This window comes from Acartia tonsa, chromosome 4, assembly GCF_053477335.1.
Source record: "Acartia tonsa isolate MP-2025a chromosome 4, ASM5347733v1, whole genome shotgun sequence".
NCBI classification, from domain to species: Eukaryota; Metazoa; Arthropoda; class Copepoda; order Calanoida; family Acartiidae; genus Acartia; species Acartia tonsa.
The window spans coordinates 55,583,289-55,724,771 of NC_137263.1; the positions used below are offsets into that span (position 1 = coordinate 55,583,289).

A 141,483-nucleotide genomic window follows, 5' to 3' on the forward strand; every position below is an offset into this window, starting at 1 on the left:
TAGACCTGCTTCTGTTGGAAACTTTTTAAATTTTATAGTAAATTATTTTTACAAGAATAAATGATTAGCCAAGATTTATTGTAAATTATGTGATAAATCTATTAAATAATAAGCTGAGCATTAGAGCATATGAGTATTAAAAGCAATTTTGCCTCTTACAATTGTAGCAACAATCTGCTTCCTATTATGTTTCATCAAAGCAAAAATTATACTTCAATCACAAGGTTCTGACCTTTTAAAATTTGAACTTGTGAACTTTTATATAAAGAAACTCAAACAAAAAAAATATATATCTATTCTTAAACAACAAAGGATATATTGACAGGGTTAAATTTCTCGTCAATTCAGCTTGCTAATATGGACCTCCTTTATTGGTCCGTTTTTTTATCCAGTAGGAGAGGAAGGTATGGGGTAAAGGGTGTGGATGGGGGATATCGTTATTTTCGCCAGCTGCACCATCACTTCATCAGATTTCAAACTTTGCATGGTGATTCCTGTAGCAGTTAGGTACGGTTAATGAGTTCTGACACTCTATTTACAAGTGTTAATGTTCGTTTGTCCTACCGTTTTAAAGCTGCGCTTTTATAGATGTTGTCATCCTTGTTTTTTTATTATCATTAAATATATGAGAGTAGACATGTAAGAAATGTTTCTGGAACAAAATTGATGAGGGGGGGGGGAAGGATATTTGAGAGAAGGTATAGTAGGTTGGCCGGAGAGGTTCAGGTGGAAAGAAATAGTTAAAAGTCTATAACATTGTAAATGTTTTAGCTGAATTTCTTTAAAATACACTATGCAAAATATATCTGAAAATTACCGTGGCAGCCTTACTTACTTTATTCTCTTGTCTGATTATATTTATACAAAAGAAAAACTTAAAGAAAAATTTAAAAACTTTCGCCCAAACTATCCCGAATGACGTCATATTAGAGTAGTCCATTATTCTAATAAAAGTTTTTTAATCATACCGCATTTTTATAGGCACTACAAAGAGCTTCCCAAAGATATGGAGAAAATGTAAAAAATATCAACAACAAAAACTACTTAAAGCAGTCCAACCACCATGAATGTTTTCTAGTTAAATGCTCCCCAATGATGGAAATGTTGACAATCTATCTTAAATTGCAGCCGAGAAAATCACATTTCTCCCTATAGCGTTACTGACTGATGGACGGACAGACATAGTGATTTATAGAGAAGCTTCGCTAATAAAAAAGGATATGCAGCTTTACTTATTACTTCACCTCTAGGTAGAAATAAATATTTTGGTCTCTGGCTCTTGCAGGAACTTACAGAATAGGAATACCTAGAACCAGGGAGGGAGGTGACACTGGGCTGTTTATTACAATAGTCCCCCAAAAAATTTCTTATTCGGTGGCTTATCAACTTTAGGGACTTTTATTGAATTTTAATTGGTTGGATCATTCAGTTGAGTGTCAACGTTTCAACCACAAATTGTATTCTACAGAAGGGGCAATTTTGTGTATCATTACCTGGGATGTACATAAATTTATCGGTCATTGTCTTATCCCTTTAGATCCCTGACCTACCTAGCACACACTCTAAACAATGGCGGAGTATTGCGGACAAAACAAATCATTTGATAATGGATATATTTTTACTTGGATCTTACACCAGATTTTCATGTTCTCTAATAATGTGAAACTTCCAGCGGGCTAAAATAACGATAATATCACATCCACCTCCTTTACCCAATCCCCTCTTTCCCTATTGGATTAAAAAACTAACCAATAAATGATGTCTATGTTAGCATCCTCAATTGACGTCAAATTTCCCCTGTCATAATAACCACGTGTTTATTTTAACTATTTTCAGACCGTAGTTAAAATAAATTTTTTAAAAAGCTTTATGATTCCGCTAACTGTTAGGTACAGCTAAGAAACCGTAGCAACTATTGATCGTTACCAGAATGTCAGTAGTCCGTACTAATGTTATCAGGGACGTCTAAGTTTTAAATTTTTAGGGGGGTAGATTTAGGGATTTAAATGTTTGAGGGGGGGTAATTTAATGTATTTTTAAAATTTTGATGAGGGTGATCTTCACTTAATCTAAAATTTTGTCCTAAAAAACCAACATTTCTCTGGGGCTAGATATTTTGTATACAATTCATACATACATACATATATTTATACATACACATATATACATACACATACATACATATATGGTTTAAATGTAATGGGGAAGTATTTCAATCCTTAAATGGGAGGACTTTAAATGTATGGTAAATGGAAATGACATATTCTAGGGGGGGGGGGGGAGGGCAATGGGGGACAAAGAAAGTTATTCCAATATGGGGGAGGTTAAAAGTAAGAAAATTGTATACAAGAATCTTTAACTTTAAGCCCAGAAAATTTCCTATGCTCTAAAACTTTTCTTCAAAATTGATTAGAATTGAATGCATTTTCAGATTCTATGCAGGTAGATAGATAGATATATGGATAGATAGATAAATAAATAGATAGATAGATAGTTAGATAGACTGCTTAAAAGACAGATAGATTTATAGATAGATTGCTTAAAAGACATATATATAGATAGATATACAGGTATATAGACAGATTAGAATCTTATAAATCAATAGTGTATACTATTTTAATTTATGATATAACAAAATGAAAGCGAAGCTCAGTAGCCGCGACTTAGCCGCTCATGAGCCTCAAATTTATTTTCGATGTCTGCAAAAAAAAAAAATTCCTATTGACTGTCTGTTAAGGAATAGGTTTAGACATCCAAATTAATTTAAAAGTTATAATATGATAATTTTACTGAGGATATACGCGGTTGCAGAGCCCTGAAAAAAATCTAATTAATATTGAACGCTTTTTCATCCGGAAATAACAATTGATTTTGTTTGAAACCCTACTAGGACTAATATTTTAAATCCTATGAAATGAGTTTCATTGATTTTAATTTAACAACAGTAACCAAGAATGGAACGGACATTGGACACATTTAAACCAGGGTTCCAAAGGGATAAGACAATGATCGACAAATTGATGTACATCCTCAATGATGATACACAAAATTACCTCTTCTGTAGATTAAAATTAGTGGTTAAAAACGTTTTAAACACTTAACTTAATGAATCAGCCAATCAAAATTGTCCCCAAAGTTGATAAGCAAACGAAAAAGAAAACGTTATTATAAAACTTTGGGGACTATTGTAATAAACATTCCAATGTCCCCTCCCTCTCTGGTTAGTAGTGCTATAGTTCAGTAGTAGGGTATGCTAATTATTTTTATGCACTTTTCAATTATAGTCTGGTTGCCATTGTAGTAAGGGAGGGAGGAAGGGGACAGTTAGCTTAACAACTTTGGGGATTTTTAAATTCTGATTGGTAGGTTCATTTAGTTGAGTGTCCAGACGTTTTAATCACTAATCAGCTAAAATAGATAAACATAAATTTTATATCTAGGATAGAAAGGGTTAGTTGCAAACAAGGATAACAACATATTAAAGTTGCAAGATTTAATAAAATAAGAATTAAAAAATAATTGTCAAATAATTATACATAAATATAATCTATAAATACCTTATAAGTGTGAATTTTTGATATTCAAATGAGAACTCTTTTAAAATTTTCCCATGATAAAAAATATGCATAAATAAATATCTGATATTCAAATACTATTTCAATGTCTTGTTTTTTTATCATATTGACACTAAGTTTTTGTTATTGATTTGAAACCCATTTAATCCCTTATTTTTTGCATAATTCCCAGGCTACTACACCTCATATTTTTCACCCCTTTTTTGGGACGCAAATTCTTTTTAGAATACTTATTTATTTATCGCCTCGTATTATAGACAGTTTACCGCGGTTTTTAAAATGAAAAGTTAAAAGATTTAAACTCGGCCACTCGTGGCTAACAAAACTGGTTTTAATATTATAATTTATTTTAACATTCCTGGAAATGCGATGCTATACAAGATTTTTCAGTACGCTGAGAACCGGTTCTAATCCAGTTGATATAAATCGGTTTCGGAGCCATACTGAAAATTGGTATTTGTCGGTCTTAATTAAATAAACATATTAAAATTGTAAATATGTAATAATAAGGGTATAAGGGAATAAGGTAAAACTGGTGGCGCAACTCATTAACAGTAAGGGCTTCTAAACAAAGGTCTTGCGATCAACGGGTTGGTTCTCTGCTATACATACAGTTGGTACGTTAGTGTCTTAGGACCTACTGCAAAGGTTCCTATAAAAGGTTCGGGTATAGTGCTTTCCACGACATCCCTCCATAACTAGCGATTCTTCGTATTTTTCACAGTAGCTTTTCTCCTATTTCTAGCCCCTGCGGGGGGCTCTAACCCTGCGGGGCCAATTACCTAACTCTGTGGGGCAATCACCTAACAAAATATAACCTAACCTAACCTAAAATAACCTATAAAAAGCCATTTTAAAAATACAAAGAATCGCTCCTTATGGAGGGATGTCGTGGAAAGGACTATACCCAAAGGTTCTATTTTGTGTTTCATTATTATATTCACCTTATTAATTGATTTATTAATACTTAGAAATTGAAATCTTTATTTTTAGATCAAAAATCATATCTAGAGGGATAAGACAATGGCTAATAAATTGATGTACATCCCCAATAATAATGCACAAAATTACTTCCTTCTATAGATTATAATATATGGTTAAAACGTTTAGACACTCAACTTAATGAACCAACTAATCAAATTTTAGTAAAGTCCCAAAAAAGTTGTTAAGCCAACGAATACGAAAACGTTATTATAAAACTTTGGAGACTAGTATAATAAAAACCCATGGTCCCCTCTCTCTTTTTTTCTGTGCAGTCACACATATCAGAAAAAAATGTATGTAAGCAATATTTAAATTTTTATATTTGAATTGTTTGTTTAGCCATTTTTGTACACTGTTTTTATTCAGCATAAAATACGCTTTTTTTTCAATGTATTATTTGGGAGTTATTGTAAAAAGTTGCAATGTTGTATGTTGTTCAATTCAAATCATTTTCCTTTTTCGTTATAATGTACTCTAAAATATCCCCCTTCTACCATTCAGTGAAAAAAATGGTTTTGTATTAATTGGATTTTACATCAGATTATCATGAACTCTAAAAAAAAGTGAAACTTGTAGCTGGTTAAAATAATATCGGACCAATAAGTCCATGTTTGCAAACTAAATTAACCCCTGTCATTTTATCCCTGTATATTCTATATCCATTTTGAAAAATATCATATTTTGGCTTTTGGGTTTGTATAATTCTCATATAAAAGACGTTAAAAAGAGTATCTCCTTGGAAAAATGTCACTTAATCCTGTAATATAAAGTAACTAGCGGCTTCGCCCCTAGCCTCTAGGGGCTTTGCCCCAAGAGGTTTAATCAAACCAATTTTTCGTATTTTAGATTTTTAAAAAAAAATGTTTTTTTTTAATTTTTGGGGGGGGGGAATTTTTTTTTGGGGGGGGGGGGTAGTCGACCACACTATTTTAATTTTAAAAAGAAAAAAAAATATGGGTGGTGTTTGTTTAGTTTTTTGGGGGGTTGGAGGTGTCCCACCCCCCAGGAAAATAGCTTAAAACCATCACAGGACCAGTAGGTATAATCACTGAAAAATGTAGAGCCCAATCGGTTCAGCGGTTACTGAGATCTTAAGCTTCAGACAGACGGACAGACATCGTTCTACTTTGTATTATAGATGAGAATTTTTTGTCTGTATCCTAAGATTTTGAAAGCTACTGGACCGATTGAATTATCCATTTTATGGAACCTTCACATAGGACCCGGGATGGTTTTCTGCTCATTTGAATACAATGCCCCTAGATGTTAGCCGAAAGTTGTATTGAAGGAATATTATAAATTAACGCCTTGGCTAACATTAAGCATACAATAAAACTTATAGACAAAAGACATGTTATCAAAGAGTTAGCTTAAGCTTTACGAAAGGTATGACTAAGCTGCTTTATCTATCGTTCCAATCAGCCGGAGGCCTAAATAACAAAAAAAAATATTTTATTTATTTAGAAATTTTCTGTTTAGTAAAATTAAATTTCATTTCATATGACTATTGATGGCGTTTCTTTACAATTATCGATTTCTTAGCAGGGTGGTCCCCCCCCCCCCCCCGCCCCATCCATCTTATACAACATATCTAAATCTTGATTGTATACTCATCTAAACCTCCCCCCCCCCCCTTGCAGAAAATGTCCCTAATATCTTTTAGAGTTGAGTTTTAGAGACTATCCCTCTTAGATTAATTACAATACAAAAAAGCAGCCTATGACTTAAAAGTTTCTGTTTTAAAATGGTTATAACATCTTTAAGAATCACTTTTAGATCTTTCAGTATTCCCTGACCCCCTCCCCCCCCCCCCCCTCCTTGATATTATTCCCTATTTCCATTAGAATAATCCAATTCTATCCTTTCATATTTGTTCAGATAAATCACATTTTAAGCAGGGATCTAAAGGGATAAGACAATGGCCGATAAATTGATATACATCTCTAATTATAATACACAAAATTACCACTTCTATAGGTTTCCATTACTGGTTGAAACTTTTGGACACCCTTCTTAATAACTATGTCCCCAAGGTTGTTAAACCAACAAATAAGAAAACGTTATTATTAGACTTTGGGGACTATTGTAATAAACAGCCCAATGTCTCCTCCCTTCCTGGATAAATCACATTTTAAGACACACAAATACACACATCAAACCAATCTAACAGGATAGATATTAAAGTAAAAGAATAGAGGGGGCAGGAGTTATATAACTGTATGTTGATCACGGGGTGGAGACCCTGTGCCGACTTTCAATTTAAATATTAGCCAATAGCTTTAGAAATATTAACACAGCCAGGTCGCTACAAAAGAGCAGAAAGCAATTTGCTGGCAGACGAAGAAGGTCTACACCACTGTAACCAGGTAGTTATATGGGTTATACGTCTACATTATACTTACATTGGATAGATATATATTTAATTAGGTTCTTTACCAGGCAAAAAAGCTTGAATAGAATTAAATATAAGGTTTTGACTTATTTCCAAAGCAGAAGTTTTCTGATTAGGTTAACCTATCTTGCTAGAATATTGTACCATATCTTTAGTGGGTTTTTTCAAATCACTTCTATTTTTTCCATTATTATGACAAACCCTTTCAATTTGCGGAAAAGTTTGATAAAATTACTCCGCTTGAAGATGCCTTTTGATTATCATAAACCAATTGCTACGCCTCTAGAGGCATCTTGGGAACTTAAGGGAAGTGTGAGATGGTAGAAGTCGAACCTCTACTTTTAGTTTTAGTTTTGAAAGATTAGTAAAATAAACATATCGGTTCAGCGGTTAGCGAGATCCTTCGCTTCACACATGATTAGACAGAGACAAACATTCTGTTACTTTTATATAAGTGTTATCTTTTTTGCACGCTTATTGTTCATCAAGTCAAATTAACAATACCATTTATAGATTTACACGTTAGTATAATATCAATTATCAAATAAGATAACAAACAAAGGTGACAAACGTCGTAGTGGACACATAACCTAACCTAACCTATTTTAAAACATTTAATAAATTTTTCAAATGCCTAAAGATAAATGATTCATTAACTTAATATTTTAGACACTCCTGTGTTTGTCGTCTACTCTGACGTTTGTCACTCCTGCATTTGTCCTGAAACTTCAAAAAAAAAATTAAAATATTTTTTTTGCATTGACAAAATGATGAACATGAAATATTTTAAAAATAGTGTGAGAGCTAACACATAATTTAAAAGTGTCACATGAGGGAGAAAAAAATTATGCAAACACGATCAGGGTGAAAAAAAAGTTGATTTACATCTGGAAACTATGAAAAAAGCTGAGTTGAATTACCAGCTAGTCAAAAAAATGAAAGGGTGGGAGGGTAGTTTGGTCGCAGGGGAGAAAAAAAAATTGTAAAGGCAGCAGGGAGGGGGAGAGAGAACTAGTAGAATCCCTTAAAACGCTAGTGAACCCTATTTTCCTAAAGAAGTTGTATCAACTTTTTTGCTTTTTATTTAAGATAGCTAGCCGGTCCTTTCAGTAAGTAGTAGATGTAAAATTTTTCATAGAATTCAGATATGCAATCGGTTTTTTTTGTAGACCTCTTATTTTTTAAGTAATTTAAGTTTTTTAAAAAAATAATTAAATCGGTTTTAAGGTACTAAAACGCAACAAAATAAAAGAAGAAAATGGCCAGTATGAACAAAAATAGTAAGATCTTTAATTTGACACCTTACTTTTAAAATTCTGTTGAGTAATTATTGAAAAAATCTATTTTTTTAACCTCGGTTTAATAAAAACTTTAGACCTAAATATTTTCTCAAACAGACATAAACAAGGATGACAACATCCATAAGTAGCGAAGCATAAACAATTAAATAAGAATTTAGATATTAGTTAACAAAAGCATGTATATTAGGAAAAAATCACGAAACCTTTTCAACATTTGTTTTTAATTTCTTAATATTTATTTATATTTCAGTACTATGACTAACAGACTGACGGTCAAAGTAAATTACTTACTGGATGCTCAGAACAACGGGAAATTTAATTTTGATATTTTTAACTACAAAAATTTAAAAAAAACGGACCATAAACACCAAAGATATGAAGAAAAATGTGAAAAATATAAAAATAGCCAAAAACCTGCAAAAAGGCAGTTTGACCGCCATTGATGTGTTCTTGAAACGAAAGGAAATTTAATTTTGATATATATAACTGAAAAACTTTGGAAATCGGGCAATAAACACCAAAGGTATGGAGAAAAATGTGAAAAATACAAAAATAGCCTAAAACCTGCTTAAAGGCAGTCTGACCGTCATAGTTGTTTTCTTGAAACGACAGGAAATTTAATTTTGATTCTATAACTGAAAAAATTTTGGAAATCGGACCATAAACACCAAAGATATGGAGAAAAATGTGAAATATACAAAAATAGCCTAAAACCTGCTAAAAAGCGGTCCTATCGCCATTGATGTTTTATAGTTAATTGTGCTCCTTGATAATGGGAATGTTGTCAAAAAGTTTCAGCCTTTTATCTTTTAAAGGAGCCGAGAAAATCACGTTTCCCCCTAACTAAGACGGACAGACGGACAGACGGACATACGGACAGACGGACAGACGGACAGACGGACATTTCAAGTTATAGAGTAGCTTCGCTACTAAAAACATGGGTTCATATATACCTTTAGAATCAGAAAAATATTACGAATCTATTCTAAGCAAAATTGAAAAAGTTTTATAAAACTATAATAAAAAAAATAAGTTTATTTTAAGAATCATAATTTTCGGCTTTAAAGGGTTAGCTTAAACCAAACCTGAAAAAAACCTAAACAAAAGACAATGCAATGCAGCAGATATTTTTTAAACACAAGAAACAATAATGTATTTTTAACTGCATTGTTTTGAAGTTTATAAACAGACTGATGCATATTTGTTCATAATTTTTCATTCTTTACATGTTCTTTAATATCACTATATTTATTGTAGTATCTATTGTATATATTGTATGAACGTTCTCCTTTTTTTCTGGCAATTCTATAGGTTAATTTTATAGATTAAGCTTCCCGATTCGTCAATTTTTGCGATTTGTGATTGGCTAGTTTAGTAGTTACAATTCTTAAAATAACTTTTTTATTTTTTCTATTTTTTATTACAATTTTTTTAAACTTTTTCAATTTTGCTTACAATGGATTCATATTATTTTTCTCATTCTAATGGTATATATGAACCCATATTTTTTATGTCTGTATGAGAAAAAATTTAGGTTTAATGTTTTGATTAAACCGAGGTTAAAAAAATAGATTTTTTCAACAATTACTCAACAGATTTTTAAAAGTAAGGTGTCAAATTAAAGATCTTCCTAGTTTAGTTTATACTGGCTATTTTCTTCTTTTATTTTGTTGCGTTTTAGTACCTTAAAACCGACTTAATTATTTTTAAAAAAAACTTAAATTACTTAAAAAATAAGAGGTCTACAAAAAAACCGATTGCATATATGAATTCTATGAAAAATTTTACATCTACTACTTACTGAAAGGACCGGCTAGCTATCTTAAATAAAAAGCAAAAAAGTTGATACAACTTCTTTAAACTTATTGAATTCTTCTGGGTTGGGTAGTCTGGTTGAGATAATAGAGACCCCTGAATGGTTAGAGCAAGAACAATTTGTAATCATAAAAGATTGCTAATATGGACATCATTTATTGGCCAGTTCGTTCATCAATTAGAAGGGGAGGGGATTTGGTAAAGGGGTGGATAGAGGGCATCGTAGTTTTAGCCAGCTGCAAGTATTACTTTATTAGAGTACATGAAAATCTGGTGCATCATCCAAGTAATAATATATCGATTTCGGTGTTCCACTGAATAATTATGTGATTCTACCAGGAATTAAACAGAAAAATTTATCTAACATGAATAAGAGGGTTAAAGATTAAAAAAGTGAAAAAGAGAGAGAGAGAGAGTGTTTTAAACAGGGATCTAAGATTAGACAATGGCTGATAAATTAATGTACATCCCCAATGATGATACACAAAATTTCACCTTCTGTAGATTACAATTAGTGGTCGAAATGTTTGGACACTCAACTTAACTAACCAATCAAAACTCGATAAAAGTCCCTAAAGTTGTTGAAGTAACGAATAAGAAAACGTTATTATAAAACCTTGGGGACTAGTGTAACAAACAGCCCATTATCCCCTCCCTTCCTAGAAAAAAAGAGAGAAAGGGAAAAAAGGAGAGAGAGGGAGAGAGCAAATTAGAAAGGGGAGTTTGAAATTTAAAAAACTTTAAGGCTAAAAAAACTTGCACCATCTAATTTGCATTTTATTTAAATAAATGTGAGCAGTCGTTATTTGGTTCTAGACATGGAAGGTTCTAAGCTTAAGGGTTAGGACAAGCTTTGTATATTTATTCGATAAATTCTTCTTAGGATCATATTATTCGGTGTGGGGCTCTTTTAACCTTTAAGTAACCTAAACTAATATTAGCATAAACATGCGTTTTTTCAAAATGTTCGTTTGTATCATAGATACTTAAAGCGCTGAATCCTATAATATAAAGTAAGGTTTTTTGTCTGAATCTAAAGATCTCGGAAATTGCTGGTCCGAATGGGTTGTACTTTTTAGAGAAGCTTTATAATTATTTTAGAGAGGTTTTATGATATTTTTATGAAATCTCCTCACCATTCCCTGAGGCTGGGGTGAAGCAACAATTTATAAAATGATGATGTGAAAAAAGAATTTAAAAGTTTCATTAAAATAAAACATTTCATGAGTTTTGTTACTAGATTAAATTTTTTCTCCGAACATATTTTCCAAACGCATCGTTTACTCTAGAAATTTTACATTCTTATACAGAATGGATGCACATCCCACCCGAAGGCGTGTTAGGTTAGAAAAAAAAACCCGCAGAAACGGTTTACACAGGATGTACTGGGACCTCATGGTGGTTTCAGAACATGCTTTCCCTAAATTGAGTTAGTAGCTTCCCATAGTAGAAAATTTTAAAATTACTTTTGGTGATCAAATTTTACTTTTATTTTTAGACTACCTTCACCTAACCTGCTTTATTGTCTTATTTTGTCTTTCATGTTTATCATGCAAATTCGCTCACATTACATTTGAAATGACAGATATTGGAGCTTTCTAAAAAGGTCTCTAACATTTTTCTAGCTCTAATACTTTTTGAGATATCTTATTTCAAAGTTTTGCTGTAAAATCCTCATTTACACAGCAAAAAGTTGAAATATAAAATTAGTTATTTTATAGAAAATTACAAGTATCTTCATGTAAATCTCTCTAATATTGCTCCAAATTGACCAAATTGGACAGTTAGGGTGCCTAAAACTATCTACATTCAATGGACAATCCAAATACATACTTTTTAAGACTATATAAGCCAATAGGAGCATACTGAAGTGATTTTTAAAAATGCTAAAGGAAAAAATATTTCCTTTTTTTTTAATAAATTGAAATATAATCGACTTTAGCAAGGATTTTAAGGTAAGTTATGGTGTATAAAGTTGTCACTTTGTAATTAGTAAGCCAATAAAACACAATCATCTGATATTTTGAACAAATAGAAACATATCTTAAGAAAAATAGACATAATCATTGTAAATAAACCAAAAATTGGTTAGAATTTTAAGCATTCCCAAGCAGTTCACAAATGTAATCTACTAATTCTAGCAATTTTATTAAAGAATAGTTGATTGGCCTTTTAAATTTTTTATAACCTTATGAAACAAAATTATTTTTTGCCACCTTAACTAAGAAAACATAGTAATTAAAAGACTTTCATAAATGATCTCACATATAATAAAATAAACAATTTATTCTTAGGCCACATTTTTTTTTGTTTATATACACTATTAGGTACTTTAAACTAATACTGCGATTTGTAAAATCATAAATCATAATTAATTAGGAGTTTCTATTAACTTAAAACACCTTTTACAATATTAAAAATGACTTAAAAGTGATTTTTATTTAAAATTAAATTACATTTGTTTATTTGATATTACATTTTAGCGTTCTCCTGTTGACTTATAAAGTCTCAAAAAGTGTGGATTTGGATTGTCCATTGAATGTAGATAGTTTTAGGCACCTTAACTGTCCAATTTGGTCAATTTAGAGCAATATTAGAGAGATTTACATGAAGATACTTGTAATTTACTCTAAAATAACTAATTTTATATTTCAACTTTTTGCTGTGTAAAAGATGATTTTACAGCAATACTTTGAAATAAGATATCTCAAAAAGTATTAGAGCTAGAAAAATGTTAGAGACCTTTTTAGAAAGCTCCAATATCTGTCATTTCAACTGTAATGTGAGCGAATTTGCATGATAAAAACGAAAGGAAAAATAAGACAATAAAGCAGGTTAGGTGAAGGTGGTCTAAAAATAAAAGTAAAATTTGATCACAAAAAGTAATTTTAAAATTTTCTACTATGGGAAGCTACTAACTCAATTTAGGGAAAGCATGTTCTGAAACCACCATGAGGTCCCAGTACATCCTGTGTAAACCATTTCTGCGGGGGGTTTTTTCTAACCTAACACGCCTTCGGGTGGGGTGTGTGCAGGATATACGTGGATAAATTGTCAGGGGAAAACTTGCTATCAATTTAGTTTTATAATATGGACCTAATTTATTAGTCAATTCGTTCATCCAGTAGAGGATGAGGTAAATGGTTTGAATGAGGGATATAGTTATTTTAGCTAGCTGCGAGCATCAATTTATCAGAGTAAACGACAATCTGGTGCAAAATCCAAGAAATAATATATCGATTATTAGAAGAAACCAGAATATAAAAGTCTTTGTTAAAGGTTGCGGATCGAGCTGAACAAATTTTTGTGTGGCTGCGGTTAACCCTTACAGATCGGGCCCCAATTCCCACCTTAATAGATCGGGGGGGGGGGGGTCATATTGACCCCCCCCTCTATCTCGGCTTCTGTTACAGATAAAGACGTAAAATTTTTTTCTGGTGGTTCATGTGTATTTTTAGAGAAAATTACTTTTTCTAATCATAGCGGTCAGGCCGCTCCTTAGCCGCTTATTAGCGGCCAGCCGCTAAATTTTAAAACAGCTGTAGCCGGCCAATTTTGCAGCTAGGATGACCAAATTTTAGGACGAACTTTTATTTTTCATAAAAAAAAATTACTTTTTCTGATCATCGCCGAAAAACGGCAAATAACGGAAACCGCCATTTTCGGCGGTTACGGCGGTAAAACGGCGGTTGGCGGCGCCAATTTATATTTTTATCTGTTTATTGTTGCTCAAGAATTTACCAAAAAAAAATATAGGTCTCTAGCTGTAATAGAAGCCACGATATTCATGATATATGTCTGTAGTAAAAGCCGGACAAAAATCGGTCATAAAGTCGGTCAGGGTGCGGTTAAACGGTCATAACACCACTTTTCTCATAAGGTCATTGATATCTCAGTATTCACCAAAAAAATTTTAGGTTTCTACCTTATACACAAAAGTCATAATGTAGAAATTAATATTTATTTCGAATTTTTTTAAAATTTTGTTGCTACCCAACCGGACACCACGACCGACACAGACCAGATATCCTCATAAAATCAACTCTTGCCGACGCATAAATACTAAACTTAAAAAGTCATGAAGTCACAGCTCTCCATCTTACCTACAAAAAAAATGACATTGAAAAAACTAGAGGGGGGGGTCAATATGACCCCCCCCCCCCCCCCGATCTGTAAGGGTTAAGATTTTGGTTTCTGCTGTTTGGCAGCTAACGCTCAGGCTCGGCTCCTCTAGTATGTCAGTATTGATATCCGCAGAAAGCTGTCTTTAATACGATGCGATAAATAACTATTATGATGCCATACTCTAAAGCTAATGTATGTATGTATATCTTATTGTCCGCATGTTTTTTTTGTAATAATTAAGTTTTATGTTAAAACTGACTTTAGATAAATATTCATTATTTATCAACTATACTTTTTTTATTTGTGTACTAGCGGCAACGCCCCCCCCCCCCCCAATTTTAAAATTATTTATTTTTTAGAGGTTGGATATACCCTCTCCAAAAATAGTTAAAACCCTTCCCTGTAACTATAAGAAGCTTCACAGTATAGGAGAACCATATCGGCTCAGTGGTTAGCGAGATCCTTCGCTACAGACAAAAAAAAACGCTTACTACTGTATATAAAAGGATATTAACAACTTATTTACTATTTTAATCAATACTATTTTTTAAAAATATTATTAGCTTTTAAATGCTGTGGTGCTTTAGAACCCAATAGTTTTTTTTCTGCTTGTAGTATTTAACATTTTTAGGCTATATAATTTTTAAATCAAATAAAATTTTTGGTATAAATTTGTAAAATTGTGTACAAAAACGAAGAAAATCAAATTACTTTTTTGCAAATGAGTAAACATAAATTTTATGCTTCTACCTACATACCAAAAAGGTCTGTTGCTTATTTTTCAAATAATAGATATAGAATATACTTGGATATATTGACAGGGGAAAATTTGTCGTCAATATGGACCTCATTTATTGGTCAGATTTTTCATCCATTAGAAGACGATGAGGGGTATTGTTATTTTAGCCAGCTGTGAGTTTTACTTTACCAGAGTACAAGAATATCTGGTGCAACATCCAAGTAATAATATATCGACTTTTCAAACATAAACTAGTGGCGATGCTTCTTGCTTGTGCTATATACCCGCATCTTCCTTTATTACTTTAAAACGTCCTAACAAGCCGTGAAAGTAGGGATCTTGAGGGATAAGACAAAGAACGGTAAATTGTTGTACAATGTACATCCCCAATGATGATGATCAAAATTATCCCTTCTTTATATTTTGATAAATGAATGTTTAGACAAAGCCAGCTTGAACCAACCAATCAAGCGTTGAAAAAAATATTCAATGTTCTAAGACAGCAAATGAGAGACTGTTATTTTAATTCATTGGATACCTTGATAATTTACAGTAAAGTGTCCCCTCCCTCCCTACTTTCAATGGTATTGAGGTGGTTTTAGGCTATTATTTATTAACTATTAGTTATGAATAGGTTAAGAAACATCGTTAAGCATTGATAAATTTTACATTTACCAAATCTAGTAATATTTAGGTAAAAATGAAAGATTCTTTCGTAAATTTTGGTATAGACAGTTCTTTTTTTCTGTAAAAAATACAACACATACACACATATTGTGATAAAATATTTGCTGAAAATTATTTAAATTTCCGCATATTTGTGTTTGTGTGTGTGTGCGTGATTGTGTGTGTGTGTGTGTGTGTGTGTGTTTATATTTTCTTTTATGAGATGTAACCTGTGTACGCTATTACCAAATCCAATTTACCATCAAACATTTGCAATTTCCACTTTGGGGGATATTAAAGTGGAAGGGGAGGGGGAAATTCATTGGTTGTGTGGAGAGGCTTTATTGTAAACTCATATCTGGCCTCTGATTGGCCAATACAGATTCGTATCTGGCCTCTGATTGGCCACTACAGATTTGGCTGGCGGGTTTTCCCCCTAAAGGTTTTCCCTTTTTTCTCTCTCTGTCTCCATGTTATATTTCCCCCACTTCATTTCTCTTAGACCCCCCCCCCCCCCCTCTTTTACTACAGTGTGAATCAAATAATTCCGGACAAACCATGTTGTCTCATTCGTTGGCTTATATTTTTGAGACGTTTTGTCTAGTAGTGTCCAACTTTTCAATCAATAGTTTTAATCTATTGAGGGGGATAATTTGATTATGATAATTTGGGGTGCACACCAATATACCGTCCATTGTCTTATATTATAAGTTCTACTTGGCCAATTATAACAATGAAAAAAAACAGGGTTTGGCAGGCACGCGGCTGCCGCACGGAAGCCTCAGTGAAATTGTCATATTATAACTTTAAAATTCACCTGGATGTCTAAACCTTTCCTAAACAGACATTCCATCTTTTTAGAAGTATCTATTTTGCACACAAGCGGGTTTAATTTGAGACTTTTACGCGGCTGCCGAGTTCTAAAAATAAGCTACCATAACTTTCATTTACAATAATGAAACCTAAATTGATGAGACTATAATAGTTATTTATCGCATGGTAGACATTTTTCAGCAGATTATAAAGTAAAATGATATCCATTCCAATTATATTATAATTTTTGTGAAAAAGTCAATATATAGACGTTAGGATTAATCCAGGTTTTAATCAAAGGCTCATAATAGTATAGTGGTTTCCAATATCTTACTGAACACAACTTCTACTTGAATCAAGTCCATCACATGAAGTACTGCCTTCATATTGTTGTTTCACATCTGTGCATTAATAATAAATATGCTTCATCTATTGCAATCGTTGTAAAATAATAAAAATCCCTTTATGAATTTAAGTTAATAAAATCATATTTTTTTCTTAAGTTTCTATTAAAACAAAAAAATAATATCTCGGACTTCAAATGTACATGATTTATAATCTTTAATTTGTAACTCGTATCTATTATAAACATTTAAAATACATAAATTCATAGTTTTTTTCATGTTTACCTTGAAATAAATTATATAAAAATAAAAAAACAACAAATAGCAATACAACAGTACGTTCGTTACGTTTTCAACAGGACTTAGCATTGTACTGTGTATACACTGTACACATATGGGTAAGAGGAAAGGGCATATTTTTTTCATTTTGTTCTTATAAAGAGTCAGCTGTAAATAGTCGCATTTCTTAAGATAAAGCTTTTCTCACGTAAATTATATCGTGTTAAAATTTATTTTCTAGTATAGTGTAAAGCATATTACAAATCCTTTAATAAGTTAGCTATGAATTGTTGAATTCCTTAATATAAAGTTAGCTTTCTAGAAATTATATACTCAAAAAATTTTAAAGTTTTTTGTCAGCTGGAGGAGTTCCTTTGTCAGATTTACGAAAAAGGGGTTCACACTATACTTCTTCTCTCCTAATTCTATTGATTATGGCTTCGAAACTGATTAATATCTGCTGGATTAGAAGCGGTTCTCAGTCATACTGAAAAATTATGTATATATTTGTATTACAGAAATTTTCCACGTATATCATAATAAAAATCATAAAATTGATACCAGTTTTGTTAGACTGGGCATTCGGCACCTCGGACCTAACAAAATTGGTTTTCATATTGTAATATTTTTTTGGATTTAAATGGCTTTAATAAAAAGTAATCATGGCAGACAAAATGCCGACATATTTACAGTCATCAAGGACAATATAACTCCATACTTAAGTTGACATAATAGCGACACAATTTTTGACAGGGCTGTTTATTGCACTAGTCCCCAAAGTTTTATATTAAAGTATTTTTATTCGTTCGCTAAACAACTTTGGGGACAAATATTGAATTTTGATTGGTTGGTTCATTGAGTTGAGTGTCCACAAAAGGGGTAATTTTGTGTAACATAATTAGGGATTTACATCAATTTATCGGCCATTGTCTTATACCTTTAAATTTCTTGTTTTTATTGTCCGGATTTATTTGAACCACCCTGTATTCCCCCCATATGTCAACGTAATTTCTGTCCTCTATTTACAACCCCCGTCACCCCCCTCCCCCCACCTCCCAACACTCTCCTTTGTCATTCCCTATACCTATTTTCCTTTTGATAACAATAGAGTTACTTAAGAGACATACTTTCTGATTCAACCAATAGGAGAATACTAAAGGAACACACAAGAGATTTCATTGGTTGAAATTGTGTACACAAGTTTGTTATAGGCATATTTTTTTCATGTCTTAGGATTAAGCTTAGATTAATTCGTGTAAAAAATTCGTATAATTTGAAGCATATGACGAAACATATATATTAAGATAGCTATAAAATTATTTTAAAATAAAGTTAGCTTTCAAAAAAATATATATCATTGAATAAATTCGACTAAAATTTCGTCGCCTGTATCTAGTACATAACAAAATGTAAACAAAAGTTCTGACTACAAAACAACCCTTTTTCATTTTGACGAAAAATTGGGTCCGTTGGACTATCTAGATATACTATGTATATTTTGAGAGCATAGTGTGAATATGACTGGTTCTAGGTAGAACCTTTCTTAAAATGAACTTACATTATATTCATAAAGAAAGTTCATTAATCTGATACCATATACTATTAGGATTATAGTAAAAAATGATATGATTTTCATTTTTAACATAATGCTATAAGAAACATTAAATTCTTAAAACTTATGATTTTTATAATCGTCTTTTGTTTTTTAAAAGTATTTTATAGTTATTTCTCGCATAGTATTATAAACAGCTTTCCGCGGATATAGAATGTACAATTTTAAGATTAAAACCAGTTTTTTTAGCCTGTGCCTTCGATATTACATTTTTATATTCGTAGAAAGCTGGATATAATACGATGCTAGACATAGTTTTTTCGTATGGATGAGAACCGGTTCTTATCCACCGGATTCGAATGAATACGAGAAAAATCCTTTAAAACTTTTCAGATTATTTTTGAAAAGACCAATTTTGTTTACAAGATGCCAATAGATGATAATTGTGGTTAAATATACACCCATTTTCCTCTTAGTAATTAGACTACAAAAAAACAAAATTTTTCTCGCAAAAAAAAATTTATCATTCATTTTCCTACCCCGCCCTGTATGTACAATATATTATACAAATAAAGCAGCCTCTAGAAAACTACAAAAGTACAGGGAGAGAGGGGACATTGGGCTGTTTATTACACAAGTCCAAAAATTTTTGTAAAAAATGTTTCCTTATTAGTTGGCTTAACAGTCTTGGGTACTTTAATTGAATTTTGATTGGTTGGTTCATCAAGTTGGGTGTTAAACGTTTCAACCCCTAATTGTAATCTACAATAGAATAATCTTGTGTATAATCATTGGGGATTTACACAAATTTATCGTCCATTGTCTTATCCCTTTAATCCCTGACAAAACTAACTCTTTGAACCCCCTTCCTTTACCCCCCCCCCCATTTTATTCTTTAACCACTCTTACTTACTCAATAGAAGATGTCCTCAGACGGATGCTAAAGTTTAAATCAGATAATTGTACAGCTTGTCCTCAGACGGACTCTAAAGTTTAAATCAGATAATTGTACAGCTTGTCCTCAGACAGACGCTAAAGTTTAAATCAGATAATTGTACAGCTTGTCCTCAGACAATCGCTAAAGTTTGAATCATGTAATTGTACAGCTTGTCCTCAGACAATCGCTAAAGTTTAAATCAGATAATTGTACAGCTTGTCCTCAGACAGACGCTAAAGTTTGAATCAGATAATTGTACAGCTTGTCCTCAGACAGACGCTAAAGTTTGAATCAGATAATTGTACAGCCTGTCCTCAGACAGACGCTAAAGTTTGCATCAGATAATTGTACAGCTTGTCCTCAGACGGATGCTAAAGTTTAAATCAGATAATTGTACAGCTTGTCCTCAGACGGACGCTAAAGTTTGAATCAGATAATTGTACAGCTTGTCCTCAGACGGATGCTAAAGTTTAAATCAGATAATTGTACAGCTTGTACTCAGACGGACGCTAAAGTTTGAATCAGATAATTGTACAGCCTGTCCTCAGACAGACGCTAAAGTTTGCATCAGATAATTGTACAGCTTGTCCTCAGACGGACAATAAAGTGTAATTCAGATAATTGTACAGCTTGTCCTCAGACGGACGCTAAAGTTTGAATCAGATAATTGTACAGCTTGTCCTCAGACGGATGCTAAAGTTTAAATCAGATAATTGTACAGCTTGTCCTCAGACGGACGCTAAAGTTTGAATCAGATAATTGTACAGCTTGTCCTCAGACGGATGCTAAAGTTTAAATCAGATAATTGTACAGCTTGTACTCAGACGGACGCTAAAGTTTGAATCAGATAATTGTACAGCCTGTCCTCAGACAGACGCTAAAGTTTGCATCAGATAATTGTACAGCTTGTCCTCAGACGGACAATAAAGTGTAATTCAGATAATTGTACAGCTTGTCCTCAGACGGACGCTAAAGTTTGAATCAGATAATTGTACAGCTTGTCCTCAGACAGACGCTAAAGTTTGAATCAGATAATTGTACAGCTTGTCCTCAGACGGATGCTAAAGTTTGAATCAGATAATTGTACAGCTTGTCCTCAGACGGATGCTAAAGTTTAAATCAGATAATTGTACAGCTTGTCCTCAGACGGACGCTAAAGTTTGAATCAGATAATTGTACAGCTTGTCCTCAGACGGATGCTAAAGTTTAAATCAGATAATTGTACAGCTTGTACTCAGACGGACGCTAAAGTTTGAATCAGATAATTGTACAGCCTGTCCTCAGACAGACGCTAAAGTTTGCATCAGATAATTGTACAGCTTGTCCTCAGACGGACAATAAAGTGTAATTCAGATAATTGTACAGCTTGTCCTCAGACGGACGCTAAAGTTTGAATCAGATAATTGTACAGCTTGTCCTCAGACAGACGCTAAAGTTTGAATCAGATAATTGTACAGCTTGTCCTCAGACGGATGCTAAAGTTTGAATCAGATAATTGTACAGCTTGTCCTCAGACGGATGCTAAAGTTTAAATCAGATAATTGTACAGCTTGTCCTCAGACGGACGCTAAAGTTTGAAACAGATAATTGTACAATGTACAGCTTGTCCAAGTTTAAACACAGAGATTTTCAGCAACCTCATAAAATTGTATATCAATAAATAAAACAAGGATGACAACATCCATAAGTAGCGAAGCACTAAAAATTAATGAAAGGACTAACAGACAAATTGAATTATAGAGACTATGTAAAGTTGATTAATGTCCTATAATTATTAGAAATCACGAAACGTCCTGATTATTAATAGAAAAGGTTTTCAATGTCTTTTATGCATGACCGACAGACTGACGGACAAAGTAAATTATACACTTGAATGATTATGATAAACATAATTAGCCATTCTGTGGGGGAAAATTATAAGTTTCAGTCCAATGTCCTCTCCCTCCCAGGTTTGTTCATTTCCCTATAATATTTTATAAATTAATATATTATTACTTGGATGTTACACCAGATTTCTATGTACTCTGATAAAATTGATGCTTGCAGCTGGCTAAAATAAAGATAAAAAGTGGGTGGATGGGGGATAAACCCCTTTAACCCATCCCATCCTCTCCTACTGGATAAATTAACTGACTAATAAATGAGTTCAATATTAGCAAGATGCATTGATGACAAATTATCCACTGTCAATATATCCACGTATATTCTATATCCATTATTATATGAAAGGTTTGTATGGCATGGTGTTGGAAATCATCTTTAAATTATCCATTTCCAAAGACCAGCAATAATATAAAATCACAGCAAAGAAAAGATGATTCCTTGTATATATGATGATGTTATTATCAACCAGCATGGACTGTGAAACCAGGCTTTCATTGTTACATTGATTAAATTTTCTTTAAACACCTTCAGACACCAACACGGACAAAAAGTATATATATTTCTGTTGGCATAGAAACGACATATTTTTTTAGTAGCACAGCTACTCCATAATTTAAAACATCCGTCTGTCCGTCCGTTTGAAACGTTATGGGGGAAATGTGATTTTCTCGGCCCCTTTGCAAAATAGACGCCTGAAATTCAGGCATTATATGATTAATTTTCATGATTTTTTCGACTCCTATTCAAGATAGACGGCTAAAATTTTCAGGGATTGAATAAGATCATATTTAACATATTCTCACGAAGTTCAATAAAGATTTGCTTGTTGGTTGGGGTGCTAGATCGATTCCTAGATTTTCACGTTCTAAATTTCAAAAGGTTTCATGATTAATTTTTATATGATTCTAATCTAAGGTCCATTTTCTCGATCCGGATGTCCATCCTTATTTTTTGAGCTTCGCTACTTATGGATGTTGTCATCCTTTTTCCTTCTCCTATGACGATAATTTTTCTTTGACGCGCTGGTGTCAACTGATGTCAAAAGAAAATGTGATTAGCAAACCTACTCTACAATTCCAAATGTTTCTCAGTCTCTTCTTAATTTAGGAATTTATTTTTTTGTCAAGATTCCTCTTTATAAATATCAATGATCAACCAACGCCAGTTGTTTTTAAATCGTGAAATCATTTCAGAGATCTAAAGGGATAAAACAATGGCTGATAAATTGATGTATTTCAACAATAATAATATACAAAACTACCCTTATTTAGAATTGGTGGTTGAAACGTATGGACACTCAATATGAACTAACAACGAAATCTAATAAAAGTCCCCAATGTTGTTGAGCCGACGAACAAGAAAACTTTACTTAAAAACTGCGGGACTAGTGGAATAAACATCCCAATGCCCCTCCCTCCCTGAATTTATTTACTTAAAGTTAAAAACTTGTCAGAAGCTAATCTTTAGTGTACATATTACATTTTATAAAAAAGAATCAAATTTATTAATCCATTTTGTCTTATCTTTTCGTTTATATAAATTAAATAAATTAAAACGTTTGAGTTTTAACAATGAAAATCCTCTTTTTACCTCAGACAGTAGGACAAACGAACATTCAACACTTAATACAGTTAGACATAATCACCTTTTTTTTTGAATATTATTATAGAGTTCCTTTGCTTATAACATTGTCGACCTAGCAATCGCCATAAAAATATCAAAATGATAAGATGATTTTATCATGTAAAGAGTTGTTGAATGTATAATGTATAAATCGCTTTGTTTTCACAAATTTCTGGAGTAGCTGAAAAAAGTGTCTGCAATAATTGGGTTATCTGCTGTACACTTTAGGAAACTAGGGCTAGAATAGGAAATCCATTTGGAGCTCATCCAAAGTAGGAAACAACATCCATAAACGGATTGACAAACAAACAAAGTGAGTCAAGCTTAATATGTCCAGAGGTCATAATATAAGAAAGGACGAAGGAGAAAGAATCCTTATAATAAAGTAACAGGATGTCTGTGTGTTTGTGCCAAAAGGATCTCGCTAACCGCTGAACCCATCTTATTCTCCTTAACGGGGTAGCTTCTTATAGGTCCCGGGAAGGTTTATAACTATTATGGGAAGGGTACCTCCACCCTCCCAAGAGAAATAACAAAAAAAATCGAGGGAAAAAATTGAGTAGAGACTTGAACGCAACATAGACAACTATTCCTCAAATTAGATATTTGAAACAAAAAAAAACACTGAAAGTGCCACTAGAAATCACGAAACAAAAAAACACTAAAGGTGCCACTAGAAATCACGAAACAAAAAAAACACTGAAAGTGCCACTAGAAATCACGAAACAAAAAAAACACTGAAAGTGCCACTAGAAATCACGAAACAAAAAAAAACACTGAAAGTGCCACTAGAAATCACGAAACAAAAAAAAAACACTGAAAGTGCCACTAGAAATCACGAAACCTTCATCAGAAATATTTATTTCTTTTGTTGCATGACCCATGGACTGGCAGATTACTAGATACCCTTTCACATAAAGATTTATCTTCAATGGCAGCAGAGAAAACTAAAAAACACCCATTATATCCCATTTCTCCCATAGCGTTACGGAACTACAGACAAAGTGAATTATAGAGTAGCTACGCTAATAGAAATATGACATGAATTAAATGGATATGTGGACTATTTCTGGTAATGATTATGGAATTGATCTACCGTATTGCTACAAGAATAAATAAGGCCAAAAAGTTTAAAATCGAAATGACGACTCTAGTACGCCTAAATGAACGAACAGTGCTATCTGCTCTGGACGTACATACCGATTCTAAATGTAGAAAAGCTTCGCTATTAGAGTAAAACACTAGAGGGAGAAAGGGTTAAATAACTGTATCTCCCCATCGCAATCGTCTTGTGCAACCTTCCTATTGGGTCATGGAAAATCAACCAATGGTATCGCTTATATAAACATAGCTAAGTAGCAGAAAATTTTTAGAAGCAGACGAAAGAGGTCTTTGAAAAATGAAGGGAGGTAGTTGTCTGTATATACATCTATACTATAGATCTGTTGCTTCGCTAATGAAAATTAGGTTTACCCACATGGTTTTTTTTCTGGAATGATGGATTTATTACTACTTGGATCTTACACCAGATTTTCATGTACTCTAATAAAGTGAAACTTGTATCTGGCTAAAAAAAACGATACCCCCCAGAAAACCTCTTTACCAAATTCTAACCCATACTGCTGGATGAACGAACTGACCAATAATTTAGCAACCTTAATTGATGACAATTTCTCACATGTCATAATATCCACTTATATGCTATACCCATTTCCAGAATTAAATCATATTAGTCCTCGACAGGCTAAACTTTACGGTCAAGCAGATTGTTCATGCACCTACTTTAAATGCCTTTTACATTCATGCACAAAATAAATTAAAAGTATTAAGTTACAAAATGTCAAAAAAGAAAAAAAACAATCTTTTGATTTAATGTTTATTAAATATAAGTACAATAAGCAACCTTATTTTTAAATTTCAACTGTTAAAATATTCAAACATAAAAACATTTATGTTTTTAGTTCTATTGTAAAAACTACTTAATTTAAGAATTCATTATTATCATGGCAATTTTGATCACAGTCGTCACACACAGGTCTTCCTCCGCAGTCTACATTGTAGGGCCAGTCACACCACACATGGACAGGATCAAACAGGAAGCTGTCCTGACAGGTATAGTGGTGTCCCTTGCCTGCCTCGCAGTGCCAGTACTTGCGACAGTTGTACGGATCCGGGTACCATCCGTCCGGCATGGCGGTGCAGTCCATCGGGTGGTCGCAGTCAGGGTTAGGGGTGGACGGGATCACGCAGTCCTCGTCGCAGACGTTGCACACTGGCCGGTCTCCACAGTCGACAGACTCAGGAAAGTTGCACCACACATTGACAGGGTCGTACACTAGGTTGTCGTCGCACATGATGTGCTCGCCGTCGCCGCCGTAGCAGTGCCAGTACTTGCGGCAGTTGTAGGGATCTGGGTAGTAACCGTCGGCCATGCCAGTGCAGTTCATGTAGTGGCCGCAATCAATGGGAGGTGGGGAGTTGGTGACACAATTGCCGTCACAGTCATCACAGACAGGCCTCTCACCACAGTTAACATTCTCCGGGTAGTCACACCATTGTTTCTCAGGTTTAAACAACAGGCCATCCTTGCAAATTTTGTGCTCAGCGTTCAGATTACCCATGCAGGTCCAGTACTTGCGACAGTTGTAGGGATCAGGAAAGTGTCCCTCGCCCAGTTCACTACAGTCTCCCTCCCAGGGGTGGCCACAGTCCTCGGTGGTTGTGACTGTCGTGGTGGTGACACAGTGCTCAGCATTGTTGCAGGGCCTCTCACCACACTCCACGTCTGTGGGATAGAAGCAGCCGTACGTCAGATGGAACAGAAAGTTTCTCTGGCACAGCTTGTGCTCGGCACACCCGTTGTTGCACTCGTAGAAGGAGGCGCAGTCATCCGGGTCGGGGAACTCGGTGCCATCCTCAATGCCGTTGCAGGATGTTCCGTCTGGGAGGTTGTCACACTGGGCAGATGTGTATGGTGCAAGAAGTAGCAGGCAAGCTGCTGCACTCAACAGGACAACACGGAGTCCTGCTTCTCCAGCCATTATTAATGATTTACTGACTAATCATGTCAGGGTACTTTGGGATTATAATTTCATTTTCTTATCGCATTTTTTTATCTCATTTTCTTATCTCATTTGTTTTTTTAATTTTTTCTAGGATAATATTTCTCATGTCTAAAAATGCTAGACTTTACATGGATCTTAAGGGATAAGACAATGATCGATAATTTGAAGGACATCCCAAATGACGATACACAAAATTACCCCTTCTGTAGATTACAATTAGTGGTTAAAACGTTTGGACTTTGGACACGCAACAAAATGGACAAACCAATCAAAATTCAATGAAAATATGCAAGGTTGTCAACTTTCAAGTCAACGAATAAGAAAACGTAAGTAAAAGACTTTGGAGACTAGTGTAATAAACAGCCCCATGTCTCCTTCCTCCCTGAACTCTTTTAAAAAAATTAAATCGCAGAAAACTTCGAGAAAAATCATTAAATCAAAAATTAAATTATGTAAATCAAGTATCAATTGTTAAATATATATATAAGACCTAAAATCAAAATAAGTAATGACATCCTTAAGCAGGTAAAGATAAGATAAAAACGTGATGAAAAACTACGTCAAGCTTTTTTGTAAGAATACAAATTAATAAAACAATGTGACGTCTTTATAATACAATTATTTATATAAGTAATAAGAAAATATTGGATCAAGTGCATTTTATGGTAAAATGTTCCTATTAACGATTTTATAAAAAAAAAATCTAAGGCTGCTACGTCTAAACGTTGGAACGTTTAGATTACGAAATGATAACCGACAAAAGAAGGCCTACTACAAATAATCTGGAATAGTCATAGCTCAATAATGCAGTTATCTCGCAGTGCATTTATTTTGCGCATTTAAGCCTTTCAAATTTATAAACTTTTAGAGATAATCGTTACCTGGAACATTTTACCGAAGCTTTACAAAGTGTCTCAAAAAATTAGCCACGTGACGTCATAAAAATTAATGATGAGAGGAGAAGTGGGAAAGGAAACCCCTAAAAAAAGAGATGGATTACTCCTTCGTTTTTATAACTTCAAATGGCTGATTTTATTAGACACTTTGTAAAGCTACCATGTTAAAGTAAACTGCGCTCGGTCAAAATATTTATAGTAGGGTTGGGCCGGATACCGGATATTGAAACTATCCGGCCGGATATCCGGCCATATAATCTTTTATATTTTACAACAAAAATCTCTGTTTTTCTAATCTTAAATAGAAGAAAAAATTTTTATGAATATGTTTATCTTTATGTAAATTTTATATTAGAAATCTCAAAACATAAATTTTGGCGGTGGCAGCAGTACTTGGCAGCTGCCAGCCGCAAACCAACGGTTGGCAGGTAAACGGCAACGGATTTTATGAAATTGTAATATGTCATGAAGATATATAAAAAAGCCTAAGTTTAAAATTTTAAATCTTTAAGTAAAAATTTGCGGTCACAGGAACTGTTTTAAGATTTCTGGAGACCTGGAGGTTCAGGACTTGCAGGATTATACCTGGAACCTGAAATTGATTTGATCACCTATTTACTAAGTATATTTGCGATTACTTTTATTTAATGAAATCTTCCAATTTTAAACATTTACAAAACAGCCTGCTTCATTGCATCAAGATCCATGACAGATCTATATAGGAAATAAACGTCTATAAATGAGCTCGAGTCTTCCAATGGTAAAGTGTTTAAAACTCATAGTGCTCCAATAATCCTCATTAAACTCTCATTGACCAAAGCGATAAGACCTTTATTCTATTTGTTTATGGAATGAATTAAGTTTTTCACTTCATGTAGATATTTGAATTACATTGAAGTATTTAATCCTTATTTCAAAAGAATTCGATTGTGGCGACACTTCCTCTGTGTTAAAATATTAAAACTAAAATTTTAATCATATTAACCCTTTGGTGATGGTAATGTGAAAAAAAATATAATTGAAAAAATCTTTTTAAAATCATTTAAATTAATTGATATTTACTTCTTTCTTTTAGATAGTAATGGCGGGGAAGGAAAATTTATTTATTGAAAAATAGATAAATAGATATGTACTTATAGAAAACTAGCCAATAGCGATATAGTTATATTGAGCCAACTCTAGTATTACATATGAGGATGTACAACTATAGGATATTTTAGTATTAGATAACATGAAATGTTTTGTTTAAGTAAAAAAATATAAATATAAGCTTCTTATAGGTCCCAGGGTGGTTTTAGGCTGTTTATTTTTTTACAAAAAAGTCATTGTAAGGTTTTAAGTTATTTTTCTGCACTTTCATGTCCCTTCTAATATCCCTAGATACTAGGGACGCAGCCGCTAGTATAAAAAAAACACCAGTTTATGAAGTAATTTTTTTTGCGGGTATAGTCTCTTTCGTGGCAACGCCCCTTAAGGAGAGATTATTCGTATTTTCACAGTAGCTTTCCTCCTATTTCTAGCCCCTCGCGGGGGACTCTAACCTTGCGGGGCCAATTGCCTAACCCTGCGGGGCAATCACCTAACCAAATATAACCTAACCTAACCTAAATAACCTATTAAAAGCAATTTTAAAAATACAACGAATCGCCCCTTAAGGTGCGTTGCCACGAAAGGGACTATATCCTTTTTTGATACTTTAATATGTAGTAATTTTGCCGGTTATCCGGCCGGATATCCGGTAATTTGGCCGGATATCCGGTAATTTGGCCGGATAACCGGATATTTGCCGGATACAGGCGTTGGCCGGATATCCGGCATTTGAAATCAGCCGGATATCCGGTATCCGGCCAAAAAAATATCCGGCCCAACCCTAATTTATAGTCCAATTATTTATGAAGGTAATACAAAATATTTATGATATACAGCCTAATTTTTAAAATAAATTGTAAAACACAAAGCAAATAAAATTCGGTGCTTGCTTACATGTGAAGACCGGAGCACCGAAACCCCCCCCCCCCCCCGCTTAGTTTTGACAAAAATCAAAAATAAGGGGGGGGGGGTAGTTTTTTAATGTCTGGAAAACGGCAAGGAGGAAAAAAGCAAGGCAAGGGACGGGCCCCATGAAAACACTTCTGATATATTCTCCTTAAGACTACCTGTTCAGGGATACATCAATTACTAAAATCAGTCAATAAATAAGGAAATTATGCCCCAAAACATGAATATCCCTGTAATAAGGTTTCCCCTCTGGTATACTGGATTTACTTGATTTACCTCACTCAACTTTCTGGCGTGTTAACCCCCCCTTATTTTTGATTTTCTTCAAAATTGAGGGGGGGTTAAGTCTTTGCCTTGCCTTGCTTTTTTCCTCCTTGCCGTTTTCCAGACATTAAAAAACACCCCCCCCCCCCCTTATTTTTGATTTTTGTCAACACTAAGCGGGGGGGGGGGTTTCGGTGCTCCAGTCTACCACATGTAAGCAAGTACCTAAAATTCAAGTATTTATTAACTTAATTAATGTTAAAGAATAGTTGGGGCATGAGATATTTGTAACTCAACCCACAGGGCGAGGACCCTGTTCCGGCTTTCATTAGGTCTTTGAATATATGCCAATAGCATCGGTATTATAAACAAAGCCGAGTCCCTACGAAAAAAAAACAGAAAGCAATTTGCTAGTAGACGAAAAGGGTCTCCACGACTTGAGCCAGGTAGTTGTCTGAACTCATACAATTGTTGATACATAAAGGGTTTAAATTAAGATTGTATTATATACATAAACCTACAATGATTATATCCGCCATCTAATAATCCTATTATATAAAGTAGTAAGCTTTTTTGTCTGTAACGGAGGATCGCGATATGGTTCTCCTTTACAATGAGGCTTTATACAGCCTTAGGGAAGATTTTTAACTATTCATTTCAATTGTATAAAATTTGCTACAAGTTAGGATTTCCTAACTTTGGTCTTACTCTTGGGAAGCCTGGAAAATTTTCTTTGATTTGGCCTTATATTCCTCTCTAGAATTTATATGTAAAACATAAAAGGCAAAATGAATGCAAATTTGGTGTTTGAAATACAATATTATAGAAGGATTTATATACAGGGAGGGAGGGGACATTGGGCTGTTTATTACACTAGTCCCCAAAGTCTACAACAATGTTTTCTTATTCGTTGGCTTAAAAATTTTGGGGACTTTTGAATTTTGATTCGTTGGTTCATCAATTTCAATTACTAATTGTAATCTACAGGAAAAGATAATTTTGTGCATAGCCATTGGGAATGTTCATAAATTTATCGGCCATTGTCTTATCCCTTTAGATTCCTGATATATATAACATATATGTAGGAAAATCACATCAAATTCTAATAGGGGCATCAGTATTAAAAATAAAATGAAAAGTAGATTTTTAAAATCATGATTCGGATTCCTGTAATAGTTAGGTATCCTATTATATAAAGAAATAAGCGTTTTTTGTCTGTCCCGAAGGATCTCGCTAACCGCTGAACCGATATTGTTCTCCTTTACAGTGAAGCTCATTATAGGTCCTGGTAAGGTTTTAAACTATTTTTGGGGAGGGTGTCTTCACCCTCTCCCCCCAAAAAAATATTTTTTGTACTCTTTTAAAACTCAAATTTAAAATGGGACGAGGTCGACTATTCCCCCCTCCTACCTTAAGTGCACCTAGAGGCTTCTAGGTGCGTAGCCGCTAGTAATTTAAAAAGCATCGCAGCAGCTCTATAATGAATACCAGTCAGTATGTATATTTAAAATTTAACCATTGTATAGAACGCATGTAATTTATTGTAACATATATATGTTTATTTAAGTAAATGATAACAAGTATATTTATCAGAGCTCGGCAGCTGTGAGTCAGTCGCGTGTAAACCTCAGGAAAACCGTCTTATTGTAAAAAAATCATCTGGATGTCTACACTTATAGCAGACAATCCATATTTTAAAAAAAAATTGGCACTCATGCGGGTTTAAATTTGAGGCTTATGCATGGCTGAGGCGCGGCTGCCGAGCCCTAATATTTACTATATCATCTAACTAAAGTTCTTGCATCCCAGTCATACTTGTTTAATCTTGAAGGAAAACTCTGAAGCTGAAAAATTTATTTATTACATAGTGTTATAGACAGTTTTCCGCGGTATTAAAATGAAAAATAAATTAAAAATGTTTAACCCGATTGGCAAAGGCCCTATTGACTGTTTTAAAGTCTTAGAACACATAATTTAACAGAATTGTTGTATATTGTACTAGCTTTATGCTCCTAGCTTTTAGGGGAGGGCAGATACGGTCAGAAAAGTAGCATTAAACCACATATAGAAAAAAATTACAAAATCAATGAAAAGTATAACCAATTCAGACCCCTATTTTCTGAGATAAAAAGTTCCGACAAAAGACCTTACTACTTTATTTTCTAGGATTTAAACGTATACCTGAATAGGACAAGAGCCCTTGACCAGAGGATAGTCGGGTCTGTTCGGTGATGTTCTGCTGTGCACGCCAGCCTCGCGCCAGTTATTCAACAAGACGTGACGGTTCGGCAGATTTTGGTACAGTGTGAACAGGCCGTGCTTGTTACTATGGTAGATATGCCACTGCTCCCAGGTCATGTGACGACGACCTTGTCTGTTGTGGATATGCAGCCAGTCTGATGTTATTAATCCTGAAAAAAAATCTTTTATGAAACAAAGAAAAGGATCAAAATTATCATTACCTGGAAAATAAGGATCAAAATTGTCATTACCTGGAACATACGAAATAAAATTGGCATTACCTGGATCGGATCATAAGAATCAAATTGTCATTACGTGGAACAAAATGATTAAAATTATCATTACCTGGAACTTAAGGATCAAAATTTTATTACCAGGATCATAAGGATCAAATTGTCATTACCTGGAACATAAGGATCACAATTGTAATTACCATGAACATAAGAATTAGAATTGTCATTACCTGACATTTGAGGATTAAATTTGCCATTACCTGGAACATAAGGATCAAAATTATCATTACCTTGAACTTTCGGATCAAAATTGTCATTACCTGGATAAAAACAATCCAATTGTCATTACCTGGAATGTAAGGATTAAAATGAAATTACCTGTAACATAAGGATCAAATAATCATTACCTGGAACATAAGGATCAAAATTGTCATTACCAAGATCTTAAGGATCAAATTGCTCTACCTGGATCATAAGAATTAAAATGATCATTACTTGGAACATAAGGATCAAATTGTCATTACCTGGAACATAAGGATCAAAATGTGTCATTACCTGGAACATAAGAATTAAACTTGTCATTACCTGGAACATAAGGATCAAACTTGTCATTACCTGGAATATAAGGATTAAACTTGTCATTACCTGGAACATAAGGATTAAACTTGTCATTACCTGGAACATAAGGATCAAACTTGTAATTACTAAGAACATAAGGATCAAAATTGTAATTACCTGGAACATAAGGATCAAAGTTATCATGATCGATGGAATAAAACCAGTTTAACATCTGAGACCATCTGATTGTGAAATTATCTTTAAACTTTTTTCTTGATTTAAGTAGTTTCTAATATGTATTAATAAAAATATTGAAATATAACTTACAGTCCTGACTAGAAGCCCATCCCAATTGATAATTTGTTTAGAAATCTTTTACTTAAAAATAAACACATATCTTATTACATTGATAGATAACCTCAAGCTGCAGCTAAAAACTGTTTTAGGGTCTTTGCTAGGTGGTTATAACTATTCCTGGCTTCGAACCCAAACTCTTAGAGATTTTCCAGTATGGCTTCGAAACCGATTTTTATACGAAGGATTAAAACCGGTTCTCAGCCATACTGAAAAATTATGTATGACAGCGCTTTACAGACAATATTCCACAAATATGAAAATAAACATCATAAGATTATTACCAGTTTTGTTAGATCGAGTCTTCGGCCCCTCGAGTTTTACAAACAAACGTAGGGTAGAGGTTAAACAAATTATTAGACAAACACACAGCTACTTTAACAAAAGGGCTAGTTTCAAGATGATTTCCTAGCAGGGTGGGGAGAGAATCCCCATGTACCAACCAGACGATACAGAAATGGTTCTCCGTTATTCAGTATCTCATAGTCATATTCAGGTTTCTAAAATATAGTAGATATTAAGGATTGAGAAATGAAAAAGAAATCAGTTGGTAGTCCAAACCTCAGAGATAATAAAGGATATGACAATGGGTGTTAAATTTATGTAATTTCAAAATAATAATTAACATTAATCTGGAGGTTAGTTTTATTTGTTTTAAAAAATAGACAGTACATGTTTGAACCAACCCATATGAATTTAATAAAGGCAACCAAAGTTTTGAAGCAAATGAATGATATAAAACTTTGGGTACTAGTTAGATTTACAGTCCAATGACCCCTTCATCCCTGTCAAAGCCATTAATAAAACTTTCAGTATTATTGAAGACCTAATTGTTTTCAGTTAAACTATTGGGCTATATTAGCCGTCAATATTTCATAGGACTGTGTTTTACACTAGTCCCCAAAGTTTTAAAATAACGTTTCTTATTTATTGACTTTACATCCTCGGGGACATTAATTGAATTCAAATTGATTGATTGGTTGGTTCATTAAGTTGAATGTTCAAATGTTTCTAAAACTAATTATAATCTAGAGAAGGGGTAATTTTGTGTATCATCATTGGGGATTAACATCAATTTATCGGCAATTTTCTTATCCCTTTAGATCCCTGCTATTGAAAATGAAATATTTACCTTAACCATCATATACTGTCTTGACAAAGCTATTCCCGCCAAATCACTCCTGTGCCAATGGATATATTATTACTTGGATGTTACACCAGATTTTCATGTACTCTGATAAAGTGACACTCGCAGCTGGCTAAAATTTACCCTTCGACCCATCCCTTCCTCTACTACTGGATTAAAAATCTGACCAATAAAAGAGTTCCATGTTAGCAACCAAAATTAACAACAATTTTTCCACTGTCATAAAATCCTCGTATATTCTATATCCATTCTCCTGTGTCCGTAGGAAATCCAGGCTCTCTTGAGCCAACTGTACCATTCTGGGGATAATTGTAGGTCGTCTTCGATTATTACGGCATGCTCATCTAGATCTCTGAAACAACATCAATGTTTATTATAAAGAAAATTTTCTTTTTTATGAGAAGGTTTTCAATAATAAGGCTCTGTCTGTACGTCCGTAATTTAAAGTTAGAATTGACCTATCGATATCAAACTTGGCATGCGGATTCTTTTAACAGATAGGTATAATTTAAAAGCATAGTAACTCTAATATCGTCTCCAGAACTTCCTTTCAAACTATTTTAATTTTTTGACTTTGACAAAAAATTTAATAAGGATTCCTTGGAAAACAAGGTAAATTTTGTGAGGAAATCATCTCTATAATCTAGTTCTAAAAAAGAAAGTATGTTCTTAAACAGTATTTGCAAAAGTTTATAGATTATTGACCTTGGTCTCCAGGAGTCAAACCATGCAACACGTAGCCCATGATTCTGAGGATATTTGAAAACTGTGACATTTCCACGTCCTGCTGGCAGCTGGAAGCTCTCTGCCAGCTTCAGAACATCACGATACGGCCATCCTATACAAATATTTTAAGTGGCTTGAATCGATATATTATTAATTTATAGATTTTCATGTACTCTGATAAAATGGTGCTTGCAGCTGGCTAAAATAACGAAATCCCCCACCCACTCCCTTTACCCCATACATTTACCTTTTCTGCTGGATGAACAAACTGACCAATAAATGACGTTAGCAGAAAATTTAAAGACAATATAGATTTTAAGTATTGAACAATTATTTAAAGGTTTTTTTTCTGTATTAAACTGAACACAATGAATTTTGTCAAAAAAAAACTATATAACGTTTGTCTAATGCACAATTCGTAGAAAATTATTTTCCTCTGGTGTCCTATTCCTTCCCATTAGAAATCATAATCTAGCTGTTACATAGAGCTTAAGTAACATAAAGACAACGAGCAAATATAAAAACTTACTCACCTGAAGATTTATCAATGTGTATTTCTAAATCTAAAGCATCCTTAATCATCAACATAAATATTTACAAATTTTTTTATTTCATCAAGAATGGAGAGGAAGGGGTTGTTTATTACACTGGTCCCCAAAGTTTTGTAATAACATTTTCTTATTCGTAGGCCCAACATTAACAACTTTTGTTGGTTAATCAAGTTGAGAATTAAAACGTTTAATCACTTATTGTAATCTACAGAAGGAGTAATTTTGTGTATCATAATTAATAAGGGATTAATTTATTGGACATTGTCTTATCCCTTTAGATCCTTGAATATATATGGATCTTATATAAACCCTATACAAACTGTAAATATCAATTTGCAATTGTGTATGTCGACTATATGGTTTTTAAAAACTACTCTACTGATCGTCCTACGTCAGCGAAATTGTAGTAGCGAGGCTACTCTATAATTAAATTTGTAAATATGTTCCTGTGGGTATTCAAAGTAGGTATTATTGATACTTTCCAATAATCTTTCTAAAGATTCTGGTCTGTCCATAGTTAATATTATAACTTTTAACTTAAAATTTAAATTTTTCTCAAGTTGAGAAAGCTCATGTAGACTTTTATATGGAAGGTCGTTGTCCGCGAGAATTCTACTTCCATTCCAGTTTAATAATTCTTCACTAAACGCATTTTTATTTTTACAATTAACTTTATTAAAGCTAGAAATAAGTAATATTTTGAATAAATAAGTTGTTATGTATGGTAACATGTTGAAATGTGTGTGTGTGAATGTGTACTGAAATGGTTGAGTAAATACTGCAAAGAAAATAAACCACACTAAACCAGTGAGGCTTTTCTATTGTTTATACTTTAGTAGATCTGCTAAGCTAAAATCTATTTTTTTCTTCATATAAATTAGTTTAAAAATCATTTGTAAAAATAGGGTCTTAAAATTCTAGAGTTATAAAATGAACTACGTGTATTCAATTACAACCTATCTATATTAAAGATGCATTGCGAAATCTATAAAGATTCATCTTAACTAATATACCATGAAATAATTTGAGTATGCATGTTAGAATCGACCAATTGATTTTGCACTTTGTATAATGATTCTCGTAGCAGTTAGACATAATGTAACAAGTTGGCAACTCTAAAGCATTACAAAAAAAAGTCCGTATGACTAAGTTGTAGAGCTTCGCTTTTATGGATATTGACATCTGATGATTTAAAAGAAATCTACAGTAATAATTTAAACCATCGTATTATATACAGCTTTCCGTGAATATTAAAATGAAATTTTGTTATATCTAATCCAGCATTGTCTGTAACACAGGTTCTAATTAATCGGTTTCGAAGCCATACTGGAAAGGTAGATTTTCCGCTCTAATACACTTCACTTGATTGTAACTCCTCACTATACAATGTTGGCTCGGGTGAAAATTTTATCCGCAGGTAAAAGTTGTATGGATTGTGATCCTGTCTCAGTGCTCGTAAAAGCATGACGGACAAACTTACATACATAACATACATCAGGGATCTTAAGGGATAAGACAATGGCCGATAAATTGATGCACATCCCCTATGATAAGACACAAAAATTACACCCTCTGTAGATTACAATTGTTAGTTATGACGTTTAGACACTCAACTTAATGAACCAATTAAAAAAATTCAATGAAAGTTCCCAAAGTTGTTGAGCCAACGAATAAGAAAACGCTATTATTAAATGCATTATATTATAGACAATTTTTCACGATTATTAAAATAAAAAAAACTGTCTGTAATTCGATGCGTTAAATAACTATTATTAGAAATGGCAATCTCTATTGACTAACTCTGCAATTTAATTTCACAATATTTAGCAACTTCAACAAAGTAATTATAATTAAGTGTTTATTATATTAAACGCACAAATATAAAAAGGGATAGTTTTATGCCATTTTCCTTACTCCTTCGATTACATAGCTTCTGGATGCTAGATGCGCAGTCGCTATTAAACTTGCATAAAAACAAGGATGACAACATCCATAAAAGCAAAGCACTGAAACGGTAGGACAAACGGACATTAACACTTATATAGTGTCAGAACTAAATAATCAGAATATAAATATATAAGAGTCGAAGCAAAATTCTGAGTAAATTTGTTGAAAAACTGCTTTATACAGGATAATGTTTATGGACATACATTTTTAGAACTTGATTATAGAGTTGCTTCGCTTATAACATTATACTTTGTTCTCCCAGGAATCAATATACCAAAAATCAGATCAATCGGATGATTTGATCACATAAAAATTAGTTGTTAAAATAGTAAAAAAATCAACATGTAAAAAACGGACGTACGGACATTTTTGTAATGATTATAGAGTTGCTACGCTTTCTAAATCGTACCTAACTACTAAAGGAATCACCATGCAAAATTTGAAATCGATAGGACAATTCTAACATGCCTAAATTAACGGACCGACCCTAATTATAGAAAAGCTTCGCTTTTAAAAAGAATTTGGTAAAGTCAGGGGCAGTCCGTCTCATCAACAATTCTTCAATAATTCTTCAACAATTCTTGGAAAATCACCAAACCTACCACGGTAATCGTCAGCTGATATAGCAAAAAGAAAGATGCAACTACTTCTATTATGTACTATTATTCATTTCAGACAGTATAAATCATAAGCTATCACCAAACCTCATTAGCTTAGAATTTTAGAATTGCCGTCTGCTGGTGGAATCAAAACAAAGATTTCTTACTAAAGAATTTAGAATTAGGGAGATTAAAAAAATATTTTTAAAAACTTCTTAAAATTAAAATCTTTAAATTTTTTTCTTATCCAAAATATTTGTAACTGTTTAAAATCAAAAACAAAATATTTCAAAAAATTTTTAATCCTAAACATTTTCAAGCACTTTGTTTAACCCCCTGAAGTAGGTTAACGCAAAAGTTTCAAAATGATTCAATAACTAAATAATATCTCACTTTATGAATCTATAAAAAATGAAATAGGACAAATTCAATCAAAACAATTTGGATCTTTAAAGAAAAATTGAAAATAATTAGAAAATAATCAAACTTATGCCTAAAGCTCAAAATTAAATTCATTTTTCATTATTTATCAAACAAGGATGACAACATCTATGAGATCAAAGCTCTGATACGATAGGACAAATGGACATGAACACTTATAGAATGTCAGAACTGAATAATCAGAAGTTAAATGTATAAGAGTCGAATCAAAATTGTTAGTAAACTTTGTTGAAAAACTGCTTAATACAGGATAATGTTTATGGACATACTCACATTTCTAGGACTTGATTATAGAGTTGCTTCGCTTATAATATTGTACTTTGTTGTCCCAGGAAACAGTATACCAAATCAATAGGATAATTAGATCACATAAAAATTTGTTATTAAAAAGTAAAAAAAATCAACATAATGTTTAAAATGGACATATGGACATTCTGGTAACAATTATAGAGTTGCTACGCTCTCTAAATTGTATCTAACTACTACAGGAATCACATGCAAAGTTTTAAAACAATAGGACAATTCTAATATGCCGCCCTTTTGATCGTTTTCAATTTGTTTTACATTAATGATAGGGAAAGGGGGGACTCTGTGCTCTACAAGGCACTTAGGGGGAAATTACCCATATCTTAAATGATTCAAATGTTTGTAAGTTGTGATATTCGGAGAAGATTAGAAGTTTTTAGGTTTGATTATTGCAGTACTTATTAAATCATGATTTCAGGGAAGCTTTTTTATTTTACTTCCCTAATTCGCCACTTTCCTCCAACGTGTTTAGCCATTAGAGACAAGAAGTTGCCAAGAAAGTCAAAATTAAACTACTACAAATATTATAAAATGTATGATTGTGAAAATTCATAGCTATGTAGTTCAGAATTTTATTGCTAGGTGTCGTAAAAACCTTTTTTGAATTAAAATATGTATATGAGATAAATTTTTAAATAATCTTAAATATTTTTCAAAGTATCACAGCTATTCACTCTTTAGGATTTTTATAAATTTATTCACTCTTTAACATATAATTTACGAGTAGTTTATGATTTAGATAAAATACCTAAATATTGTAAAAAAGCTTAATTTCTGCCCATATATCTTTAAACTGGACGTGTAGGCAAACTCTGTCTATCCTTTTAGCATGGCTTTTAGTAAACAAAGCAAAAAGTGTTAAAATAATGCTTGAGTTTCTTATCAAATTCTGCCAAAAGTTGCTTTATCTCATCATCAAGTTTAAACTGGAAATCTAAGAAATCAGCTCTAAAGCATTGTTTGCCAGAATAGCCTTCCCTTGTCCCTGGGTAAAGTACTCGTACATATCTTGTATTAAATACTTGCTTATGTAAAGAAAGTAATAGTTATTTATCACATTGTTTTATATAAAGTTTTCCGCGTAAACTAAAATAAAAAAAATAAGACAAAACCAGTTTTGTCACACCCATGAAGTTGAAGGCACGGGCTAATAAAACTTGCGTTAATTTTAGATTTTTATTTAAATATTCGTGGAAAATTGTCTGTAATACGGTGCAATAGATATATAATTTTTCAGTACGGCTTAGAACTGGTTCTAATTCAGCGGATATTAGTCGGTTTCGAAGCAATACGTTGCCGGAAAGCAAATTTACTTACGCTACCAAGGAAATTAACATGACTCATAAGTTCTGACAGAGAGGAGTTGAGTTGGGAGGGAAGGGGGAGAGTCAATGGAAGTGAAATTAATATGGGAAACTTGAATATATTCATGTGAGGGGAAGGTAAATAATTATTGCACCACTATTATCAATACATGAAAATATATAAACTAAAAGATAAGCTCAAATATTCACTTATTTTAATCAAACTATATAACTAACAACACAATTTGCATTATGGAGGGTACTTGTGAATTTGAGAATAATACAAATAATAATTCTGAGGAAATAAGTGATATAAATAATACTTCTGACACAAGTGATGGCGAAGGAATGGATATATAAAAATACGTGGATATTATGACAGGGGAATAGTTGTCGTCAATTTAGGTTGAAACTCATTTATTGGTCAGTTAACTCATCAAGTAGGAAGGTAACGGGATGGGGTAAAGGAGCGTGTCACTAATTTAGTCCGCTGCAAGTTTCAATTTATTGTAGAATATTAAAATCTGGTGTAACATCCAAGTAATAATATATCCATTGGTGATCAGGTAAAAAAGACATCTGCCAATTCTACCTGGAAGGAAAATGCCGGTTCGGAGAGGACTGCTTCAACATCCATCCTCCAGATGTGCCACAACAAATAAAAAAGAAGAGCAGCCCTAATAAAACTAATCTAAAAGACAAAAATGAGCTTGTGAAGAAAAGTCGGATGAAAACGGCACAAGATGTTATAAATAGAATCAAATGGGACTCAGATTTTGAAGCGGTAATATTTTTTATCACATTTAATGTAAGAATGTTGCTATTATCATATTCAAAATAAATGCTGTAATAAGCTTTAAAATATTTAAACACTAGTCTCTCATTGGACACAAAATGACGTCCAATAAGAAATAGGAATAAAAATATTGGAAAGAAAATTATTTTATTTCAAAATTAATTCTTGGCATTTTGGAATAAAAAATATAGGGGAAAGAAAATTATTTATTTCAAATTTATTTCTGGTCTTGAAATAATATTCATTATTTTATTTTAATTCGAGTGTCAACCAATAAGAAATAGGCATGCTGTTTTAAAAGTTTGGAATAAAAATTATTATTTTTTGTCAATTCTTTTTTTCAGAGTATAAAATGAGAATAAATTTTCTCGTATTCATTCGAATCCGGTGGATAGGAACCGGTTCTCATCCATACGAAAAAACTATGTCTAGCATCGTATTATATCCAGTTTTCTACGAATTTAGAAATGTACAATCATAAGATTAAAACTAGTTTTTTTAGCCCCGAGGTGCCGGAGCTAAAAAACTAGTTTTAATCTTATACCTGTACATTCTATATCCGCGGAAAGCCGTTTATAATACGATGCGAGAAATAACCATTTTCGTATTCATTCGAAACCAATTAATATCCGGTGGATAGGAACCGGTTCTCATCCATACTAAAAAATGATGTCTAGCATCTGATCCAGTTCTCTACTAATATAAAAAATATGAAAATAGTATCTCGGGGTTAAAAAAAATGGTTTAAATCTTATAACTGTACATTTTTTATCCGCGGAAAGGTGTTTATAAAACGATGCGAGAAATAACTATTCCAGTATGTCTTTGAATCCGATTAATATCTGCTGTATTATCCCAGGCCTTCGGAGCTAACAATACTAATTTGAGCAGTTTTCATCTTGACATTTTAATATCCGCGGTAAACTGTCTATAATACAACCCGACAAATAACCATTCTACACCAATTTAATGTTAATAACATTTTAGGAACACTTCATAGTCGGGTATACTGACAGGTTTCGCGGGTTAATTGAGGAGAAGTTCAACAGTTTTACCTGGGAAGATTTGTGTACGCTAGACTGGGACACCCTGGCCATTCCTCAACATAGAATTCAATATTTCAAGTAGGTGTCCATTTTTTTTTAACCCGCGACTGTCACTAAATTTTATTATTACTTGAACCAGATTTACTCCAATAAAGTGAAACTTGCTACTGGCTAATAGTTATTTCTCGCATCGTATTATAAACGGCTTTCCGCGGATATAGAATGTACAATTATAAGATTAAAACTAGTTTTAATCTTATGATTGTACATTTTTATATTTGTAGAAATCTGGATATAATACGATACTAGACATAGTTTTTTCGTATGGATGAGAACCGGTTCCTATCCACCGGATTCGAATGAATACGAGAAAATAACTACCCCATCCCCTCCTACTGGATGAAATAAACTGACCAATAAATGATGTCCATTTAGCGAACTAATTGGACGACAATTTTCACGTTATTTTGCATCTATTTTTACTCGCGACAGTGTCGCATTTGGTTGTTGTCGGTTTGAATATGGGACCAACACCGCGGCTTAACTGAAGACGTCAAAAATAGTTCCTCTACTGTTAAGTAAGATGTGCAATAGAAGTAGTTATATTGGGTGGAATGTCTTTGCCCAAATCAGGCCGATCTCTGTAGAATACAATTAGTGGTTGAAACGTTCAGATACTCGATTTGAACCAACCAATCAAAATTCATTAAAAATCCCCCGAGTTGTTGAGTCAACGAATTAGAAAACACAACTACAAAACTTTGGGGATTACCTAGTGTAAAAAACCCTAAAAGTATATCAATTTTGTTTATTTAGGTATAAAACAGAAAAAGTTTGGGAGAAAGAGACTAGGACCGATCTTGTATTTGGAAGTACGGGTTCTAAAGAAGATATTCTACAAGTCATGAGTAGAATAGACAACCTACAAAATTAAGAATAAAATAGATTTTTAATTGTTATTATTGTTAAAATTTTTATTTATGAATATATACGTTTCTAGATATATTTGTTTTGAGTCGAATTAACCCTATATAGGCCCAACACCGAGGGATCTAAGGGGATAAGACAATGGCCGATAAATTGATGTACATCCCCCATGATGATACACAAATTTATCCATTCTGTAGATTACAAATAGTAGTTGAAACTTTTGAACACTCAACTTACTGAACCAACCAATCAAAATTCTATGTAGTCCCTAAAGTTGTTGAGCCAACTAACAAAACAAATATTAAAATAAAACTTTTGGGACCAGTGTAATAATCAGCCCAATATTCCCTCCCTCCCAACCGGATCACAACTGCTAATTTCAACAAAAAATAATGAATAATACAAATAACTTTATTCATATACTTAATAATATTTCACAGCACATGATATTATTAAAATTAACAAATTAAACAAATGCATATCACATGACTAATTCTATAACTAAACATATTTTGTCCATTTTTATATTTTTATCTCAACAATTTTTTATTTATAATTGCACAAAAAGCAATAGGTATTAATAGTAATTTAAAGCATCGTATTAGAGACAGTTTTCTGCGGATAGAAAATTGAAAAATTATAAGTTTAAAACCAGTTTTGTTAGACCCAAGGAGCCGAAGGCCCTGGCTAATCAAAACTGGTTTTAATTTTATGGTTTTTATTATAATATTCATAGAAAATTGCCTGTTATAATTATTTCCGTATGGCTGAGAACCGGTTCTAATCCCGCGGATATTAATCGATCTTGAAGCCATACTCTAACTTACCCCCAGCAAAATCGTATTTTTTAACTATTTTCAACTTAAAAATATCTTGTTTTTCAATAAAAGTTTCGTAATCATTTAATTGCAATATTCTATATCCATGCATTGGTATATGCCATTATGCTTCCCAAAACTTGATTTTCGGTCGGATTTTGCTTTCAAAAGATTACGAAACAAGTGAACAAGCCAAAAGAGCAATATAAGCAATGGACAAAATATTAAACAATATGCAAGAAACAAATATTTTTAGAGAGTGCCTGGATAAGGATCCTTGCGATTTTTTCGCATAATAAATTGAACTTTTTGACTCATGTCCTCATTGTAAATTTCTTTGCTCTTGGTCCAGTTTACTCTTTGACGTGCCTAAAAAATAATTTTTTGATAAAAGCTTTAAACTAATCATATAGAGTAGTATGGTTATTTGATAAATCAATAGCCACTTAACTGATTGAGATGTCAATTCTAAGAGAGCTTCACTAATTCTTAGGAAAGTTTCAGGCAATTTTATTTCATAAACTTGAGTCTTGGGATGGTCTTAGTCTTTTTTACTGCCATTCCTACCCTAGATGCTTGGGGCTCACGGACGAACGGACTAACTTTATGAAGACTATCGTTTTAGAAGTCCCAGGGGAAGAAATGAAAACTGGATGCCTTTTTCCCCAAAAGGCATAAAACCTAAACATACCTGCCATGGTTTTTCATAATATCTAGTTAACATCCATCTTTTATATATTCCTTCTCTCGATACTATCTGATTTAATATCTTAAAACATAAAAAAAATATTTAATCAACATAATCAATAATTTGAATTTTAGTGAATGTTTGTATTGATTACTTGAATCTTAAATAAACCAGATTATCATTTACTCTAATAAAGTGAAGCTTGTAGCTGGCAAGAATAACGATCCACCCCCTTTACCCTATCTCTCCCCCTCCTACTGGATTCTACATACATTCGTTTCTAAAAAAATTCACCTTCATTGCCTCTTCAACGTTGTTTTCTTTCACCATAACAGTCCTGGAAAAAATAATATAATTCGAATTATTTAACTAAAACATAATAATGTGTAATAGATTACTCAGAAAATCACTCAGGGGAGGTTGGTTCTAGTCATTTTTTCGCGGATATTAAATTGAAAAAAATTAACATTAAAACCAGTTTTGTTAGCCCTGAGGTTCCGAATACTAAATCTAACAAAATTGGTATTACTTTTATGATTTTTATTTTAATATTCGTAAAAAACTGCTACATTGCGGTACGATACATAAATTTTCAGTATGGCTGAAAACCGAATATATCTAGCGGCTATTAATCGGTTTTGAAGTCATACTGTAAATTATATTACCTTGCTATCCATTGCAGCTGTCTTTTCATGTACGGCATTTTTTTCTGGAATATTTTGATTTTTTTCTCAGTTTTATTTAAATATAATTTTTTAAAAATATATAGGTACCTAATATAAATAAATCTTTGCATTGATAGTGCTTATAATACATAGAAATTTTAAAATGCTGAATAGACATGAAGATTTTGGAACATTAAATTGGTAATGTAGTCAAGCTTTTTTTTCTGAGTTGTTTAAAATGAGGGGTTTCAAAGGTTTGAGAGGAGTTATCTAATAATTTTTTTTATTTTAGGGGGGTAAAATGAGTAGTTTTATGTTTGGACGTCTATGAAAGTAGATCCAAAAATATGTATAGATTTGAATATAAACTTTAGGTTTTTCTTTCCACAATTCAATGTGTTTTTATAAACCTAACTGTTTGGGATTTTATTATTTTCCTCTGTCAAATGCCTACAAATTGTTAACATACTAAATAATGAGTAATATCATAATACTGTTGTGCTAAAAATATTAAGATTCCATATAAATCTTTGGTTTATTTGTAACTAAATTATGCTTTTAAGGCTTATGTTAACATCAGATCAGGGGTCTAAAGAGATAAGACAATGGCCAATAAATTGATGTACATCCCCAATGCTGATACACAAAATCACCCCTTCTGCAGATTAAACTTAGTTGGTGAAACGTTTGAACAATCAAAATTAATGAATCAACCAATCAGTTACTTAAGGCCCCAAAATCGTTAAGCCATCTAATAAGAAATAGTTATAATAAAACTTTGGGGACTAGTGCAATCAACAGCCAATTGTCTCCTCTCTCTCTCTGACATCAGATAGTGCTTAGAAGGATGAACCTTTCTCTTTTAAAAATTCCTCCTCTTCTGGTGTTGACTGTCGGCCGAGAACCTGGTTCCTGTGCGGATATCTGCCAAACCTGTCAATAATCACCTTGTGTTTCAGCTCAAACTCATAATTTTGCTCCAGCCCTGGCTGGTTGAACAGTTTAACCGCCATCTCGTGCATTTCCTTGCTTTCGCTGTGCATAAAGGGCATGTAGAGGAAGGCCAACTTGTCTGAATCCTTGATCTCCTTATCCTGACCTTTATCAACAGCCAGCCTGGCTAGTTCTAGGGCTTGCGGGTCGGCAGCAAATGCTTCTGGACTGTCGCGATACATATTTCTTGAGAATTGATCGAGTATTATAATTTCTGCCAAGGCCCCGTGGCTGGTTGTCCGCCAGGTTTCCAACTCTCCGGCTACAGCAGATTTGTGCAAATCACCAAATCTAAGGCGACAAGAACATGAAATACGTGTAATAGGGTATTTAATTTTTAATTTTCAAAGCAAGCAGAAGAATGTTTTCCTTATTGATGAAATTAGGTAGGTACTAACGCCAAAATATATTTCATAATTATGTTTCTCTCAAATTTAATTTTTTAAATTTTTTTTTTAGGGGGGGGGGGGAAATTATACCCAAGTAAGAGATAAGACATTGGCCTATGAATTAATGTACATCCCCAATAATGATACACAAAATTAAACCCTCATAGATTACAATTAGTGGTTGAAATGTTTGGACACTCACAGTAATGAACAAGCTAATCAAAATTCAAATAAAAGTCCCCAGGGTTGTTAAACCAACGAATAAGAAAACGTTAATATAAACTAGTGTAAAGCACAATGTCACCTCCCTCCCTAAATTATACCTCGGAAAAAGATTTTTCTATGTTTTCCTGTCTGTAATGAGGGCATCAAACTGAAGATCCTTGACAAACCATTGTCTCGGAGTTATCTCCTTCAACAATGGATATAGAATATACGTGGATATTATGACTGGGTAAATATTGTCGTCAATTTAGGTTGCTTTGCTGATATGGTCATCATTAATTAATCAGTTCGTTCACCCAGTTGGAGGGGAGGGGATTGGGTTCCGGGGGTTTATGGGGAGGATCATTATTTTAGCCAGCTACAAGTGTCACTTTATAATGATAATCTGGTGTAAGATCAAAGTAATAATATATCATTATCCATTCCTTGAACCAGAAGTTGAGAACATTATCTGGAGATGAGGCGGGTGTGTGGGCTGATGCTGAGTCACTCATTTCTGAACTTGGTACTCTGATTTTCCCACAAGTTTGCCTTCACTTTAATTATTTTCTATTCTTTACGGAGTATTTAAAAACAAATAAATATATTCCAGTATGGCTTCGAAACCTATTAATATCCGCTGGGTTAGAACCGGTTTTCAGCCATATCAAAAAATCGTAAAAGTCAATTTTCCACGAATATTAAAATATATATAAAATAAAATGGTTTTAATCTTATAATGTTTCATTCGATTATACACGGAAAGCTGTCTAAACTACGATGCGATAAACTGAACTATTACATCTGAAAGCCCAAATATATTCACAAAAAGATATAATAGTGAATAGAAAATGAATCCTTAACTTGTGTTATTTATTCTGTGTTTGTCCTCGCAGGGGTGTTTAGCGAGTGTTGTATAATTATGAATGTTGAGCTGCTCTATGTAAACAATCCGAAAGAGTTTACACCTAAAATATATTCTCATGATGTAAAATAAAAAAACGTAGCAAATATTATATACCATAAATAGAAAATGGATGTGTTTCTAAAAAATGTGAGAGGTAGGTTTCGGATAAAATCCGTAAAGGTGTGTGTTCTAAGGCTTAATAATAGTAGTAGAACGATAATATTCAATAAATATGTGTATTTCTTATTGAAAAGAACTACAGACAATTTTTTTTTAAGTTAACATAAATTTTTATCGTTATACTACTGTTTTTAACTTATAACACATAACCTTAACGGATTTTACCCGAAACCTACCTCTCCCTTGTTTATAAATACTAGCCTCTAGAGATGATAGGAAATCCACCCCGTTCTATAGAGAAACTTTTAAAGCTTAAGAGATATTATAAAAAATTACTCTAACTAAAGTTACTCTCTGTACAAAAAAAACCTTAAACCTCAACTTTAGGTAATATGACAAACATACTATTGGCAATGAAAAAAAAATATTTTTACCTTTTAAAGGCTGCATTGAAATAGATAAAACCAATGAGAAAAATATAAATGAACTATTTCATTAATAAAAAATAACAGCTTCTGGCAATCAAATTATAAGATTACAATTCCTTTAAAATATGTTAAAGTAACGACAGTTGACATGTTGCACCATATTTTCATGTACTGTAATAAAGTAATACCCGCATCTGGCTAAAATGGCGATAGGACTCCCCCCCAGGGTTGGCAGATAAAAAACCCACCCTAAATCCCACCCGGGTTTTTTGCCCTTTAACCCACCTTTAAAAACCCAAGAGGTTTTAGGTTTTTGGGGTTTTATTAAAAAAAGTAAAATTGTTTCAAAAAAAAGTTTATTTTTCATTGTTTATACCTATACAAAAAATATGTTTTTCATTGACCCCTTGCATGTATTTAACAAAGGAATAGACTGCTGTGCTTGATTTTGCCATTGTCACGGGCTCAGGAAGAGATATACCAGCAAGAAAAGCACGTACAGTTTTAGGATCTTTAGATTTCTGTATTTTTTCTGTTTTTCCTGTAAATAGCAGCTAACTTTCATCTTATGTCCTAGCCTGTTTCTAAATATTAAAAGAATGGACCTAATTGGTTTCATGGCACAGTGGTTTTCTTTGTATTTTTATAGTAGCTATTAATAGGTTAGGTTAGTTAAAGGGTAATGATTGCCCCGCAGGGGTAGAAATAAGAAAAAAGCTACTGTGAAAATACTATGAAACTCGCTGCGCCATAGAAAGAATCGTCTATTACATATTATATAATTATATATAATATATTATTCAAGCTTTTACAGTATAAAAACTATAAAAACCCAAAATACCCCAAAAAACCCCTAAAACCCGGGTAAAACCCCTATTTTTCACGACCCCGGGGTATTTTTTAAAAAACCCGGGTTTTGCACAGCCCTGCTCCCCCCCCCCTCCTCCTACTTTACCCCATCCCATCCTACTGGATGGCCGAACTGACCAATAAATGATATTTATATTAGCAAGCTAAATTGACGACAAATTTTTCCCTGTCAATATTTCCACGTATATCTTATATCCATTGTAACGACAAACTGTTTCATACCTGAAAAACATTTGAGAGTATATAAGACTTCGCCTCACAGCTGCAGTCATTCTGATAAATATAAAATTATTCTGAAAGGTTCAAGGTTGTTAAAAGGTATAAGGATCAATTATTTATTCTAAAATAACTTTTTAAGATAAATAAATTGATGTAATATAAAAATTTAAAAATTAATTTAAGGCTTCTAAAGGCTAGGCTATGTTAGGCAGGGTCAAAACTTAATCTTAAGGTAACTTCTTTTATGGGTAGGTATTTATTTTTTTATACAAAGAACTGGTAACTGGCAAACTTTGGGGTTATTTTCATCTTTTTTGATTTACAAACAATAGTTTGAAATTCCTGTAAAAAATATAATTTACAAGATTATTTTGATATTTTAACTTTAAATTGCAAGAATAGTTATTTCTCGCATCGTATTATAAACGGCTTTCCGCGGATATAGAATGTACAATTATAAGATTAAAACTAGTTTTTTTAGCCCCGAGGTGCCGGAGGCACCGGCTAAAAAAACTGGTTTTAATCTTATGATTGTACATTTCTATATTCGTAGAAAACTGGATATAATACGATGCTAGACATAGTTTTTTCGTATAGATGAGAACCGGTTCCTATCCACCGGATTCGAATGAATACGAGAAAAGGAATTATAATGTGAACATAAAGTTGAGCAAAAGAATAATTATTATTAGCACCATTACAATTATTAAGACACGGAAAGTTATAATAAGCTAGCAGCTGTCTTCTTATCAATATTATATTATCTGGGATTGAATATGGAGATGGGGGCATGGCAGAAATCTAAAGGGATAAGACAATGGTCGATAAATTGATGTACATCCCCAATGATGATACACAAAATTACAATTAATGGTTGGAACATTCAGACACTCAACCCAATAAACCAACCAACCAATCAAAAATCAACGAAGTTCCCAAAGTCGTAACGAAAAAGAATAAAAACAGTTTTTTTATAAAACATTGGGGACTAATGTATTAAATAGCCCATTGTCCCACGTTTTCCCTGGAAGTTACGGATACTGCATTGAAAATCTAATATTGATAAAAAGATGGCTTCACTATTTGCTTGAAGCACTACAATAAACGTTAATATCTTTACACACGTCATTTATTATACCAGGTTTAATTCAATTTTAGCTGCTAAATTTTTTATGCTTTTTTGCATAAATTCTTTTTATATTAACTAGTTTTTATAGAATATTCTATCTTAAATCTAAATTATAATTAATAAAATTATTGCACGATCTTCAATACTTTATAATATAAAACATTTGAAACGAGATTCATTTTTAGAATTTGAATTTTAAAATTTTTGCTATCATTATTTTTTTTTGTTATTTAATAAACTTTGGATGGGTAACTGTTATAATCTTTAGGTAATAAGTTTGTAAAAACAAGATTTTATTCATAAATAAATCTTTAAAAAATATTAACTGAGATCATAAGTTTTGAATTATGAAGAATACAAAAGTAGACAATTTTTACATATCTCTTTTTAATTTATCATTTATCTGACAAAATTGCAAAAATTAAATAAGAAAGATTTATTTATGAGTATAATCTATTCAACTTTTCTATTTCATAATTTCTTCAAATTTGTAAAGTACACATCAGGTATGTAAAGGGATAAGACATTGGCCGATAAATTGATGTACGTCTTAAATGATGATGCACAAAATATGTTCACCTTCTGTATATTAAAACTAGTGGTTAAAACGTTTGGACACTCAACTTGATAAACTAACCAATCAAAATTCAATTAAAGTCCCCAAAGCTGTTATTATGCAACTTTGGCGACTAGTGTAATAAACAGCCAAATGTCCCCTCCCTCCCTGTGTACATGTACAAAAGTAAAAATTTATATTTAAAATAACATTATTTTGGCAAGCAACGCCAATTGTAAGAGTCAATTAACAGTAACTATAATTCTTATTGCTAATATCATATTTTGTCAAAAATAGGGCAAAGTTTTGTAATATCTAAGATTCAGAATAATTAAAGATTAAAAAAACTTTCTTATGTTTAAAGATACTAACAAAAATACACTTTTTTATTCCTAAAAATTGCTAAAATTCATAAAAATCTTAGGCATAACAAAACTTTGCCAAAAAAAACTGTATTTCAATCTGTAACAATAAGATTGAATCAATCAATCAATCAATAATAATATAATGGTACATATAAAAAGATCAAGGGTCAAGGTAAATCATTCACAGAGTTTATATGGACAGCAGAAACAAATTGGTAAAATCCCCTAATTCAACAGTGGGCCAAACTTAATCCCAACTTGAATAATCTTAATCTTTGCCCCACTGTGCAATGCAGGGATATAAAGGGATAAGACATTGGCCGATAAATTGATGTACATCTCCAATGATTATACACAAAATTACACCTTCTGTAGATTAAAATTGAAGATTGAAACGTTTTGACACTCAACTTAATGAAAAAAAAACAATCATAATTCAACAAAGTTGTTAAGCCAACAAAAAATAAAACGTTATTAATAACACTTGGGGCTATATAATTAACAGCCCGTTTTCCCCTTACACCCTGAGAAAAATTAGTTGGAGGGGGTTGGGGGGGATTTGGGGTGGCCAACACGCGATATGAGGGATTTTACCAACATAGATTCTTTAGGATGCACGCACAGGTGACTATAGTCATATATTTAGTAGATTAAGGTTTTTATATAAACTTATTCTTATGTTAATATTATATAAAAAGGCACCTTTATATCAATATAAAATATATAAGATCAATCAGCTAGATATAGTTACTTTTAACAATATAATTTTTATTTAATTCTAATAAACTCAGGAAAATGACACATAAAAAAAATATTTTGCCTTTACATTTTCCGCCCTTTAAATGTTAAGGTTTCTTTTAGAGTTGGGCCGGATAGTTTTTTGGCCGGATACCGGATATCCGGCTTATTTCAAATGCCGGATATCCGGCAAATATCCGGTTATCCGGCCAAATTACCGGATAACCGGCCAAATTACTACATATTAAAGTATCAAAAAAGGATATAGTCCCTTTCGTAGCAACGCACCTTAAGGGGCGATTCGTTGTATTTTAAAATTGCTTTTAATAGGTTATTTTAGGTTAGGTTATATTTGTTTAGGTGATTGCCCCGCAGGGCTAGGCAATTGGCCCCGCAAGGTTAGAGTCCCCTGCGAGGGGCTAGAAATAGGAGGAAAGCTACTGTGAAAATACGAATAATCGCTCCTTAAGGGGCGTTGCCACGAAAGGGACTATACCCGCAAAAAAAATTCTTCATAAACTGGTGTTTTATATTATACTAGCGGCTGCATCCCTAGTATCTAGGGATATTAGAAAGGACATGAAAGTGCAGAAAAATAACTTAAAACCTTACAACTACTTTTTTATAAAAATTAAACGGACTAAAACCACCCTGGGACCTAAAAAGGAGAACCATATCGAACCATATCGGTTCATTAGTTAGCGAGATCCTTCGCTACAGAAAAAAAAAGGTTACTACTTTATATAAAGGGATAAAATTAAGGTTAAAACTTAAAAATTAAGTAACTATTAAATCTCCATAGCAAATAAATCTAATTAACTATTACTACCCTCAATATGTAATATCAACCCCTAACGGTTGGAGGATGGGCGGGGAGGTGGCGTTAAATGCCTGCCCCCCCCCCCCCTCTGTTTTTTTCTATCCCATTTTCTGTGTATAAAAGGTAGAGGGCTACAACTGAGTGACTTTCGAAATATGGGTATGAAACATAACTAAGAGTTGAAAATTTTAAATACCTCCTTCCTGGCGGGCACAGGATGCCAGCAAATCTGGTAAGGTCATTCAGGTAAAAAGTAAAAATATTTTTTTACTTAAACAAAGCATTTCATGTTATACTAAAATATCCTATAGTCGTACATCCTCATATGTAATATAGATGTTCAAGTCGACTTCAGGTTCCAGGTATAATCCTGCAAGTTCTGAACCTCCAGGTCTCCAGAAATATTTAAACGGTTTCTGTGACCGCAACTTTTTACTTGAAGATTTCAAATTTTAAACTTAAGCTTTTTTATATATCTTCATGACTTATTACAATTTCATAAAATCCGTTGCCGTTTACCTGCCAACCGTCGGTTTGCGGCTGGCAGCTGCCAAGTACTGCTGCCACCGCCAAAATTTATGTTTTGAGATTTCTAATATAAAATTTACATAAAGATAAACATATTCAGAATAAAAATTTTCTTCTAGCTTCAATAATAAGAAAATTACAGCCATTTAAGATAAAAAAAAACAGAGATTTTTATTGTAAAATATAAAAGATTATATTGCCGGATATCCGGCCGGATAGTTTCAATATCTGGTATCCGGCCGGATATTGAAAATGGCCGGATATCCGGCCCAACCCTAGTTTCTTTTTGTATATGTTCAACATGCTATTGTAAAATAAGCTATAAAAAGTTAAATAGCAATATAGCTTTATAGCCGGCTGAAATATAAAGACAAATATTTTTTATTAGTGCATTTTTTTCTTAATTCCAACAATAATAAAAAAACTAAAGGGGGGGGGGGGGTAGTTTCACGAAATGCATTTGAACTTAATTTTGTGAACCGCATATTTTTTCCCAGTTATTGGATAAAACTACATTTATATAGCATATATTAGAAATAAATCAAATTTTCTACCACGTAGTTTTAAAAATATCAAAACTTGAAAATTGTCTTTTTGTGATATATGCAATTTAAAAAGACGATTTTCACTTGATATTTTAAAAACTACGTGGTAGAAAATTGAAATTCTTTCAATTATATGACATATAAATGTAGTTTAACCATTTAACTAGGATAAAATATGCGGTTCACTAAATTAAGTTCAAATACATTTCGTGAAACTACCCCTTTATGAACAAATTAAATTTTAAATCTTTCACTAATTTCCTAGAAAGCAAAAATAGAATAGAAATACTGAAGCATAATGAGAATGATAGGTTAAACTATTAAAAGTTTAACATGATAAAAATATCTTAAATAAATTAAACTATATATATATTATTATAAAAGCTAGCTAACTGATCTTTAATAGTTGTTTATTGCATCGTATTAAAGACAGCTTTCCGCGGATATTAAAATAAAATCTTAAAATTTAAACCACTTTAGTGACCAATTTTAAGATTCATATCTTAATATTCTTGAGCATTGTCTGTAATACGATGCTATTTTTCAGAATGGCTAAGAACCGGTTTCAATCCAGCGGATATTAACCGGTTTGGATGCCATACTGGAAATATATATTTTACTAACTAATTTGTTAAAACTACTTTTCTACATGGATTGCATGATGATATGACTAGAAAAATTAGGTAAACTAACATTTTAACATTTTTTATAAATTTTAACTTTTATAAAAACATTAATTTTAACATATAACAATAACAAAAAAGATAATAATTTTCATTCTTTAACAAATTAAAATATGTTATAATAAAAATAACAATTTTAAGTGAAAATAAAAAAATCTGTTTAAACTCAAATTTTGATTCATGTTGTAAAAAATGACAAACATTTCTTCTCAATAAAAGAAGATTTTTATGCTATCTAAGTTCATTAAAATTCTAATTTTATATATATATAATAAAGCAATATTGCTTTTTTGAGTAAATTATTGCCCACTTTTTCATTTGTAAATTCACTCAGTTTTAATTTCTAATTCATGTCAATTAGAACATTTACAAGAGGGGACTATAAAATTTCTACATTTATACATAAAAAAAAACAATATTTAAAGAAGTAAAAGAAATATATTTGATATTTATAAAGTTGTCATAAAACAAGTGCAACTATTTACTTTTTGTCTTTGATCAAAGCAATAGAAATAAAGAGGTACATAAAACTTTTCCCTTAAAAATGCTTTTCTCATATATTTCTTATACTTCATTGCTATAAACTTCTACACATGATAATAATGGTACAAAAACAAGGCGCTAGGTGGCTCTGCTAATTCTGTATTTTATTGCTTTAACAAGGACGATACAACATCCGCGTGGGCGGAGGATATATGAATATTCAGCCCCCATTTCCGTCTGAATGTTTTTCCACAATGCTGAAAATAAAATGGAAAATTAGATACAATTAAACGTGTTAAGGCTAAAGCTAAAAAATGCTTAAAAGCAATTAACTGAAAAATTTCCCTGTATGGCTTCAAACCGATTTACATTCGATGGATTAGAACCGGTTCTTAGCCATACTGTAAAATCATGTACAGCATCGAATTACAGATAAATTTCTGCGAAAAATAAAATAGAAATCATAAAATTAATAGGTATTATGGTTTTAATCTTAAAATTTTTCATTATAATATCACGGAAAGCTGTCTATAATACGATTCAATAAATAACTATTTAAAAAAAAAATTTTTTACCTGACAATTAACTTCTTTATATATTCTTTTCTTTCCTTCGTGTACAGTTCGTACATGTTCTGTCATATGACCCTAATATTAATATACATTTTTAGTGATAAATTCTTATTATGCTTGTATTTTATTTCTATTATTTGCTTCCAGGGATAATACAATGGCCGATAAAATGATGTACGGCACTAATGATGACACAAAAATTACCCCTTCTGTAGATTACAATTAGTGGTTGCAACGTTTGGACACTCAACTAAATGAACCTACCAATCAAAATTAAACAAAAGTCCCCAAAGTTGTTAAGCTAACGAAAAGAAAAACGTTATTATAAAACTGTGGGGGACTATAAACAGGCCAATGTCCCCCTCCTTCCCCCTGGTGGGTGACTTACCTTTCTTGAAAACATTTTATGGCAGTGTGGACAGGGGATGCTCTTGACCCGGCTGTGTTTTGTCTCCCCCAGGTGGACATGGCGGATGTGGGAACTAAAAATACAAATTAGCACTTTGGGTACCTATTTACTTTGGTGCTTTTCCCTCAAAATACCGGTCGAGCACTAAAACTCTCCCATATTTCAATAGCGGGAGGGGTAGATTTGTGCTATGCATAACTCCTGCGTGTTAACTTGCCGTAACCCTACAAACATTTAAGTTGTCCTACAAGTTATTTTTTATCTGATGCAAAATATCTCAGAAATTGTTAATCCGAATAAACAATACTTTGCAAGAAAACTTTATAAATATCTTGGGTTGGTTATAGGCTATTTTTTTAGAGGCTAGAGGCAAAGCAATTGAAATACCTGAGATTCGCTTTAGTTGAGAAAATTCTAACGCACAGATGGCAGCGTTTGTATGTTGGGTTAGTTTCTACTTCTACTGGCTTCTCTATACACTCCTCCTCCTCCTATAAATTACTTGGATGTTACACCAGCCGTTACTTTTCCAACTTTTTGTTCGATTTAGGTAAAATAGACCTACCAAGGATTACTCATGCAAAATTTCAGATGGAAATTCGAATTCTAAGTGCCATTTGCTCACTGATTACGAGATGGTTGCATTACCCCCTCCCCCCTTTCTGACCGAAAAAGAATTTAAAAAATATGACATTTAGAATGCGACCACTTAAGTGTATTTCAATAATAAAAAATATGCAAAGACGACATTCAAGTCCTTTCCACTTATTATCTCAGTTCCTATTAGAGCTAGAGGGCTAAATATTTTTGTGCATTTCCCCAGTTATATTATGAATTTCCGACTATAAGTCAGTCAAAGTCATATTTTGCTTCATTACCCTTTTTTTTACCAACCTTTTACTAACGACTAAACATACAATTGTATAGCTATTTGTCAATGAGAGTAAAAAAATTATTTAATCACAACTTTGGCTTCATGGTGCTCCCAGAAAAGGCCTTGAGGAGTAGAATCAGGTTTTGTCCGTTTCAAAATATCTCGTTCCTAGCCTTAGAAATGACTAAAAACCACCATTTTTTAAGGTTTATTAAGAATTGTCCAATTTTTTGAGATTTTTTGAGATTTTCTCAGGCTAGGAACGAGATTTTATGAAACGGTCAAAAGTTCCTGATTCTACTCCTCAAGGCCCTTTTCTGGGAGAACCATGAAGCCATAGTTCTGATTCAATAAATTTTTGACTCCCATTGACTAATAGCTTTACAATTGAATGTCTGGTCGTCAGCGGTTTTAAGACTTAAGATAAATTTTAAATCATCCAGAGGTGTATTATACTCTTAAAAATCATTTGCATATCCCCGCTTTGGTCTCAGAAAAAAAGTGTCCAAAATCGACCCACCCTAGGGTTTAATGCAACTCATAATCACAACGAAATTGGGGGAATCTAAAGGAATAAGACAATAGCCGATAAATTAATGTACATCCCCAATGATGATACACAAAATTACCCCTTCTGTAAATTACAACTATAAAGCTTACCTCTTTCAAGGCATCTTGTAGAAGAAATGTTTGTGATGCTCCTTCTGATATGGGATGATCTGTTATGTCATCAACTAGAAAAATAAAAAAAATCGTTTTAACAAATAAAAATAACTATAATCCACTACCTAGGTAAATCAAACTGAGAAGTTACAAAACAAATTTTATTTACAAAATTGACTTGAAACTATTTCTAAACATCTAAGATAAAAGTATCCCGTCTATGTTTTAAAGAGATAATTTGAATTCTGGTGGTTCTCCTTAAAGTGAATAGTCGAGCACAAAACCTTTCCCCCTAGGGAGTAGTTTTTTGTTTATTACTTTGGGCACTCAACTTAACTATATGAACCAACCAAAATACAATACAACCCCATAAAGTTGTTGAGCCAACGAATAAGAAACAGTTATCATAAAACTTTACCTGTGGCAACAATATTGGCATTCCTAAGTGAGGCTGGTAGCAGGACTGACTGTTCAGCAACTATTTCTGGTGGTAACAAGGTACAGTGTTGAGCTTACCTGTGGCAACAATATTGGCATTCCTAAGTGATGCTGGTAGCAGGACTGACTATTCAGCAACTATTTCTGGTGGTAACAAGGTACAGTGTTGAGCTTACCTGTGGCAACTATATTGGCATTCCTAAGTGAGGCTGGTAGCAGGACTGACTGTTCAGCAACTATTTCTGGTGGTAACAAGGTACAGTGTTGAGCTATCATAGGATCAAGAGTACCCAACCCACTAGAGACATAACATGAATAAAGCATTATTTTTCAAACAAACTTTTGTACAGTAAAGAACTTTAATAAAGAAGGTTGATAAGGATAAGATGTAACTTATCGAAATATACTCCTACTATTGAGCTGGGTGTTTTTCTTTGGATAGTCTCTTTTCAACAACGTTGCCGTGTATTATTCCATAGAGCATTATTCAATACGCCCCTAGAGGCCCTAAGGGAGGGAGGAGTCTTTTTTTTCTAGTGACAATTTCTCTTGATAGGGTTGTCGTAACCTTTAATATAAGGATTGTTAATAGATTCTCATGAATAAATTTACTTAATAAATAATATCTTATTACTAACTAATCTTAGTAATATATCTTAGTAATATCTTATTAAATTGTTATTTCATGCTTTCCTGATTGTATTTCTAGACTCGTTACACAACTTGGTACTTCCATTGAGACTGCCAACAGCTGCATGCTGCTGCTGCTGAGCAGCTGCTACAGCCGCGGCACTGTTGACTGTATTCAAAATATCCAGGGTGGAGAGATGTGCTAGGCTGGGAAAATTGCACAGGTTCTAAGCACAACAAAATCAAATATTTCGTTTCTTTTTAAAACTAATCAAAATTAGTACCTACACATAATAATCTAGGCGCTAGAAAAAAAACATCAGAGAAGGATAAGATTAAAACCAGTTTTTTAGCCACGAGATGCCAAAGGCACGAGCTAAAAAAAAACTGGTTTTAATCTTGCTATAGTACATTTTTTTATTCGTAGAAACATAATATAATACGATGCTATACATGATTTTTTAGTACAACTCAAAGCCGGTTCTAATCCAGAAAATATTAATCATTTCAAAGCCTCACTGGACAAAATATAATCATTTAATTTTTTGTGCCTGGATAGAAACAGCTGTGGGCATAGTCAACGAATGAACAGCACCTCCACTCAGCAGCGTGGCAGCTGATGGATGATGGGCTGATACTGTCAGCATTGTATTATTGTTATTATTATTATTGCTATGACTGCTGACAATAGTATTGACAATGCTACTGATGGTATTATTATTATTATTATTGCTGCTACTAATACAGATCATATTATTATTGTTGTTCAAGCTGTTGCTACTGCTGCTGACAACAGTTGTCAGCAAGGAAGACAGACCGGGCTCACTTTTCAGTGTCAGCTCAAAGGGTGAGATCTCAAAGTCAAGATCATCCACCAGGCTACCACCACCGGTACTTAGGCTGTTGTTGTGATGGTTGTGGGTGGTTGTGATGGAAGTTGTGAGGTGATGTTGTTGTTGTAGTGGCAGCTGTAGGCTGGCCCCGGACAGGGACACGTGACTCTGGTACGGGTTGTGGTGATGGGAAACGGGGGAGGAGGAAGGCCCCAAGGCATGTTGTGACAAGGGGGGTGGGGAGGATGAGGGCCCCAGTAAAGAGAATGGGGAAGTTGAGAGGGCGTGGCTGTTGTTGTTGTCATTGTTGTTGTTTAGGATAGGTTCATTTTTTATTAGAGTCGGTGGTGGCGGTAAGGAAGTAAACGAACATAAACCTATAAAGAAAAAAATGGAATGTTCTATAGTGATTCTTGTATATTAAAAAAACTAGGTATACAGTTTTCTAAAATTCACTGTAGTTAAAAATGCATAAAAATGGTCAATCAATATAAAACTGACATTTAATATGTAAATGAAAATTTTTACTGAAATTTTGGCAATTTGCATAAAATTAGGTAGGGTAAAGCGGGGCGATCTCGGTTTTGAGGTGAAGTCGGTATTTTTTTGACCACCTTCATTAAATGACATTTTTCTCCATGTTCTAATCGACTGACAGAAAAAAACATAAAATCAAATTTGTTCCTTATTAAATTGCCTACAAAAAAATATAAAATGAAATTTTTGTGAGATGAATTTTTAGGGTACTTATTGGGTATTAAAGTCGGACGACAAAAAATTTTTTTTTCGATTTTTTTGCTTCGGTCGGAAAAACGGTAAGTTGGACAAAAACTGGTAAGAGCTAGAGCTTAGACGTCTTCAGGGGACTTATTAAGAATCTAATAGGCTATCCATTTCCGTTTAAAACTTTAAAAAAGCTTGTATAGTTTTTTCTTAAATCGACTAAAAGTGAAGCGGGGCGAATTCGGTTTTTTCACTTTTTATACTAACTTTTTCAATTTTATATAAAAAAGTGAAATTTTCGAGAAAAAAAGTCAAATTTCTCGTACTTAGAAAAAATTTATTTTTTTTTGTAGAAAAAATTGTCCGATCTTCATAATTTTTTTTGTGAATGCTCTTTATTACATTTAGCAACTTTAACCTTTAGAGCATGCTGTAATTAAATCAATATGTCATAGGTTTTTTGAAGCTGGAAAATCGACCACAGATTTTGCCAAACTTTTCTCTTTTTTTCAACTTGATTTTTTTAGGAAATTTTGCTAATAGAACTAATTTTTTTTTGGCCAAATCTATTCAAAATTGCCTGAATTTTAAGGATCAGGCCTTTAAAGTCATAAAAAGTTATTTTTTCTAGTAGGTAGTATTTTTATGTTTTTTATCAAAAAAATTTTCGAAAAAAAAGTCAAATTTCGCGTACTTCGGAAAAATTATTTTTTTTGGTAGAAAAAATTGACCTATCTTAATAAAATTTTTTGTGCATACTCTTTATTACATTTAGCAACTTTTACCTTTTGGGCATGCTGTAATAAAATCAATACGTCATCGATTTTTCGAAGCTTGAAAATGCCCTACCGACTTCGTCTCAAGGCGGGGCGAAGTCGGTGCCGTTTTAGAGATCAATTTTGACAAACTTCCCAAAGTCCTAGGTTTACGTCCTTTTAGGACCTGATCGACTTTTCCGAGATCTTTCTACTGGTCTTGGTCCCATTTAAAAAAAATAATTTTTACGATTTGCAGGTTCAAAAAACCGAAAAAAACACAGAGTTCGCCCCGCTTTACCCTAGTATTTTTTTTGTATAAAAATATTCTTTAGTTTAAAAACTAAGAAAATAAAGTGAAAAGAGTTATGTAGGCAGTAATTCTATAATCATTAGTGTATCAGACAGACAGACAAAAATTCTTTTGTGTCCTCAGAATAAAATATTACCTTCTAATAAAGAATCTGTGCTATGTCTGTAATTTTCCATGTTTATTGTTTTGAAATCACTTATGCTACTCTAAAAAAAGAATAAAAATAGATATTTTTCGCATAGTATTATAGACAGCTACAGCTTTCCGCTGATATTAAAATAAAAATCATAAGATTAAAACCAGTTGTTAGCCCTGAAGGGGGGGGGGGGGGAAGAAGCCACACCACTTTTAAATTATATTTTAAAAAGAAAAAGAGGTGATTTACTTCCCAAAAATAGTTATTTTAATAGGACATATCAGAATTATCACTATTGAGTCGAACCATAACGGTCCAGCGGTTAGCAAGATCCTTTGGTATAGACACGCTGACATTCTGTTACTTTTATATATGGATTAAGATTGTTTTCTCTGTAACTTAAGATTTCAACAACTACTGAACCGATATAGTTCTTCATTTTATGTAAACAAAATATAGTTCCATCGGTACACACAGAGACAAAGATCCTGTTACTTTATAATATAGGATAAAACTTACTTTACAAAGCTCAAGTGTGGGTGAAGTATTGAGAATATTGTTATAAGAATCCAGGATGGACTGCGTGGAGGGAACCAGACTGACCGGCGTCGCCATGCCGCCGGTTGACGAGGCCGCCGTATTGCCGCCGCCGAGTCCGCACACCGACGCGCCGCCGGAGCTGATGGATGAAACGGGAGACAGATCATCCGAGATCGGAGAGGCCCCGGAGGGTAACCTCTGGAGAGAGTCTAGACCAACCAATAGGTCAGGCAGATTCCAAACCTACAACAGACATTCTTTAAAAACTCTACACATTGCTTTGTTCGTCTGTTAGTCGGTCGTAAAAGATATAAACCTTATTTTCTAAAGGTTTCGTGATTTTCTTTTTTTGTTTTTTTTCTCTGTATTTCAATGTTATGAGAACTGAATATCTGCTCTATAACTTACTCAGGGATAAGGGATGGGAAACGTAGGAAAATATTATTTCAGGCCTATTTCAAGCCTAGGCCTATTTCTAGCCTAATAAACCAGTTTTGGGATAGCGCAGTGGTTCGTATAAAACGCTAATGAAAAAGCTGTGTGTGTGTGTGTAGATAAAGTATAGAATCAAATTCAGGTAGCTAGTTTAAAGTAAAAAACATAACTTTTTATAAACCTATATATTAATGGCTTTTGTTAAAATGAAGTTTTTTCTCTCCCAAAATTTTTTTATCTTTTACTTTGGTAATTTGAACTGTCAGAAAGCTATCGTTGGGTTTCCCTCAGACAGATTTTAGTTTGTATTATTTGCATTTTTATTAATGAGTAAAAATTATATTTGAAAATTTCATTGCTAATTAAAATTCAAAATAAATAAATTAATATGCACTTGGGTAACATTCTATCAAGTTCTTTGGATACTATTATGTAGTGATATATTTGTACTGTGTTGTATTGTACATATATTAGGATTAAGGTGTTGTATCAATTCCGTATTAAATTTTTAAAATTCAAAATACAACATCTAATTTATAAACTACCAAATGAAAATTCGTAGCTACCTTCTTTCCAAAAAATAATCCCGTTATTTTTGTTTTTTTCTATATGGCCCTTTTTTAATGTTTAACTCTAAGCAGATTTAATAATTAAGCTAATGTGATCTAACACCATTTATATTTATTTTTTAGTAGCAGACGAAATCATTATTTTTTCTAGAATTGTCTGCTTCTAAAATTACCGCCAATTGGTGATTGGTTGTTAAAAACAGGCCGATTCTTATTGGTTTAGAGCGATAGCTACTTGGGAGCGTCCGCCAGTTTGATAGGAATTTGTAATAGTTGCAATATCCCTTTAGAATCTAGGCCGGGACCTAATTAATGGCCAGGTTTCCTATCCCTTATCCCTGAACTTACTTTGTCCGTTATGTCCATTCCATGGTTTTGTGGGCTTGTGTACAAAAAGATTAAAACCAGTTTTGTAAGCCCCGAGAAGACGAAAGACCGGACTAACAAAACTGGTTTTAATAGGTATTATGAATTCTATAATTTTATTTTTAATATTCGTAAAACAGGACATAATACGACATGATTTTTTTAGTGTGGCTGAGAACCGGTTCTTATCTACCGGATATTAATCGTTTTTGAAGTCATGCTGGAAAAAAAAGTACCTGACTGCCTGCTTGACCGACGCCAGCGGAGCTGGGCGGACTACCGTTCAGATCAATGGAGAGTGAGGAGGAAAGTGGACTGGTTTTGAGATCAACAACTCCGGTGTAATCCAGTTTGTCTGACAGGTCTTCATACACCTACACAAATATTTATTTGTTATCACTATCAGGGATCTGAAGGGATAAGACAATGTCCGATAAATTGATATACATCCTATATGATACACAAAATTACCCCTCCTGTAGATTACAATTAGTTGTTGGAGCGTATGGACACTCAACTAAATAAATCAGCCAATCAAAATTCAGTTAAAGTCCCCAAAGTTGTTAAGCCTAATGAATACGAAAACGTTGTAGTAAAACTTTAGGGACTAGTGTAATTAACAGCCCATTGTAAAGAGTAATAATCTTTAATCCTTATACTAAAGTAACAGGATGTCTGTGTGTCTGTCTGTGTGTCTGTACCGAAGGATCTCACTAACCGCTGAACCGATCGGGTTCTCCTTAACAGGGTAGCTTCTCATAAGTCCCGGGAAGGTTTATAACTATTTTGGGGGAGGGTACCACCACCCTCCCAAGAGAAATGACAAAAAAATCAAAAAATTTTCAAATTTAGAGGAGACTTCAACGTCAAATTAGGTGGTATCGTACATAAAAAATTAACTTTAACAAACAACAACATTTAAAGTGCCACTAGAGGCCTCTAGGGGCGTAGCCGCTAGTATTTAATATAATGGTACCAATTGCTGCTGTGCTATGTATGATGCGAGTAATTTAGGTTTTTTATCATAAGGCCACAAAACAACTGACCTTACTAAGGTCCTCTGTATGATATTGATCATAGAAGGACATGACCAGTTCCGAGTCTAAGGTCTCCAGTTCGGACACCTCGCCCTCCATACTGATCTGAAATTACGTAACACATTAAATGTATTTTCAATGTTAGATAAACGAATAAATTACAATGTATTGGGAAGTGTTCTGGATCCGGAGCCGGGAGCAGCAACATTTTTGGTGGAGCCGGATCCGGAGCCGTATTTTTCGTTAAAAACGGCTCCGGACTAGCTAAACTGATTTTTTAAAGTAATATTATAATTTGGCAACGGTCTATTTCCATATAATAAACTGAAAAACTATTGTTACTTATCAAATAGACACACATCCTTCTACTTTTATATAGCTTTAATCAAATAAAAGCAAAATATTTTATATTATTTATTTTATTTATCAAATTCAATAATGAAAAAAAATTTATATATTAATTTTAAGGTAGGAGCCGGAGCCGCATCAAAATTATACGGCTCCGGCACCCTGTGGGAAAGCTAATATGAAATGAACATCTTTTATATAGGTACCTAGCTTAGTAACTATGTTGCTTTTTTAAGGCCTATTATGAAAAATCTCTTTTTCTAAAAATACTTCGATATTTTGAAAGATACTCCCCTGAACATGGAGGAGTATATTGACCGTTAACTGAGGACTATATTAGCAACCATAATTGACTACAAAAGTCAGAATATACAGTTATTCTATATCCATTTTAATAGATGAATTAGCAACTTATATTAATTGTCTATTCTTGTACCTAAGCCACATACCTACCTAGCAAAATTAAACCATTTAGTGTATCTTATTTTTTCATATATTTGTTACGTAGAAAATAGCTATAAGAGAGTATTTTCAGAAAAACATGTACCTACCTACAAAGTTATGATCTATAAGAGATACAAAAGCTCTGCCAATAGAAAGTAATCTATTCGTGAATCTAACTGATTTAAGAAAATATTCTGTACGTTTAACCAGGTACATTCTTTTTGACCTATTTAGGGAAATTATCTATGGAAACTTAAGTACATAGTCAACTTCAAAAACAAGAAATAGTGTTGATATGCTTAAATTAATGGTAATAGTTATTCATAACAACATATGATAGACAGCTTTCCGCGGATATTAACATGAAAAATTATAAGATTGAAACGAGTTTAATTAGCCCTGAGGGTTCGAAGGCCCTGACTAACTGTTGTTAATGTTTATCTTATTTTTTTTATTTTAATATTCGTGGAAAATTGTCAGTAATACAATGCTATTCATGACTTTCAATGTGGCTAAGAACCGGTTCTAATCCAGCGGATATCATTCGGTTTCGAAGCCATACTGAAAATGACCTTTTCTTTCGGAAAAAAATGTAAAATGCAAGTTCACTATTAATCACAATATTCATCAAAGTTGCTTCATATTTAAAAAGCTCACTTTGTTTGAGTTTTTCACTTTATGTAAAAATTTCTTAATTGATTCTATGATGATTGTGATTTGCTGAACTCCTCTCTAAGCCTGGCCTCCCGCCTGGCCTCGGCCAGCAGCACGTTGCTGATCAGGCCGCGGTTCACCTCGGTGTTGCTGTAGGACAATGGAGGAAAAGGATGACCTTTCAACTCAACAATCACTCTGGGACGACTAAATGGATCTTCTAATTGTTGGATAAATGGACCATGGAAAAACCTTATTTTTTTATGCAAAGTGTAAGTTTTAATTTATTTTTATTTAGGAATGGATGTATTATTACTTGGAACTTGCACCAGATTTTTAAGTTTTCTAATAAAGTGATACACGCAGGTGGTTAAAAGCAGCCCCATCCCCTCCCCTCATACTGGATGACCGAACTGACCAATAAATGAGTTTCCTTTTGGCAAGCTAAATTGATGATAATTTTCCCCCTGTCATAATATCCACGTATATTCTACATCCATTGACTTCATCAAATTCAAATTAAAGCCTATGCACTTGCACGTTCCTTGTGTAAGAAGAATCAAAATCTTTAAATCTTGGAACTAGAACTTTAAACAATTTGTGTACCAGGGATTTATCTACAAAATTTCATGCTTTTATTGTCATCGTTTTTTATTGAACTGAATCCTATGATTTTTTAGCTACTAGCGGATGCACCCCAAACTTCTACGGACTCGGTCTTCAAAGGGATAAGAAGTTGGCAGAAAAATAGCCTAAAACCATCCCAAGGCTATAATCTAAATGTTAAATGACCTAACACCCATTCCGAGACCTTTGTGATACTTTCCTAAAAGAGAAAACTTAATCAGTTCTGTATTTATTGAAATCTTAAGCATTAGACTAAAAAACCTAACTACTTTTGATAGGTATATAACTTTATTATTATTTTCTCGGTTCTTATAAAAGATAGAAGTCTGAAACTTTTTGACAACATTCCCATCAATAGGACCCATAAACACCTTCAAGACATTCATGACGGTCGGACTGCTTTCAAGCAGGTTTTTGGTTATTTCTATGTTTTTCACATTTTTCCCCATATCTTTGGTGATTATGGTAAGATTTTCAAAAATTTTGTAATCAAGGGTATCAAAATTAAAATAAAAAATTTGAGTATAAAAGAATGCCTTTCAGCCACCAGTCAGCCAGTTCCATGGTTGGTTTATGTTTATCACCATGAGCTACTGCTTCCTATGGAAAACATTAATAACCTTTTTATTTACTTCTTATTTATTTTAGATACCTATAATATAATGAGCTTTCAATGAGTCAATAAAATGCTCTAATTAGGTATCTTAAACAGTGTTGGAAGAAAGTTTAATCTAATATCTTATTTTAAAAAAGGCGGAAAGTTTCAGTATTTTTTTTATTTGATGGCCCTATTCCTAGGTACCTAAATATTTAATGTTAATCGTATCTGGAAGACATAACATGTTATCCTAGCACTTAAAATAAATGAATAACCCAAACAACTACCTGACCCAAGTGGTGGGAACCTTTTTCGTCTTTTAGCAAATTGCTTTGTGTTCTTTTGTGGCGACTTAACTGTGTTTATATTTCCGATGCTAATAACTTAAAGACCCAAAAAAAAGTCGGCACAGTGTCCCTACCCCGTAGATAGCGTTACATATGGCCTATGCCCCCTCAATTCTTTTACTTTAATGCACTAAAAACAAATAATATCAAATGTTTTCCTGAATAAGTCTTTCAGTATACTCTCTAGCTACAATACCACGGGGATAAGATAATTCTAATCTTTCATTCTACAAAATAAAATCAATACATTTCAAAATAAAAAAAAATATACCTATATATTTCTTTTGTTTATTTTTACATGAAACAGGAATTTAAATCAAATAGTTTTTCATTTATAAGGCGTGTGACTGTGAAGTATCAAATTAAATGGATCAAGTAAAATGTAATGATTATCTCCAAAAATCTATGAACCCCATGTGAGCATAATCTATACGTTTAAGCGTTTGGCCGTTAGAAGCCTTTCAAATTCTTAGATTTTTGAAAATAATAATTACATTTTACCATGAACTGCACTAGATCCAATAAAATATATATATACCTATATATTCTTAAGCACGGATACTGAGCGATGTCACATAGGCGTCCAAGGGGGGGGGTAATGGGCCATTTGGCACCCCCAAACGATTTTGGGGGTGCCGTAGGCACCCCCAAAATTTTGTGAACAATACCCCCCCCAAAATAAATGTTCTTTAAAAAAAAATTTTGGGGGGGCGTATTTACCCCCCCCAAATTGAATGTTCTTAAAAAAAATTTTACTGAAATTTTTTTTTTGGGGGGGGGAGTGAGTAATCCCCGCCCCCCCCCCCCTAAAAAAAAGTCAGTGTGACTCGAGCCTTGAGATGTAATATATTTTATGTGCCTCGTTTGGTCTCCTAATAGTTAATGAAAAGTATATCCTAAATGGCTTTTGATAGTTTATTTTAGGATAGGTTATATTGGTTTAGGTGATTGCCCCACATGGTTAAGCAATTGGCCCTCCGCAGGGGCTAGAAATAGGAGAGAAGCTTGTGTGAAAAAAACGAAGAAACGCCCCTTAAAGAGCGTTGCCACAAAAGGGACTATACCCCAATATAGTCCAACCAGTTAAAACAGTTCTTAACCATGATAACAAAAAATTTAATAGTTTTATCATGTTTTATTTGCTTGGGCCTTTATAAGGGCTAAAACCATCCCGGGGATCTATGATGTAATTGTAAAGCACTGAAGATTCCATAAAATAGATACCTAACTAAATTAAATATTTCATTAAATAATGAAAAAGAATTTCTATAGGCGATTTCTTTTGGGAGGATGTCAGGGTGTCTCAAAACTAGTTATAAAACTTACCAGGACCTATAAGACGCTTCACTTTAAAGTATAATCATATTAGTTAATTGGTTAGTGAGTTAATTATTGTATTTTTATGTTCTAAAGAATGAGATACTACTATATATTTGAATAGTAGTGGCACCCTTAGCATCTAAGAACTCGTGTTTTCTAAAGGGTAAAAAGGGAGGAGAAAAATAGCCTAAAACCACTCAAAGGATTGACCTATAATAGTGTGGAACCATCATGGGATCTATGTGAAGCTTTCCTAAAAAGGAGAACTCAGTATTAAAAGTAATGAAATCTGAAGCTATAGTCAAATAAACCTTACTTACTACTTTATGTTATAGGATAGTACTTATTAACTTAATAGATTAGGTAGGTGCTTTTTTTGCATAATTAAATTACCCCCCCCAAAAACTTTACCCCCGGGGTAAATTAGTTTGGGGGGGGTAATTACCCCCCCCAAAAATTTTACCCCCGGGGTAAATTAGTTTGGGGGGGGTAATTACCCCCCCCAATCAAATTTTACCCCCGGGGTAAAAATTTTGGGGGGGGTAAAAAAAAATTTCGGCGCGCTTCGCGCGCCATTTTACCCCCCCCAAACACGAATTACCCCCCCCCTAAAATTTTTTACCCCCCCCAAAAAAAAAAGCTTGGACGCCCCTGCGATGTCATCTCAATTTATGCCATAAATATTAAACCTTTCTTTAATAAAAATAATGTATTTTTAAAATTTTGAAATGTATTGTGCCTGAATTAATTCTGTAACTGTTTTTCTTGTTGTTAATAGGCGTCCACGTAGACCTGTTAAAATCATTTGTTTATAAATTTTCAATTTTTTAAATGTAAGTAAAGTATAATAAAACCAGAAATGAACCAATTAATGTAAAGGACCACAAATTAAACTTTTTGACGAAACTTAACCTTTTCAAGTTTAGGTTGGGAGTTAAATGAGCCAGGGAAATGAAGGGTTTCAAAGGTTTGAGGGGGATCAACACCCCTTTACTCCCACACTTGGACGTGTATGAAATGAGCCTCGCAGTGTTAAAGCTCCCCAAACTAGAATGGAATCAATTCAGAAGTGGATAAATATTACAAATAGGCAATACATTTTTTTTATAATTAGTTAGTTGATAAAATCAATAAATAAAAATTGACTGTATTAAAACAAAATAATTTCCTTGATTAAGATTTGAACTGTCTCTGAGCTTCCAGGCCTTGGGTTGAACCTTAAAAATTGATTTATTATTATTTGGATCTTACACCATAGATGGATTCTTAAAAAACTTTCTGGCTCACTAAAATCAGTGAGGCTCGCTAATAGTTTTTTTTTAAGAATCCACCTCAGATTATCATGTACTTTAAAAAAGTGAAACTTGTAGCTAACTTAAAAAAAAAACAACCTTATCTCCCCAATTATTCCTTTAACCCATACCTGTCCCTCCTGCTGAATTAAAGAACTGACCAATAAGTGATGTCCATGTTAGCAATTAAAAATGACGACAATTTTCCCCCTGTCATAATATTCACATATATTCTTTATCCATTACCTTAAACCTCATTTGGTTTATCAGCTTGCCAACCTCTGCTTGATTCATTTTTAATTCTTTAATGAATTTCCTGAAACACACGAAGAAATATTTTATTAATTTTGATGATAGGTACGGCTTTACAAAACTCTTTATCTACATTATCACATGGATCTAAAAGGATTATACAATAGTCGATAAATTGATGTGTATCTCCAATGATGATACACAAAATCACCTCTTTTGTAGACTAAAATTAGTGGTTAAAAGTTAAAACGTTTAGACACTAGACTTATTGTACTAAATAGTTAAAATTCAATAAAAAGTCCCCAAATTTGTTGAGCCAACGAATAATAAATAAAACGATACAATTATACTTTAGGGACTAGTTTAATAAACAGCCCAATGTCCCAAGGTTTCTCCCTACATGTATATATTCTTGGAATTTAACGTTAATTATTAAATTGTAGGTATAAAAAAAGATTTTGAAAAAATAAAATACAGCGCGCATGTTTTAGAGCTTAATCTTAAGCTAGTTTGCATGAAAAGCAATGGATTGTTTATGACAAGCTAAACGTATTTTTCTTCAAAATCTAGTGTAGATTTGATATATTGTACAAAATAACAAGATATTCTGTCCGTTAAGGTATAACTAATTATCTCTAAACCGATTGAGATCTCCTTTTTAGGAAAGATTCACATTAATTACAAATAAAACACGAAGATATTAGGCCACTTTATACCTAAATTCAAGTCTTTGGATTGTTTTAGGATTTTCCCTTTAGAAATCCCCTAGATGGTAGGGGCGAATCAAATTTATAATTATATAATTAAAGAAAGCACTAAATTTATCACTTCAAAATTAGAAGAAAAATAACTTCAAACAATTAACATTGATTGTACAATTAAACTATTATCACTTTATAACTAGATATAATTACTGTCAAATCTATTGTTTTAAAAATAACATAAATATATTTATTTAAAAATAAAATTCTATAATTAGTAAATATGTTTATGGACCTACATATGGAGCTATGATACAGACGGATTTATAAATAAATCTGATATAACTTAGAAAGCGCGTCCCAGTCTGTAGTAAGGAAAGGCGCTGCAACATTTGGCTGAACAACATTTAGAATAAAGAAAAAACGTGTATATTATGGCAATAGAAAAATTGTCGTCAATTTATGTTGCTAACACGGATTGGACATAATTTATTGGTCAGTTCGTTCATCCAGTAGGAGGGGATGGGAACTTTTTTTTTAGTACATTGAAATCTGGTGTAACATTTATGTAATAATAAATCAAATACTACAATAAAGAAGTATATCTATCGGTCCCTATATCTGTCTGAAGCTTAAAATCTCCATACAGGCTCAAACGAATGGGCTTTAATTTTCATGAAATAAATTATATCTTGTTTTCTTTTTCGTTTTAAATACTTCAATGAAAACCTCACATTATTATTTCATAGCTTGAATTCCAGAAAAATCCGTTTGGAACGTGTACCTACTCAATTTTGTCATATTGTCCGAAGCTCGATCGAAATAAAACGCGGAAAGACTCGGAACGAGTAAATCTGTTCCATCTAAAGTAACCCAGAAGTTTCGAGAATGGTAAATTTAAAGGATTTATAGGAACAGAATAAGTTCTTTGTCTTACGTGCTTTCATTCGAATCGTTTAACAAATTTTCGTTCATCAATCTTAAATAAGCACATTTTCGATAGAAAATTTTCGATAAAAATTCACAGTTGAACGCTTATTCGTACAATTGAAACGTTCGTTTGTCGATTTTTTACGAAAACGTGCTTAATTTTGAATCTTAGGTAATTCTGATTTACATACCACACGAGTTCTTATATTCTATATTTTCTTTTCCATTCTGATTCTAGAAATTCGCAAAATTTGCTAAATTTAAAACTTCGGAAAATTGGCTGAATCGTATCGCAACCTTCAAAACAGAGTGTTCAATCGAGACCACCAAACCTTCAAGATGTCTTGTTTTTCATGGGTTTTTACAATCACGCGAAAAAACGTCAACTGCTATGCGGACGTCGAATTATTACGATCTTGAATAACCAAACATCATCACCTTGCTTGGTGTAAAACCAATTGACAAAAATTAATATATTTTATTTTCCTATGTGAACAAATCTCCGAATTGAAATGGAAAAATACTTTTTAGAAAATCACACGCGGCTACAAACATTATAGCTTTAAGATCTACAGACACGCATTCAACTACTCTGAATACAGAAATAAACAATTTATTTAGGTAGGCTGGTTCACAACTTTATTAAACTAGGAATGTAATCAAATATTTTTTGATACTAGTTAATAATTCGCGTAGTGCCACGTCTAGATGGCACGATAATCCTCCTCATGTCGATTGATATCTTGAAGCATGGTGGACAGCTCGGCAGCCTGTGCGGCAGCTGGCCTTTCAGCAACAGGGCGACAGTGACGCAGGTTACCCTCCACCCAACCATGGTGGTATAAGCACCTGGTCAGTGCCCTCTTTAACTCGATATCGTTAGTATTTGTAGCCCTACTGATCATTTCCTCCTTTATAAGATCCAAACGACTTTGCAAGGCATTGTATAACTCCTCGTTGGCGGTGAATGACATTTTAACTGTGTACTAGTGAGCAGTATATATCTAACTCCCTACTTGGCAGGTAAAACTAGTTTCCTCAACTAGGTGTGGCGAACAAACAGTCAAGCCACACGGGCAAACACGGCTTAACTATTCAACCATATAATTATCTTCTAAAGACCACGTTTAGTTACAGGGAAAAAGGGATAAATAAATTATCTGAACAGAAGCTATAACGGCCGGAAAAGAAGTAATATCTTAATTAATCTAATGAAATATGAATGTAATGATTTAAAAAACTGCCGTTATAACATGAATTTTTAGGATGTGTCATTGGATGCGTGGACGGATCACCCCACAGTCGTTTACGAACGAGAAACATATCAAGGTTGCTGCTGAAGTAGCTAGTCTAAGGCAACACTTCACTTCCAGAATGTACTTTCCAAATATTGCTGAAATTGATACCGAAACCCGCGGAAAACTGGTCATGAAAAACGTCGAATTATTTCTCGAGAAAATCTATAAATTTACTATGAAAAAATTTCATAAAATAAATGACTAACTCATTCTTGTTGTTTCACTTATATTAATTTTCTTGAACATAATAAGTTATTACAAGTATTGGGATGACTATGACATATATAAAAAGGCTGTGATGACTGTATTGTTTTTGCACTGGTATAAAACTTGTTTAAAAAACGCTTACTGATTGAAAATAATGCTTTTATACTGGATTGTACGTTATATCACAAGAAATTTTCGTAAAAAGCCTATTATCATTAAGATATAGATTATTAACAAGGATCCAAAATGTACATGATTTGAATATAATAAGTTTCCAGATTTCTGACATAACTGATAAAACAGGTACTAGATTTAACACAGTATGAATTTTCAATGGCTAAGGTCCTTTGTTTCTTTCATGGTAATATCATTAATGTAAAACAGAAAAAACCGACAACTTGTCGACGAAAATATCCGTCGATACATGTCGTGTTCCGAATGGGTCGAAATATGTCATTCAAAACAGAATTATATCATTATTTGCCGCCGAAAATTTTTTTTTTTTTTTTTTTTAAAAAAAAAAAAAAAAACAAACTTACCATTCTACCCTTGAAAAGTCATGATAAAACACAAAGGACGTAACCTATAAGGTCGAATATTTACATAAAATAATAATTAAAACTCAACGGAAAAATCATTGATTTGGCTAAAACCAAGAACGAAAAGCGTCGGTGTTTCTTGTGAAACGTGTGTTGACGATTCCGTCATCGACGAATCTCGCCGTTCGCTGTCCTCCTATGAACGGAGAATTTATCACAATATTGTGAAAAAGCCCAGCTCTATTTGTGTGGCCGTTTATCACCGGCTGGCATGGGAATAATCTTTGGGCTGCCGACGTAGGCATGTCTTGGGGCTGCTGTGTTATAATGTCCTCGTGCCTGCTTGGGGACGGGCGCTGCGAGACTTGGGGATGGGAAGTCGACCTAGAATTTTGCGCCCCGCGATAAATTGGTTGACCGGAGTTCCGCGCAAAATCCGTTATCTGTGGATCGTCCTGCATTGTAATGCACCGCGACAAAGCCATTTGATATGGCTCCGTCATCTGTCGGTACATACGGGACATTTCAATCGACCGCCACTTCCCCTTATCCCTCAACGCCTCGTCCGACAAGCCGGCTTCGCACGCTGCGGAAACCCCAGACATTTTGCAGGATTTTCTGCCCACTGGGCCGAAATATCCTACTTGACGGCATAATTGCGTAATATCGTTCAAAAGAGTCTGTGGCGAAAGTTGATACCTGCCGTCAGCCACAATTTGTCTACCACCTGGCAGCCACATGGTAGAAGTTCTACAGAACAAGAAGTTTTCATCTAGGATCCCTTCTCCCATAAACTGGAATCCACATCTGCGGTAATACTTCTTAATCAGTACCACGGGACACAAATCTCCGCCCTCTGAAGCCAACAGGTTTGTACATCCTTCATGTTCTTGATCATTTTTCCTCTTTGGGTAGATTACTCGTAGAACCTCCACCCCGCCTATTTGATCTTGGCTTATATGGCAAGCCCTCACTTGATCAAGATCGGCGAGGCGAGTGAATGTGTGGAACTGCAAAATTATTGCCACCGTCGCTCGGAAAAAAGGCAGAGGAATGTCCCAGATGGAGTCATAGTCGTAAACTATCTTGCGCATGATTGCCGTGAGAACACCCTTAGGAATGGGCGTGGCTTTTCTGACGGGGGCGCGTTCCGTTGCTGCTCTTCTCACTGCTCCTTCCAACAACCGCGACACACGTTGTGAAAACTCCGAAACCGGCTGATCTATTATATATGACCATGCCTTCAAACTTCCACAGACTTGCTTGAGAAAAGAGTAAGGCTTCCTTATATCCTCAAGATAATGGATGAAGTCCTGCAACACCCTTTCCTGGAACGTGGTTGGCGGCAGATTCCTCTTACGCAGGTAGGCGAGAAATACCTCCACTACCTGTGAATGTACGCTCGTGGTAGACTGGGCGCGGGACGACGTGTATAGTTTGGCATCTCGACTCTTTGTCGGCGATAGATTCAGGCCTCGCGCTGCCCTCATGATTCTCAGAGCTGGCCTTTGTGAAATCCGAGCAGGAAGACCCTCTCCGACTAAAAATATAGATTAAATTAACCATAAATTTAAATAAAACGGACTTCTTACGCGTTAAACACCTCTTATGGAAAAAGTTATTCATCCAATTGAATGCAAAGAAAAAACCTGCGGCGAAACCGATCATTGTATGTTAACAAAATTCTTTGTTTGTTGTATCATAGATTTGAGATTAAAAGCTGTCAATCCTAAGGCCGCAAAAAACGTTTGATTCCTGTCTTGCTACCCGATTTTGTATCATATGAACAAATATACTTGCCTCTCATAGGTCTTTGTTGCCCTCTGGCCCGATAAGCTGGATCAAATCCGGCGCGACCCATTTTATACTGATTGCCGCGGATTCCTCTAATAAAAAGTCTGAAATGGATATACAAATTTAGAAAATAAATAACAAATCTCCGAAAAAACTCGTTTAATTTTGTAAAAAATCAGTATACACAAATATGAAATCCATTCGGAAATCAATTACTAAAAAAGGCCAAATATTAACATTGTAAACCCATTTCTTGAACAGCCACAAATATATATTAAATTTTCAGAGTGTATCACAGACTAGAATAATTTTCAGATTGCACTTTCATGAAAAGACCGAACGTTAAAAAGATAGGGATGAATATAAAAAATGCTTATAAAAAACCAAAAAGTCCAAAACAAGCAGGAATTCTCTTATAGGTATACATAATCTAATCTGCTCAAACAAACTAGCTGAATTTAGAATAATGTGTCTAAATTAAAATAACTATTTTGAAAAATAAAAATGCTTCTCATGTTCCTATACTTTTTGGACTTGTATGGTTATTACAGAACTTTAGATCTACAAATCAGATTAATACATAAATTAAAATAATTATATCTGCAAGGAAATGATATCATTTTATTGGTTACGAATGAAAAATATCTTCAAATCTTACTACATCTTTTCGTCATGGCGAAAATAGAAATTAACCTCCCCCTATGATCTAACAAAGTCTTATATGTATATTTACTCAAATTTTTTCAAAGAAATATCGTGGCCCAATAAATGAAACATTTCTATTAGCTATAAATACACAACTCATGTCTTAATTAATAAAGCGATCATAGAAAAATTACAAATTCCTTTAAACATACAATCTGCTGCTTCTGATGTAAAAATGGTCTTAAACACAAAAATTCTTTTTATGAAAGACTTAAATTTTCCAGCTTCAATAAACTGCGACCAAAAACAAGCAGACTGCCATAAGGGAATAACAAAAACGATAGTGGCGGACTGTATACTCAAAATCTTATGTAATGCTGGAACTATAACTTTAACTGGAGGACATATGTACATGACACGCTTATTATCCAATCCTTGTATAAAAAAGTCAGTGCCTAATGCCGTTTTATCCGGCAACTTTGAATAAAACGCCGAACATTTTGTATTGGCCGCGCTGGCCATGAGATCGATTTCCGGCATAACCATAAATTTTTCACATATTAGATTATAATCCTCGAGGGCTACCGACCACTCGTCGGTGTTACTTACTTTAGATCCCTCGTCAGCGATTTTTAGCAACAACGTGCTCCTCCTTTGCCATACTGGCAAAAGGATAATGTCAAATTGTAGCTGGACTAACTTGATATTTATCACATGACGCTGCAGAATTTCTACTCTAGAGCCGCGGTTCAAAATACTAACTAAACCGCGATTGTCCGTACACCAAACCACTGTTTTGTGTCTATTTTGCTGGAGAAAGGATTCCTGTTCAAACATTTTCACAACTGCCAACAACTCTCGTAGTGTACTAGACTGCTGCATTTCGTCGTATTCAAATGGAAACTCTTTTATGAAACGAAGTTGCTCCGCTTCAAATACATAAGCTCTAGATTCACTTGAATCAGAGACCATGATGGACTCTATCTGTGTGATGTCTAAAGGATCTACAGCTTCCAGCAAAACTGCTTGCTTCGCAGGTTGGATAATGTTGATGACAACATTACACTTGTTGACAGGTTGTCCGTTGAAACTGAAATAAAAACAAAGAATATTTAAGTGTATATTCATATTAAACTGAACGTCAAAATGCAAACGAAGTTAATCAAACATTTGTAAAATTGCCAGGGGAAAAATAAGACATAAAAAATCTTAAAAATGTTTTGAAACTAAAAAACTCGAATGTACACACCTTATTAGATAAACCTTCAACATTTCGAATTCTTGTAACATTCTATCGTTTATAGCTAAAGACCCGGACCATCCATTCTCCTGAACAGTCAATCCGAGTGTCTGCTGGCATGCTCTAGTCACCACTCTCATTATACTTCCATGAGAATGGAGAAGGTGACAACATACGCCAAGGATGTGCGCTAATTCTTTGGCGTATATTACGCCAACCTTATCAGCCTTTGAAATAGCAGCGTTAATGTCATTTGTGAGAATTATTATCTTCATTAGGGGAGCACTGATTCTCATAGAGATTGAGTCTAAATTAAAGCCCAGGTAACACAAAGAAGTAGTAGGCCCGACACATTTCGATAAATTTAATGTCCAGCCTGTGCTTTCGAACACAAATTTTATGAATTTAAGGCTAGCCAATCCTTTAATTTTAGTCAAGGCTGAATTGAACGAGTCATCAACAAATGTTGACAAGTCTATGCCTCGAGCGTGGCAGAATCTTCGTATGGGGACTATCAGAGAATTCATTATGTATGTGGCTGGTCCTGACAAAAAATATTGCATTCTTATGGATCAAATTTAAAAAATATGTACAATTTAAATTCGACGCTCGATCATTTCTTAAGAAAAACACTACCAAAACGTAAACACAAAAACTATACACTCGCTTTTTGGTTTTTGGTATGCATAAGGTTGTCAAATACATTTCATATTGTACTCATTAAACAATAGGCATCGCTATCCTTAAGCGTTTTAACGCTTGCGCATCGAAATAATGCCATTGATTGAATTAGGAAATAAAACAAAAAACTAACCTGTGCCGAATGGCAGTGTTAAAAACTCATAGAACTCCCGCGTGCCAGAGGCGTTGACAACCGCGAAGCCGAATAAACCACGGAACTCTGGATGTAATGCCAAATGGCAATACATCGCTGAGATGTCCAACACGGACATCCAGCAGCCGGGCGTGACTCTGGGAAGAACCATGGAAATATCCTCCATTTTCATAGAAACTTTTCTTAAACAGTCGTTCAGTGTACGTGACAAATCTAAACACTGACGTAATTTCACGTTACCCTCACTATCCAACTTTGACGCCACTGTCAAAGGGTTGACAAAATATGGTTTATAATCGACTTTCCTAACAATGTTTTCCTTAACCCATTTGTCTGTCTTTGCCTGAACGAATTGAATGTTTTGCAACGCGCTCATGTTGTTCCTAAGGTCTGTCGCCTCAGGAAGAGGAGTAACTATGTCCGGTTTATAACCGTCTCTTAATAATTCTAAAACGGAATCACTGGCGTTTAAAATCTGTTTATAAAATAACTGGGCCTTTGGATCATGGATCCCTCCTGCAACTGGACCGAAACCCAGGTCTTGCAACCGGTCAATTTCTTTGTCAATAAAAGCCGCAAATTCTTGGTCAGATATGTCACTTAAAGAACTTACGACTAAGTCACTGGTAACAATTTTAACAGAAGTATTGTCGTCGATTTCAATGTTACCATTGGAGTTAAAGTCAATAGTTTTTGTGTCAGGTAAATTATCGTTATCGAGTGGAGCGATAACATCGTCAATGAGGAGCTCCTCGGCTTTGGTAGATGGAAGTACCGCTATGGCCGGGGAACTCGAAGCCTCGCTTCAATCCTTTTTCTTAGGAGCTGTGCACTGGGAGGCTCTATGGCCTTGTTTCTGGCTGAAAGTATAATTAACATTAGACTGGCTGAGTTTAACAACTAAAAAACTCTGTGCTAAATAGTAAGTTAAATTGCGAATATATATATATTTTTTTAAAAAACTAAACTATGTATTTTTTGAAAAGGAAAACTTCTTTGATTATCTATTTAGCATGTCCATTCATTGCCCGCGCAAAAACGAGATCCAATTATCATTATAACACATTCAAACTGGTTGCAAAAAAGATATATTAAAAAATTTAAACGCTTACCAATTGTGGCACGTGCCAGTGAAGCGTTTCGCAGATGGCCTAGCCTCTCGCTCTCTGTCCCGTCTGCGCTTCTCGCTTTCTTCATGCTCCTTGCGCAAAGTATTTAATCTGGTGAGCCTCTCACCCTGCAGAACTTCACGATTATCGTTGCAGGCAAACTTGACAACCACAGAGGGGCTGTTTGTAAACGTCAAGCTCATGTAGAGACTCATGAACTTGAGCAGCTCGATGGCCATAAGCGAGAATTCCATACTGCGATGGACGGTGGCGTGGGCCTCAGGAGGTAAATACAAATTATAAAGCTCGCGAACTGCATCCTAAATTATAGTTTTAAAATCGTAACGAATTCTTATAACACTTAAACGGTACTTAAATCAAATATGGTGGTATACGACAAAAACCTCAAATATTACATTGTTTAGATAAACCGCTCTAGTGCTTATTAAGATCTATAGTATTAAAAATAACGACAAGTCTCACTGCCACAGTACTTGTGAAATTAAAAAATTTTTCGAAAACACTGTAAAAAGAGAGAATACTAGAACTGTGAACGATACTCTTTGTCGGATAATTGTAATAATATTACCTCTATATAATTCTGAACAGACAATAGATCGAGGCCAGTCTTCTGCATCAACCTCAAATAACTGGAGTCACGGCAATTCTGCGCATTGACCTCAGTTATTTTTCCCAGTCTGGTCTGTTGCGTAACAGCATAATGTACTAGGCAGAAACCGGGCGGCTTCGTTTTTGTAGGCACGCCTGCAACAAGTCTTCTGCTTGGTAACGCAACCATCTGCCAACCCTGGGGAAACGGCGTAGCCTGTTGAAAATTGGCTGCTTGAGACGCTTGCATGCCAGCCCTCTGCTGCTGCTGAACTTGCTGTTGCTGAACTTGCTGTTGCTGAACGCCGCCAACACCATTGCTAGTCGATGGTTGAGAAGCACTGGTGCTCTGCTGGTTCTTCTGGTTTCTGTCACTGACTAGCATGCGAATTACGTCGATAAGAGCACTGTTTGGTACCTGACCCGAATTATCGACAGACAAGGGCCTGTCAGCCGCTGATCCTCGGTCATGACATGTAACGCGTGGAGGCATGACAGGTTGAGCTGATTTCGTCGGCACTCTGGGTAGTTCCTCCGACCTATGGCGTATGCGTTCGCCGTTTTGCTGCGGTTGGGGCCTAGCTGCCGCGCCTCCTGCCATATATGGTGCCGTATTTATGTTAACGTTACTAAAATTCATTGCCTGATTCTGAGATGGATAATGAACTGGACCAGGCCGACACTGTGGTAGATGCTGAGGGTGATGTTGTGCTACTCTATTAACATGATCATGTTGGCCATATCTGGCCCTTTCTTGTTGAATGTACGATTGAGGTGCTGGAATGAGAGGTGTGGAAGCCCGAAACGGTCTGGCTCCCATTGGTGCATCATCTCCTAGCATGGCCAACAATTCCGCTGGATCTCTTCCGTTTCCATCATTCATTCGATCCGCCTCCGCAATTTCATCCATCATAGGAGCTGGTTGTGATTCATGGAACTGCGCATGAGCGGCGTCAATCTGATCCTCTTGATCATGGACACTTTCGTCACTATCATCAGCAGACTCATTATCTACGTCCGCTGCTAAAAAATTAAAAAGGCTGTTTCAAGTATCGATTTTCATTTATACATTGCAACCGCTATTTCGCATGGTTAAAACTAAATAAAACATGTCCAAAATGAAAAATCCCATGAATTTAGTCGACAGATTTGCAATTTTAGCTAAAGTATATTTATATATTATTGTGCCTTAAACGAGTGTATGCACGAGTCAAAGAAAAATTTTTTTTTTTTTTTTTTTTAAAAAACAAGAATTGATGTAACGTAAATAACCATAGGTCTATATCAAGATGCGTGGTTACGAGAAAAACTCTATACTTAATAGCCAATAATCTGTCAATTAAAATAATACCTGGAGATACAGGTTCGAAACCGTTTTCATCCTCAAATGCCGGCAGTTCTTGGGCTATGTCACCCAAATGTGGCAACTGCATCTCATCCTCACCGTCGGCCATCTTATGTATAAATATGCGCCGTATGGGATAGAAACAAAGGCTTATGATAAAAAATCTGAAAAAATTATATATAATATAAATCAAAAATTCTAGAATGAACTTATATAAAAATAAAACGAAGCATTATGATGATAAATTAAATATTTAAAAGAAATAAATCGAATCGACATTAAAAATGATCCCTATAAAAACTTTTTAGGTTAAGTCTTATAACATAAAATTTTAAATTTGAATCATAAAAACTATCTATTATTGCCCTATCAAAAACCACGTGCATAAAAAACCGGCGAATTATGAAAGGGAAAAATATATAAAGAAAAAATGCTATAAAATTAAAACATACTGATGAAAAATTTTAAGGGAGTGGGAGGGAGGGAAAAATAAATTTTTAGAAAAAACTTAAACGATTAATATCACAAGCGACTTTGTAGCATAAATCTATGTTTCACTATCCTTTATTCTTTATTCTTTCACTTTTGTATTTAGATGTTGTTCGTTCAATGGTCAGATAAAGAATGAAGTAAAACAGCGAGCTTTCTCTCGGCCCCTGTAGTCCGAGTGTAAGTGTGTGTGTGCGTGTGTGTGTGTATGACTACTTGCTTTCGCGCTCAGCTTGACAACAACCACCCCTCGTGGTTTTAATCTAAACTTGTACCGTTCCGTCTCACAATCTGCCTACCGCAATTGAGAAACTTATCTGGCCTGTACCGCCATACGTAGAGTCCTCCTCTACTACCACTCAGTTAAGAGTATATAAACGTGCCTATACATCATTGTCGGCCCCTGCCGCTTCATATAGCCTGTATATCATTTATAATGCACGAATACGCCGCAAGAGGTACTCCCTCTATAATACGTCTCTCTACCGCCATCTAACGGCCGTAGCTGACAACTAAGGTTAATTTAATTTTTTCTGTCTGCTAGCTCCCCAGACTTTCTATACCAGCCATTCTACTTTTTTATTCAATACTACGAGCGAATTTTTTCACATAATTCGCTTAAGATCTCTCAAACTGTGTTACTTTAGACTTCTCATATTAACTTTTTATCCTTGTCTTTCCACGTTTTATCCCGAACGACCTGGGCCGCTTGCCAAAATGCTCCTAGAGACACGTTTAATGTATTTTTTGAAATTCCACCATATTGCATAACAAATACCAATTTTCTTTTTCGTTTTAAATACTTCAATGAAAACCTCACATTATTATTTCATAGCTTGAATTCCAGAAAAATCCGTTTGGAACGTGTACCTACTCAATTTTGTCATATTGTCCGAAGCTCGATCGAAATAAAACGCGGAAAGACTCGGAACGAGTAAATCTGTTCCATCTAAAGTAACCCAGAAGTTTCGAGAATGGTAAATTTAAAGGATTTATAGGAACAGAATAAGTTCTTTGTCTTACGTGCTTTCATTCGAATCGTTTAACAAATTTTCGTTCATCAATCTTAAATAAGCACATTTTCGATAGAAAATTTTCGATAAAAATTCACAGTTGAACGCTTATTCGTACAATTGAAACGTTCGTTTGTCGATTTTTTACGAAAACGTGCTTAATTTTGAATCTTAGGTAATTCTGATTTACATACCACTATCTAAACTGAAATATTTTATCCTTATAAAAACCATTCTCGAAACTTAAATTTACTTTCTCATTTAAAAAGATTAATTCACTTTTACATATACAATTAATATTATCGTTTCATAAAGGATTGTGAAACTAATGCTACAAAAAATAAATTTTTAGAAAAAACTTAAACGATTAATATCACAAGCGACTTTGTAGCATAAATCTATGTTTCACTATCCTTTATTCTTTATTCTTTCACTTTTGTATTTAGATGTTGTTCGTTCAATGGTCAGATAAAGAATGAAGTAAAACAGCGAGCTTTCTCTCGGCCCCTGTAGTCCGAGTGTAAGTGTGTGTGTGCGTGTGTGTGTGTATGACTACTTGCTTTCGCGCTCAGCTTGACAACAACCACCCCTCGTGGTTTTAATCTAAACTTGTACCGTTCCGTCTCACAATCTGCCTACCGCAATTGAGAAACTTATCTGGCCTGTACCGCCATACGTAGAGTCCTCCTCTACTACCACTCAGTTAAGAGTATATAAACGTGCCTATACATCATTGTCGGCCCCTGCCGCTTCATATAGCCTGTATATCATTTATAATGCACGAATACGCCGCAAGAGGTACTCCCTCTATAATACGTCTCTCTACCGCCATCTAACGGCCGTAGCTGACAACTAAGGTTAATTTAATTTTTTCTGTCTGCTAGCTCCCCAGACTTTCTATACCAGCCATTCTACTTTTTTATTCAATACTACGAGCGAATTTTTTCACATAATTCGCTTAAGATCTCTCAAACTGTGTTACTTTAGACTTCTCATATTAACTTTTTATCCTTGTCTTTCCACGTTTTATCCCGAACGACCTGGGCCGCTTGCCAAAATGCTCCTAGAGACACGTTTAATGTATTTTTTGAAATTCCACCATATTGCATAACAAATACCAAGTTATAAAATGGCCGGTTCATAAAAGCTTTGTGGGTGAGCCCCTCATAGCTGTATATTGGGCTAAGAATTGGACCCGTTAGTTTGAAAAACGAAAAATCGGAGAACTTTTATTTTTCTATGCTTTCTACATTTTGTAATTTAATCTAAAAATGTTATGATTTTAAAATTGACAAACTACAGACGACGACATTTATTGTCATAGAAGTTGTAAAAGTTTCAGATTAATTTTGACATTTTCTAATAAGAAAGCAGAAAGGCCTAAAAAATGACTATAAATTCTCTAAACAAAATTATTTTATTTATTTCTTTAATTTACAGTTGTTTTTCAATGTTTCGTTGTAAAAAAATAATAAATTATTTAAAGATAATAAAATTTGAAAAATTAATCATGTTTTTTTTCTCCTTTACAATTGAGTTTTGAATAAATAAAAGGTAATTTTTTTGGGAAAAAAGATCTAGCAAGGTTTTGTCCCACAATTACGAGATAATTGAGAAAGCTGAACCACAAAATCATAACATTGTGCAATCATAACATCAAGATTAAACCTTATATTCATTCTTGCTCAATATTTTGTAGATATCCTGTTATATAAAGTAGTAAAGGTTTTTGTCTGAAGCTTAATGTCTCAAAAATTAAAGAACTAATAAGATTTTCCATTTTATGCAAGTTTCACATAGGTCCAGTTATTAGTTTTAGGCTAATTTATTTTCAGATTTGAGTTTTTGGCTATTTTTCTGTCCCCTCTCTGTATATATCTTCCTTAGATGCTAGGGGCGTAGTAGATATTATATTGTATATTGAAGAATATTGATATTGTAGTTTTGATTTTAGAATCTATATTTTTTTTCAGAAAATTCATTCAGTATAAAAAAGTTAATTTATTTAAAATTACCTATAAATTTCAAAATAGGTGAGAATTCTCATTATTATTAAATTGTAGGTTTTTTGTTTGTCCATTAAGATATTTTATCCCCTAATCCAATAGGGGCTATTCTGTTTATTAGAAAAGATTCTCCTAGATATCGGGTTAGTTTTAGACTATTTTTTACATGCTCGTCTTTGGGATGGGCAGTTTTTGCCTAGCTACTTTTATACCCAATCTCAATTCGAATGTAGTGCCCTTACATGTATTTTAACTAACTTAATTGGTATAGTACCAATACTGTTCCTTTTCTCCTTTTCTTTAATTAAAAAATATTTGGATTTAGTCACGACTACGATTAGCTTCTATATATATATATTAGAATATAGTTTCTTTCGTGACGTCTCCGCCTCTTAAGGGGCGTTTCGTCGTATTTTCAACAGTAGCTTTTTCCTATTTCTAGCCCCTGCGGGGGGTACTAACCCAGCGGGGCAATCACCTTAAATAACTTATCAAAAAGTAATGTGAAAATACGACTAGACGCCCCTTAAGAGGCGATGACGTCACGAAAGAAACTATATTCAAATATTTTTAGTTGCGTTTCTTATCTTCTATCTAGTAGTTTTTACCATAATTCCAACCTTAAATTGTATACATTGACCTTTATAGTAAATAACGTATTTTTATATTTTAGTTGTTACAAAAACACACAAACTCAATATGAGCGAATCAAAGAAAAGCTTTAGTTGGGGCGCCGTGCAGACAACGCAACCAGTTTCACTGGCGGATATTATGTCGGAAGATTTGGCGGAACATTTAACTAAACAAGAAATAGAATCCATCGTTGGACCAGATCAGACCTCCTTAGTTTCAGGTTAGTAGTAATATATTATATCATATAACTTTTAATAGATCAAAAATAGGGTGTAATGGTTTACTGTAAACGTACCGAATAGACAGGGAGGGAGGGGACATTTGTTTGTTTTTATAGTCCCCAAAGTTTTGTAACAACGTTTTCTTATTCGTTGACTTAGAACTTTGGAAACTATTATAGAATGTTGATTTGTAGATTCATTAAGTTGAGTGTTTACATGTTTGTTAACCTTTTAACATTTTTTAGTATAAATTTTATTATAGTATTTTTTGGTGCTTTAAACATTACCCCTTCCCCCATTCAAAATAATGTTCAGGACTATAAGAGGATTTAAAATTGTATTTTCCTACAACTGTTTCAAAATTGTGGCTTTGCCTTTCACTTGTATTATTTATTTTTTATATTCTTTTAGAATTGAATAGTGTAGATCTTGGAGGAGAAGATACGACAGCTGATGACTTTTTAATTGCTCAGCTTCTTCAGAAACAATTTGATAAAGAATTTGATGAAAATCTTCAAAATGTAAGTTTCTATTTATATGAGCAGAAACCTTGTATTAAGATCAGTGAAATCGCCCTATAAAAGAAATAGGAGATTTTTAAGGAGCGTTGAGGTTTTCTCCCAGGCTGCACCCCCCCCCCCCCCCTCAGCATGGTTAAAAAAAACTGCCTAGGATCCATGCCAAAATTCCCAGCTATTATGACCGTGTCAGTATGTCCATTTTCGAGATCTTACGAACAAAGAAAGAAGGCACACACAAAGAGATATATTATTATATGGATATTGCATCAGATTTTCATGTTCTCTTTTAAATTAAAACACGCAGCGGGCTAAAATAATGATTCCTCCCTTCCACCCCTTTTACCCCATTCCCTACCTTATTACTGGATGAATGACGACAATTTTTGCTTGTTATTATCCACGTACAGGGATAAGGGATGGGAAACGTAGGAAAATATTATTTCAGGCCTATTTCAAGCCTAGGCCTATTTCTAGCCTAATAAACCAGTTTTGGGATAGCGCAGTGGTTCGTATAAAATGCTAATGAAAAAGCTGTGTGTGTGTGTGTAGATAAAGTATAGAATCAAATTCAGGTAGCTAGTTTAAAGTAAAAAACATAACTTTTTATAAACCTATACATTAATGGCTTTTGTTAAAATGAAGTTTTTTCTCTCCCAAATTTTTTTATCTTTTACTTTGGTAATTTGAACTGTCAGAAAGCTATCGTTGGGTTTCCCTCAGACAGATTTTAGTTTGTATTATTTGCATTTTTATTAATGAGTAAAAATTTTATTTGAAAATTTCATTGCTAATTAAAATTCAAAATAAATAAATAAATATGCACTTGGGTAACATTCTATCAAGTTCTTTGGATACTATACTGGATATAATGTAATGATATATCTGTACTGTGTTGTATTGTACAAAAATTAGGGTAAAGGTGTTGTATCATTTCCGTACTAAATTTTTAAAATTCAAAATACAACATCTAATTTATAAACTACCAAATGAAAATTCGTAGCTACCTTCTTTCCAAAAAAATAATCCCGTTATTTTTGTTTTTTCTATGTGGCCCTTTTTTAATGTTTAACTCTAAGCAGATTTAATAATTAAACTAATGTGATCTAACACCATTTATATTTATTTTTTCGTAGCAGACAAATCATTATTTTTTCTATAATTGTCTGCTTCTAAAATTTCCGCCATCTGTGATTTGGGCTTGTTTTGTATCAACCAATCACAGAACACTATTGGTTTAGAGCAGTAGCCAATATGAGCCGTCCGCCAGTAAGGTCATTAAATTAGGCAAATGGTAAAAGTTGCATGATCCCTTTCAAAACCAGGCCGAGACCTAATTTATGGCCAGGTTTCCTATCCCTTATCCCTGTCCACGTATAATAACCTTTATCCATTTACTCAGTATATTTGTCTATATGTTAGGAAGAGAAACATTACAATGGAAGTAGTAAGGTGACAGTGAGTTACTCCAAGTACCGGATGGTTCCAGAGGACATCATATGGGATGACAGTGATGATGATGAGGATGACTTCTTGGATCAGGTATTATTAAGTATCTTACACCAGGGAAGGAGGGAGGGGATATAGAGCTGTTTAATACACTAGTCTCCAAAGTTTTATAATAACATTTTCTTATTCGCTGGCTTAACAACTTTGGGGACTTCAATTTAATTTTGGTTTATTCAGTTGTGTGTTCAAATGTTTTAACCACTAATTGTAATCTACAGAAGGGTTAATTTTTTGTATTATTATTGTGGATGTTCATTAATTTATCGTTCATTATCTTATTCCTTTAGATCCCTGACATAACATGGTGGGTTAAAATATGAGTTTTTCTAACAATTTGATGGAATAAGCACGTGTTAATATTTTGTTATAAAAAAGCAATACAGACATTTATACAGAATTAACAAGTTTATAAAAAAAAGGCCTCTTAGTTAATAATATAATAAAAAAGTATATGTTATGATATTTTAGTTATATTTGTGCCTTTTTAAGTACATTTTACTAAGGAATAGATAATGATATAGCTAAAAAGATATTTCAACTACAAAATTTCTCTAGATTTGACCTAGTATTGATATTGAAATAACTTAAGAAGATATTTAGACTGAATTTGTTTATTTTGCTTAGGATGAACGAAAACGAGATTGGGATATTTTTGAGACCAAAGACAAGGAGGTTGGACAAATGCCAAGGTTAGTGCCTTCAATATAATTCAAGTTTTTAAAAATAATCAATAATAATTGCTAGGTATGCTTTCTTCATGTTAGCCAGGGACAAGGGACCAGGATTCTGACAAACAATTCTAAGTGAAAATTTTTCCACAACCCACTCCCACTTCCCTTCAGTTACAACACCAAACAAGTTTTATGTCAACATTAGGTCACACAAATATCCAAATTTATTTGCTGAATCACATCCCCTGATGCTAGTATATATAGCTGAAGTAACTTTTACGAGACCCCGATGTAAACCACATTCTTGAAAAAAATAGTGGGGAGAGGGAGGAATGGTTCCACTTGAAGTTTTTATTAATTTTCCGAAATTTTTTGGATTAATGATTTCTTTTTTTCTAGATGTGGGTACAAGATGCTTGATAAGAAAATGGTAACAAAACATGATAAAGATATCTCCCAAAGAACCAACGCTAAAAGGAAAACTCATTTATAAACAAATATTGAATGCCTATTAAAATCGAAGTTGGGACTTGTACAATAGTCTGGCCCAAAATCAGGCTACTTTTTTATTTATGCCTAATTCAATGTGCGGTTCTTCGAACTTTGTAACCACTGCCTATACAGGCATTCTAAGCTAAAAATTTTGTTTCTACGATGAAAACTGATTTCGTCAGACTGATTTCCATTTTCACTATCATAATAAACATAAGGTTTCGTGATTTTAATTTTAAAAATACTAATTTAATCACATAAAATAAGTTTAGAATTAAAAATCCACCATTAACCCTTATTTTACTTTTCTCATGTCTGTATTATGCATAGGACAAATACAATGCCTCTCTGAAATGCATGAATACTGAATAGTTCTTGTTTTAGATATTAAATACCTTAGCTTATTGGAGCTTTAAATCAATGAGGGTTGGGTGTCAAATAAAGCTGAAAACTACCTAAAGATTTATATAAGGATTCAATGAAAAGCAAAACCTAATTTATATTGATTCAGGGATCATTTAAATCAGACAAACAAATACTGCTTTATATTTACAATGGCAAAGCAACAAGTGAAAAAAACTAAAACTTAAGAAACAAAAGTTTTTATTTTTTAAATGAGCATAAAAAAAACTATTGAAAAATTAAATTAAGTAATGTTAAAGACATAAACAAATAAATAAATCACTGGTAACAAACAAAATAGGTAAATTTCCAATTTTTATGTGTGAATTCCGACTAAGGATAAAATATGTTATGTTCAGTAAATAAACTGTTGGTTAAAGCCATTGAAATCAATAATAATACCTAATTTTAATGAGATTATTCTATACCAATGAAAGTTCTTAAAAATATTGACCACGCTTTTTGCATTGCTTGAATAAAAAACATAAAAAATTCTATCCTTAGTCATTAAATTCGACAAAAGTTTTCTATGTTTTTTGGCAGATATTATATAACATTGAATAAAAAAATTTATTTGTCTTTCAAATGTTAACAATTTTTTGGCAATGTTATCTTTTTTTTCATCTTCTAAAGAATCATCAGCCAATGCTAGTATAACTAATTGTTCACTTAAATACCAAGAATGGTTGTCAATGCTCAATAACACAGCTTCACTTATTGGCTTATATTTATTACTAAGTTCTTTTAAATTTTTAACTAATTGAAGATCCAGACTTGGAGCCTTTTCAGGAATAGATATTCTTAAAAAATAAGGCCCATGAAAAATTGCAATATAATCACACAAAGTTTTCATTTGATTTAATTCTGTTTCATCATTTAATATATTCAGAATACCATGTGTCATATTCAATACAAGTATATACAGACTGTCAGCCATGAATCTAGCTTCGTGGCAACCACCAGGTTGTCTATACTTAAGATTTGTCACTTCACCTCCTAAATAAACGTAACATAATGTAACCATAGTCACCACGTTTGAATGATTTTTTCTCTAATAAATTTTGGCATAATTCTTTCGCTTCTAAGGCAAACTTTTTTTCAGTTGGGTCTCAATATTGTCTATGTTTGTTTCAACTAACGGTTTGTATTTATGCCAATTTGATTTTAAATTGTTGTAAATATTTTTACAAGGTCCTTTAGACTTTTGGCCTGTAATTGCATTGAAGCCATGGCAAATATGCCTTTCATAAGAATGTCTGCGACACATAAGCCACTGGTTTCTTGTCTTGTTCATTATTATCTTTAAAAATAACATTAACACATAAATCATTAAATACAAATTTTAAAATGCAGGCGGAGAAATAGCAAGCAAGGAAATTTTGGATATAAAAAGACAGTGTTAGAAAGTGTTTTCCAGTATGGCTCAGAAACCGATTAATTTCCACTGGATTAGAAACGTTTCTAAGCCATACTGAAAAATCACGTATAAAAGCTCAGTGTCTTTAATACAATTCGATAAATAATTTTTCATATATGGAGTCAAAACCGATTAATGTCCGCTGGATTAGTACCAGTTTTCATCCCTTCTGAAAAATCATGTATAGCAGCGTATTACAGACAATTTTCCAAGAATATTAAAGTAAAAAAAACATACAATTAATACCAGTTTTGTTAGACTCTCAGGACTAACAAAACTAGTTGTAATCTTATAATTTTTCATTTTAATGTCGGCGAAAAACTGTTTATAAAATGATGCAATAAATTACTATCACAGAAAGTATAGGTTGTAATTTAACTTCATTTGAAAATGAGTTTGTTTTAAATGTGTATAAGTACGGACTTTGTAGTAACGATTATAGAGTTGCTACTGTTTCTAATTTGAACTGTTATATTATAGGAAATTTAAAATTGAACAGAAAATTATAAAAGGTATAAATTAATGATAAAGATATCCGTTATGCACGGACGGACATACAGACCGTAATTATAGAAAAGTTTTGCTTTTTAAAAGAATATTATCTTATAGGGTATTTAATACATAAGGCTGTATCATTATTATCACATATTTCTAAGTTTTATATTAAAAAATGCTAGGGTTTAAGAAAGAAATTTTAATGAAAACAAAATATTGTTGTATTTATTTACTTTAATTTGTCTGTTTGTTTACAATTGTACGACTCGTACGCATGCGAAAAAGCATTAAATTATAAAAAAAAAGTCGTCGTTGTTCATGGAAATTAGAAAAACAAATTCTTAATAGTAAAATGCATTTCCTGTAATAGAATTATATTTTTTTTTAAATTTCTTTTAATGAAAGTTATTTTATAAATGATGTATTATGATTAAATCACGCCCGCACATCGTAATATGAATTAGGCCTGATTCTGGGCCAATCTATTGTACAATACATATCGTACTCCTAAATTTTATAAGCTGTTTTCAGTGTTACTGTTAATTCACTTTAGTTTTTGAATTGCAAGAATAATACAATGCCTCCTTTCCCTTTTTATGAAAAAGAGCAGTTTTCAATGCAAAAATGATGATTTTTGATTGTGCAGAATCATGGAATTTCCACCGGGTATACACACGGGCGACGGCGGAGGATTTGACATGCATATCTCCAACCAGGTCTACAACAAGATCAGAAACTTCTCCACCAAGGAGGACAAGCGCAAGCACAGAATTGTCGACAAGGAGGAGAGAGCTGTCGCCGAGCAGGCCGTCGATCCCAAGACTCGTGTTCTGCTGTTTAAGCTGGTCAACGGCGGCGTTCTTGACGCCATCAACGGTGTCATATCAACTGGCAAAGAGGCGGTGATAATGCACGCAGATGGCGGGCCTGGCCCGGATGAGGGGCCGGAAATACCTCTCAATGTGCCAAAGGAGTGTGCTGTCAAGGTGTTCAAGACAACACTGAATGAGTTCAAAACGCGGGAAAAATACATCAGAGACGATTACAGGTGGGTTTATGATATTTATTAGAACAAGAAAAATTTGCGTTTTTTTATATTGAATTGTTTATTTTTTTTTACTTTTTGGTAATACAATAACACCAAGTATCTATCGTTTTCTTTTTTTTTCAAATTTTCTCTTGGAATGGTTAAATTACAATATCAATAGATTTATTATTACTTGGATCTTACACCAGATTATCATGTACTATAATAAAGTGAAACTTGTAGCTGGCTAATATAACGATCCTCCAGTTACCCCCTTTACCCCATATCCTTTTACTGGATGAAAAAACTTACCAGAAAGTAAAGTCAATATTATCAACCTAAATTAATGACATTTTTTCCCTGTCATTTCCCCTGTCATAATAACCACATATATGCTACATCCATTAGGTATCTTATAATATTTTATTTTAGATTTAAGGATAGATTTGGAAAGCAGAATCCCCGGAAGATTATCCACATGTGGGCGGAGAAAGAATTGCATAACCTCATGAAAATGGCAAAGGGGGGAATCAGGTGAAAATCATTTTTAGTAATTTGTTTTTCAACAATCCCCAAAGGTTAACAAGGATGACAACATCCATAAAAGCGAAGCTCTGAAACGGTAGGACAAACACACATAAACACTTGAGAATGAGAAGTGTCAGAATTTAATAAGCAGAATATAAATGTATAAGTCTAATAAAAGGTAAATAAATTTGTTACAAAACTGTTTAAATACCTACAGGATACTGTTTAAAGACATACTTAAATTTTTAGGACTTGAGTATAGCGTTCTTTGCTTATAATATAGTACCATGTTGTAATAGGAATCAGTATTCCAAAACTGAAATGAATATGAAATCATATCATAAAAAAAATTGTCAAAAAAAAGTAAAATATCAACATGTTTAAAAGGACTTTCCTACCAACTTTTCTTTAGGATCAAGAATAGGATATTATGGTTCCCAGCTATTTTTTGAAAAATAAATGTCTAAAAATGGATTTATTATTACTTGGAAGTTGGATCTTATATTATATTTTAATGTAATCCAATAAATTCAGTGAAACTTGTAGCTGGCTAAATTTACGATCCACCCCCTCTCCTTTTACTGGATGAACAAATTGACCAATTAATGATCTTCATATGAGCAACCTTAGTAAATTTTTCCCCTGTCATAATATCCACTTATATTCTATATCCATTTGTATAAATTGTTTTCGCTCAGGGTACCTGAAGTAGTTGTACTGAAGAAACATGTCTTGGTGATGTCCTTCATTGGGGAGGAGGGTAGACCCGCCCCCAAGCTGAAGGACGCCGTGGAGCATATGACTAAGGCCCAGGTTCAAAGTGCTTACAACCAAGTTGTTGATATGATGGTAAGTTTCTTTTCAGTATGGCTTTGAAGCCGATTATTATCCGCTGGATTAGAACCGGTTTCCAGCCATACTGAAAAACATTTATAGCAGACAATTTTCCACTAATAATAAAACAAAACTGCTTTTCATCTAATAATTTTTTTTTAATATCCCCTGAAAGCTGTCTAAAATACGATGCGACAAATTACTATTCCTTCTTTTTTGGGGAAAGAAAGGCAGGAATAAGGTATAACCAACAAGCGAAATAAATCTAAATTAATATTTGGGGGGCAATTGGAGAGGTCGTCAATTTTACAATGTGTTGCCCCCCAACGAAAGGTCACAATAATATGTAAACTCGTTGATTGCTTCATTTAATTTTATTGTCGAGAATATGATTTCTCATGTATAAAGATGAGATAATGGAAATAGAATATACGTGGATATTATGACAGGTAAAAAAAATCGGCGTAAATTTAGGTTGCTAACATAGAATCAATTATTGGTCAGTTCGTTCAACCAGTAGGATGGGGAGTGGGTTGATCATTATTTTAGTCAGCTACAGATTTAACTTTATTATGATAATCTAGTGTAAGATACAAGTAACAATAAATCCCTAATTACGATATTATTTTGTTTAGGTTGACCTGTACAACAAATGCCAGCTAGTACATGCTGACCTGTCTGAGTATAATATTCTATGGTTTCTCAATGAATGCTGGCTGATTGATGTAAGTATAACATTGATTTATATTTGTATATTTGTAAGCATTAGAGCTATACTAAATCTAACAAAAAGCTAAGGCTCGGCAGTCATGTCTTAGCCGCGCACAAGCCTCAATTTTAAACTTGCTTGTGTGCAAAAAAAATTGAAAAGATGGATTGTCTGTTTAGGAACAGGTTTAGACATCCAGATGAACTTTTAAGCTAGAAAATGACGATTTTACTGAGCCTTACGCGCGGCTCCCGAGACCTGCAAAAAGTACCCAAAACCAGATTAAATTACCCTATTTTTGTTAAAGCTTATTTAAATCTTATTTTTAATCGTTTTAAAGTGTTTAAATTCATATATAAGAATGTCTTGTTTATTTTAGGTGAGCCAGTCTGTGGAGCCCATTCATCCCAGTGGCTTAACATTTCTATTCAGAGACGCGACTAACGTTTCAAATGTAAGTTTTATGATATTTCCACCAGTGCAGCGTGTCTGTACAAAAATACAGAATTTTTTTTTGCAGTTAGGGTTTAATCAGAGGTGTATATTCTGTTCAGGATCCCTTGCTAAGGGGCCGGGGGGGTGAAAAATATATAATAGGAAATTTGATTTTTACTGGGAGAATTGGGGGGAGGAGGAGTCGGGAAAACTTAATCAGTTCAGTAGTTTTGAAATCTTAATCTTCAGAAGAAAAAAACTTGCTACTTTATATATTAGGATTTTTATTTCGTGTTTACTTTTCGCATCATTTGTACGACTTCAAATAAATTTTGATTTAGTTCTTCGGGAAATGGGGGGTACCTGACGTGCTGAGCGGCACTGAGCTGTTCAACAAGATCACAGGTCTGGACCTGGAGGATGGGTCGGAGAGCCAGCTCCTGTCACAGATCAACGCCTACCAGAAGGATCAGGGACTCAAGAGTGGTGTGTACGAGGATGAGGTAATTTTCACTGGTTTTAGTTGATTTGTGTCATGAATGCAGGGCTTGGCAGCCGCGACTAAGCCTCAATTTTAAACCAATTCTAAATATTTTTTAAGAGGGATTGCCATATTTAGGTCTGGTTAAGACTTCCAACTGAATTTTAAAAATGTGGAAGGTTGTTTTCCCTGATGCTTAAAAGCTACTGTCGCTCTGCTGCCGAGCCCTGCATGAATAACTGAACTCCAGAATTTGTAATGTTTTTTTTTTAAATCTGCAGTCTGTTTGTCTCGTAGTTTGATATGAAGATCCATCAGCTTTCTCGAAAAATTCCAGTCTTGTCGTTCTATTGGCTTTTACGAATTGAATAAATTCATGTAGTACAAAAAGATAAATTTAAATTATTACCTAGAAGTATTTTAATTTTGTCTAATCTTTTAAAGGGTCGTGGAGGCCAGAGCAGTTTCGAGTATTGCTGGAGCGAATCAAAATCTGGAATGCCAAGCACCCCTGCCAGACCTATACCTGGACACCACAGGGCCAAAACAGATAAATCCGGCTACAAGTCGCCCAGGTCCCCAAAATCTCCCAAGTCTCCAAAGTCTCTGGCCGGCAGCGGGCCGCTGAAATCGCCGGGTGGTGCCAGCAGCGGCGGAAAATCGCCGTATTCTGATCTCATTGCCATGAGTGATGCTTCCTTGGCGGAATTCAAGGCGGGTCTCATTGGTGACAAGAAAAGGTTTGTTTTAAAAGTTATACAAGATTCAATGATTTGATTATTATTGTCGTTAATTTGGGTTGCTATTTTCCCTGTCATATATTGGTCAGTTCGTTTAGTCGTTTATGGAAGGGGTTCGCATCTTTATTTTAGCCCGCTACAAGATTCACTTTATTTTAAAACTTGACTATCTGGTGTAAGATCCAAGTAATAATAAATCCATTTTTTAAGCTCTATTTCATATTAGCATTGATTTTAACAAGACGAACGCATATTAAGACGATTTTGATAACATTAGTGTAGGCTTTTTAGAATTATTTTATATTTTTAGAACTGAAGGTTTTTCCGATGACACTGAGGCAGCCAATAGTCAAAATTTAGTTGATGGAGTTGTGAAATTAGTAAAACATGAAAGTCAAGATGATAATGAGGATAAGCTCACTAAGAAAATAGAATCAAGTTCCGAGAAAAAGCATGCCTCTGTTTCTTTTCTTCAACAATCTTAGTTAAAGTCTAGTGTGTCTAGCATTCGAATTTTAAAGGGGGTATAATTATATGCATGAACGAGAGCAAGTGAATCTAAGCACCTTCCAGTAGAGAACCTGAGTATTTTATTGGTGCATATACTAGGTTTATGCTTAATATATGGTTATATTGACTTTTTAAAAAATTAGGTTTCACTAAGGTTTTTTATGAAAAAAAACTTAAATGATAACCATATTTTGATGAAAATCATCAAATGTTTTTTTTTTCAACAAAAGTATATTCCATCGGTGAAAAATGAATAATTAGAAAAAGGAGTAGTAACTTGTATTATTGTAATTAGTTTAATTAATGTACATTTGCAATTAACAGCATTTGATGATTTTTTGCCGTGTTATTTTATTTTGTGCTTTGACCTCAACAAAACATAAAAATGTATAATATTTAATTTTTTTCATATAAAACTAGTGTAACTTAATTTTATTAGTTGATACAACTATATTTAACATAAACCTAGTATTTTTACTAATAAAATACTCTGGTTCGCTGCTGGAAGATGCGTAGATTCACTTGTTCTTGTTCGTGCATACACCCTTTAATAATATTTTGTGCAGAATATTTGTCAGCAATAATCTTTTTTTTGTGTTTAAAGTTTAGTTTAAGTATTAAAACTAATGAAAATATCTTGTGATATAAAATTTCCAGTGATTCTTGTTTTTTTTCTGTAATAAATTGTGAAAATAAATGTCTTAGCATGTGACTGTGAATTTTTCAAAATATTAAAATCCTTTTAACAGGTGGAAAGATCAGAAAGTGTAATTTTTTTTAACCTAAAACAAAATGTCTATGAACGTACGTCATTGAACATTGAAAAATGTTATTGATCAATGGCTTAATTGCATATAAAACAAGGATAACAACGTCAATAAGTAGCATAGCAATTGAGATGGATTCTTAAAAAAAAAATTGCCCCACTAATCGCTTAGTGAGCAAAATTGTTTTTGTGAAAAATCCACAAAAATCACATTAAAACTCTACAAGGATTAAACAAAATCTTCGAAGAGTTATTAACATAAGATTTTATTTTATTTTTGTAGATTTTTAATGTGATTTTGGTGGATTTTTCACAAAAACAATTTGCCCCACTAAGCGATTAGTGGGGCAAATTTTTTTTTTAAGAACCCACCTCTGTATTATTACAAAGCACAGGAGACTGGAAAACAAGTACTATTAGTTCGGAGAATATTCATTTAGTAACTGAGTAAATACATTTTCATATCGTCGGACGGTCAAATGAAGCTCGTGAAGGGATCTTCACAAGAAATCACAAGTCATGGATTAGTAATTCTAAAAGAGTTAAAATTAAAGAAAAACATTAGTATTAAATCACTGTGTATCCCCATCGTAACCGTCTTGTGCTGCCTTCCTGCTGGGTTATTGAAAATCAACACATGGTATCGCTTATATTAACACAGCCAATTAGCAGAAAATTATTTAGAAGCAGACGAAAGAGGTATTTGAAAAATTAAGGGAGGTAGTTGTCTTTATATACATCTATACTATAGATCTATTGAATTAAAGACTATGCCAAATTTACCAATTTGTTAAAATAAGTAGTCGAGAAGATAACATCTCATCTTTGGTATCAGGACGGATATAGTTTGTCATAGAGTTGCTTGGCTATTCACTGTTGCACGGCCAGCTGAAAAAAAGCTTATTTTAATGTTAGGCAAAAATGACTTTGCAATTGTATCAGTAAGTAGGTCTAATAACACCCTTGGCTTATTTTAAAATCCAACTAAATCTAATTTTTGAAAAATTTAAGTTTGAAAATTTCAAGTTCAAATTTCATCCCCTAAGAGCTTACACTCATCCATGATAAGAAAAACAAATATTCATACTTTTTAATTCTTTACAACTTTGCTTTTATGAAGTCTTTCATAAAACCACGCTATATGTGAATTCTTTAAGACTGAATTTCCATGACCTTAGCAAAGCAACTGATAAAAATGGCCAATGATTAACTCCCTTCAGGAGTGGTTTTATGAAGAACTTTATAAAAGCAAACTTGTTTAAAATTTTAAATTAATAATCTTTGCTTTTCTTGTCGTGATTGTTCGGTAACTCCTAGGGGATGAAAATTGAACTTAAAATTTTCAAATCTATTTTTCTCAAAAATTAGATTTAGTTGGATTTTAAAATTAACAAAGGGTGTTATTAGACCTACTTACTGATACAATTGTAAAGTCATTTTTGCCTAACAATAAAATAAACTTTTTTCATCTGACTGTGACAGTGTATTCAAAGAACATAAACATCATACCTACTCACTTATGTTAAAAGTTAATTTTAGAGCAGGGGTGTATATTCTACATGGGATCCCCTGCTCAGGGGGGGGGGAAAAAAATAAAAAATATGTGGTTGGAGGGAAAAAAAATGAAAAAATTAAGAAAACTGAAAACATTTTTACATTTCCCCCCCCTCCTTGGTGAAAAAAACTTACAAATGTGTGGTAGGAGGGATAAAATAAATAAAATATAGAGTTCTTTAAATATTTTTCCATTTTCTCCCTTCTTAGTGAGAAAAAACTAGGGGGGGAAGAAAAATAAAAAATTTGGTAGCAGGGGAAAAAAAATAAATCTTGTGCAGAATATACACCCCTGTTTTAGAGTAAAAATTTGAAAACTTTTCCATGTTTAAATTTATTCAAATAGATAATACATACAATAATCAACTGTTTAAAAGTAAATCTTTTTGAAATGGTAGGAATCTGCAACAGTTTATGCTGCCACATTCACATTTTGTTCTTGCTATTTCATCCATACTCACACTAGATAATTTAAATCTATTCGTTTTAAGACATTTTTCCAAAGCTTGACTGTTTAGGAAAGATATGTTATTTTTTGGGATGGGATGGAATTAAACCTATCACGTATTTATTTTAAACCAAAATAATTTGGAAATTAACATGTCTAAAATATACGTACGGGTATTCTAGTAACGATTATAGAATTGCTACGCTTTCTATATCGTAATTATCTACTACATGAATCACCATGCAAAGTTTAAAATCGGTAGGACATTAATAGCATGCTTAAATTACCGAAAAAGGCTATTCGTTCCGGACGGACCGACCATAATTATAGAAAAGCTTCGCTTTAAAAAATCATCTAAATATACCTAATAAACTTTAAAGTTAGAATAGATTCCTAGATGAAGTAGATTCTTCCTTTTTCCCACCTTTAATATCTAAGAACAAAACAAAATTTTAACCGATGACAGTTGCAAATTCAAATTTATATTTTTTGTCAAATATTAATTACTTCAATCATCCTTTTTTGATAGAGATAATAGTCATAAATTCATTTTAGTGAACTTTTTTGACACCTTAAAATAAATAAATTAAAAACAAGTATTTTACTTTTTAGTTTAGTTTGACCGCCAGGATCTCCATAATCAAAACAAAGCTCTTCTTCCTAAAACAAGAATAATATTGTTCATAAGTAGCGCAGCAACAACAACTATATATTTTAGTATATAATTACAACTATACCTTGTTTATATACCTGAAGGCTACTAGAGCTAGGTGTGGTATAACTATATATTCTAGTATAATTACAACTATACCTTGTTTATATACCTGAAGGCTACTAGAGCTAGGTGTGGTATAACTATATATTCTAGTATAATTACAACTATACCTTGTTTATATCCCTGGAGGCTACTAGAGCTAGGTATGGTATAACTATATATTTAGTATAATTACAAGTATACCTTGTTTATATCCCTGGAGGCTACTAGAGCTAGGTGTGGTATAACTATATATTTTAGTATAATTACAACTATACCTCGTTTATATCTCTGGAGGCTACTAGAGCTAGGTATGGTATAACTATATATTCTAGTATAATTACAACTATACCTTGTTTATATCTCTGGAGGCTACTAGAGCTAGGTATGGTATAACTATATATTCTAGTATAATTACAACTATACCTTGTTTATATCCCTGGAGGCTACTGGAGCTAGGTGTGGTATAACTATATATTCTAGTATAATTACAACTATACCTTGTTTATATCCCTGGAGGCTACTGGAGCTAGGTGTGGTATAACTATATATTCTAGTATAATTACAACTATACCTTGTTTATATCTCTGGAGGCTACTAGAGCTAGGTGAGGTATAACTAGATATTCTAGTATAATTACAACTATACCTTGTTTATATCTCTGGAGGCTACTAGAGCTAGGTGTGGTATAACTATATATTCTAGTATAATTACAACTATACCTTGTTTATATCTCTGGAGGCTGCAAGAGCTAGGTGTGGTATAACTAGATATTCTAGTATAATTACAACTATACCTTGTTTATATCTCTGGAGGCTGCTAGAGCTATGTGTGGTATAACTATATATTCTAGTATAATTACAACTATACCTTGTTTATATCTCTGGAGGCTACTAGAGCTAGGTGTGGTATAACTATATATTCTAGTATAATTACAACTATACCTTGTTTATATCCCTGGAGGCTACTAGAGCTAGGTGAGGTATAACAGTCTGTATTCTGACAGGTACGATGACAATATTTGGATCACAGCTATGGTTTGCATACCGTCCGATATTTCCTATCACTAAAAAGTAAAATATATTTTTTAAACATGAAAAAATATGCGCACCTAACCGATTAATTAAAAAGTACTGGGTTTAAAAAAAAATAGAGTTGGGGTAATATTTTTTCGGGTCCATAAGTGTCAGGATTGGTAACAGACACATTTAATGTGCCCTTGACCACTATTAATTTTCCCTTTGAATTATTAAATTAGGACTTTTAAAGTCAATTGCCAGTCAAAACATTACTAAGGAAAAGTCTAGTAAAGTAGGCTCAATTCGATTAATTAATGTACAGACAAATCGATATGACAGCTGAAAATTACTTATTTTACTATTTCAAAAAGTGTTTCTTATAGTATTTTTTAATTGTTGTCTATAGCTAAATTTAATTATTAAAAAAGTTAATTGCCAGTAAAGAGGGGACATTGGCCTGTTTATTACACCAGTACCCAAATAATAACGCTTTTTTGTTCTTTGACTTAACACAATTTTGGGGACTGTTTTTCATTCTAATTGGTTGGTTCATTAAATTGAGTATCCAAACGTTTCAACCAAAAATTGTAATCTACAGAAAGGGTAATTTTGTAGTTCATCATTGGAGATGTACATAAATTCATCGGCCATTGTCTTATTCCTTTAGATCCCAGCATAAATAATTGCTTTTCTTTAAGTGCACATTACTAATTGCCTCTAGAATTTTTTCACCTGTAGGATCAACAATTGTTTTGCAGGTCAACTTTGCTCCAGCAAATTCTCTCAACACCAGGATGTAATTAGACTTCTTGTTCAGGGTTTGATGCTCATATCTTTTTCTTGCCGTCTCTTCATCTGAACAAATTATGGTATCCTTGTAATAGGATGTCTGTCTGTAGATTCATCTCTCTTAAAGATGGACAGAGCCCCAGAGATCTAAAGGGATAAAACAATAACCGATAAATTTATGTACATCCCCAATGATGACAAACAAAATTACCCCTTCTGTTGATTACAATTAATAGCTTAATTGTTATGAAACTCAACTAAATGAACAAACTATTAAAAATTGAATAAAAGTCCCCAAGGTTGTTAAGCCAACGAGTAAGAAAATGTAATAAACAGCCCAATGTTCTCTCCCTCCCTTACCAAGCCCTCATTCATCAAGTGCGCCGTAATTTCAAAAAGATGCAGGAAATCTGGTCTCTCTACGGAACAAACTAGAGACTGATTCTATTCTTTTTACCAGGGAAGCATCGTTGTGTAGTGGGTGGTCTTTGGCTATTTTTTGGGGGAAAGATAGGTCCCTTACCTCAAGGAGATTATAGACCCTAATTTTTTTTTAATTTCGTGGGGTGCCCCCTTGGTCATGCGAAGGGGAGTAGTTGCTGGATCTATTAGCTAAAGAGAAATATCCCAGGGATGGAGGGGACATTGGGCTGTTCATGACTCTAGCACCCAAAGTTTTATAAGAACGTGTTCTCTGTCGTTGGCTTAACAACTTTTTGAATTTTAATTGTTTTTTTTAAGTTTACTGTCCAAACGATTCAATCACAGACCTAAATAAGAGTTAATTTTGTGTATCATATCATTATAGGGGATGTACATTGTACATCAATTTATCGGCCATTGTCTTATCCCTTTAGACCCATGACAAAGTCCCCCTTCTTTTTCAGGAAAATTAAAAATAGTAAGTTTTATTTACCCAATAATTCTCCTGCATATTCACAGATAAATTCTCCCCTTCTCAAAGGTGTAGAACAAAACAATCCATATCCTTTATTCTTCGTTTTACAGATCTGTATTTATCATTTAAAGTATACAAAATATATTATGAAAATAGAGTCATTACTAGAGAGAGAAGGGCTATGGGCTATTTATTATACTAGTCCCCAAAGTTTTAAAATAACGTTCTCTTATTTGTTGGCTGGAAAAAAACTTTGGTGATTGGTTAGTTCATTTAGTTGAATGTCAAAACGTTTCAACCAGTAATTGTAATCTAAAGAAGGTGTAGTTTTCTCTATCATTATTGTAAATGTACGTCAAGTTATCTGCCATTATCTTATCCCTTTAGATCCCCGGGTTTTACTTTTTAGTTAAGGTTTAAATGATTCCTTTAGATTTTGGTTAGGTCCTCTGGTAACAATTCTGTTGGAACACCTGGAGGGTTCACATGAACACCTAGAAAATAGAAATATTATATTTAGATGGTCCATCTGAACACAAAATGCGTCAAGCTTAAAAAAGAAATTCTAGCAGACAACACCTTGATTTTATGTTTTAAAAATTCAGGATATAATTTTCTGAAATCCAGCTCTATCCTAAGATATTCAACTGTTCATAGCTGACTTTGACCTTTAACCTAACAAAGAATCCTGAGAATTGCGTCTATTTAAAGCTGTCTTATTATGTGAATGAAATGAAAAACATACCCACCCTTTCTCCCTAAAATCTGTACACATTCTAACCAATCATTATGACCGGATTGTTCCTCCACTGTTTTCCTATTGGCTGATTTAGAGAGGTTGTCTCAAGATTATCCAGGGGTGTATATTCTGCACTGCTAAAAGGTGGGGGATGGAAAAAAATATGTTTGACAGGGAAAAAATGAAATAATTAAGAGAACTGAAAACATTTTTTCTCCTTGGGAAAAAACTGGGGAGGTAATAAATAAGATATTTTGCAGCCGGGAAACAAATAATCAAGTGCAGAATATACAACCCTGAGATTATATCTCTAATACCTGGAGTTACATTCAAATACAGGTTGACCCAGCCGGCTCAGGTCGAACAGACCACACTCATAGCTGGAGCCTGGACTCGTTCCCTAATCAACATGTATATAATACTAGCTGCAGCGCCCATAGCATCTATTTCTTCTATATTCGAAGGGAAGAGAATTAGCTTAAAACATCCCTAATGGTGATTTAAAACTAGAAAGAAAATAGCCTAATACCATCCAGGGACCTATATAAGGCTTCCCTTACTTAAAGAACTCAATCGGTTTAGTTGTTAGCAAGATCTTATTCTTAATAAAAACAAAAACCTTACTACTTTATATAATAGGATTAACAATTTTAAGAATATTCAATCATAAAATTTATACACCAAGAAAGTTTTTTTCTGTTTTCCTTTATTTAATACTCCAACAGCCTTCAGGGGGGTGGGGTGGTTGTAAAGGTGTCTTCCCACCCCTTCAAAGTTTTTAAACCTCTTACATTACCCCTTCTAAACTTTAAAAAATACATTAAATTCCTCCCTCAAAAAAATCTTGAACGTCTAAGTTGTTACACCTTGTTAATAGGGCCCTCTTAATTTCTGAGCTTGATTGATTGATTGATTAGCCATAGTCTCTTAGGGTTTGAACCTAAGTAGTCATGGAGTAGGCTGAGACACTTTTGTATAGCCACTAGGGCTAAAAAGCTCCACGTTCTAGCACATTATGACTTGACCCGCTATCTCATGAGAGCTACTCATTATTACCTCACCCTCGCCGAGTATGGCAGGTGTCCCAAATTAAGTCACCGTAATGAATGACGCTCTCCGCAGAGGAGCTTGGGATAAGGGTAGTACTGTGCTTGACTATTAAGTATCCAAACTTACTCAATAATCCCCTTCTTACACAACCAGGGGAAGTTACGTGAATGCCCCTAGCTTATTCTTATAAAAAATAGTAATCAGATAATGCTTTTTAAACCTGCATTTGCAAGAAATGGTTCTTTCCAACTCATACCTGATGATAACAATAAAGTCCACAATCTGTAGTGCACTGACAACCATTATCAAGCTCGGTGAAATTGTCCTCACTAGTTCAAACATTTTATTAGTATAGAAAGATAGGGAGAAGTCAGAGAGGGGGAGGGGACATTGGGTTGTTTATTACACCAGTCCCTTAAGTCTTATAATAACGTTTTCTTATTCATTAGCTTCACAACCTTGGTGACTTTTATTGAGTTTTTATTTAGTTAAGCGTACATACGTTTCAACCAGGGTTCCGGAGCCGGAGCCGGGAGCAGCAACATTTTTGGTGGAGCCGGATCCGGAGCCGTATTTTTCGTTAAAAACGGCTCCGGCTCCGGACTAGCTAAAAATAATTTTTTAAAGTAATATTATAATTTGGCAACGGTCTATTTCCATATAATAAACTGAAAAACCATTGTTACTTAACAAATAGACACACATCCTTCTACTTTTATATAGCTTTAATCAAATAAAAGCAAAATATTTTATATTATTTATTTTATTTTATCAAATTCAATAATGAAAAAAAATGATATATTAATTTTAAGGTAGGAGCCGAAGCCGGAGCTGGAGCCGGAGCCGCATCAAAATCATACGGCTCCGACACCCTGTTTTCAACCTCTAAATGTAATCTAAACAAGGGGTTATTTTGTTTATCATCAATTTATTGGGCATTGTTTTGTCCCTTTAGGTGCCTGAGAAGTCAGATTTACACGTATTTTAACAAAATTAAGTATTCAGAATACATCCATTAGAAATGGGTATAGAATATACGTGGATATATTGACAGGGGAAAATTTGTGGTCAGTTTAGCTTGCTAATATGGAACTCATTTAATGATCAGTTAGTTCATCCAGGGGGTGGGGGGTGGATGGGGGTATAGTTATTTTAGCCAGCTCCAAACATCACTTTATCAGAGTTCATAAAAATTTATACTAAAGTAACAGGATATTTGTCTGTACCGCAGGATCTCGCTAACCGCTGAACCGATCAGGTTCTCCTTAACAGGGTAGCTTCTCATAGGTCCCGGGAAACCCCACGCCAAATGAAAAATAACCCCCCCCCCCAAATTTTTTTTTTTAATTTTTAAACTAAAATTAAAAAATGATGGGGGGGGGACTCCCCCCCCCTCTAAAAAATATAAAATTTTTTTAACTTTTCTTATAAAATCTAAAATAAGAAATTGGGTTATCAAATTCGACTCCTCCCTCCTCAAGTGTCCCTAGAGGCCTCTAGGGGCGTAGCCGCTAGTAAGAAATAAAGTAGCCAAGTTCGAACTTCCAGACAAGCGCCATACAATCGAAGGGTTGGATATCTGCTATAATAAACCAATGATGGATTTTTTTATTATTTGGATCTTACATCATGTACTCTTATAAAATGAAACATGTAGCTGGCCAAAATAATGATATCCATCCCATATTTTACACCATCCTCTCCCCTCCTTCTGGATGAACAAGCTGACCAATAAATGAAGTCCATGTTAGCAGCCCAAATTGACAATTTTCCTCTTTCACATAATATCCACGTACATTCTATATCAATTAAACTAATAATGTTTAATAATTAGAATGTTTTTCCTAAATGCAGGCCCTGGCACGTTTGAGGGTGAATAAATCAACATCGGGTCTATGTGATCATAATCATCATTTATATCCATATTCAGTACATTTTATATATTATTAATGGGCGCAGTTACATTTCAGGTAGGAGGAAATTAGTTTTGATTATAATCATCTTATAAAATCTGAAAAAAATTAGAAATATTTAATTTTGTAGAAAATACGAAACATTGTTCGAAGAAAAAGAATAATTAGCTTTTTTTGATTTTCAACCAAAAAAAAAAGTACAAAAGAAATATTTAAGGAACATAGATACATATATTCAGCCTTCTATCATTTACAATAAATTAAAATCACGTTTCCCCCTTGTTTATTTGTGCAAGTGAAGTGAAGGAGAGTCTTTGTTTGGATTATTGTTAAGCAAGAGCCTTACTCTTCAGATTGTTTAACTCTTCTCTAGATCTTCTTATATAAGTATGTTTTTGAGAATCATCATAGAACCAGAGTTCTTCTATATTTCTACCAAAGGCTTTGATTAATTTCAGTTCACAACTTTTATAACCAATCAGATAAAGACGTTTCAATCTAGGCATCTCAACAACAGGTGGGGGTGTATTTTTAAAGTCATCTATGTGCAATGTTATCTCAAATAAGGTATCCTTGTTTTTCTTGATCAAGGATAGAGCCAAATCACCAGGTAGGTAAAATAAATCGAGGTATTGAAGATTTGGTATCTTTATATCTCCAAAATCACTTTGTCTTAAGTTAAAATTAAACACCTTTAACTTAGTAATTGTATCTTTGTTGCACTCGATCAAGGGTAGAGCAACATCGCCAGGTATCCAAGATAAATCGAGGTATTGAAGATTTGGTATCTTTATATCTCCAATATCAAGTTGTCTAAAGTTAACATTAACCACCGTCAACTTAGTTATTGTATCCTTGTGACACTTGATCAAGAATAGAGCAACATCAGCAGATATATCAGTTAATTCCAGATATTGTAGCTTTGGAAATATGAGATTATCTAATTGTTCAATGTCTAGTCTGGTTCTAAGTGACAAATGAGTAATGTTTTCGTTGTAAACTTTGTCTACAAATGTGTGCACAATGTTATTAGAAATATTATTAAGTGCTAATGATTTCAGTTGAGATAGATGAGGCACTATAAGTACAGTATTTCTAAGTAAAAACTTAACACCAAGATGTTCCAGCTTGTCACCATACCTGGCCAAGATTGCCTCACATATATTCTTGTGTAAACCATAATCAACATTACAGAAAGAAATATCCAGCCTTTGAATATTTGTAAATTCTAGATGCAACAATATTTCTGGATCTTTCAAAATCCGCAGTGAGACTATCTTCTCTTTATAGCTTGTTAATATTTCCTTTACTTGGCCAGGGGATGTATTTAACTGTAGATCCAACCTGACTACTGGCCCATATGATCTCTTTGTGGCATTTGAAAGAACTTTACATATTTGAGAACAATTACTTGAATTAACTTTCTTGATTGTATAGGTTCCAAATAAAGATCTTAGTTCCTTGGAAGCAGTGGAAACCACGTTGAAACACCTGAAATAAAATATGGGTAAAATAAAACATTCTTCAATGCTTCACTTACCTGTCATATTTAGCCAAAATTAAAAGTATTACTGCAAAAAAATGCCTTGAAATTATTGAAGTGTCATTAGGCAAAGCTTTTCAAATAGGCTTAGGATTAAAATATGGATTCCTACCATTCAGAGACACATCTCATTTCCTTCTTATCAGCCGTAGAACAGTAACCCAGAATTTTGCCAATAACCTCTGGAGGCAAGTCCAGGAATCCTCTACCAATAGCCTAAAAAGGGAGGGGGCGGTTGTGACACTTTTTGAAACCAAAAATACAGGAGTTCAACTTAAAAAAGAATCATTAATTTGGAATGACAGTCGCCTTAAAGAGATGCAATGTGGAATTGTGAAGAAAAGTTGGTGAAACTTAACTTTTAGATTTGGTTTCAAAAAGTGTCACAACCGCCTCCCCCCTTAGCAAACTTTAATGTTAAATGCACTGCAATATTGTCCTATTATCCTAGAGAAGAATTTCAACAATATTATAGGTATATATTTCATATCCATACGACCACACAAAATCTTTTGAAAATGCAATGATATTTTTACAAAGGGAGAGGTAGGTTGTGCTAAAATTCCGTTAATGTTTGAGTTTTAAGGCCTAAAAACAGTAGTAGAACGATAATATTCACCAAATATTTTTCACTAATATTTTTGTCTATAGTTCTTTTAAATAAGGAATACACATATTTAGTGAATATTATCGTTCTACTACTGTTTTTAAGCTTTAAAACTCACACCTTTACATAGTTTCAGCACAACCTACCTCCCCCTATTTGATACATTTTATAAGCTACTACATTGCATGATTTTAATTATTATGTAAAAGAAGAAGGATCTAAGTCTGGTTGTGTCCCCCCCCCCTCCCTTCCAGAAAAATATCACCCAGAAATTTAAACAGGGGGGTATATTCTGCAAATTTGACCCTGCTAGGGGGGGGGGGGGGTTAAAAAAAAATATGGGGTTGTGGGAAAACAAATGTTAAAATTAAGAGAACTGAATTTTTTTCTTTTTTTCTTCCCTCCTTGGTGAAAAAAAAAACTAAAAGAATATGCAGAAGAGGGATAATATGGATAAAATAAAGAGTTCTGAAAATATTTTTTCATTTTTTCCCCTTCCTTGCTGGAAAAAACTAGGAGGGGAAAAAACTAAAAAAATTGCAGCAGGGGAAAAATGAATCTTGTGCACCCCTGAATTTAAAACTCCATTAATGTTTTACCTCGGCTTGATTTCCTTGCAGCTCCTCCAGTTTATTTCTCTTTCTAACATTGTGTTCAGGGTCAGCAGAACGCTTATCTCCAGCCATTTTAAATTTCTGAAATATGCAACTTTTATTAAAGCGAACCTTTTCTATAATTAGTGTCGGTCCGTCCGTCCATCCATCCGTAACGGATAGTTTTTTTTCTCGTTAATTTAGGAATGTTAGAATTGTCCTATCGATTTCAAACTTTGCATGATGATTCCTGTAACAGTTAGGTACGATTTAGAAAGCGTAGCAACTCTATAATCATTACCAGAATGTCCGTTCGTCCATTTTAAACATGTTAACTTTTTTAACAACAATTGTTAATGTGATATAATTATCGGATTGATCTGATTTTTGGAGGACTGATTCCTATTACAATAAGGTACCATATTATTAGAGCAGTATCTCTATAATATAAAAATGTCAGTATGTCCTTAAACAGAATTCTGTATTTAAGAAGTTTTGCAACAGATTTGCGTATAATTTTGTCAAAACTTTTATAATTGAATTTTGTATATTCAGTTCTGACACTCTACAAGAGTAAATGTTTGTCTCAATTTCCAAGTTAGAGCTGATAAAAATAGCATGCTTTCAGAGAGACGCACCCGCCCCCCCCCCTTCCTTGTTTTAATCACTGTGGCTCGTTAAGTTTATAGAAGACTTATATAGCCAACATGAAAATAGCAAAATAAATTTTTTTAAATGCATTATACAAAAAAAGTGTTGATTTGATAATATAATGAAGAGTATAAATGTTTACTATTAGATTTTATTTTGATAATATATCATTAGTACCTACTCTTATTACTAAAATATAAGATAAATAACAAATATAAACAAAGACAATTTTGTCCTTATAAAGCACAGCAATTATAAGCTATTAAACTTTGAAAAAGAATAAATGTAATACTTATTGAAACACTTTGAAATCACAGCCTTTTAAAATTTTCTTGCAATACTTTATGAAGCTTGGAGGCCTTGTGTGGACCAAATCCTGGACAGCTGGAGAGATCCTCAATATTTGCCTGCAGAATGTTCTCCAGACTACCAAAGACCCCCAGAAGAGTTGTGGCGTCTGTCTTGCTGACAGATTTCACTGTGGTTAGGGCCTCTAGGATCTTCTCGTGAACCTAATATAATAAATCTATAATTAGGTATAGATCACTACCTGCATCCCCCTGTTGGTGACCTTTTTGTTTTTTTCTCTTTTGTAGCTGTTAATATTTCCGACGCTATTGGTTGATTTTGAAATACCCAAATGAAAGTCGACAGAGTCCTTCCCCCTATGTTGTTTTACTCTAATCCTAATATAAATTTGGGGTTTATTTTGACCTCTTCAATCTATGGGTGAAATAGGTTAATTTTCAAAGGCGAAGCTTTTCTACAATTATGGTTATACGTGGATATATTGACAGGGTAAAATTTGTTGTCAATTTAGCTTGCTAATGTAAACCCCACTTATTGGTCAGTTCGTTCATCCAGTAGGACAGGAGGGGATGTGGTAAAGGGGGGTGGATGGGGGAATTGTTATTTTAGCCAGCTGCGAGCATTACTTTTTCAGAGTACATGGAAATCTGGTGCAACATCCAAGTAATAATATATCCATTACTTGTATACCTGTGTTCCAGCTTTCTCCATAATCATATCCGGAGGTTTGTTTTCATACAGTTTGTAAGTCTCCAATATTTTACCAGCATCCTGAAATAATGGATATAGAATATACGTGGAGATTATTTGACAGGGGAAAAACTTCCTCAATTTAGATTTCTAACATGTAACTTATTCATTGGTCAGTTCGTACATTTAGTAGGAGGGGAGGGGATGGGGTAAAAGAAGTGGGGGTATTGTTATTTTAGCCCGCTTCCAAATTTGCAGTGTCCAAACTTTTCGCCCGATAATTTTAATTTTCATGAGTATTGATTGTCCTCAATACTGGGATGAACATCAATTTATTGTCCATTGTCTTATCCCTCGAGAACCTAATTGGTTAATTAACAAAGATGACAACATTCATAAAAACGAAGCTCTGAAATAGTTGGATAAAGAAACATCATCACGGACGGACTGACCGACCCTAATCATAGAAAAGCTTCGCTTTTAAGTTAACAAGGACCTGATTGTTCCAAGCTAGCATGAGAGTGAGCTCACCCAGGATGCATATTCTCATGAGTTTGTTGAGGGCGTGGTGGGGATCTTTCTGGTCAACCATGACCAGCAGGACACGCAGCTTGCTGCTACCAGATCCAAGGGCTTTCAATCTAAATAATGGGGCACTATGTGCCCAGCCAATGCAAAAACCCCAAGATTCCAAAAAATGCATTTTTGAATATTGACCAATTTTAAAGTTTTAGTTTAATCTTTGTCATATTTGAGAAGGATTCCCAAAGCTAGAGGTGAAAATATCAATTACTTACAATTTTACAGCCTCGAGAAGTAGCCTACCTAGATATTTAGGATGTTGTAATAAAAGCCTGACTATTGAAATTACATTTTATATGCAAACTTTAAATTATCGTCAAACTACCAAAAATTGAGCTACAGTAATATGTTATACCTTTTTTGAAAGCTTATTGAATATACTATTCGATTTTAAATTATTTTTTATACGTTTACTTATAAAACTTATGAAAAAATTGATGTCAAAGCATTCCCCCCTAAAGAATCAAGAATTATAATATTTTGTAATGATACTCTCAACTTCAAATAGTTTGATCTTTTTTCAGCTAACGATGCCGCATATCAGACCTTTACACATGTTTAACCAAGGCACTCAGTGAATGAATCCCGTTGGTTTCAATGGCGGCATCGTTAGCTGAAATTTTTCTTTCGCATTTTTGTAGGAGTGGTCGGACCCATTTTGTAGCAATTTTAACATAATAAAGACGAATTGAAATTGTTTACAAATCATTTTATCTTGATATTTATAGTTCTCGATGCAATTTTTTATACAATCCCTTATTCTTATTGCTTAAAGTCTTTAAAGGATATCCTCGCCCCCCCGGAGTGTGGGGGGAGGCCCCCCATGCACACGCCTAGGAATATTTATTTAAGCTATGTAATCGAACCTGTTGCTTCTAATCAATATTACCATTCGTTTTAAATCAAATGAATAATATCTTAAATGTTTCAATTTAATAAAACTAAAACCTATTCCACCCCATATGCCCGCCCTAAAGAATTAAAAGAGTTAAGCAAACTTGTAAAGAAAATAAAAGATTTAAGCAAATTTGTTAATAAATATATGAAGGCCTAGGGATCTAAAGGGATAAGAGAATGGCAGATAAATTGATGTACATTACTAATAATGATACACAAACTTACCCTTCTGTAGATTACAATTATTGGTTGAAAAGTTATGACACTCAACTTAATAAACAAACAAGAAAATGTTATTATAAAACTTTGGGGACTGGAGTGATAAACAGCCCAATGTCCCCTTCCTTCCTGATAAAGGCCCTATTGCAGACAATCAATCCTTTGATTTCAAGGCTTTTGGATTAAAGTTTTTAGTGCTTTTGGGGTGATTTGAGATATATTTGCTTTTATTTTTAAAACAAGGATTGTTTTGTCTATAAGTAGCGCAGCAATAACAAGTCAATTTTTAAATGAAAAAGTACAGTAAAATGGGTTATAGGAAAATAGAAAATTATTTTACAAAATGTTATTAACATGTTTCCTTGTTTATAGTTATTAATGTCAACAAATCCAGGGATCTAAAGGGGTAAGTTAATGGCGGATAAATTGATGAACTTATCCAACGATAATACACAAAATTACCCCTTCTGTAGATTACAATTAGTGGTTTAAACATTTGGACACTCAACATTTGAAAAAAACAATTAAAATTCAGTAAAAGCCCCTAAAGTTGCTAAACAATGAATAATAAAAAGTTATTATAAAGCTTTGGGGACTAGCGTAATAAACAGCCCAGTGTTCCCTCCCTCCCTTAAACAAATCAATTGATATGTAAGTATTTAATTGATAATTTATTAAGGGGGGGGGGGGGTTAAAATGTGGTGACTTAAAACACAACATACTAGCAATTTTATTTTGGGCGCAACTCCCTTAGTTTTAGAGATAATTGGGTAAAATCTTTTGGGTTGTGTCACCAGTCACCCCAAGTTTTGGTATCTTTAAAAAACTGCGGCGGAACCGCCGTTCACGGCCATTTTCCGCCACCACCAAAATTTTTTTTATTGCATTTCTCGCTGAATTAGATAATTTGGAATCATTTGAGACCATGTTATTTTTTTCAAAAATTTTCCCCTTATAACCAACCCTGTGGGGGGGACTTTTTTCAAATTCTCATTTATCAAGGTATATCTTAAATTCAGTGCTTCTCCTGTGATTTTAAGATATTGGACCCAATTCGTTATAGGGTGTTACTAATCATCCCAATTTTTGGTATCTTTGAAAAAAACGGCGGCGGGTCTGCAGCTCCTGCCGTTTTCAGCCGCCGCCGCAAATTTTTTTTTTTGAATTTCTCGCCGAATTAGGCAATTTTGAATCATTTGAGATAATGTTGTTTTTTGAAGGCGGAAAATGGCGGTTAACGGCGGGAGCGGCGATCCCGCCGCCGTTTTTTTTGAAAGATACCAAAACTTGGAGTAATTAGTGACCCAACCCAAAAGATTTTACCCAATTTGAAGCAAAATTAACAGAATTATGAGTTTTTGTTTTATATTGGAATTCTGGGCACATAGTGTGGGGATCATTTTACAGTTGTGTGTAACCGTTTAGTCAAATGCGCTTAACAAGTCAAATTGTTCTTAATTGTGACCATTTCATATATACATACACTAACGGCTTCGCCCCTAGCATCTAGGGGCTTTGCCCAAAGAGGTAATTAAAGAGAAAAAAATATAATTACCTCTGGAGATGCCCCCACAAATTTTGAATAATTTAAAAAAAAATAAGTACCTGATGAGAAGCTCCCACTCCACCACTAATTTTAAATAATTAAAAAAAAAAATTGAGGGGGGGGGGATTTTTTTCGTTTTTAGGAAGGTTGGGGGTGTCACACCCCCCAAGAAAATAGCCTAAAACCACCACAGAACCAGTAGGTATATTCCCTAAAGAGTAAAATCTGATCGGTTCAGTGGTTACCGAGATCTTAAGGGACGGACAGACAGACAGACATTATTCTACTTTGTATTATAGATTTGTACATAATTGACAGTTTTAACTAATAAGCGCCTTTGACTAAAAGGTTACACACAATTTTATGGAAGATATGCGATAAAAAAATGACCTCCTTTATTATTTAAAAGATACTCGATAATTTTCGATCATTAGTAATAGTCATGTCCTTATGTAAAGGTAATAGTATATCTTTCGTCTGTCGTCTGTCTCTGGATAACGTAGTTTAATGCTTATCGCAGACAACCAAATCTTTGATTAATCTACCTTTGTCTGGTAGTCCTTCCCGTACACGGTAATAAGTTTCGCCTGTTTTGGGCCAAGACATTCCCCTCCACTGTCAATTATTGTCGCGCATAGAAGCAGTAGGTACCATCTTTGGTTATGACGCGGTGTTGAGTCGAGATTCTAACTCCTAACTTCCTTAGACGACTGTCGCGGGTCATCATTTTATCATACCTGTTCTGGATGTAATCTGGATGAAGGCTAAAATATCTGAGAAAAAGAAAGAGAGCGACACAGTGGGATCCAATAATATAATCTGTAACTATACCTGTTCTGGATGTAATCTGGATGAAGGCTGAAATATCTGAGAGAAAGAAAGAAAGCGACACAGTGGGATCCAATAATATAATCTGGAACTATACCTGTTCTGGATATAATCTGGATGAAGTCTAAAATATCTGAGAGAAAGAAAGAAAGCGACACAGTGGGATCCAATAATATAATCTGGAACTATACCTGTTCTGGATATAATCTGGATGAAGGCTGAAATATCTGAGAGAAAGAAAGAAAGCGACACAGTGAGATCCAATGATATAATCTGGAACTATGTCATCTACAAACTCCCAAGGTACGTTTCTTTAACATTTTGTTTTTATAAAGTAACACAGTAAAAAGTTTTTTTTTTAAATGCAACCATCTTGTAATCAATGATTAAATGGTACTTAGAATTCGAATTTCGATCTGAAATTTTTCATGAGTAATCCTTGGTAGGTCTATTTTCCCTAAATCTAACAAAAAGTTGGAAAAGTAACGGTTAACGGCTGGCGGCTCAGCCGTTTAGCCGTTTTTTGCCTATTTTCAGGGCAAATTCATCATTAATTACGTAGAAATCAACTTTTAAAACATATTTTTGGTTTAATTCGTGTTAAATGATAGCAATAACCATATTTTAAATTTCTAGTACCAACAGCTACCGGCTAGAACCGTTTGATAAGGTTTTTGAGCGAGAAAAAGTATTATGTGGAGATAGGTTTCGTGACAAATATGCTCTTAAGATTGGCAAAAATTGGCAAAACGGCTGAGCCGCCAGCCGTTAACCGTTACTTTTCCAACTTTTTGTTCGATTTAGGGAAAATAGACCTACCAAGGATTATTCATGCAAAATTTCAGATCGAAATTCGAATTCTAAGTGCCATTTAATCACTGATTACGAGATAGTTGCATTAACCCCCCCCCCCCCCCCCCTTAAATACAAAATTGTGTAAGCTGATCAGGGATCTAAAGGGAGAGGACAATGGCCGATGATTAACTGATAAGACACCAAATTACCCCTGATGTAGATTAAAATTAGTGGTTGAATCGTTTGAAAGCTTAAATATTTCCCAATCAAGCAAAGTTTAATAATAGCCCCCAAAGTTGTTAAGCCAACGAATAAGAAAAATACATAATTATAAAACTTTGGTGATAGTGTAATAAGCAGCCCAATGTCCTCTCCCTACCTAAACCTTAAATGTTTTTGTAAAATATTATAAATATAGGATATCATTAAAATAGTCGTTATACCATTTCTTTGTGAAAATAAGCTACGTGTCTAAGTTACATATATCACAAGAGTAGGTATTGTTTGATATTTTTAAAACTATGTGAAAGAAAATTAACATCTTTTAAATATATGCCCTATAAATGTAGTTTAATAGGAAAAAATATGTGGTTCACAGAATGTACTTCGTACAACTCCCCTTTATTTTATTTCAAATAGAGTAGTAAAACCACAGAACAACTTTGAAACTTAATTATAAAACAAAATCTGCCTGATTTCTTTCAATATTGGATTCCCTCTCTGGCATGAGTTGACTTGGATACTGCTGATGGAAATTGTCGTCTTCTTTCCTCCCGTGGTGGCTCCGGCACCTCCTTCCTCCTCCGCTGGTTTAACTGGATAATAGATATAGAATATATGTGGATATTATGACAGCGGAAAAATTGTCGTCAATTTAGGTTGCAAACATGGGCATCATTTATTGGTCAGTTTGTTCATTCAGTATGAGGTGGGTCGCTATTTTAACCAGTTACAAGTTTCACTTTATTAGAGTACATGATAATCTGGTATATGATCCATTTAATAATCAATCCATTACCTGGATCTGCCAGGTTAGTGCCAAGAGGGGCCGGTGCGTCATAGTTTGCGTTGCTGCTTGCTGGTCCTAAGTTACATCGAATACATTAAACTGTTTTTGAAAGGTGTATCAAAAATATTCTCTGAAACCTGTAGAACCATACTGCAGAGTTAAAAATAAGAATAATAAGCCACTACAAGTTTTATTAGGATTTTAAATTTTAATTTCTTTAATTGATTGGGTCCATTTGGCTAAATGTTTATGTGTCTTCCCTGGGTCATCTACGAATTCGCTGTCTTCCATTTTTTATCATTTATTTCAACATTTTATATAATCTAAAACAAATTTTTAATAAAATAACTAAATGAACAAGTAGGTGTTTATTTTACATAGTTTATTATTGTTTAGACAAACATTTTTATTAAAAACATATCAAATACAGCATAGTATTACAGACAATTTTCCACAAACAATAAAATAAGTCATAATATTAATACCAGTCTTGTTAGTCCTGGCATTCGGCCCCTCGGGGTTAGAAAAACTTGTGTTAACCTTGTTATTTTCATTTTAATAGCCGCAAAAAGCTGTCTTTAATACGATGCGATAAATAACTATTATATGTTAATCTTTTAATGAATTATCAAGATCAAAATCTGTTGGTGTTCTAGAAATACTTTCCATTTCACAATCAATGGAAAGGTTGGACGCGTCTCCCAGGGTTTGCTGGCTGTCTGTGTTGATGGGGGTTAGGAGCCCCGCTGGGGTTAGCTCACTTGTGGATATGTTTCCCTAAATAATGTTAAAAATTTAAAAACACTAAAGCATTCAAACCCAGAACGCCAGAAATTATTTCCTGATTTTTAAGGCAAAAAGATTAAAATCCGATGAAAAAAAAATATTATACAAATTGTGTTACACACATAAAGTTTTTAGAGAACATTGTTTTAGAGTCCCTTGGGGCCAAACATTGAGGAGAAAGCATTAGAAAGAACTAGTTAAAAGGGTAAAAAAGATTCAACTTTGTATGTATTGGTCAGTTCGTTCATCCAGTATGAGAGGAGGGGATGGAAGTGAAAAATCATTATTTTAACCCACTGCAAATTTTACTTTATCAGATAACATAAAACTCTGATGTAAAATCCAAGTAATATTATATCCATTATTATTCCATCTGATTAATGATGTATACCTGTAAAGAACTATCATTGCCCAGCTCTGAGGAAGTATTGAGATTAATATCATCTGTCGTACTGTTCTCCTCGCCACCACTGCCAGATCCAGACCTGCCCAGTGGCACAAACCTGGGAATCTGGGCGGGATAGTCGGGGAAGGGCTCTATCTCACACATCAAGCGCTCAATCACCTAAAGAAATGGAAATAGAATAAACGTGGATATTATGACAGGGTAATAAGGGGGGGGGGGGCACATCTGACACTTTTGCGTAAACAGGGATTATAGGCTTTGTCTTAGGAGTTATAGGATAGGTTATTTGGGGAAAAAGTTTAGTTTTTGGGTGTATTTTCCTTATATTTAAAAAAATTTTTGATAGGTCTCCAGGTTCAGGTGCTGCAGGCTGGAAGGTCACTTCTGGACAGGTATAAATGAAAACAAAATTTTGTTTGAAGAGTTAGAGATCAACTTATTAAATCAAATATGCATCTTTTGGGATGTTATGAGCATATATGAAGAAAAAATAAAAATCAGCCTCCAGGTTCAGGTCCTGCAGGCCTCCAGGTGAATTCTGGACAGGTAAAAACTGAAAATTTTAAATTTTATAGTTAGAACAAAACTTATTTTACAAAAGTTGCTACTTAATGGATGGTATGAACTAATTTGAAGAAAAATTTTAAATCGGGCTCCAGGTACAGGTACTGCAGGCCTCCAGGTAAATTCTGGACAGGTAAAAACTAAATTTTTTTACTTTTGAAGTTAGAACAAAACTTATTTAACAAAAGTTGCTACTTTATGGGTGGTATAAACATATTTGAAGAAAAATTTTAAATCGGGCTCCAGAATCAGGTACTGCAGGCTTCCAGGTAAATTCTGGACAGGTAAAAATTGAAAAATTTCAATTTTATAGTTAGAACAAAACTTATTTTACAAAAGTTGCTACTTTATGGATGGTATTAACATATTTGAAGAAAAATTTGAAATCGGGCTCCAGGATCAGGTACTGCAGGCCTCCAGGTAAATTCTGGACAGGTAAAAACTAAAAATTTTTACTTTTATAGTTGGAACAAAACTTCTTTAGCAAAAGTTGCTACTTTATGGATAGTATTAACTCATTTGAAGATAAATTTGAAATCAGGCTCCAGGTTCAGGTACTGCAGGCCTCCAGGTGGATCCTGGACAGGTAAAAACTAAAAATTTTTACTTTTTAAAATAGAGCATAACTTCTTTAGCAAAAGTTGCTACTTTATGGATAGTATTAACTCATTTAAAGGAAAATCTGAAATCGGGCTCCAGCTTCAGGTACTGCAGGCCTCCAGGTGGATCCTGGATAGGTAAAAACTAAAAATTTTCACTTTTAAAGTTAGAGCATAACTTATTTAACAAAAGTTGCTACTTTTTGGATAGTATTGACCAATTTGAAGATAAATTTGAAATTGGGAGCCAGGTACAGGTACTGCAGGCCTCCAGGTAAATAGATGATGTCTAACTTGGTATCTTAGTTCTAATTGTCTATTTTAACAAAATTTGTTTGGTTTGTTTGTTACTTTTAAGTTAATTTTGTCAGAAAGTTTTCATATCCCTTTTTTTATACTTGATAGTTGAAGAAAGCCTGCAGGAAATATGCCGCTCTAATTGCTGAAAGACTGCCACAATAAGGCTTAATACCCCAAATTTGAAGCCTGCAGCTTCAATAACTTTTTTGTATCAAATTGAGGGTATTGTGTTGGATTTTGGTTGGATTTTTACCGCAGTTATATTCTAGTCAATGCTTAATATTTTGTTTTGCAGATATAATTCAAAATGTAACAAAATGGTTGGATTTAACTTGAACCTTGAGCCCGATTTCAAATTTTTCTTTGTATTAGTTAAATAGATATAGTTCTAACTCTTTAGTTAAATATTTTAATTTTTACATGTCCAGAATTCCCCTGGAGACCTGCAGTACCTGATCCTGGAGCCCAATTTCAAATTTATCTTCAAATTGGTCAATACTATCCAAAAAGTAGCAACTTTTGTTAAATAAGTTATGCTCTAACTTTAAAAGTGAATTTTTTTAGTTTTTACCTATCCAGGATCCACCTGGAGGCCTGCAGTACCTGAAGCTGGAGCCCGATTTCAGATTTTTCTTTAAATGAGTTAATACTATCCATAAAGTAGCAACTTTTGCTAAAGAAGTTATGCTCTATTTTAAAAAGTAAAATTTTTTAGTTTTTACCTGTCCAGGATCCACCTGGAGGCCTGCAGTACCTGAACCTGGAGCCTGATTTCAAATTTATCTTCAAATGAGTTAATACTATCCATAAAGTAGCAACTTTTGCTAAAGAAGTTATGCTCTATTTTAAAAAGTAAAAATTTTTAGTTTTTACCTGTCCAGGATCCACCTGGAGGCCTGCAGTACCTGATCCTGGAGCCCGATTTCAAATTTTTCTTTAAATATGTTAATACCATCCATAAAGTAGCAACTTTTGTTAAATAAGTTTTGTTCTAACTTCAAAAGTAAACAATTTCAGTTTTTACCTGTCCATAAATTTCCTGGAGGCCTGCAGTACCTGAACCTGGAGCCCGATTTCAAATTTTTCTTCAAATTAGTTCATACCATACATAAAGTAGCAACTTTTGTAAAATAAAATTTGTTCTAACTATACAATCGAATTTTTTCAATTTTTACCTGTCCAGAATTTACCTGGAAGCCTGCAGTACCTGATCCTGGAGCCCGATTTCAAATTTTTCTTCAAATATGTTAATACCATTCATAAAGTAGCAACTTTTGTTAAATAAGTTTTGTTCTAACTTCAAAAGTAAAAAATTTCAGTTTTTACCTGTCCAGAATTTACCTGGAGGCCTGCAATACCTGTACCTGGAGCCCGATTTCAAATTTTTCTTCAAATTAGTTCATACCATCCATAAAGTAGCAACTTTTGTAAAATAAGTTTTGTTCTAACTATAAAATTTAAAATTTTCAGTTTTTACCTGTCCAGAATTCACCTGGAGGCCTGCAGGACCTGAACCTGGAGGCTGATTTTTATTTTTTCTTCATATATGCTCATAACATCCCAAAAGATGCATATTTGGTTTAATAAGTTGATCTCTAACTCTTCAAACAAATTTTTTTTCCATTTATACCTGCCCAGAAGTGACCTTCCAGCCTGCAGCACCTGAACCTGGAGACCTATCAAATTTTTTTTTAAATATAAGGAAAATACACCCAAAAACTAAACTTTTTCCACAAATAACCTATCCTATAACTCCTAAGACAAAGCCTATAATCCCTGTTTACGCAAAAGTGTCAGATGTGCCCCCCCCCCCCCCCTTATTGTCAATTTAATTTAGCTTGCACTTATTAGCCAGTTCATTCATCAAGTAGGAGGGAAGGGGATGGGTAAAGGGTTTTGAGGGGGGGGGGGAATTATTTTAGCTAGCTACAATTTATTTACAATTTAAAAGGGGGGGGGGGGCGAAAGTGACACTTTTTGAAACCAAAACTAAAAGTTAAAGGAACTCAACTAAAAAAAGAGTTACAGGTCTGACATTTTGCATGGCAGTTGCTTTATAGGGGTACAATATGGAACTGTGAAGAAACGGCGGCGCAACCGCCGAAAACCGCCGAGAAAAGGCAACAAAAATTACGGCGGGAAACGGCGGTTTTCGGCGGTTGCGCCGCCGTTTCTTCACAGTTCCATATTGTACCCCTATAAAGCAACTGCCATGCAAAATCTCAGACCTATAACCCTTTTTTTAGTCGAGTTCCTATGTTGACTCTTAGTTTTGGTTTCAAAAAGTGTCACTTTCGCCCCCCCCCCCCCTTTTCAAAATAGAGGAGAACGCCGAAAAATTATAATATTAAATCCAGCTTTGTAAGACCTGTTGGACTGAAGGCCCTGGCTAACAAAACTAGTATCAATTTTGTGATTTTTATTTTCATATTCGTGGAAAACTGTCTGTATGACTATGGATGCTATACTTAATTTTTCCGTTACTCATGATTTCTAATGATAATATAATATCGGTTGTATGCATAATACGTAATATTCCATTGTTTAGGTGGTGCTGAAACAATTGGAATATCAACATTTCTTCAATGAAAACCAAAGTTTAATTCCACAGAACAAAGTTGCAATAGAATCAAGCAATATAGTCAATCATAGAATAATTTAGAAGATTAATCTACAACCAAAGTGTTCCTACAATGAAACCTATATTAATATTCTTTAACATAGAGGCTCAATTTATTTAAACACATTTTGAATTTTTATTGGTTTTTTATCAAAGACTTTTTAGCATCTTATTTACTTAAAGGCATTTCAAGTTTTAATCATTTTATCATATGTATTTTATCTCGAATTTTAAAACATTTTTATTCAGCATTTTCTACAGTGAAATAGACACTTATACATTTAGAATTAAGAAAATATTTTTAATCTAATAAACATTTTATTTTGTGAGAGAGCCTCTGTTACAATGTACCATTGTCCTAATGTGATTATATCCATCTATTGTCCAATTAGATGTTTATCTTCTCAGTGGCTGTGTACAGATTGTGACAGGGTCTTCTCTCACTTCAGATCAATGTTCGCTTGAGCATTTTGGTGCAATCACATTCTTACTGTTTACCCTGAGACCCGAGTTGGAGCCGCCATAGAAGGAAGCCTACAGATCCTTCACCGGACGGCCCACTAGTGGGTCATACCAGCACAACTGTACACAAAGGTGTGTTTCATTTCTATTTACGATATATCCAGGGACAAACAATTCTAAGTGAAAATTTCCATTACAGAACAAAACAAGTTTTACGCCACGAAAATATCAAAATTTTCAGCAATTTCAAATGGAATAATTTGCTGAATGACGGCCCCTGATGAAAAAAGAAGACAGTGATAAAAGTAGTGCAACTTCTCTTCAATAAAAAAAAGTGTGTCCTAACCTCATTAAGCATGGTAGTACTGAATGTATCCTCTGGTCTCAAGCTCAGAGCTCTGTGAAAATATTCCACAGCCCCGGATAAGTCGTTTGTCAAGGAAAGTACGAAACCTAAAAAATCATTTAATTTTCATTAATTCAAGTATGCAGGGAAAAGACAATGGCCGATAAATTGATATACATCCCCATTGATGATACACAAATGTAGATTATAGTTAGTGATTGAAATGTTTAAACACGCAACTTAATCAACCAACAAATCAAAATCAATAAGTCCCTAAAATTTTTAAGCCAAAGAATAAGCAAACGTTATTATAAAACTTTGGGGACTAGTGTAATAAACAGCCCTATGTGCGTCCCCTCCCTCCCTGACAAGTATGCCATACATAAAATTGAATATAAACATTTGGAGAGTGTCTGCACTAAATAAGCAGCATATCAATTGTTAATTCTAAACAAAATTGTATGTAAATGTGTAGCAAAATTACGGTGCTTTTCCACCCAAAGTGAATGTCGAGCACTGAAGCCCCACCCAAATTTTCAATTTTGTTTTAAAAGGGTTTTCAGTGGTTAACAAGGGTTTTCTAGGGGTTAGGGTTGTGGTATGTTTCCCCAAAATAGTTGTAAACCTTCGCAGGACCTAAGAGAAGCTATACTGTAAAGGAGAACCATATTAGTTCAGCGTTTAACGAAATCTTTCGGAACATACACAGAAACACACGCACAGATCCTGTTACTTTTATATAATTATAAATAAAATTACCTATAGAAGAATAAGTGGAAGGATTACGTGGAGAGAGAACAAGAGCTTGTTTGAAGAAAGACAGAGCCTCAGAGTATCTTTCTTGTTTCCTAACAACAAAATATTTATAGAGAGAACAAGAACTTATTTGAAGAAAGACAGGGCCTCAGAGTATCTTTCTTGTTTTCTAAATACATAATATTTATAGATAGAACAAGATCTTGTTTAAAGAAAGACAGGGCCTCAGAGTATCTTTCTTGTACAAAATATTAATAGAGAGAACAAGATCTTGTTTAAAGAAAGACAGGGCCTCAGAGTATCTTTCTTGTTTCCTAACAACAAAATATTAATAGAGAGAACAAGAACTTGTTTAAAGAAAGACAGGGCCTCAGAGTATCTTTCTTGTTTCCTAACAACATAATATTTATAGATAGAACAAGAACTTGTTAAAAGAAAGACAGGGCCTCAGAGTATCTTTCTTGTTTCCTAAATACAAAATATTAATAGAGAGAACAAGAACTTGTTTAAAGAAAGACAGGGCCTCAGAGTATCTTTCTTGTTTCCTAACAACATAATATTTATAGAGAACAAGATCTTGTTTAAAGAAAGACAGGGCCTCAGAGTATCTTTCTTGTTTCCTAACAATATAATATTTATAGAGAGAACAAGAACTTGTTTAAAGAAAGACAGGGCCTCAGAGTATCTTTCTTGTTTCCTAACAATATAATATTTATAGAGAGAACAAGATCTTGTTTAAAGAAAGACAGGGCCTCAGAGTATCTTTCTTGTTTCCTAACAACATAATAATTATAGATAGAACAAGATCTTGTTTAAAGAAAGACAGGGCCTCAGATTATCTTTCTTGTTTCCTAAATACAAAATATTTATAGAGAGAACAAGATCTTGTTTAAAGAAAGACAGGGCCTCAGAGTATCTTTCTTGTTTCCTAACAACAAAATATTTGTTATAGCTTTTATTAGCAAAAGTTTACATTAAAATTATCAAGAGAAAAAAAGGTTTCCTAGTGACTTGACGAAAAGCAGCGAATTTCAAAATAAGTATAAAGGTTTTATTTTATATATTCGTACTACCTAGCGGCTTCGCCCCTAGCCTCTAGGGGGGATTTTATCTTTTTTAAAAAAATAGCTTAAATACTACAGGACCAGTAGCTTTATTCCCAGAGGAGTAGAATCCGATTGGTTAAGCAGTTACTGATATCTTAATCCTCAAACGGACAGACGAACAGACACCATTCTACTTTGTATTATATATATACCTGTATGTATGACCAAGATTATTGAGCAAGGCTTCCCATTTATCCGTGAGGCCGCTGGAAACTTGTCCAGCGGATTCATGGATGTTCTTGATCTCTTTCAGGGCACAGGTGTAGTATTTCTCTGCAGATATATAATCCTTAAAATCAGATTAGTTTAAATATTTTTCTCGTATTCATTCGAATCCGGTGGATAGGAACCGGTTCTCATCCATACGAAAAAACTATGTCTAGCATCGTATTATATCCAGTTTTCTACGAATATAGAAATGTACAATCATAAGATTAAAACTAGTTTTTTTAACCGGTGCCTTCTTATAATTGTACATTCTATATCCGCGGAAAGCCGTTTATAATACGATGCGAGAAATAACTATTATCTTTTTAATACTACGAAATGAAAACTTTTGTATTTTTTATGATTTTCATCCTTTTCTCGGTGTTTAAATTTTTAAATTTTAAATCCTTATTTCTATTTCCTTTTTGTAAAAATTCTTTGTTTGTAACCATTCTTAACTGTCAGCTTTTTCTAACAAATAGTGGTCCATTTTAATAAAAAAAAATCCCTTAAATTCCTGCACCACTTTTTTTATTTAGCATTCACAATTAAGTTGTGTTAATGAATGTAGAATATACAATACATGGGTATTATGACAGGGGAAACATTTTCGTCAATTTAACTTGCAAACATGGACATAATTTATTAGTCACTTCGTTCATTCAGTAGAAGGGGAGGGGATGGGGTATAATTGGTGAATTGGGGGGATCGTTATTTTAGCCCGCTGCGAGTTTCACTTTATTAGAGTACATGATAATCTGTTGAAATATCTAAGTATTGATAAATCCATTGTTGTATTAAAGAGGGAGGCGGATGTGCCACTTTTTGAAACCAAAACTAAAAGTCAACAAAGGAACTCAACTAAAAAAAAGAGTTACAGGTCTGAGATTTTGCATGGCAGTTGCTTTATAAGGGTACAATATGGAACTGTGAAGAAACGGCGGCGCAACCGCCGTTTCCCGCCGAATTTTTTTTTGCAATTTCTCGGTGGTTTTCGGGTTGCGCCGCCGTTTCTTCACTGTTCCATATTGTAACCCTATAAAGCAACTGCCACGCAAAATCTCAGACCTGTAACTCTTTTTTTTAGTTGCGTTCCTTTGTTGACTTTTACTTTTGGTTTCAAAAAGTGGCACATCCGCCTCCCCCCTTTGTACCTGATTATTAAAAGCAGTGACTCCAAGTTCGTGAAGGACAAAGGGGTCACTAGGGGCAATTTTGCGGGCCAACTTGAGAAACTTCTCTGCAAAAGGATGATTGTTAGTAAGGCTGTACTCCATGCCAATGTAAAGGGGTGGCAGGTGGCACCCGGGCATCAGCTGCGAGGCCTTCAGGTACACGGCCATTGCCTGCATCAGTGAATATTGATCAATTTAATGAAAAACATACGAGCATAGCGTCTTTTAGAAAGCTAAATATCTATTATCTTTTAATTCAGAGAGGGAGGGAGAAGAAATTGGGCTGTTCATTACACTAGTCTCCAAAGTTTATAGTTTCTTATTCGTTTGCTTAACAACTTTGGGTACTTTTATCAAATATCATTTCGTTATTTCATTAAGTTGAGTGTCCAAACTTTTCAACCACTAATTATAATCTACAGAAGGGGTAATTTTATGTATCTTCATTGGGGATGTACATCAATTTACAGCTATTATCATATCTCTTTAGATCCGTGATTTGATTGCTATTTACTAGTTTATAAGGATATGTTGATCAAAATTATTCCTGATCATGTTCTTTCTCTAGGGCAAAGCTGTGACCAAAGACCAGCCAGGCGGGTCCAAACAACCTGTCCAGGTCTGTGGCTTTGCTCAGGTGCTTCCTGGCACTGTCCTGTTTACCTGGAGTTGAGAAATATGAGTATAAACATGAAAAACAATGAATAGATCAAACATAACAAAATCCCATTTTTGATATATTTAAAAGATTTTCTTCCAAGTGCCTAGTGATGAAAGACTCCCCCCCTCACATTTATGAGTACGTTGAAATGGGGAAGGTAGTTTTGCCTCATGGCCAACTCCTGTTCTAAAACTGCCGTACTTATACTTGCGGTGCTCTGAATCTGCAGGGCTACAACCTGAGCTGGATCTTTAAATCATTTTGATGATGCGCCAGATCGGGGTGCGCCAAATTTCAGCCAATCACAGCGCGGCATTTCACACAAGCTGTGCTCTCATTGGTGGAAAGTTGGATCGCCCCGATATGGCGCACCATCAAAATGATTTAAAGATCCAGCTCTGTATAATCTTATCTAACCTAACCTTTAAAAACACTAACTCTTGCCCAAAAATGCAAGAGACTGAAAACAGAAAAGTAGGGATTTTTTTACCGCCAAATATCCATTAATAAAACTTCATATTATTTTAAATTTTTGTATTCTTCAAACAAAATTTTTGTTTTTCAATTTGTACTTATACCTATGAGATAATAGTAGCATCCAACTGCGTACCAGGCTATACTCCATTCAGGATAGTGTTCTACTAAACTATGGCCCAGTCTAAATAGTTCTATAGTTTCCTAAAATATAATAATAGTATAGCTATACTCTATACATAATAGTTCTACTAAACTATGGCCTAGTCTAAATAGTTCTATAGTTTCCTAAAATATAATAATAGTATAGCTATACTCTATACAGAATAGTTCTACTAAACTATGTCCAAGTCTAAATAGTTCTATAGTTTCCTAAAATATAATATCATTGTTCTACTAAACTATCTGGCATAAATAAATAGTTTCATTTTAGGCTCGTTATTTAGAATTTTAATGAATAATAATTTTTTTTAACTTGAGGCCATATTTCTAGGCCCCATTCTAATGTGGAAATTTTGACCAATCGGTCCAGTGGTTCCTTAGAATATTCTATACACAATAGCACACATACAGCTACTTTACTATAGATGAAGGTTCAAGGAAATAAGCAGGAGTGACAAACGTCGGAGTTAGCAAACGCAGGAGTGTCTAAGATATTAAATTAATGAAGTATTTCTATACAGGATAGGTTAGGTTAAGATATGAATAAAAAATGAGGGGTTAGACTTTTAAAAACCTAAAATATGTTTTAAGAAGGTAAGGTTAGGTTAAGTGTCCACTCCGACGTTTGTCACTCCTGCGTTTGATTTATGACCTAGATGAAACAATAATTGCAAAGCAAACATACCTTCATATCAACAAGCAGAGAAATATGCAACGGGACACACTTGTGATGGAGCGGGTCCTCCCGCATAATCTCACTGGTAATCTCAAATGCACTGACATTATCACAGTTGTAGTAATGTCTCTCGGCAATGGCAACTCTGACGTCATGGTTCCGGTCAAACCGTGCCAACTCCTGATAAAGCCGATCCTTAAATTATCGTAAGCAACAAAAAAGGATACCTTTAGAATGTACTTGGATAATATGACCGGGGGAATATTGTCGTCAATTTAGGTTGCTAACGTGGACATAATTTATTGTTCAGTTCGTTCATCCAGTAGGAGGTAAGTTGATTAGGTTAAGGGAGTGGAAGGGGATGTATCGTTATTTTAGCCTGCTACGATTTTAACTTTATTAGAGTAAATGATAATCTGGTGTAATATATAAGTAATAATAAATGAATTTCTTAAATTATATCTATGTAAGTTGTTTGATTTAATAATAAGGATCCGTTCCTGAGGTAAATCCACATATCCCGGCCTGTCATATTTCTTCAGATCCACAGAATACAGCGCCTTCACAAGACTCACATTAATATCCTCATAACTGGCCAGCCTGTTCAGAAGATTCTTCTCCTCAACTCCAGTTAACAGATGATGGTCTTTGAGCGCCTCAAATGCCTCGTAACAAAAAGGATCAATGTTTAGGGCAGTTTTGTAGGCTTCGGTTGCCTGTTCCCGGTTCTCTATGTTCTCCAGGATTCTGCCTGCAATTCATTGTTTTAATTTGTGTTTATCTAAAACCTTCTTGGAACCCATAAGAAGCTTTGTTGTAAAGGAGAAGCATATTGGTCCAGCGGTAAGAATTTTTTTTTACACAGGGACATATTGGTACTTTTGGTTCCAGGACAAATACAGGAGTGACAAACGTCGGCGGCGGCGGAAAACGGCGGGGGCTGTAGTCCCACCGTCGTTTTTTTACGAAATACACCAAAACTTGGGGAAATTATTGACTCTGCCAAAAAGATTTTACCTAATAATCTTTAAAACTAAGGGAGTAGCACCCAAAATAAAATTGCTGGTAAGTCGTGTTACGAGAAGCCACAATCCCCCCCCCCCCCAAATAAAAATCAACATTAAAACAATTCCTTTAAGACAATGAACTCCGGCTAAAATAGTTCGTAGCTGTACATTTCCCTAAATTAGGCACATGCTTAAAATGTACATCAACAGTGCAACAATACTGCCTTTGTAAGTTGTAATTATTTAGATGGAGGGGAAGAAAGGATAGTAGATTTATTTTACAGTCCTTGTTATACCCTTGATTCTTACAGTATCTGCTCTGTATCACAAGGAATAAGACCGATAAATTATCATCCACAATGATGATACACAAAATTACCCCTTTTGTAGACACCCGACCCAAATTAATGAACCAACCAATAAAATTCCAGGATAATCCCCAAAGTTGTTAAGCCAATGAATAAGAAAACTTTCATTTATAAAACTTAGGGACTAATGTTATAAACAGCCTAATGTCCCCTCCCTCTCTAAACTAAATCTAAGAATATGGCCATTCCTGGTTGTTAACAAGCTGAAAATTGTTGATCTCAATGAGTTTGTCAGTCTCCTCGGCCTCCAGGATCTTGAGGGCCATCTGATGATTGTTGAGCAGGTACTGGGCCTCCGCGGCTATGTAGCAACAACCAAGATGTTGCTGGTGTAATTTTCTATTAGTTCGGATTTTTTCAATGAAATTTCAAAAGCATTTTTGATTCAGACACTTAAGTTAAATAATATCAAACAAGTCTCCGTTTTTATTTAAGAAGGAAGATTTTTTTATTCTAGTGTATAGAGAATAAGCATTTGTCGTTACTTTACAAATCAATTAAATAATAAGTGTATAATGGTAGGCTGGTCTGTAATTGTAATTTTAGTACGGCTTCAAAATGGATTGATATCCGCTGAGTTAGTACCATTACTTAACCATATTGAAAAACCATGTATCGTATTGTATTATTGACAATTTTTCTTGAATTACTAAATTAGTTTGTTGGACAACAGGGCCAAGAAAATTGAAATTAATCATATAATTTTTCATTTTACAATCAGCGGAAAGCTGTCTATAATACGATGCAACAAATAACTAACTATTAGATATTAATATTATTGATTTAAAACTAAAATATTCTTGTTAAATATTTATTTCATTAATATTCCTTGCTATGATATATTTATAAACTCTGTAATAATGTTTACTCTGTAATAAACACTTACACATGGTGTAAATATCCTAACATAGTATTAGAGTCTTTAATATATATTTTTTCCCTTTAAGAAAACCCAGGAATAAGACAATTGCCGATAAATTGATGTAAATCCCCAATGATAATACACAAAATTATCCCTTCCGGAAATTACAAGCATTGGTTGTAACGTTTGAACACTCAACTAATTGAACCAACCAATCGAAATTAAATGAAATTCCCAAAGTTGTTGGGGACCAGTGTAATAAACTACTCAACCATTTGCTAAATGTATAAAATAAAGACTCCTTGCCTCATTAGAATTGGTGAGAGTTACAAGTTTATCCGCCCAATACAATGCTGAACTATACTGGTGCTCCTGGTCATTATAAGGTCGTAGTTGTTAATCACAAGCGCAGCTACTTTGTTATTTAAAAGTTAATCCTAGCGTCACTGCTTAAGTTTGTGCAAGTTAAAAAACTTTTTCAAATACTTAATTTATAGGCTACCAGCATGCAATGCCTCCACCCTCTATGTAACAAAATTATATTTGTTTAAATTATTGATTTATAATATTATTTCAACACAAGAAAACGACATTAGGAGTTTCGTGGCAATCCCACACCAGCTGTACCATGCTTTATAATCAGCTGATCTTTGTTTACATTTGATTACTGTCAATTGATATCTGACCTCCAATGTGAACACTGTTAGCTAAATTGCAATATATTTCTATTAAAAATTGTGATTAGTAATTTACTTTGTGATCTTTATGCTTTTAAGGATTGTATAATTTTTAATTATTACTGACTTATTATACTTTCAGACTCCTTAAAGCATTCTTTTAGAACAAAGTTAATGTAAAATTAATGTTACTTAATGTTTATTAAAACGTAACTAAATTAAAACATATAAAACGTATCTAAATAATCAAAATCGTGGTCTCTTTATTTTCTATTCTAAAGGTAAGAATCCTTTTTCACTCTATTACCATAAAATATTTCCAGAATTGATTTAAAACCGATCCACTAAATTAGAACAAGTTGGCAGCAATAGGGCAAATTCATGTATAGCATCTATTACAGAAAATTTTCTACGAATATTTAAATAAAAACCATAAATCTAATATCCGCAAAAAAGCTGTCTATGATACGATGCGATAAAAAAATGTTTAGCTCGGACGTTGACAATCGGAATAAAAAAGTTACCCCCCCAAAAAAAATTTAAAAACTTAAAAGTCTCGTGAAGATTAACTACGACGGCTTGCCTGAATGTAAACAGATATGACCTCTCTCAACAGAGGCTCATTCTCGTCCATGGTCATCCTTAACTTTAAAAAAACACATTAGTTAATAGATCTATTGTACCTATAGATGTTATTCAGATAACTACCTGGCCCCCTTTTCCAAGGACCTTTTACGTCTGATCTATAGAGAGATAGTCAAAAGTAACTAAACTCGTAATATTCTTGTCCTAAACTATTAGTTCCATACACCATAAATCAATTGGATAATAAATTAATCATCCAAGCTAGCACATCACTCAATCCTAAAAGTTTAATTCTATTAGGTGATATAAATTGAAATCTTACCTTATATTATACTGCAGATAAAATATTGTAATTTTTCTAACATTGGTTTTGTTTTTATAAATAAGTCTGAAATTATCACAGACATGTTAACAATATGTGCATTTTATTCTAGTGTTGCCACGAAACCGATTAATATCCACTGGATAAGAACCGGTTGTAATATGAAACAGCATGTATCGCATCGGATTTCAGACAATTTTCGACGAGTAATAGATTAAAAATCATAAAAGTTTTGTTAGCCAAGGCTTTCGGTCCTTCTGGGCTAACAAAACTAGTTTTAATCATATAATCTTTCATTTTAATATCCGCGGAAAGCTGTCTATAATACAATGAGACAAATAACCTTTCTGCTAATAATATTTAATCATTAAACTGAAAAAATATTTAATTGTGATATACTATGACTTCTACAAAAGTGTATGTGTTTTTCACAACAATACAAAAAATCAGGGTGGTGATTAAGTCACACCTTTTTGATTCATAAGCTCAACATTAAATTATAACAAGACAATAACAAGCAATAAAACTGTAAAATATCAAGTGAAAAAAAACATAACAATAACAACATACAATGAACTGTGCTGAACAATTTATATATTTTCAATATACCTTAGAAACCAATTAATATCTGCTGGGTAAAAACCGGTTCTGGACAATAAAGAAAAACTTATCTAGTATGTATAGTTTAACAGCAATTGCCAAAGTAAACAATAAATTTTAAACCCAAATAATTTGCATTTAAGATCGACTGTCCATAAAACACTGGAAAATTAAATATTTATCAAAACTTCTATAAGAAAAATGATTATAGAATTTATATTAGTACAATATCAAAGATTTTATTTGTTTGAATTTTGTGTTTCATAATCATTATTACATTCACTGGTTAAGAAAAAAACTTTCAATACCTAACATTTTTACCAGATCTATAAAAAACTAAGACGTTAATTTAATATTAATATAATATGTATTCAATAAAACCTGATATTATTTCATGAATCACTGTGCTAAGTTACTAAAATTGTCTAATTCTCCTTGCTGGAATCAACCTTTCAACTTTGTGTATAGAGTTGATTCTGGTGAATATATTGTATGACGGGATCTGGTGTCAGGTATTTTATAGAATCTCCTCTGGCTACGGCACTTCGGATTTTCGTTGAACTTACTAAAATAAATGAATATAGAATATACGTGGATATTATGACAGGTTGCTAACATGGACATCATTTATTGGTCAATTCAATCATTCAGAAGGAGGAGAGGGGATGGGGTAAAGATGGTTGATGGGGGAAAGTCAATATATTAGCCAGCTACAAGTTTCACTTTATTAGAGTACACGATAATCTGGTGTAAGATCCAAGCAATAATAAATCCATTCTAAAATATCACATTTATTCAGAAGAAAAAAAGTAGTCCTTTAATAAACAAATAGATATATTATTACTTGGATGTTACACCAGATTTTCATGTACTTTGATAAGGATTTTTTTCTATTTTTTAAGTCTTTTATTTAGATTTTTTATGTAAAAAGTATTCTTACCATCATTAAGTATCCAGTCTGTAATAATATGAATATTATCCGCCATTTCTCTCAACAAGGACGAGTTCTCAACATACTGGTGGGGATTAGATCCCTCCCTATATAAACATCATTTAATGTGTGGTTCTCAATCATTACACATGCAGTTTTATTATTACATTTATTGAAGCAAGTACTAGTGATGGCAATCCGTCGAATTTTTGGGCGGGATTCGGATTCCAGATTCTTAAAGAATCCGTCAAAAAAAGTGGCGGATTCCTGCGGATTCCGGATTCTTACTTTTGGCGGATTCCGGATTCGGATTTCGGATTCTAGCAATATTTTAAAAGGATTTTTTTTTTAATTAAAAAAATTAAGTGCTACATATGTCCAAAACATCAATGTTCTTGGTGTTCTCTATAATTCACTTCCGAGAAGCGAACCAGATTTTAAAAGAAATTATATATAATGATAAAATCTTTGCCTTCAAAGAGGAGGAGTTGAAAGAAAAAACTCAAGACGCTAATTTTAGCCTTTCAAATAAGAATCCAGAATCCGCTATTAAAAACGGATTCCGGATCCGGAATCGGATTCCAAAATTGGCCAAAAATTGGGCGGATTCCGGATACGGATTGCCATCCCTAGCAAGTACTAATATTTTCTAAATTACTACTACAGCACAGTTTAATCATTTATGTTCTTTCTTAAAGGGATCTTAAGTCATAAGACAATCCCCAATAATGATACACAAATATATATTATAACTTGGATGTTACACCAGATCTTCATGTACTCTCAATACAGTGAAACTTGTTGCTGACTAAATAACGATCCCTTCCAAACCCCTCTTTAACCCATCCCCTATTACTAGACGACAATATTTCCTCTGTCATAATATCCACGTATATTCTATATGGATACATGAAAGATTTACGATTACCAAAAATACAGTCATAATACTGTCATAAACACAGTGATTTGACTGTCATAAACACAGTTTTACTGTCAAATTAACATCTTCTTTTTGTCAAAAATACTGTGGCTGTATTTATTCTAGTGGTAAAAGTGGTAGCACCCCTTCTATATCCATTATTCCACTTATGACTTACCTTGTAATAACAACAATGCCATGTTTTTGTACAATAGTATGAATATCTTCCTCCAGCCAGAGGCCAGGTACACTGAAACTCTCCAAAAGATCTGCTCCACATAACAGTTTCAGATGGATTTTACCTAGCAACAAATATACTTGTTAATCACTTGTAGCTCCCATGGATCTAATAACTGGTTAATAACTGGTGGCTCCTAGGGATCTAAAGGGATATGGCAAAGGTCGAAAAATTTATGTACATTCTGTAAATTACAAGTTGTGGTTGAAACGTTTGGACACGAAATGAACCAACCTATCAAAGTATCCAAAGTTGTTAAGCCAACGAATAAGAAAAATGAAATATACCAAAACTTGGAGCAATTATTGACTCAACCAAAAATATTTTCCAAATTATTTCTAAAACTAAGGGAGTAGCACCCTAAAAAAAATAATAAAATTGCTAGTATGTCGTGTCACGAGATGTCACAAATCCAACCCCCCCCCCCCCCTTAATTTTTCTACCTGGATGATTAGCAGCTGGGGGTATCCATTCAGGTTTAGCAGAGGAATTCATTAAACTAGAATATTCTTCCATTACCTTCCGGGTTCTGGTCCAATCATCTTGCCTAAAATTTAATAATCATTCAGGGGTGTATATTCTGCATGGTATCCCCTGCTAAATGGGGGGTGGGGGGGGGGTGGGGGGGGGAAGATTAAGAATATGCAGGAAAGAGGCAAAAAATGAAAACGGTACTGAAAACATTTTCCCCTTTTCTTAAACTAGAAAAATATGTGAGAGGGGTACAAAAATGAATAAAATAACTTGTACCTACTGAAAACATTTTAAAACTTTCCCTTCTTTGGGGAAAACTAGGGGGGGGGGGGGGTAAGGGTGTGTGAAATGAAATATTTGCATTCGAAGAAAAAATGATTTTTGTACAGAATATACACCCCTGTGATCATTTTTTGAAAAGAGGGTGCTAAAATGTAATATTTATAATCTTATCTAGTATAACATAGTTCTAGTCTGATTAAAATTACCTAGTTTCCCAGTCAGACACAGTGATCCAGTCACTGGACCTGGCGGCCTCTCTTGACATGACCAGTCTGTGAGTAGAGGATATTAGACTTGGCTTCTTGGTCTTGTAACAGTCGTGTGTGGGAGATATCACTCCTCCCACTACTGATATACCTGTACAATTTATCTAATTTATCTATTAGCATATTTATATACATATAAAAATAACATGTTTTATAACTAGTTTTTTTTTAATGAAAAAACCGTCTAAAAATCCCTATCAAAACTAACCTGGTTTATTATTTCTAAAATAATCTTTAGCTAACTCAAACATTCTGAGGTGCATAACAGTTGGCGGATTAAAAGATCCGCAGGCCAACAGTACAATTCTTTCTCCACCGCCAGCCGCCATTTTTAAAATTTAACCTGAAATTAATACATATTTATTGATAAAAATTATATGAATTATGAAATATGATTTTGTGCTGGCTAAGCCACAAACCTAAATGATATCAATGTTAAGGAAAGAAAACGAGCACCCTTCCTGGTCAACTATTCATCTGTACCTGTAACTCTGCCTGCACCATGAAGATGTCATAGTAAAAGTATTTAAGATATTTTTCTTTCTTTCTGTTTAAATTACAAAAAATATTAAGCAAAATTTTAAAACTTATAAACCATTTCAGAAAGATAATTCAATTTTTAACTCCGTGTAGCCACCTCATGTTTCATAGCTGGCTCAAGACCAAGGAGAAAAATGAAAAGTAAGCTTTCATATAAAAAAAAATGTAATACAAAATTTCTCTAATTTTTAATTCAAATGAACAATTATTAAATTTTGTTATTAATTTAGAATGGGACTGCCATGTAAAGATTGTGTAGCTGCATTAAATTAATCTATCTTATTGCAAGAAGTGCTTGGTTGCATAAGAATCAAGGTAACTAAAGGATTTTAGTACCCACCTAAAAGAACATTTATAAACTTTTTAATAATTTATACTGTGTCTTTAAAAAGAAATCAATATTTAGACTTCAAGCTGTGTACCTGAAAAGCTGGTCAAATAATTGTTAACTGTGTATCTATTAGGTAATGATCAAATAAAAAATGTATTTTTTTATCATTAATTTTATATCATTAAAATCTTATCCTAAACATAATATTCAATTTAGATGTTTGTTGTGCTGTACCTGATATTTTATGTTGGCATAGCAGCCTTCTTAACCTTCTCTGGTAAATATTTAATAAAGAAAAATTCGAATTCAAATACCCAGAGATAGATAATTTTTAGCAAAAGCAAAACTATATTTATTTTTTAAAAATTCTTTTCTACAAAATTTATTTTATCATCTATTATTTTATATTTTAATTTTTATATTATCCTTTTACAAAACATAAATTCTTTTTTTTAGTTTTGTGAAAGCATAGTTGAGATGTTCTTCTTCTATTTCAAAGTTAAAATGCTGTCCACAGACAATGTAAAAGGAAGCCTGCAAGAAATACCACGCTTTAACTGCTGAAAAACTGCCACAAGTAGACCCAATACCCCAAATTTGAAGCCTTCAGCTTCTATAACAAAAAAGTTCTAGGCATTTTAAAATGACATTTTATGTACAATGAAAATTTCGAAAGAATTTCAATGCTAATGTTAGAAATTTTGAAATTAAACTACGAGGTCTAGAAACAAAATTATAAGCTTATTTTTGTCATAAATTTAGGTTGCCAGTAACTAATTATATTTTTACAATAAAAATACCCATTTTTATAGTAAAAATCATTAAAAAAATTAAGTTTAACTTGCGTTGTACCGAGTGTACTGTAGCCAATCAGAAGTCTGAATCAGCTAAGCAACTAATCACCGCTGAGCTTGTATTAGTTTCCCCCTTTGTTTCCGCTATGATTTTCGTTTACAAATGCAATTTAAATCGAATTTTTTTATAGATTTTGACTATGAATTGTGGTGTTTTTATTGTAAAAATGTAATCAGTTACCGGCAATCTAAGTTTCTGACAAAGATAAGGTTATAATTTTGTGTCTAGGTGACGTAATTTAATATTGTTTTTTCTTTTATGAGCATTGGAAATCTTTCAAAATTTTCATTGTACATAAAATGCTATTTTAATATGCCTAGAACTTGTTTGTTATTGAAGCTGAAGGCTTTAAATTTTGGGAATTGGGTCTACTTGTGGCAGTCTTTCAGCAGCTAAAGCGTGGTATTTCTTACAGGCGTCCTTTAACCTGTTAGCCTGTTCCTTGTCCACCGGAGCTGCCTGCTGAAGCAGGGCGGATGCAACCCTCCTAAAAATTCCCAGGTTGCACAGATTTTCTTGGTAAAGAAAACATTATAAGCGTATTTTATATATCACAAGATACTGTAGGTACATGGTTTTTAAAAACTTTAATTTTCGAAAATGTTCAAATAATTTAAATCCACAAAATTTTGTAAAAGTAGTTATTTATTGCATCGTATTATAGACAGCCTTCCGCGGATATTAATAAAAAAATTATAAGATAACAAATCTTTTACTAGTTTTATGATTTTCATTTTAATATTCAGGGAAAATTGTCTGTTATACGATGCTATATTATATATGATTTTTAGAATGGCTAAGAAACGGTTCTATTCCAGCGGAAATTAATCTGTTTCGATTACTTGACAAAATCTGTATTTAGAAAGCACCCATGACATCGTCCATCATCTTCATGTTGAGAGACATGAACTTGGCGACAAAGGCCTCGAGATTGTCTACCCTTCCCCATCCTTATCTTAAATTTTTTTTTTAATAATTATCTAGTCATTCTATAACTGTATATTAATTTTAATTAAAAGTCTTGTTTTACTATTTCTAACTAGTGGCAACACCTCTAGAGGCCTCTGGGGGCACCTGAGGAGGGGGGAGTTGAATTTGATAACCAAATTTATTTTATATTAGATTTAAAAAGAAAAAGTAAAAAATTGTATGGGGGAGAATTCTTTGAAGGGGGGGGGGGGGGGTTCAAGGGGCAATTTTTTCTTGGGGGTTGATAGTACCCTCCTCCAAAAAAATTATAAACCTTCCCAGGACCTATGAGAAGCTACCCGCTAAAGGATAACTTGATCGGTTCAACAGTCTGCGAGATTCTTGGGTACAAACATACAAACACACAGACAAACAGACAGAAATCCTGTTACGTTATTATAAGGAAAAATTATTAGACATTTTCTGAATTGAAAGTTAAAATGCATGGTATCTGGATAAGTAAATCTTCGAATCTATATCTTTGAAAAAAAGTCTGTTTCAGCACTTTTATAACTAAGAGTGCGCATCTTCTAGGGCCTGTTTACAAATTTTCAAGAAAGGTCAATGAACTGCAACCATGTGATTTTTAAATAAGACTAGGATGAACACATCTGTAAAAGCGAAGCATAAAAATAATTGATTTTCAAACGGACAAAGCGAGTTAAATAGCAGATGTCATAAAAAAAGAAAGAAAAAAATCATTTTTTGTTTTGGTTTCTTTACGATCAGAGCAAAGTTCTTATTATACGCAGCCAACGTATCCTACTAAGTAGAAATACCTCATCAACTGCCTAACCCCTGTGGGGGGCTTATTTGTATATTTCCTAACCTAACCTATTTAGAAATATCTTTTAGGTTATCCAAATGCCTAACCTATGCGGGGAGCTTATAACCTATTTAAACCATTGTAAAGATTTTTTGTATAACCAACCCTTGTGGGGGGCTTATTTGTGTATTCTTAACCTAATCTAACCTTTGAAAAAATACCTAAAAAAATTTCCCGTGTCATAATATCCACTGCTGCTATGTCTGGTACGTGACAATAATTGCAAGAATATAGGGGAAATGCCTTGGTCCATAAACAGGCGCAACTCATTTTCATGCACAGTTAGGACTTTTCAGTAATCTTATGGTATAAGACAATAGAATTTAGATTGATGTAAATCCCCAAAATTACCCCCTCTGTAGATTAAAGTTACGTGTATTACATGTATTACTTGTATTGTGCAAGCCGCTTAAATGGGTATTTTCAAAAACCTGGAATTTTTTTTAGCCTACCAGTGACCAATAATATTTAATAATTACACTTAAAAAAATATTAAATTGTGTTAAGCTATGGTTTCTACAAAAATCAAAGAAGAGTCTAAAAAGGCAAATATAATCGCAGACATTTTTAGTTATTATTATCTCTACACTAAATAATAACTAGAAATAACAAACAATAAAACTGTAAATAATCAAGTAAAAAAAAACATAACAATAAACAACAACGTACAATACACAGTGCTGAGCAAGTTAAAATAATGTTCCTTATGCCTTAGAAACCTATAATTTTCCACTGGAGAAGAACCGAGATTGAACCATTAAGAAAAACTTATTTAGTATGTATACATTGTATGGTTAATTAATGATTTTATTTGATTGAATTTTGTGTTTCATAATCATTATTAATTTAATACATTCTTTGGCTTAGAAAAAAATTTCAATACTAAATATAATATAAATATAATAAAATATAATATAAATATAATATAAATGAAATATCTATTAAAATTATTGATAAAGTCTTACAAGATAAATAACATTTTTAACAGATCTAAAAATACTAAGAAAACAGTTTTATTAAATTTATGAAATCAATTTATAAAATCATTATCCCTATAATAATCAGATCTGCATTTGTAAAACATTTTAAAATATATCAAGAATAAAGTAAACAACATTTTATCATTTTTATGGTACATGTCATTTTGTAATTTATGAAAAACTAGCGGCATGGCCCTAGAGGCCTCTACTGCGCCTTGGACAAAAAGACACATAGACGTCCAAGGGGGGGGGGGGGGTAATGGGGCGATTACCCCCCCCCCCCAAATGAATTTTTTTCATTTTACCCCCCCATTTAAAATTTACCCCTACCCTGGGGGTGCCTACGGCACCCCAAACCATTTTTAATACTAAATGTTTAATAAAATTTAAATTACCCCCCCCAAAAATTTTACCCCGGGGGTAAATTTTTGGGGGGGTAAACAAATTTTACCCCTGCCAACAGATTTCAGGGGGGTTAATTACCCCCCCAAACAAATTTTACCCCCGGGATAAAAATTTTGGGGGGGTAAAAAAAATTTGCGGCGCGCTTTGCGCGGCATTTTACCCCCCCCAAAAACGAATTACCCCTCCTTAAAAAAATGTTACCCCCCCCCCAAAAAAAAAAGCTTGGACGCCCCTGAAAAGACATCCTGCTACTTTTTACTAAACTATGTCATAAATCAATAGGCTAAGTTACAAAAATTGTCTAATTCTCTTTGATGGAAGCAACCTTTCAACTTTGTGTATAGAGTTGATTCTGATGAATATATTGTATGACGGGGTCTGGTGTCATGTATTTTATCGAATATCCTCTGGCAACGGCACTTCGCATTTTCGTTGAACTTACTAAAATAAATGAATATACGTGGTTATAATTGTCGTCAATTTAGATTACAAACATAGATATCATTTATTGTTCGTTCATTCAGTAGGAGTGGAGGGGATGGGTTGTAATTTTAGCCAGCTACAAGTTTCACTTAATTAGAGTACATAATAATCAGTTGTAAGGTCAAAGCAATAATAAATGCGTTCTAAAATATCACATTTATTCAGAAAAAAAGATGTTTTTAAGAAACTGAGATTAACTTTAATAAAACAATCGATATATTATTACTTTGATGTTGCAACAGATTTTCATGTTCTTTGATGAGGAGAATTTTTTATTTTTTAAGTCTTTTATTTACATTTTTAAAAGCGAAACTTATCTATAATTAGGGTCGGTCCGTCCGAGATAGTTAGCTTTTATTCGTTAATCTAGGCATGTTAGAATTGTCCTATCGATTTCAAACTTTGCATGGTGATTCCTGTAGTAGTTAGGTACGATTTAGAAAGCGTAGCACTCTATAATCGTTACCAGAATGTCCGTACGTCCATTTTAAACATGTTGTTTTTTTTTTTACTTTTTTAATAACAATTTTTTATGTGATAAAATCATCCGATTGATCTCATTTTTTGATTACGGATTCCTATTACAATAAGGTACAATATTATGAGCGAAGCTTCTCTATAATCAAGTATTAAAAATGTCAGTATGTCCTTAAACAGAATTCTGTATTTAAGAAGTTTTGCAACAAATTTACGTATAATTTTGTCAAACCTTATATTTTCATATTTTGTATATATATTCAGTTCTGACACTCAACAAAAGTTAATGTTCGTCTGTCATATAGTTTCAGAGCTTCGCTTTTATGGATGTTGTCATCCTTGTTTATTTATAAAGCCTACTTACCATCATTAAGTATCCAGTCTGTAATAATATGAATATTATCCGCCATTTCTCTCAACAAGGACGAGTTCTCCACATACTGGTGGAGAT

General features: G+C 33.5%; 14 protein-coding genes and 2 long non-coding RNA genes across 19 annotated transcripts in view; 4 read left to right on the forward strand and 12 right to left on the reverse strand.

Moving 5' to 3' along the window:
• Positions 1 to 24,891: 24,891 nt before the first annotated feature.
• Positions 24,892 to 26,118, reverse strand: LOC145317844 (peritrophin-48-like). Its single transcript, XM_080159116.1, has one exon. It carries the CDS (start codon positions 26,068 to 26,070, stop codon positions 25,009 to 25,011), a length of 1,062 nt encoding a protein of 353 aa, XP_080015242.1. The 5' UTR covers positions 26,071 to 26,118; the 3' UTR covers positions 24,892 to 25,008.
• A 4,657-nt stretch (positions 26,119 to 30,775) lies between these two features.
• On the reverse strand, positions 30,776 to 35,172 carry LOC145318384 (uncharacterized). The gene is made up of 8 exons (XM_080159678.1): positions 35,045 to 35,172; positions 34,491 to 34,623; positions 34,036 to 34,137; positions 33,771 to 33,816; positions 33,047 to 33,138; positions 32,462 to 32,526; positions 31,434 to 31,663; positions 30,776 to 31,096 (listed from the first exon to the last, which is right to left on the reverse strand). Exons 1-8 carry the CDS (start codon positions 35,097 to 35,099, stop codon positions 31,034 to 31,036), a joined length of 786 nt encoding a protein of 261 aa, XP_080015804.1. The 5' UTR covers positions 35,100 to 35,172; the 3' UTR covers positions 30,776 to 31,033.
• A 4,712-nt stretch (positions 35,173 to 39,884) lies between these two features.
• LOC145317849 (leukocyte receptor cluster member 9-like) lies at positions 39,885 to 42,502 on the forward strand. The gene is made up of 4 exons (XM_080159122.1): positions 39,885 to 40,003; positions 40,224 to 40,443; positions 41,443 to 41,579; positions 42,318 to 42,502. Exons 1-4 carry the CDS (start codon positions 39,912 to 39,914, stop codon positions 42,433 to 42,435), a joined length of 567 nt encoding a protein of 188 aa, XP_080015248.1. The 5' UTR covers positions 39,885 to 39,911; the 3' UTR covers positions 42,436 to 42,502.
• Positions 42,503 to 42,821: 319 nt separating this feature from the next.
• On the reverse strand, positions 42,822 to 44,733 carry mRpS21 (mitochondrial ribosomal protein S21). The gene is made up of 4 exons (XM_080159124.1): positions 44,603 to 44,733; positions 44,232 to 44,274; positions 43,941 to 44,018; positions 42,822 to 43,618 (listed from the first exon to the last, which is right to left on the reverse strand). The coding sequence occupies exons 1-4, from the start codon at positions 44,731 to 44,733 to the stop codon at positions 43,502 to 43,504; spliced, it is 369 nt and encodes a 122-aa protein (XP_080015250.1). The 3' UTR covers positions 42,822 to 43,501.
• Positions 44,734 to 45,440: 707 nt separating this feature from the next.
• LOC145317850 (uncharacterized) lies at positions 45,441 to 48,808 on the reverse strand. Of its 2 annotated transcripts, XM_080159123.1 has the most exons (5): positions 48,736 to 48,808; positions 47,051 to 47,156; positions 46,633 to 46,744; positions 46,335 to 46,394; positions 45,441 to 45,886 (listed from the first exon to the last, which is right to left on the reverse strand). In XM_080159123.1, the coding sequence occupies exons 3-5, from the start codon at positions 46,701 to 46,703 to the stop codon at positions 45,442 to 45,444; spliced, it is 576 nt and encodes a 191-aa protein (XP_080015249.1). In that variant the 5' UTR covers positions 46,704 to 46,744; positions 47,051 to 47,156; positions 48,736 to 48,808; the 3' UTR covers position 45,441. The 2 variants fall into 2 exon arrangements, 1 of the variants encoding a protein (XP_080015249.1); XR_013879133.1 differs by lacking the exons at positions 45,441 to 45,886; positions 46,335 to 46,394; positions 46,633 to 46,744 and adding an exon at positions 47,650 to 47,659 and having other exon boundaries at positions 46,778 to 47,156.
• Positions 48,809 to 54,741: 5,933 nt separating this feature from the next.
• On the reverse strand, positions 54,742 to 64,013 carry LOC145317853 (uncharacterized). Its single transcript, XM_080159125.1, has 12 exons — positions 63,882 to 64,013; positions 63,072 to 63,209; positions 61,445 to 61,708; positions 60,926 to 60,995; positions 58,717 to 59,375; positions 58,229 to 58,392; positions 57,712 to 57,833; positions 57,095 to 57,168; positions 55,948 to 56,051; positions 55,540 to 55,633; positions 55,155 to 55,226; positions 54,742 to 54,836 (listed from the first exon to the last, which is right to left on the reverse strand). The coding sequence occupies exons 1-12, from the start codon at positions 63,969 to 63,971 to the stop codon at positions 54,744 to 54,746; spliced, it is 1,944 nt and encodes a 647-aa protein (XP_080015251.1). The 5' UTR covers positions 63,972 to 64,013; the 3' UTR covers positions 54,742 to 54,743.
• LOC145317855 (uncharacterized) lies at positions 63,943 to 65,042 on the forward strand. Its single transcript, XR_013879135.1, has 2 exons — positions 63,943 to 64,049; positions 64,394 to 65,042. It is a non-coding gene; the product is annotated as an uncharacterized LOC145317855 (long non-coding RNA).
• On the reverse strand, positions 64,812 to 69,823 carry mRpL17 (mitochondrial ribosomal protein L17). Its single transcript, XM_080159126.1, has 7 exons — positions 69,749 to 69,823; positions 69,378 to 69,427; positions 68,950 to 69,001; positions 67,046 to 67,117; positions 66,482 to 66,542; positions 65,862 to 65,935; positions 64,812 to 65,569 (listed from the first exon to the last, which is right to left on the reverse strand). Exons 1-7 carry the CDS (start codon positions 69,794 to 69,796, stop codon positions 65,366 to 65,368), a joined length of 561 nt encoding a protein of 186 aa, XP_080015252.1. The 5' UTR covers positions 69,797 to 69,823; the 3' UTR covers positions 64,812 to 65,365.
• A 2,094-nt stretch (positions 69,824 to 71,917) lies between these two features.
• On the forward strand, positions 71,918 to 72,893 carry LOC145317856 (uncharacterized). The gene is made up of 2 exons (XR_013879136.1): positions 71,918 to 72,006; positions 72,651 to 72,893. It is a non-coding gene; the product is annotated as an uncharacterized LOC145317856 (long non-coding RNA).
• Positions 72,894 to 84,485: 11,592 nt separating this feature from the next.
• On the forward strand, positions 84,486 to 96,230 carry LOC145317857 (serine/threonine-protein kinase RIO3). The gene is made up of 14 exons (XM_080159127.1): positions 84,486 to 84,541; positions 85,188 to 85,367; positions 85,780 to 85,889; positions 87,309 to 87,428; positions 88,020 to 88,084; positions 88,466 to 88,541; positions 91,517 to 91,920; positions 92,332 to 92,433; positions 93,126 to 93,276; positions 93,897 to 93,986; positions 94,350 to 94,424; positions 94,747 to 94,908; positions 95,331 to 95,626; positions 95,937 to 96,230. The coding sequence occupies exons 2-14, from the start codon at positions 85,214 to 85,216 to the stop codon at positions 96,109 to 96,111; spliced, it is 1,980 nt and encodes a 659-aa protein (XP_080015253.1). The 5' UTR covers positions 84,486 to 84,541; positions 85,188 to 85,213; the 3' UTR covers positions 96,112 to 96,230.
• Positions 96,231 to 98,774: 2,544 nt separating this feature from the next.
• On the reverse strand, positions 98,775 to 106,192 carry LOC145317881 (putative histone-lysine N-methyltransferase set-23). Its single transcript, XM_080159159.1, has 10 exons — positions 105,998 to 106,192; positions 104,410 to 104,482; positions 103,421 to 103,503; positions 102,792 to 102,858; positions 102,383 to 102,476; positions 101,410 to 101,532; positions 100,603 to 100,724; positions 99,510 to 99,564; positions 99,269 to 99,337; positions 98,775 to 98,918 (listed from the first exon to the last, which is right to left on the reverse strand). The coding sequence occupies exons 1-9, from the start codon at positions 106,075 to 106,077 to the stop codon at positions 99,285 to 99,287; spliced, it is 750 nt and encodes a 249-aa protein (XP_080015285.1). The 5' UTR covers positions 106,078 to 106,192; the 3' UTR covers positions 98,775 to 98,918; positions 99,269 to 99,284.
• A 109-nt stretch (positions 106,193 to 106,301) lies between these two features.
• LOC145317869 (uncharacterized) lies at positions 106,302 to 108,929 on the reverse strand. Its single transcript, XM_080159145.1, has 3 exons — positions 108,816 to 108,929; positions 107,722 to 107,825; positions 106,302 to 107,557 (listed from the first exon to the last, which is right to left on the reverse strand). Exons 1-3 carry the CDS (start codon positions 108,900 to 108,902, stop codon positions 106,396 to 106,398), a joined length of 1,353 nt encoding a protein of 450 aa, XP_080015271.1. The 5' UTR covers positions 108,903 to 108,929; the 3' UTR covers positions 106,302 to 106,395.
• Positions 108,930 to 109,744: 815 nt separating this feature from the next.
• Positions 109,745 to 116,723, reverse strand: Ercc1 (DNA excision repair protein Ercc1). Its single transcript, XM_080159158.1, has 7 exons — positions 116,595 to 116,723; positions 116,345 to 116,409; positions 116,018 to 116,141; positions 114,723 to 114,842; positions 110,956 to 111,100; positions 110,460 to 110,540; positions 109,745 to 109,972 (listed from the first exon to the last, which is right to left on the reverse strand). Exons 1-7 carry the CDS (start codon positions 116,624 to 116,626, stop codon positions 109,772 to 109,774), a joined length of 768 nt encoding a protein of 255 aa, XP_080015284.1. The 5' UTR covers positions 116,627 to 116,723; the 3' UTR covers positions 109,745 to 109,771.
• Cdc16 (cell division cycle protein 16) lies at positions 116,703 to 131,525 on the reverse strand. Its single transcript, XM_080159175.1, has 16 exons — positions 131,457 to 131,525; positions 131,133 to 131,195; positions 130,179 to 130,244; positions 129,839 to 129,912; positions 129,198 to 129,349; positions 128,767 to 128,815; positions 128,134 to 128,385; positions 127,645 to 127,813; positions 126,902 to 127,001; positions 126,213 to 126,325; positions 125,642 to 125,836; positions 124,433 to 124,569; positions 123,178 to 123,266; positions 122,419 to 122,525; positions 117,513 to 117,686; positions 116,703 to 117,112 (listed from the first exon to the last, which is right to left on the reverse strand). Exons 2-16 carry the CDS (start codon positions 131,187 to 131,189, stop codon positions 116,945 to 116,947), a joined length of 1,902 nt encoding a protein of 633 aa, XP_080015301.1. The 5' UTR covers positions 131,190 to 131,195; positions 131,457 to 131,525; the 3' UTR covers positions 116,703 to 116,944.
• LOC145317884 (nicotinamide-nucleotide adenylyltransferase-like) lies at positions 131,522 to 135,856 on the reverse strand. Its single transcript, XM_080159163.1, has 6 exons — positions 135,375 to 135,856; positions 135,107 to 135,257; positions 134,588 to 134,691; positions 134,085 to 134,208; positions 132,997 to 133,094; positions 131,522 to 132,621 (listed from the first exon to the last, which is right to left on the reverse strand). Exons 1-6 carry the CDS (start codon positions 135,493 to 135,495, stop codon positions 132,509 to 132,511), a joined length of 711 nt encoding a protein of 236 aa, XP_080015289.1. The 5' UTR covers positions 135,496 to 135,856; the 3' UTR covers positions 131,522 to 132,508.
• A 3,828-nt stretch (positions 135,857 to 139,684) lies between these two features.
• The window catches only part of LOC145317882 (nicotinamide-nucleotide adenylyltransferase-like), a 4,853-nt gene continuing 3,054 nt past the window's right edge, over positions 139,685 to 141,483 (reverse strand). Inside the window, exons 5-7 of one of the 3 annotated variants that reach the window (XM_080159161.1) lie at positions 141,397 to 141,483; positions 140,325 to 140,513; positions 139,685 to 139,881 (exon numbers count right to left, since the gene is read on the reverse strand). The exon at positions 141,397 to 141,483 is cut by the window's right edge and continues 11 nt beyond it. In XM_080159161.1, coding sequence (XP_080015287.1) covers positions 140,401 to 140,513; positions 141,397 to 141,483 — 200 coding nt within the window. In that variant the 3' untranslated portion in view covers positions 139,685 to 139,881; positions 140,325 to 140,400. Of the gene's footprint in view, positions 139,890 to 140,307; positions 140,514 to 140,608; positions 140,644 to 141,396 lie in introns of those variants that run through there. The other 2 variants (XM_080159160.1, XM_080159162.1) reach the window with 2 other exon arrangements.

What these genes read in the sequence shown, in the direction of transcription:
- LOC145317844 (XM_080159116.1), bottom strand. Translation starts at nt 26,070, where the DNA reads ATGGCTGGAGAAGCAGGACTCCGTGTTGTCCTGTTGAGTGCAGCAGCT.
- LOC145318384 (XM_080159678.1), bottom strand. Translation starts at nt 35,099, where the DNA reads ATGTTGATGATTAAGGATGCTTTAGATTTAGAAATACACATTGATAAA. An exon ending in TTTGACTCCTGGAGACCAAG is followed by an intron (nt 34,138 to 34,490) that starts GTCAATAATCTA and finishes ATGTTGTTTCAG; the next exon opens with AGATCTAGATGAGCATGCCG. An exon ending in GACAGTATATGATGGTTAAG is followed by an intron (nt 33,139 to 33,770) that starts GTAAATATTTCA and finishes ACTATATTTTAG; the next exon opens with AAACCTGAATATGACTATGA.
- LOC145317849 (XM_080159122.1), top strand. Translation starts at nt 39,912, where the DNA reads ATGGAGGGTACTTGTGAATTTGAGAATAATACAAATAATAATTCTGAG. An exon ending in GGGACTCAGATTTTGAAGCG is followed by an intron (nt 40,444 to 41,442) that starts GTAATATTTTTT and finishes ATAACATTTTAG; the next exon opens with GAACACTTCATAGTCGGGTA. An exon ending in CATAGAATTCAATATTTCAA is followed by an intron (nt 41,580 to 42,317) that starts GTAGGTGTCCAT and finishes TTGTTTATTTAG; the next exon opens with GTATAAAACAGAAAAAGTTT.
- mRpS21 (XM_080159124.1), bottom strand. Translation starts at nt 44,733, where the DNA reads ATGCAAAGATTTATTTATATTAGGTACCTATATATTTTTAAAAAATTA. An exon ending in ACGTTGAAGAGGCAATGAAG is followed by an intron (nt 44,019 to 44,231) that starts GTGAATTTTTTT and finishes TTATGTTTTAAG; the next exon opens with ATATTAAATCAGATAGTATC. An exon ending in ATTATGAAAAACCATGGCAG is followed by an intron (nt 43,619 to 43,940) that starts GTATGTTTAGGT and finishes ATTATTTTTTAG; the next exon opens with GCACGTCAAAGAGTAAACTG.
- LOC145317850 (XM_080159123.1), bottom strand. Translation starts at nt 46,703, where the DNA reads ATGAGTGACTCAGCATCAGCCCACACACCCGCCTCATCTCCAGATAAT. An exon ending in CTCAACTTCTGGTTCAAGGA is followed by an intron (nt 46,395 to 46,632) that starts ATGGATAATGAT and finishes ATTGTTGAAGGA; the next exon opens with GATAACTCCGAGACAATGGT. An exon ending in GATGCCCTCATTACAGACAG is followed by an intron (nt 45,887 to 46,334) that starts GAAAACATAGAA and finishes TTGTCGCCTTAG; the next exon opens with ATTTGGTGATTTGCACAAAT.
- LOC145317853 (XM_080159125.1), bottom strand. Translation starts at nt 63,971, where the DNA reads ATGGAGGGCGAGGTGTCCGAACTGGAGACCTTAGACTCGGAACTGGTC. An exon ending in CACAGATTCTTTATTAGAAG is followed by an intron (nt 59,376 to 60,925) that starts GTAATATTTTAT and finishes TTTTCTTTATAG; the next exon opens with GTTTATGTTCGTTTACTTCC. An exon ending in GAGTCTAGAAATACAATCAG is followed by an intron (nt 57,834 to 58,228) that starts GAAAGCATGAAA and finishes TTATGTCTCTAG; the next exon opens with TGGGTTGGGTACTCTTGATC.
- mRpL17 (XM_080159126.1), bottom strand. Translation starts at nt 69,796, where the DNA reads ATGAATCAAGCAGAGGTTGGCAAGCTGATAAACCAAATGAGGTTTAAG. An exon ending in AGTTCAAATCTTAATCAAGG is followed by an intron (nt 69,002 to 69,377) that starts AAATTATTTTGT and finishes GATTTTAACAGG; the next exon opens with TCTACGTGGACGCCTATTAA. An exon ending in CTGAAAGACTTATTCAGGAA is followed by an intron (nt 66,543 to 67,045) that starts AACATTTGATAT and finishes TTTCCATAGGAA; the next exon opens with GCAGTAGCTCATGGTGATAA.
- LOC145317857 (XM_080159127.1), top strand. Translation starts at nt 85,214, where the DNA reads ATGAGCGAATCAAAGAAAAGCTTTAGTTGGGGCGCCGTGCAGACAACG. An exon ending in ATGGCAAAGGGGGGAATCAG is followed by an intron (nt 92,434 to 93,125) that starts GTGAAAATCATT and finishes GTTTTCGCTCAG; the next exon opens with GGTACCTGAAGTAGTTGTAC. An exon ending in ACGCGACTAACGTTTCAAAT is followed by an intron (nt 94,425 to 94,746) that starts GTAAGTTTTATG and finishes ATTTTGATTTAG; the next exon opens with TTCTTCGGGAAATGGGGGGT.
- LOC145317881 (XM_080159159.1), bottom strand. Translation starts at nt 106,077, where the DNA reads ATGGATATAAATGATGATTATGATCACATAGACCCGATGTTGATTTAT. An exon ending in ATATGCAGGAGAATTATTGG is followed by an intron (nt 101,533 to 102,382) that starts GTAAATAAAACT and finishes TAATTTGTTCAG; the next exon opens with ATGAAGAGACGGCAAGAAAA. An exon ending in AACAATTGTTGATCCTACAG is followed by an intron (nt 100,725 to 101,409) that starts GTGAAAAAATTC and finishes TTTACTTTTTAG; the next exon opens with TGATAGGAAATATCGGACGG.
- LOC145317869 (XM_080159145.1), bottom strand. Translation starts at nt 108,902, where the DNA reads ATGGCTGGAGATAAGCGTTCTGCTGACCCTGAACACAATGTTAGAAAG. An exon ending in TGCAAGGAAATCAAGCCGAG is followed by an intron (nt 107,826 to 108,815) that starts GTAAAACATTAA and finishes CTCCCTTTTTAG; the next exon opens with GCTATTGGTAGAGGATTCCT. An exon ending in ATGAGATGTGTCTCTGAATG is followed by an intron (nt 107,558 to 107,721) that starts GTAGGAATCCAT and finishes ATTTTATTTCAG; the next exon opens with GTGTTTCAACGTGGTTTCCA.
- Ercc1 (XM_080159158.1), bottom strand. Translation starts at nt 116,626, where the DNA reads ATGGAAGACAGCGAATTCGTAGATGACCCAGG. An exon ending in CACTAACCTGGCAGATCCAG is followed by an intron (nt 116,142 to 116,344) that starts GTAATGGATTGA and finishes TCTATTATCCAG; the next exon opens with TTAAACCAGCGGAGGAGGAA. An exon ending in TGCTAGCTTGGAACAATCAG is followed by an intron (nt 110,541 to 110,955) that starts GTCCTTGTTAAC and finishes CCATTATTTCAG; the next exon opens with GATGCTGGTAAAATATTGGA.
- Cdc16 (XM_080159175.1), bottom strand. Translation starts at nt 131,189, where the DNA reads ATGACCATGGACGAGAATGAGCCTCTGTTGAGAGAGGTCATATCTGTT. An exon ending in TCATATCTGTTTACATTCAG is followed by an intron (nt 130,245 to 131,132) that starts GCAAGCCGTCGT and finishes TATAATGACCAG; the next exon opens with GAGCACCAGTATAGTTCAGC. An exon ending in TCACTGCTTTTAATAATCAG is followed by an intron (nt 124,570 to 125,641) that starts GTACAAAGGGGG and finishes TCTGATTTTAAG; the next exon opens with GATTATATATCTGCAGAGAA.
- LOC145317884 (XM_080159163.1), bottom strand. Translation starts at nt 135,495, where the DNA reads ATGGCGGCTGGCGGTGGAGAAAGAATTGTACTGTTGGCCTGCGGATCT. An exon ending in GTGTCTGACTGGGAAACTAG is followed by an intron (nt 134,692 to 135,106) that starts GTAATTTTAATC and finishes ATTAAATTTTAG; the next exon opens with GCAAGATGATTGGACCAGAA. An exon ending in CCCAGCTGCTAATCATCCAG is followed by an intron (nt 134,209 to 134,587) that starts GTAGAAAAATTA and finishes ATTTGTTGCTAG; the next exon opens with GTAAAATCCATCTGAAACTG.